Genomic DNA, 144,179 nt, shown 5'->3' with positions numbered 1-144,179 from the left:
AGAGAGGAAAAGTCTTATTTTCTCCTTCAACTAGTTCAGTTCATTAGTTTTTAAATTTGATTCATTATTTTGCATCCCTTTTTTAGAGAGTATTTCTCTCACTCTCTTATCCATTCTCTCCATTATAACTTTCCATTTTCTAGTTCATGAACCCTATAATTATCTAGTCTCTCAGTATTTTCTATCTTTTTCATGGAATGAAAAATTTTGAGGTATCTAATTTGGGTTCTCCACTCTAGGCAGTTTCAATCAGTGCCTCATAGAATTTGCCATGGAGATTCTTTTTTTTTTCCAACTTATCTCACTCTCAGAACAATACCAATTCCTGCAGATGACAGAGATAGTGTTCTATTAAAAGGAAAATTCTTGTTTGGGCTTTCACCTTCATCAATGAGGCAAAATTCGGGAAAATAATTAAAAGGAGTTAATTGAAAGTGCAATTAGGAAGTAACATATTGACCAGTTGACTACTAAGACATTAAATAGCCAGAGATTCAAGAAGGAGTCAGGTTTTACTGATAATTTTCATAACAAGACATTTCAGAAGCATCCACATTAGTAAAAGGGGATGGGACATTCTATTTCAGCTTTTGTTCCGACATGTGAGGGATAGAAGGTAATAATACAAAAACCATAGACTGGGTGAGTCCTACTCCAACAAAACCTTTCAGTTATTCCATACCACTTTTATCTTTCTTCTTCACAATTATCAATGCAATTTTATATGTAAAGTCCTGAACCCAAATTTTAGAACTTACAATTCTAACATGTTTAAGGCCGATATAATCATCTGATCTTGTTGTTTTACCAAAATTTTCCATGTCTGGCAATTCCCCTGTAGTAGGAGGAGATACTTTAAGGATCTTATCAAATACATGAATATATAGCTCCCAACACCCATTGTAAGTAGATGCTTTTTATCTCTAGGTTCATAGGTGAAATTCATAAATGAATTTTCTTTTAAAAATGCTTATTTAATATTGCAATGACAAATTTCCGCTGTTTACTGATAATGGAAAGATTTGCTATGAGAGGAAGGAGGGCCATAAGTATAACAGCATCACGGTGCAGAATAACGCAAGAAAGGTACACCAGGTTAAAGCATCCTTAGTTCTGTTTGAGTTTAGATATGTCATAGTTAAGTTTTAAAAATAACCACTCATAAAGTTCTACTTCATTGACAGAGTATAAACCAGTCTATTCAAAAATAAATAGCATCCAGGGAAACTGAATCAAGAGACTCCTTCTTTTGGCCAATAAATCCCTTAACCTTTCTCAGGCCCACATTTCCACCTGTAATAGTTCATAGATTGCACTCCTTTTGAGGAGCACATGGGATCCCCTTTGAATGGTGAACTATTAGTCTCATGACAATACAAATAATCATGCCAGAAATACAAATTTAGGATAATATCAGATTATAGTATAGTCCCATGAGATTTTACTTCAAATAGTAAATTTCATTAATCAAAGCTTAGGGCTAGCTACAACTCTCGTGGTGTTGTGATAATCAAAATTTTACCAGGCCTTTAAAGTTTATTCAACAGCCTTTCCTTGTTTCTTTTTCTCCTCCTACTTGAGTTTAAACTCAACCTGGTGTAATATTCAATCATTAGAAATTTTAAAAATTACATTTTGGAATTTCACAAAAATAGTAAAATGCATAAGTTTACTCAAAACTCTAGAAAAACACTGATCAATTGCTGTCAGCTGTCAGACTAATAGATATCCATCTCTTATGGTATTCTATATTTATCCATTAAGACTAAAATAAGAAATTATTAATTTAATTTAAATTAAATTAATTAAATTAAAATAATACATAATTAATTTAAAAATAAAATAATAAAAATAAATAAAATTTCTAAGATTGGTTGTGATTTAGTTTGCTAAAGATATAACTTCAATATGTAGTATTGTGGGTATTATTCCATACTCTTCACAATTAGATGAACCTTCCTCTTTGTTATAAGCAGGATTGAAAATTTATTCCACATTTTTGTAAATAATGAAAGAGTAGATACCATTTTCTCAGAAAATCAGTTTATTGTTTAGGAATTTCACAACAGTAAGGCTCTCTTACAGGGCTGATAAGATTTTATAAGCTTGTCCAAGCTGATAATCTCAAGAAATTTTGGAAGTTTACAAATAAGGAAATTTTACAAGGTCTTTTTCTCACAGAGAAAGCAGTAATCAATTTTCTCTTTCAAAATATATCCAATTAAATACTTGATAAATGTTTACATTATGACAAGAACTTTAAAATAAAATAAAAAAAATTCAACACATTTCATAAAATGGCTTCCCAGCATCCACAATACAAAGAAATTTAAAAACACAATAACAACATAAAATATTATGGATTTTTTAAAATGACAGAATTTGGAGGTACATTTAATTGAATGCCAATTAACATCAATTTATATAAATACATCACTGAATCTTTTTACATAGAAATCTATTTTATTGCTTTTGGCTTTTTATACTGATAATATCTAAAATCTAGTATAAAGTTATCAAGTAATAAGTAACTGCAGCTAATTAAAGAAATAATAATATTAACAATAGGTAGCACAGATATCACACTTGCCAAATGCCAGCCACTGTGTTAAACATTTTATAATCCTTACAACAACACTAGGATATCAATGCTATTATTCAATATTTCCCTTTACAGATTGGGAAACTGAGGTAAATAGAGGTGAAATAACACAGACAACAGATTTCTAATATCAGATTAATTGCTGAGATTGGATTTTTTGACTCAGGTTTTCCTGATCCATGCATTTCCTAGTATTTTTATTACATTAATGACAAATTTTTTTTTAAAAAGCATCTTTCCATTAAATTCTGATTTAGCACAATTATTCTAATAGGAGAATACAATTATTAATATGACTATACGGTACAGTTTCAGGACCAAATCAAATCTGAATTTATAATCACTAATGGTAATGTGGAAATCCCAGTTCATCCAAGCACCATTTATTACTGCTATCCTTTCAAATTATAGGGTCAGCTACTTTCAGTTAGTCTATTGCCAAAGATTTGAAGCGACAGTCTTGTATTTTCGCTCTCTTTTAGGATCCGTGAAACTTTTCTGAAACATAGAAATTGCAAATGCACTTTTGTTAAGTAGTAATGAAATCATCAATGCATATCCTCACACAAGGATTAAAATATATCTTGCTAATGGTTTGCTCTCTCAAGTAATTCAATACTGCAAATATATTTCTATGTTTTCCATATCATGAGGAATAACCAAATAAGTTTTTCATATCCTTCTTATCTGAATAAGATCAAACCATTTCTCCCTTTATCTTTCCATATTTCCACAAGCTTCCTATTCATACTATCTATAAAAGAGATTACAACTTTTCTTAACTTTCTATCCATTTCCTATTATTCCTAACTTGATTAAACTTTATTTCTCCTATTTTCTTTTTTTTAATTTATTCATTTATTTAAAACTTAAATACAAAATAGAAAAAGAAAAACATTTCCATGTGCACAGGAGAACATTAGAGGATTCAAAATATAAAGCAATAAATTTCCATATAAAAAAGTCCCATATAATAAATACTATATACATTGTATCTTTTCTTTGTTCCCTTGTAGGTTTTCTTTTGTTTTCTGCTGTGCACTTTTTATTTTATTCTTTTCCCCCTGCTTCTCTCCCCCCAGAAGGCTACAATTAAGTATGGATATATTTATATACATATATCTATTTTTGTAATCATATACATATATATACACATTCAGATATATTTCTATTTTTCTGAAGGTGGATAACATCTTCCTTCCTAAGTCCAAGTCTTTCCATATTTTTCTAATTCCACCAATCATCATTTACTACACCAGAGTAATAATCCATATACTTTTTTAGTTATTTTAAATAGTCTAAAACAATAGTGATTAACTTGGCTGACAAAATTGTATAGTTTCCCTATTTTTGTCTTTTGATTAAATCTATTTTACCTTTAACTTTGTCAAAGATCATCATTACTACCCCTGCTTTTTTCTACTCTTAATCTTTATTTTTATGTTTATGTATTTCTTATTTCCTATCCTTGCTGACTCTTCTATTTTACTTCAACCCACTACCTTGCCCTGCTATTACTGAACCTGTCCCCCTTACCAAAGGCTCCCTCCCATATCCCTTTCCCACACCCTTTCTCTTTATCTTCTTATTTCTTTATAAATTTAGAAGACTTTTATTCCTTTCTAAATATCTATGTTGTTCTCTTTAACCTAGATCTGGTGTGAGTTGGGTTCCCTCTAAAAATCTCTATCCCTTATCCTCTCCCTCATTTCTTTCAGAATTCAGAAGACTTTTATACCCTTCCAGATATATGTATGTATGTATATATGTATGTATTGTTCCCATTCAACCCATTCCTAATGAGAGTAGGGTTGCAGAACTACCAGGCCTCCTCTCCTATCAAATTTCTCTGTGTCAATTCTTCTTCTTTGACCTCATTTGCATGATAATTGTATGATAATTACTCTTTTTAATATAGTTTTTCCTATATAGTTTTTCTATATAGTTTTGCTTTTCCGAATCACATCATACTCAGTTTTACCCCAGTCCTTCTTTTGAACTACTCAATTACTAATGAGAAATTTAGAATATAGTCTATATTTCCATATATTAAACATGGTTATAACCCCAGTTCCTTTACTCTTCTATAAATAGTGTTCTAAGATCTGCAGGATTTTAGTGTATCTGTTGCTAGGTCTTGTGTGATTCTAATTGTGGCTCTACCATGTTTGAGTTTTTTTTTTTTTTTTTTTTTTTCTTGTTACTCAGAGTTTTGGAATTTGGCTATGATATTTCTCTACTTTTTCTTGTAGGATTTCTTTGAGATGGTGATTGGTGGGTTTTTTTTTTCTATTTCTACTTTCCCTTCTTGTTCTAGCAATTCAAATTTAATTCAAATTCTTGTATTATTGTATCAAGATTCATTTTTGATTATAGTTTTCAGGTGGTGTGATTATTCTTGTTTTCTTTGCTTGATCTATTCTCCAGATCAGTTTTTTTTTATGAATTCTTTTTGGGGTAATGGCCATTTGACATTATTCTTTAGGGTAGGATAGGCTTTTTTTGGGGGGGGAGGAACTTCAATATCTGCCTTTATTTCAAGCTGAGATTAAAGCCCTTCACAACTGCCTTGTTTCTTTTATTTTCTGACCACTTTCCTTGCCAATCATATTCCAGATGTTCTATAATAATCTTCAGTTTACTGATTTTTTTCCTTCTCTTTCTTTTGTCCGACCCTCCAACTTAGCCATAGTCAGAAAGAGAAAGAAAGATTATCCTTTTGATGTTTGTTTAAAAGCCTTCTATTTCAGCCTTCCCCAAAGATATTCCTAATACCTACTTACTTCCTCTGGTTTGCCTGTCCTGTAGATCTTCAAATCACATTTAGACTGTATATGACTGAGTACAATATGTTTCCATCATTTATTTGGCCAAAATACATTTATTTCTTCCCCACTCACCCCTGCCCCATAATTTCCCCTCTTCATTCCTATCTATATTTAAATTTCCTACTGATTCCATTTGATGGAGCCAAGAGAACAGAAATTACATTGAGGAATTAAATGTGTTCAATGAAGAGAATGGCTCTGTCCAATGGTCTCCATCTAGGATCTAATGCACATATAACTCACATTCATTCAATTAGGGCTTAGCAAGGCCAGAGAGTCTCATTCCCCTTCCTTGTTTGTTAAGGGGCTGTCAAATAAAGAGAGCCCTTGAAAAATCCCATAGTTCTAGCTATATGGAAACAATTTTTAAGAAAGTAAAGTATGGTAAGGATGACTACATATATAGTGGTGGAAGGGGAATGAATGGCTGTCCACCAGGGACCCAGGTCACTAAGAGGACCCATCCTGACCTTCATGGTTAGGGAACTTGGACTTCACACCTCAACTTACCAGACATATCAAGAGGGCCAAGTCATATAACCTCAGTCTTCCTCAGCTCTCTGACCTGTGAAATCAAAGGAAGAAAATCACTGATCTCACAATTTGCTCCAAGGCCTAAAAGGTACATAAAACGTAGAGCTTGCTGCATACCTTTTTTTTCCCCTTAACTACAGATGTGCATAAGCACTCCCAAAAAAAGATGTGCCAGAAACACAGGGGAAACACAGGGGAACTATTACGAAGGTCCATCAAGAGGTAAACTACCTGGGTTTGCCTGATTTATGCCCCCAGACCTAATATATTAAAATTTCTGAGATAAATGCTAATCTGGAAACTTACCTTGAAAAGAAACAGTGAATTTGTCAAAATGAAATTTGTCCACAAGAAGGAGATTGCTCAGCAATTCCTGGGGATAATCCTAGAAGTAATTAATAGAGAAATAATGTTTACCTTAAGGAATTGAGAAGTAAAAAAGGGAAAATAACTTTGTGGGGAGGCCCTAGAATCTGATGCCAGCCTACAAGAACTTTTGTCTTTGGAAATGTGCACTCATTTTGCCACCCTTGAATACAAATATAATAAAATAAAACGAAATGGCACGAGGGAAATACAAAAAAGGGTGGTGGTGGAAATAAGCTCATGTCCATCTCTTTGGTTTCAACAAAGTGGGAAGAGGAATACCTGGGCAAGTCAGAGATGATCACATGGTAAAAGGAAATGACATATGGGAACAAAAATAATGGCAAAGAGCCAAACATCTCAGAACCTTGAAGTTGGAGCCAGGAAGGCTTGACTAGCAATCCCACCTCAGCCACAAAGGAGGTGTGTGCTTCTGACCTGAGTAGCTTCTTAGCTTTATTTAGTTCCTCTGCCAAGTGGTCTATCAAAAACATTAGAATCAAGGGTTGGCTACTGGGTCCAAGCAGACAATAAATACTCCTTCAATAACATTTCCTGTACTTGTTGCTGATTTAGTAGTTGAAATGATTATTGTGCCTTTTTTGTTACTATTCTTATTGTGATAAATCTTGAACAGAAGAGAAAAGATCTGGCACACCTGGAATAAAAACCATAAGCAAGAATATGTGACTGAAGGCAGTATCCATTGGCCAGCATAAGAAATCTGCCAAGAAAGGGACTTAACCCATATATCAGAAATATTCTATTAGACCTTAGAAAATTGAAGGTTCTTACTTTTTTCAGTTGTCTGGTAAGGAGTTTTATGGACCAAGGCTTTTTAGGAAAGTGAGGGATGGCAAGAATGAATACATAAGTGGCACAGGAAGAAAAATTATGATTGACAGGCAGCTTTCAAAATTGCTTACTGGTCACAATCTGCTCTACAGGGTGAAGAAGCCTAGACCTTACCTCCCAACTCATCTACTTACCAGATGTGTCAAGGTAACCAAGTCGCGTAGCCAGTAACATCCTCTGAGCTCTGCCCTGCAACATCAGGATAACAAAATTACTAATTTTATAGTTTGCTCAGAAGCTCAAAAGTGACCCAAAATATAGAGCTTTCTTTATATAAACTTTCTTTATATGTCCAAATGCATAGGAGAACTTGCAAAGAAAGATGCTTCAGGAGTACAGTGAAACCTTTTTATTGGCCCATTAGAAGGCACCGAACCAGAGTTGCCCTGACTGTTACCCTCACCCCAAGCTCTATATTTCTTAAGCAAATTCAATTCTGGGAACTCACCTTAGAAATAACAGTGAGCTTTTCAAAATGAAATTTGTCCAGAAAAGGGAGATTGCTCAGCTCTTCACTAGAATTATCCCTAGGACCCATAAATGGAGAAATCATGTTAACTTTAAGGGATTCACAGTCAAAAAGATGGAGAACCTGAAGAAAACTCACTTTTCAAAGGGAACAATACTGGTTGTGACAGGACATTTGTGCGCAGGAGGTAGACTGCTAAACTCTTCCTGGATGTACTCCTAAGGATGAAGAAGTGCAGGTAAAATGTTAGCATTAGCAGATTCAAAAGAAAGATAGAGAAACCGATTCCCTGGTTGACCCTTGATTCCAACCTGGACCTAGGACATCCTTTGCCACTTGTTGCAGTGTCTCTTTTTCCTCCTTACATTCAGCACATGCAGAAATTAGGGAAAGGAAAAGCAACAAAGGAAAAACAAATTGGGAAAAACAATTAAATACAGTGGCCAGAGTATCCTTTAAGGGAAAGTGGCAAGGGACCAGCCATCTTCCATCTGCCCCAAAGGACTTCCCCTTTCATGGGGAATCTACCATTTTCTGCTACTCACTTTTCAACAGCTTCTTCAGTTGAGAAGAGGAGCCTAAATTTACATGCTTTGTCCTTTTCATCTCCTTTTGGGTACAGCAAGTCCTCTCTGGGAAGGTGGCAAGGAACCAGGTCAGGAGTCTTCCAACTGCCCCAAACCAACAATTTTCATCTGTACAAGCTCAAGGCAACTTCTGCCTCCTACTACTAGTTTACTATCTGTAGTACTGATGTGTGGAGAATTTCTGGTGCACAGAGAAGCAAACTACCTTTTCAGCTCAGACCTTCCAACTCCTGCTCTGTCTGTTTTGAGGCAAGAGGAAAACTGGTGGATTTCCTTCATTTTCAATCTACCTTCTACCTTTCTAGTCTTTTTATACCCTAGTCCCCAGTGGTACCGATCACCCAAATATTCCATAAATACGATATACCTCTTGTGGGCATTTTCTCTTGCTCCCCCCATGCTGGGACTTTTTCAATTCCACCTACTAACTCCCCGACTTCCTTTATATCTCAAGTAAAATCCCATCTTTTACAGGAAGACTTTTTCAACTCCTCTTAATTTTACTGCTTTCAGTCTTAATGAGTTATTATTTATTCTATATGTATATGTATATCTTTATGTATATATATGTATATACACACATCTATATACTTGGTGGTACCATTTTCCTCTTATCAACCATTTTATTTCAAGAACTGTGTACATATAAATTCATTCCAACCTGAAAATGTGGTTTCTGGATAGGATTCTGATGTTCTGAAAGAGTGGTGAGTGAACTCCAACCAATGCTTTGGGAAATAAAGAACTGTTATGAAATTGGAGACTAGATATTGTAAATTAGGCAATGGGTAGTGAATGCTCTGAAAAGATCCAGTCTGGATCTCCACTGGCTAAGATGGCAGGGAAATATGGGAAGCTCTGTACATTGTTGACAGGTCTCTATCTCAAGAGGTTAATATTCTTTCCATGTGAAAAATGTATCTGTTTATGAAAAGTCAGATTTGCTGTGGCTAGAGCAAAATTAAATTGACATACATAAGTTGCTTACTCACTGGGATTTTGAGAAATAATATGCTTACTGGTATTTTTTGGAATGGGTAGTATGCCTCCAACAAACTTAAAAATGATTTGAATGCTCAAGAAGAAAATATGGAAGTAAATGGAAGAAGAGGTAAAACAGTTAAAAACTCTCTTCTTAACCTGAAAATCATGCTGTTTCTATCATTTGATTCACCAATTAATCTGCTGGGAAGAAATCACCTATGTAAATTATGGTGTATATTCTGTATATTGGAACTCCAGGAGGAAAAGACTGAGTCAGGTAGTATGTGGTTTCAGGTTCCAGAAGAGGACAAAGGAAAGTGACAATTTCAGCCCATGCTAGAAAAAGCACTCAAATGAAGGAAATTCAGCATATATTGTGGGTTGATAAAAGGAAGTGAACCAATTATAATCGGTTATTCCAAAGATAAGCAATAGCCATGTGTTAAGCAATACCCTTAGTCTAAAGTTCAAATTGAAAGAATGTATTATTTGTAGCTTTAGAGAAATGAGGATTTACCAAAAAGAGGCTATGCCTATGTTTTACAGATAAGAAAAAAAGGAAAATTAGAGAGTTATCTTGTGTATTGGTATGTCCAAATTTAAGCATTCCTGTGATTCACCTACTATCTTTTCTAGACATTTGTATGAAATTTGAAGTTGTTTATTCCACAAAGGGTACACCTTAATTCACTGTGCCTTCCCAGCCTTCAGCCTGTGCTTGGCTCCCCAATAATTTTGCTTGCACATTCTCCATACTTGAGACTCAAGCATCCTCCTGGCTCACGTGAAGGAATTGCTGATTTGTACCTCATAAAAAGATAAAGAGTATAAATGAATTCGTTCACATAATAAATCATCGATCTCTCTCTCTCTTTGTTTGGAATGATTTTTAATAGAAATATGAAGAAAACAAAAATAGGGAACTGAACAGATTGCTAGAGAAACTAGATCATAAAGACTTTCTAGCATCTTCTAAAGAATAAACACATTTCACAGTAGCACATAAAACTTTCACAAAAGCTGACCATGTCAATTTAGGGCACAGAGATAGTACAAACAAATGGAAAAACACAGAAACGATCAACAAATTCTTTATAGACCATAACTTTTCCCCCCACTATGAGATAGTTTTGACTTCATTAGAAGCATGTGACACAGTCATTAAGTCGTGTCTCCCCTAACATAAGCATAGAGTCAGATTTAGATGATTTAATGATTTAGAGAAGTTCCTTTGAATAATAATAGTTAACTTTCTGCTCTGGGGTGATAGGATGTTATATTATCACCATAAACTATTTGTAAGTGGAAAAGGAACCTCTCTGTATCATGGGTTCTATTTCATTTTCCAAGCAATGCTAAAGAATCCAACACAAAAGCTCCTAACAAAATTTTTTGTTTAGTTTTTGTAACAAATACAAAAGGTGAACTCATTCAGAGATGAATGGGCATTTCATCTATTGCCCTAATGCCTCACTTGTGAGGGGGCACCTAGAATAATGGCAAATCTAATAGATATTTTTTGGAAGGCTAAAGGTCAGAAAATATTTGGGTATGAATGTGATTTCACTAAGGCTAGACAAACAGAGGAATTGTCCACTAGGTGTATCCCAAAAGGTGAGCTACGAGTCAGAGAACCAGAGCAGCACACAAGCTAATTCCAGCTGCATATGAATCTGGAAAATGATTCCCAGGTCAAATATCCTACCCATAGTGTCAGTCTATGTTAGGCACTGGGACAAGTGTTGGGGATACAAAAGAAGGCAAAAGACTGCCTCTGCTTTCAGGTATCTCATAGTTGAATGGGGAAGAAAATATATAAACGATTTTGTACAAACAAGCTACATACAAGACAAATCACGGATAATCCACACAAGAAAAGCACTAATATTAAGGGGTTTTAGGAAATGCATCATGTAAATGTTGGGATTTTAGGTAGGACTTGTAAGAAGGCAGAGAAGCTGGTCAGTGGAAATGCAGAGGAAAAGAGTTCCACGGGGGGTATCCAGTGAAAATACACAGTCCAGAGAGATAGAGTTTCTTGTGCAGCAAACATCAAGAAGGCAAATATCACGGTATCACAGAGTACATCAAAGTGGAGTAAAGGAAGGGGAAAGGTGATGAAGAGCTTTGAATGCCAAACTGAAGCTTTTCTATTTGTTCCTGAAAGTTATTGGACATCACTGGACTTTACTGAAGACAGAAAAATCGTTCCCCACTCTTCAATATACTTGAAATTTGCAAAAGTCCCAAGGATGGATAGTTTCTTTCTGAAATGAAGGACTCACGTAAATATTTGGAGGTTATACTCTTCTTCAAGATGTCTTCCATTTTTTTAATGTTCCTGGGTACCATTCCAGTTAGAAAGAAACTATAATTCATGAGTTCTGAGGCCACCAACAGTTTAGCACAAATAATGAGAATAGATCTGAAGGTCAGTCATCATCTTGTATAAATGGTGCTATAGAAGATTCCTTAACTTCAGCATCTCTGGTGACAGCACAATGGAGACACAGGTAGCAAAGCACTGAGAGATACATTTTGGCTTTTCACTAGAGCAACTTTTACAATTCTATGGGACTATTAGGTTGTCTAAGAAAAAAAGTGAAAAAAACAAAAAACTCCAAGAAATAGACAGGTAAGCAGGTATCGGCTCATTTTACTCTCCCTTAAGCAAATTAAATTCTTCTTAAATTCTTCCTTTTTTTTTTCTTTAAATGATTCCACACACACACATATTTTAATGATTGTTTTGATTCCTTTTCATAGCTACAGCTTTTGTAAGCCCAGCTCTTCAGGTATCCTTGAAGTCATCTCTCTTACTCGATTCCTTTTGCCTTCAGTTCCTGCTTGACTCGTTGCAGATAGCTTGGATCGGGGTAACCAAAGTTTTCCGGCCCACCGAATTGTAGAGTTTTGTGATGAATATCATTCCAGGTGATCACATCCTTGACACCTGATGTGCGAGACTGTCCTACTGTGAAAATCAGCCTTTGGTCAAAAGCTCTTCTGAGGAGATGTAAAACCTGCCGTCCTTCTTCATTATTGGGCAAGTACGCCACCCGTCTTGTTCCTTCATAGCGTTTTCCTGGGTTGGGATGCTCTTCTGTCTGGATGCCTCCCCGCATGTCATAATGAATCACGATAGTGCCATAGGAATTGTAACCTGGAAGTGAAGATGTTCTGTAAGAAGTTGTCATGGTTCCATCTGGCTGATTCCCTTTCACGATACCATAGGAGGTCTGGCATACAGGGCACACTGGCTTATGTTTCATGGCCTCTCTGATACAAGGGCCACAGAAGCCATGCTTGCACTTTGGGAGGATTTCTTTCTGGCGAATGACTTCCATGCAGATTACACATTCTTCCTCCTCCTCCTCTTCTTCCTCCTCCTCTTCCTCTTTTCCCAAGTCCCACCAGTTGGGTAATCTCTTGAAGGGAGGCAAAGCCATCTTGAAATCATCAGCATATTTGTCCAAGGGGGACCTGGGGTCTCTATTCCAATTCCTGCCAAAGGAGAGAGTTGGCCCTTGTCTCTGCTGGGCTGGACCTTCCATAGCGAAATACATTTTCACATATTTCACTGCTTCTACGAGGTACTTGGGCAAGCCAGCCAGTATCAGTTCTTGTCCATTCCACTCCAAGTTTACATAGGGGTGATTTCTTTCAAAGTCTTCAAAGAATGGTTTTTCAGGCCAACACTTTCTCTCTTGGCTTAATGATTTCATCATAATTACCTCTTTGGCAACCTGAGGTAATAGCATCTGAAAGGTTTCAATTAAATCTTCATAAGCATGAATAGAGAGGTCTAGGCCTTTGTCTTTTGATTTAAATAGAATGAGAGTTTTCTGAGTCTGGGGATTGTTCACCAGTTCCATCGGAGTGTCATATTTTTTCTCTATTTCTCTGGCTTCTTGGTACAGAAGACGCAACTGAATGGTATCGACCTCAATTCCATTCATCAAGTTTGGGGAGGGCATCATTTCTTCAGGTTGTTTGCGGGAGAAGTTGGCTTCAATGAAATGCTGAGCTCCCAAAATATCCTGTGGATTTCCCCAGAGCATTAAGACTTTTCCTTCTGCTTTAATATGGAGGTTTTGAAACATGTCACTTAGGGTTTTTTGGACATCAAGCGCCAGTTTTTCATCTGTAAAATGAACATCTTGACGGGTTACGTTCTGTATCTCCCTCTGGAATGCCCTGGTGAAAGCTTCCTGAGCTGCTTTCCTGTCCTCTAAATTGGCCGTCTCAAAGTCTAAACACACGTTGCCTGTAGGATACACCAAAGTACTGTTGATCCGCACTTGATGCTCACTTTCTATTCTGTCCAGTGTTTCGGCAAAGAAATATTTAAAGTATTCATACAGATGTGAAGGAATCGAGATAAGATCTGACTCTTCTTCTCCATGTGGAGGGTTTGAGTGAGGAATAGGAATGTCATAATCACTTGGCATAACTTGCTCGATTTCTCTTGCTGCGGCTGAAAGGGGAAACTCCTCTTTCTGGTCATGTCCCAGGATCCTCCCACTTAAGAACTGATAAATTTTTCCAATGTCTTCGTAGTCACCGACCACTTTTTCTGGTCCATCCAGGCTCCCCTCTACTTTAACACTGGGGCAGAGGCTAAAAATGATCCCCTTTTCCTCTTCAGACAGCTTGAAGTTCAGCTGGGCCTCCACATTGACAAATATCTTTGGAATAAAGAAGTTAGAGGAGCTAGCAGCAGCAGCTCCTCCTTCTGGGTGCTTCGCATCTAGAAATTCTTCTGGGAGTGACTGAGCCTGAGCAGAAAGCTGACTTATCTCCAAAGTGTCATTCTCATTATCTTCTGGGCTTTCATTTGATTCTATGTAGACATCCACGTGTGATGTATCGCTGATGGCCACAGAGTGATCTCTTCTTGCTATCACACCTTCCTTGGCTTGTTTTTTATAAAATTCTACCCAGAAAGTGCCTTCTGTGGGACCGATTTTGACTTTGCACTTGCCTCCTCCAGACCGCCATGGATTCTGGAAATACTTCTGCAGTTTCCTCTCCATTCTAGGGTAGTTCTCAGATACCCGGATCAGGACCCGGTACAGCGGGCTGTAGGTAGCGCCGCCAGTGGCCATCACGACAGGGTAGGAGGTCTTGAGTTGAAGAGTGGTTCACTGGGTGCTGGAGGGAAAACTGGGAAGCAGAGAGGGAAGATAAAGGGTGATGTCAGCTCCCTACCTTACTTCTCTGCCCAGACCATAACTTAATAAAAATGGCATTTGGTTTAGACAACACAAACATAAGACAGAGAACTAAATATCAACTTAACAATGAAATCCTAAAAATGAGTTCAAAGAATAATTTTTTTTCCTGAGGCAATTGGGGTTAAGTGACTTGCCCACGGTCACACAGCCAGGAAGTGTTAAGTGTCTGAGAGCAGATTTGAACTCATGTCCTCCTAACATTAGGGTTGGAATTTAATAAGTTAATTTATTTATATACATATATATATATTTAATAATAATTTAATATATTAAAATATATTTTTTAAATCAAGTATTTGAAAAATGAGAAGGATGATGATGAAGATGAAACAATATATAACAATTTCTAGGATGCAAATAAAGCAGTTCTTAGGAGGAAATAGACACACACACATATCCTTACAAACATATATAAACAACATAGAAGATGATAGGAATAATGAACTGAATATTCATTGAAAAAATGAGAGAGTGAACAATAAAAAGCTTAAAATAACCACAAAGATATTAAAAAGAGGAGAAACAGATAAATTGAAAAGAATAACATTCCAAAGAAATGGTATCTAAAACTAAAGGCCAATTCTTTGAAAAGAGTAATGAAATTGATAACTTTTAGCTATTCTGATCAAAAAGAAGAGGCAAGAAACTAAAATTAATAAAATACCAAATGACCAAAGTGAACTATCAGTAGAACCAAACAAAATAATCAGTATATTATGTACAACATTAATTAAAATCAATATCATGAGTCATGAGACATGGGTTGCAACTAAAGTTATTATTTTGTATAGGATTCCCTATACCAAGTAGCCTAGCACTATAGGGAAAGTCTTACTATTTAAATTACAGTGAAAAGGGAGGTAAACAGGATTAATCCCCTCCCAAAGGTGTGAAGAGATCAGGAATAAGTAAAATGAGAAAAGTAGCTTTCTTGGAAGTTGCTAGATCATGATAATAAGATGGTCTGATCATCTCCAAGGGTCCCAGATATAGAAACAGTTTCTCAGTCTGGTGGACACTGACTGGTGCCTGATTTGACTCCCAAGGACATACACTTTGAGGTGTAAACAACAAATTGTGTCAGCTTGTTATGTATATGGCGGGTGTTCATCCTAGACACATTCAAGACCTCTTGCAGAATCCATTCATTTGAAACTTCAGAAAATTTAAGTTATAAATACCCGTTGCTGTTTCTATTTTTATGTAACCTCTGTAGCTGACACAAGAATTGTTAACGTTGTTAGTTACATTGATAAATATAAGACAGTCAAATAAAAACTAAGTATTTCAAATACCACAGAAGGTAGAACTCTTAAAACCTTCCAAATTGCATATATAGTCACTTGATTTTGTTATTTTCTTAACATTTTTACTCATTTTTTTACTTTACAATTTTTATTTTAACATTAAATAATTTATATCACCAAATTTAAATGCCACTTAATTTAATTCCAATTCAATTCAATCCAATTATGCAATTCTCCTCTTAGAAGGATTAGGGGCAAATAAGTCTCTACTTCTCAAGTACAAACATATGTAAGAGAACACTTTTTATAAAAACATGACCTATGAGATGCAAACTAATTTGCATAAAAATTATCAAGTTAACTTCAATTGTAGCAAATGACTTTGGATGGCATATGGAGATACACTTAAATAATCAATTACACAACAATGCATATCAAATATTTTGTGGATAACAAAAACATGTTTGTAACCCAGAAAACAAGTATTATTTCCACATTACATAAGAATATGAAATAAAATGAACTTTTCCATTGGTATAACCCAAATTATTCCATAAGTTAGTCCCTTCAAAGAGAACTGATTGCACTAAAATTTATTTCTTCAAATCAAACTAAATTTGTTCCTGATTTTATTCTAATTATTAAAAGAATAACAGCTTGGTCTCATAAACTGTTGCAAAAACACCCAGATTTGAATACATCATTTTGAAAAATTTAAGAATCTCACTTTAAACAAAAATATTTATCTAGTAACAGGCAGATGACTAGGCCAAACACTCATTTACTGAGTTGTTTAAAATATAGAAAGGACTCTAATTCTCAACTGAATAGCTCAGATCTTCCACACATGCATTTTATTATAGTAGCTCACATGTGTTCCAGTCTTAATCTATGGGATAATAACTTAATATTGTGTTTATTTGTCTAATTATTGCCATAAAATTCAGAAAGGATGAACTATTCCTGGGAATTAATCTTATACATGATTAAGTATTACCAATCAGACAACAAGCTCAAGTACTTAGAGTGAAAATAGTAAGAGTTTACAACATGTGCATTGTGCTCCTATCTTCTACTGATCACTTGCTTTGATTATAGAAATTTGCTTTATAGCAAAATAAAATCAGGGATATGATTCTAAAACCATCAAAACTGGTGCTACTTAATGACTCAACACATATATGGAAACATTCTTAGGTCTATCTGACTTCAGATAAGAGTCAGAGTTGACAAGCAATCATGCAGTAACAATTCCACTTCATAGCTAGACTTAGGAATATGCTACACAATGGGGAATGACAGACCTCCACATACAATAGTTCAGGATCATATTTCTGAGTAGAATTGTGGCATTTCTCTCAAATAGTGGATTACTGACTTAATGATCCATCAGACAATTGTACCTGAATTCAAAATTTAAATTATAGGCCCAAAAGCCTTTAACGCAAATAACAAGGCTCATCACAAATTAGACTAGATACAATTATTTTTATGCTCATGAAGTTGCAATAAGCAATAAAAATTTACCAGGATTCCCAATGCATGGGAGATTTCACTTAACATTCTTCACTTTTTTTCTCTTTTCTAGTCTTCCTTTCCTTGAATTTAGACATATCCTGGTATAAGGATCATCATCAGACATATCTTCTATATTATATACAAACTTGTAAATTCTCAGTAAGCCAATTTCATTTTTTTAGGATCTCCATAATCCACAACTAGTTATTTTTCCAGAGCTGATAACCTTCCACACAGAGATGGTTTCCAGGAACTTGGCAAATTTATACTATAAGAGGAGTCTACAAGATCTTTGTACTATTTTTCAAACACTAATCAATGACCAATTTTCCCTTCTAAAGTACCTAGGAAACTACTTGCTAGGGTTTAACATTATCACAATAATCCCAAATAACATTCTTAAAACTTTAAGAAGTGACCACCACATAGTTTTAGATATAATGTGTTCCTCACTATAGGCAAAGATGCAAATTTCCAGCTTCCTAAATTGCATTACCAAACATTATAAACAGCATTAGAGAGGCTGATTAAAAAAAATAAGTTCTCAAACATTTTTCCCACCTTCTTTTAGCTGTTCAGTTCATATTCTAATAACATCCAAGTTGCTCTTCTAACAAAATAATTGATACAATAAGTTACCAATTTCACAACATAAGAAAATTTAGAACTATAACAATGTCATAAACAAGTATATATTTGAGACTTGAAACAAACACATTAACACTTAGTTGACCTTAATTCAGTTGAATGCCTTTCCAAATTAACCTTACATGAAAGTCTCTCTATGACCATTTGGCATTGTATGCTGATCACATCTAAAACATGTAGAAAATCATCATGTATGAAGCAATTACATCTAATTAAAGAAATAATATCAGTTAAATTCATATAATACTTGCCTGTGCTGTAAACTGTGTTAAGGGTTTAACAATTATGTGATTCTCACAACTCAGAGAGGTGGATGCTATTATTAATCTCTTTTCTGAATAGTACAGTGAGATAAACAGATATAAAGTAACTTTTTTAGGTTACTTACTGGGTAACCTTAAAAAAGTTGCTTTACATCTGTTTACCTCACTGTACACTGTACTGTAAATTTACTGGGTAACCTTAAAAAGTTACTTCACATCTGTTTACCTCACTGTACTGTACAAAATTTCAGATCCATGCATTTTCCAAGTTTATCTTAATGCCAAATAGCATAATAAATTCAGAAGCATCATAAAAATCATATTAGGAAATGTAATCAGGAGACATAAAATAAGAATAGATTAAATTTAATTAAACCTAGATTGATTTTCCAAACAGTAATGAATCTTAATTCATAATTTCAATTCTGTAGTATTATATTTTACACAATGGCTAGTTATTTCAAGAATTTCATATTATGGTGTCAATTAATTCTAGCCAATTCACTGCCAAAGCTTTTAAAAGTTTCAGTATGATATCTGGTTTAATTATCACTTAAGAGCACATTTTAATTAATTAATTAATTTACTTATTAAATTTTTTTATTGTAGCTTTTTATTTTTTTAATTATAGTTTTTATTTATCAGATATATGCATGGGTAATTTTACAGCATCAGCAGTTGCCAGACCTTTTGTTCCAATTTTTCCCATGTTACATATGTTAAAGTATAAATTAAATACAATATATGTATATATGTCCAAATAGTTATTTTGCATACCTTTTTATTTACAAGATATATGCATGGGTAATTTTTCAGCATTGACAATTGCAAAACCTTTTATTCCAATTTTTCACCTCCTTCCCCCCCTCCCCTCCCCCAGATGGCAGGTAGACCAATACATGTTAAATAGCTCATTTTAATTTATTTCAAATCTGGGTTCTACAATCTCAGAGCCCAATGCTTATCAACTTATTTCTAGCCCTCTATAAATCTTTTTCTATAAACTTCCAAATCAAATTCTTCCAAAGCAACTCTTTATTATTATAGTTCCCAATAAGATAAACACATGAAGTTTCACCCAATCTTCCTATGAAACAAAGCCAAAACTTTTTCAGTTCCTTTCTGTCAATGTACCAAACCTTGTCAACAAACTTAAAACTTGCTGAAATTGGCACAGGTGCACCAAGAACAAAGTCTAAGGATACGTTATGTATCCGAACTTTCTTATCTACTTTCCATATTTTCCCTCCAGCCTTTTTCTAAATCTTCCAAACCAATTACTAAGACTGCACAACTTTCCTTTATTCAAACCTTACATTTTCACCATTCTATATTCACTCCACTATATATCTTCTTTTATAATTTTAGCACATATTGATGTTAAAACCAATATCTTACTAAGACTTATTTTGTTAGGGTGATGGAAAGAACTTGGCCACTGTTCAGAATTGTGAATTAAGAGAATAGAATCTCTATAAAAACCCATATAAGTTAACAAAACACAGCTTTTCTGGCAAAGTGTTTCCTTCTAAACTCTGAGCACAGTTATAGACTCTCAAACACAAATAAACACAGAGACAGGAAATATAGGCAGAAAATGTTACTTCTTGCCTGCCTTGCCATTTATCTCCAGGAGAACCATGTTGTCTTTCACACAAAATAAGAAGATATAGGCTATCTACAAACCAGTATCATCAATTAATATTGATTCATAATTTTAAAATAAAAGCCAAACTACAGCACCGTACGCAAAAAATCATTCATTACAATCAAGTTGGATTTATATTAGCAGAGTAAGAATGGTTCAATATTAGAAAAAAAACTTTTAAATCTAAAACCACACAATTATTTCCACAGTTTCAGGAAAAGTCTTTGACAAAGCCCACTATATTAAAAAAAAACTATATAAAGCATAGGTTTAGAGGGTTTTTTAATGTCCTAAAAGTTGTCTATCTAAAACTACAATGGGAATATGCTAGAAGCTTTTCCTGTATTTCCCCCCATTATTTTTTGATATATTATTCTGGAAAAAGCTAGAAAACACAATAAAACAAAACAAAAAAAGGGATAGACAAGTAAAGAGGAGATCAACTATCCTTCTGCTGATGATATGATGTTTTAAATGGAATATCTTGGGTAATAAGCAAATATAAGCATCAAAACAGAGGTTGAATTATAATATATTATAAGGAGAAATCTTTCATAATTCCCTACCTCCTGCCAAGAACAGGTTCATACCAAAACAGAACAGATTATTCTGCCAATTTTATGTCTATGTTACCAGTGCCCCTAGGTCACAATAAAGTTATTCATGAAGAATAAAGGGACAAGTTTTGAAAAATAAATGTATTGAAAAATGTACTATGCTTGAGGTATTTTTAAATAACTATAGAAGTTATTACTCTTATCTGTATTAAAAAACAAAAAAGTATTTCTCTTGAAATTTCTTTACTTAGATTATCTGCTTATACTCTGGAAGCTCCTACTTTTCTGCTTCTTTCTGCCCTTCCATTACTTTCCCTCTCTTTCCTCCCAGTCTCCCTCTCATCCTCCTTCTCTGTCTCTCTCTCCATGTGCCTGTTTCTTTCTGTGTCTGTCACTGTTCTATTCTCTCTGACTCTTCCCTCTAGACTTGTCTCTATCTCTCTCTCATTCTCTATCTCTAAATCTATCAGTCTCTGTCACTGTTCTATTCTCTCTCTTATTCACACACTCTCCTTCCCTCTCTCCATCCCTCTCCTTGCCTCTTTCCTCTCTCCCTACTTCTACTCTCACTCACCCTCCCCATCACATTCTTTCCTTATTTCTCTCTCTGTGTCTTGCTCTTCCCTCTCTCTCCATCCTTTGTCTCTCTCCTTTCCTCTTTTTCTCCTCCATTTCTCACTCACTCTTCTTCCTTGTCATTATCTCTCTCTCTTCTCTCTCTCCACTCTCTCTTTCTCTTTCTATATCTTGTCCTTTCTCCGTCTTCTCTATCACTGTTTCTCCTATCTGCCACTTCTCTTAACCTCTGTTTCATTTTTCATTTCCATCCATCTTTCTCTCTGTCTTCTTTGTCTCTCTCACCCCATCCTTCTCTCTCCTACTTCCTTTATTTCCCCAATCTCACTCTCTTTGTTTCTCTGTCTTTATATCCATCTCTCTCCTCTTTTCTTGATCCATCTCTATTCCTCTCCCTCTTCTTCCTTCTCTCCCTCCCTTTTTCCTCAGTACTTTGGCATATAGTAAGTGCCACATAATTGTTACCTATTATGAAGGACAAAGCTAAATGAGAATTAGAAACCTATGTTTTAAATGGCCATTAACTGAATGTTGCACAGAAGTGTTTACCTTAATCTTACCCAGCATCTGAAATGCAAGAGGAGTTAGTGAGAGGTTTATTTTACAAGATATTTACTGAAGGCAAATATTGTTCCAAAGATTCTGATTCATCCTATCATAATGTTTTATTTGTTGTGTTAGTTACAATGATGCTCTGCACATGTTAGTTATATACAAACCTGAGAATTGTACAATCATATGCTAATAGCATCCTTGAAAAGAGCTGAATTCTCTAAGTGGGTGATTCTATAAAACAGTATCAAAAGGATATGTGAGGGTTAAGTTCTAATATATCACTGTCCTACAGACATATAAAAATGTCCTAAGGAGGTTAAACTGTAACATAACAGTTTTAGGGAGTAGTCTTTCTTACTTCTCACCAAGACAAGGTACACATAATGGGACCACACAAATAAATAGATTGTTCTGCTATTTTTTTTGTTGTTGTTGTTGAGGCAATTGGGGTTAAGTGCCTTGCCCAGGGTCCCACAGCCAAGAAGTGTTAAGTGCCTGAGACTACATTTGAACTCAGGTCCTCCTGACTTCAGGGCTGGTGCTCTATCCACCTTACCACCTAGCTGCCCTTGTTCTGCTAATGTTACGCCAACACTGTGGAGGCAGCTAGATTATGATAAACATGCAAATGAAAAAATTACTTGGAAGAAAATTCTGAAAATTAATTATATTGAAATAAATTTTACTGAAGTAAGAGCTGAAAAAAGTTATTGATATAGCTAATATAATAATTGATACATACTCTGAGAAACTGTTGTACTGAACATGAGTTATTTTTAAATACCCAAAGAAGTTCCTTTTCTGTTGTCTGTATAAAAAAAGACCATTCTTACAGAATTCTCTCATAGTTTCATTAAGGCTACCTACATATATGTATTCTGGATGTTTCTGTTTTCCTCTTTTCAATAAACTTTCTATTATTTAAAAGATTGGCTCCACAGGTTCATTTCAACCTAAGACAAACCACAAAATAAACCCTCAAAAACTAACTCCATTTCTATGTAATTACAATATATTCCATGTAATAAGAACAAAGAACAGTAATCAATAATAGAAAGGAAAATCTCATACCAAATAACTAGAAAATGTTTAAAATATCTGTGGATAAGTCTACAAATATGCATAAAACATAGAGATTTAATCATAAAGCCAATTACAAGCTATCTCTTCAAGAAGTGAAAGACAATTTAACCGCCAATGTTCATAGCTGGACTATGCCAATAGAATAAAAACAATAAGACTGCCAAAGTTAATTTAGCCTTGTAAATTCTATGCTAGTCAAATAATCTAAAGGATACTTTATAGAATTTTATAAAGTAAAACAAAATTCATTTGGAAAAACCAAGACCTAAAATATCAAGTGAACTGATCAAATGAGGTAGGACTGAAGAATATACATCTTAAGACTTCAAACTATATTATAAAATAGAGTCATCAGATCTATCTAGGATTGCATATAAATTAATAGAAATAGACCAATGAAAAAGACTTGACAAAGGAGAATGAACAACAATGGAACTTAATAACCCAGAGTTCAATAAGGTAGAAAACATATTACTCTTAGGGAAAAATCTCTCAATTTGATAAAACCTGCTGGGAAACTGGAAAGCAGTCTTGTGAAAATTAAGCTAAGTTTGTACCATATTCCAGAATTAATTGCAAATAAATACACAAACTTATTATGAAAGACCATACAATATTAGAAGAGAAACAGATCATATACTTCTCACAGTTATAGGTAAGAAATGTTTTCTTAAGCAAAGAATAGAGGCAATTACAAAAGATATAATAAATGCTTCAAATTACATAAAACCGAAAAGCTTTCTGAGTTGACAAAATGAATGCACAAAATGAATGCACCTTGAATATGAAGTGGTCAAAAGGGAAAAAATCTTGGTACCAAATTACTCTTACAAAGTGTTGGTATTCAATATATATAAGCAATAGATACATAAGAGAACAGAAATGATTCAGTAAAAGAATATAAACAAACAATTCTCAAAAAAAATTCATACAAAATATTTACAACCACATGAAAAAATACTCCAAATAACTGTTAAGAGAAATGCAAATCAAAAAAAAAAAACTCTCAAAATTGGCAAAATGATAAAAAGTATTGGAGGATTGGGGGAATTTAGACACACTGATAAATTGCTGCTGGAACTGCGAATTAGAACCACCATTTTGTAAAGGAATTGGGAATCATGCAAAAAAAAAAAAAAAAAAAAAAAAAAAAGGAATACAAAGTTTATAATCTTTGGCCATATCAGATAACTTTACTACTGGATTTATTCCAGTGACTACTGATAAGAAAAATCCATATGGAAAAAAATATTTATAGCATCATTTGTGGAACTGGCAAAAAAATTAAATTAAGAACATACTCACCACTTGGAAAGTGGCTGAGCAAATTGTGCTGCATGAAGGTAATGAAATACTACTATAGTATAAGAAAGGATGAAGTTGAAGACAGAGAACTACAGAAGCAGCTATATGATTTGGTGCAGAGTAAAGACACCCAAGAAAGCAATACACACAAAGATTGCAACAATGTAAATGGAAAGATGAACCATAAACACACTTACACCCAGAGCAAAATTATAAAGAAATGTGTTGAAAGAAGAGATATGAGAATATGCTCATAATCTAACATTTAGCAGAGGTGGGAATTACACAGGAATTACATACTGCACATATTTGTAAACTTTTTCAACATATTAATGAGTTGTACTTATTATTTTCTTTTTTTCCCCTTGATTTTACATCACTTTCATCATTGTTGAAAAAAAGAGATAAGAGTTTGGCAGCCAAACAGTGTAAAAAGTAAAGGTTTGCAAATCACAACATGTTTTCTCTGGCTCCATAAATACTTTGTAAGGGGGGCGGGAAGAAGGGAGAAGATAATTACAACAATCAAACAACACACCAAAATTTATGGAAATTTTGCCTCTAAACATTTACATCAATATACAAGCGAAAGAATGAATCAATAAACTAAGTGCAACTAAAAACAAAATTAAACAATTTCTGATTAAACACTAAAACAAAAATCCTAAAAATCACAAGCAAGAGTAATAAAATTTAAAGTAAAAAACCAAAACATTGAACTAATAAATAAAACTAGATGGTTTTAGGAGGAAAAAAACCCTATAAATACATCATTGGTTAATTTGATTAAAAAATAAAAGAAGAAAACCAAATTACCATTATCAAAAATGAATAAATAAATGATCTATCAATGAAGATAAAATTAAAGCAATTATTAGGAGTTATTTTGCCCATATGACAATAAAACTGACAATCTAGGTGAAATGGATAAAAACATACAAAAATATAAATTGTCCTAATTAACAGAAAAGGAAATAGAATCCTTGAATAACTCTGTCTTAGAAAAAGAAATTGAACTGGTAACAATTAGCTCCCCAATAAAAATCTCCAGATCAGATGGATTTACAAGCAAATTCTAGAAAACATTTATCTATTTGACAAAATCCTACCAAATTCTTTCTATGACACAAATATAGTTTTGATACCTAAACCAGAGAGAGCAAAAGCAGAGAAGGAAAACTATGAATTCATTTCCATTATGACATTGATGCAAAGAATTTTAAACAAAACAATCACAAGGAAATCACAATACAATATAAAAAAGACCACACACTAAGACCAGGTGTCATTTATACCAGGAATGTAGGGCTGATTCAATACTGGAAAAACTCTAAGCATAACTGAACAAATCAATAACAAAAACAACTCAAAAACTAGTTGAAACAATGAACAACTTCAGAAAGGTTTCAGAATATAAAATAAACTCACATAAATCAACTTCATTTCTATATTTTACTCTACCCCACATCAGTAAGAAAAGCAAGAAGGAAAACTTCCATTTAAAATAACAATTCAATATATACTTTATAGGAGTCTATCAGCAAGACAAACTTAGAAACTATTGTGAACATAATTACAAAACACTTTTCACATAAAGACAGTTGTAAACAATTGGAGAAATATTAATTGCACATGGACAGACGGAGCCAATATAATAAAAATGACAATTCTACCTAAATTAATCCAAATGCATACCAATCAAACTACCAAAGAATTATTTTGTAGAAGTGGGAAAAATGATAACAGTGAACAAGAGGTCAAAAATGTAAAGGAAAATATTTTTTAAATGTGGAGGAAGGTTGCCAAGCAGTGCCAGATCTCAAACTGTGTGGCAAAGTAATAATTATCAAAAAAATTAGTACTGGCTAAGAAATATTATGGAATATTAGCAGTATAGATTAGGTATATAATACACAGAAGTAAAGGACCATAGTAAACTAGAGTTTGAGAAACCCAAACATCTAAGCTTTGGGGTAAAAATTCAGCATCTGAAAAAAAGTGCTAGGAAAATGGTAAAGCAATTTAGCAGAAACTAGGCAGAGACCAACATCTCACACTGTATAGCAAGATTTAGATAAATTAGGGAGGTATGGGAAAATTTACCTGTCAGACCTATAAGGTAATCAAGGCAAACTGATAAAAAAATTTTAAAAAAGACTATTTGCCAACTGATATGTTCAAGTAATACTCAGAAGAAGAAATAAAAGCTATCAATAAACATATGAAAAATGCTCTAAATCACTCTCACTTCCAGAGAGAGAGATGATCAAATCTGAGTGCAGATAGAAACATTGTTTTCCCATTTTTATTTTCCTTGCTTTTTATTTTGCAAAATGGCAAATATGGAAAAATGCATCATAGATATCATATCACTCCCCTTCTCAATGAGTAGGAAAAGGGACAGAGGGAGGGAGAGGATTTGGAACTCAAAATTAAAAAAAAAATAAATGTTGTGATGAATATGGAAATACTTTGGAAAAATTGCAAATATTTAATCTATCTCAGATTGCTTTCTGTCTTGGGGAAGTGGAAAGAAGTAGAGAGGGAGAAAAATTTGGTTTGCAAAGTTCTGCAAAGATGAATGTTGAAAACTATGTTTGTAGGTATTGGGAAACATAAAATACTATTTAAAAAGGAAAAACAATGAATATTAATTTTTTAATTCAGAAAAAACCAATTAATTCTGGTTAATAATCTGACTATAGTAATCTAGTGTGTGATAAATGTATAGACTCCAACTTCTGGAATAAGAGCTTACTATTTAGACAAAAATTGCTGAGAAAAGTGGAAAACAGTATGGCAAAAACAAAACATTGACTAAGATCTAACACCTTATAACAAGATAAGGTAGAAATGGGTTCATGGTTTAGACATAGTGATAATATAAGCAAATTAGGAGAACAAGGGATTGTTAACTCTCATATCTATGAAGGGAAGAATTTATGGCCAAACAAAAACTAAAGAACATTATGAAATGCAAAATTGATAATTTTGATTACATTAAATTAAAAAGGTTTTGTACAAACAAAACCAATACAACCAAGATTAAAAGGGAAGCAGAAAGCTGGAAAAAATTTTATACCCAGTGTTTCTGACAAATGCCTCATTTATTAAATATATAGAGAACTGACTCAAAATTTATAAAAATACAAATCATTTTGATAAATGGTCAAAGTATATGAATAAGCAATTTTCAGATGAAAATATTAAAGCCATTGGTAGTCATATGAAAAATGCTCTAAATCATGATTGACTAGAAAAATGCAAATTAAACCTCTCAGATTGACTAAGAGGTTAGGGAAAGAAAATGATAAATTTTGAAAAGAGTGTGAAAAAACTGGGACACTAATGCATTATTGGTAGAATTGTGAATTGATCCAAACATTCTGGAGAACAATTTGGAACTATGTCCAAAGGGCTATCAAACTATGCATATCTTTGGTCTGTATCCCAAAGAAATCATAAAATGGGGAAAAGGACCCACATGTGCAAAAATGTTTGTAGCAATCCTTTTTTTGTAGAGGCAAGGAACTAGATATTGAGTGGATGCCCTTCAGTTAGGGAATGGCTTAATAAGCTATGATATATGAATTTAATGCAATATTACTCTTCTATATGGCAAGAAAATGGGGAGGGGCAGAAGGAGGGAGAAAAATTTGGAATACAAAATTTTGCAAATATGAATATTAAAAACTATCTTTGCTATATTTGGAAAAATAAAAACTTAGTAAAAATAAATCTTAAAGCAAGCAATACCTTTAATGGGGATTAGCTAGAAGATTTTCCAGTATATTCAGGGATGAAACAAAGATGTCCATTATTACAACTGCTATTTAAGACATTACTATACATTCAAGGCATAGAAATAAAACAATAAAAACAATTTAAAGAAATAATTACTGGCAGAGAAAAATAAACTATTATTTTTTGTTTACTTAAAAAAGCAATTACATTTAAAACAATGAACAACTTCAATAGTGTAGCAAAATATATATAATAAATCCAGACAAATAATCAGCATTTCTGAATATTATTAGTAATCCAACAGGCAGACTGATTCTTTGAGGGAGGTACAAACTATTTTTTGCCATTCTTTTCAACTCTTCCATCCAAGAGGGGTCACTATTTGGGGATACTAGTATCATTCTTAAAACAAAAAGAGACACAGGGTACAATAGAGGTACTCACATCATCTAATTTCTATGAGGGCTCTAGATTCACCCTGTCCACTAGGTGCAAATCTGATGCTATAAGTATAGCATCATGGGATAAATGTATGGGGTGGAACCCCTATGGATTCTGAGGTCGAGATAAATGTCCTCCTCTGTCATGACAAATCTATAAAGCAATTTATAACTATGCCCCCAAAGTTAATTAATTGTGGCCTAACTAAAACACCATTGGGCTTAGACCACATAGGGAACAAAGAAAAGGAAAAGGACCCATACATACAAAAATATTTATAGGAGAACTTTTAAAAATAGCCTCAAACTAAGGGCATGCTCACTTATAGTGAAATAATTAAACTGTGGTGTATGAATGTAATGACAGGATAATATTTTATTGTGCCATAAGAAATTAACAGTTTCTGAGGGAACTCTTAACATCTGATCCAGATTGAAGTGAATAGAACTAGAATAACTTACACAATAACATTATAGAGAGAAAAAGAAAGTTTAAAAGCTTTTAGAACCCAATTAGTACAGTCCAGAGGACTATATAGATGAATCATGTTACTCCCCCTCCTTTCAGAGAGGTGAGGGACTTAAAATCCAGAATGATACCTGCCTACATATTCATGGTCAATATGGGAATTGATTTTGCTAGAATATACATATTTATTGTGAAGATTTTGTCATTGTCATTACTATCGTTATAGGAGTGGGGGGAGGTTCCCCTGTAAAAAATGATAATAAATGCTGTAAAATTTTAAAAAAAAACCTTTAAAATAAAAGAATCTCTCAGTCCAATTAAATTGGCTAGATATCCCACACAGGGACCATCCTTTTGTGCATTTTTAAATATTTAATTAAGATGGGGAGTGCCCAAACCAGGGTGGCTCTATCCCATCCATTTCAGTGAGACTGATAGAGGTGGGTTTGAACTAGAACAACTTATACAATGATAACATTGAAAAAATTTAGTTTAAAAGCTTTTAGAACCCAATTAGTACAGTCCAGAGGACTATATAGATGAATCATGTTACTCCCCCTCCTTTCAGAGAGGTGAGGGACTTAAAATCCAGAATGACGTCTGCCTACATGTTCATGGTCAATATGGGAATTGATTTTGCTAGAATATACATATTTATTGTGAAGATTTTGTCATTATCATTATTATTGTTATAGGAGTGGGGGATTCCCCTGGAAAGAAATGATAATAAATGCTGTAAAAATAAATTTAAAAATACTTTAAAAGAAAAGACTCTCTCTGAGTCCAATTCAATTGGCTATATGTACCACATAGGGACCATCCTTTTGTGCATTTTTAAATATTTAATTAAGATGGGGAGTGCCCAGACCTGGGTGGCTCTATCCCATCCATTTCAGTGAGACTGAAAGAGGTGGGTTTGAACTAGAACAACTTATACAATGATCACATTGAAAAAAAAAAAAAAAAAAAAAAAAGAAAGCTTAAAAGCTTTTAGAACCCAATTAGTGCAGTCCAGAGGACTATATAGATGAATCATGTTACTCCCCCTCCTTTCAGAGATGTGAGGGACTTAAAATCCAGAATGACGTCTGCCTACATGTTCATGGTCAATAGAGGAATTGATTTTGCTAGAATATACGTATTTATTGTGAAGATTTTGTCATTATCATTATTATTGTTATAGGAGTGGGGGGGTCCCCTGGAAAGAAATGATAATAAATGCTGTAAAAATAAATTTAAAAATACTTTAAAAGAAAAGAACATCTCTCAGTCCAATTCAATTGGCTATATGTACCACATAGGGACCATCCTTTTTGTGCATTTTTAAGTATTTAATTAAGATAGGGAGTGCCCAGACCTGGGTGGCTCTATCCCATCTATTTCAGTGAGACTGAAAGAGGTGGGTTTGAACTAGAACAACTTATACAATGATAACATTGAAAAAAAAAAAAGAAAGCTTAAAAGCTTTTTGAACCCAATTAGTGCAGTCCAGAGGACTATATAGATGAATCATGTTACTCCCCCTCCTTTCAGAGAGGTGAGGGACTTAAAATCCAGAATGACGTCTGCCTACATGTTCATGCTTAGTAGAGGAACTGTTTTTGCTAGAATATACATATTTATTGTGAAATTTTTTTCATTATCATAATTGCTATAGGAGTGGGGGGGTCCCCTGGAAAGAAATAATAATAAATGCTGTAAAAATAAATTTAAAAATACTTTAAAAGAAAAGACTCTCTCTCAGTCCAATTCAATTGGCTATATGTACCACATAGGGACCATCCTTTTTGTGCATTTTTAAATATTTAATTAAGATGGGGAGTGCCCAGACCTGGGTGGCTCTATCCCATCTATTTCAGTGAGACTGAAAGAGGTGGGTTTGAACTAGAACAACTTATACAATGATCACATTGAAAAAAAAAAAAAGAAAGCTTAAAAGCTTTTAGAACCCAATTAGTGCAGTCCAGAGGACTATATAGATGAATCATGTTACTCCCCCTCCTTTCAGAGAGGTGAGCGACTTAAAATCCAGAATGACGTCTGCCTACATGTTCATGCTTAGTAGAGGAACTGTTTTTGCTAGAATATACATATTTATTGCGAAATTTTTTTCATTATCATAATTGCTATAGGAGTGGGGGGGTCCCCTGGAAAGAAATGATAATAAATGCTGTAAAAATAAATTTAAAAATACTTTAAAAGAAAAGAACATCTCTCAGTCCAATTCAATTGGCTGTATGTACCACACAGGGACCATCCTTTTGTGCATTTTAATTATTTAATTAAGATGGGGGGGCGTGCCCAGACCTGGTTGGCTAAATCCCCTCCATTTCAGTGAGACTGAAAGAGGTGGGTTTTGCCCTTGTGAAAGGCTTCAGAACTGTGGTCAGTACAAAGACCAATTAAAATCCTAGAAGACTGATGATGAAGCATGGGACCCATATCTTTACGGGGGGGGGGGGCATTTAGATGCAAAAATAAGATACATTTTCAGATACATTCAAATTGGAAATTCGGTTTGCTTGGCTATTCATTTGTGTTACAAAGGCTAGCTTTTTCTGGCTTTCTTTTTAATGAAATGGCATGGAGGAGGGAGAGAAGACAGAGATGAGAGGAAAAAAAAAAAAAAGACAGGCATTAAGGTATCTTAAAAAACAAAACCAACAAACGACCGAACACGACAAGCACAGAAGGAAGGTCACAAAGCAGGACTGGCAGTTTTGAAATATACAGATTAAATTGATCATACAGATTTTAAGAAAGCACCCTAAAAAAAAAAAACAAAAAACCCTACGCTTTAGATGACGGAGATCAACAGGTGCATGATGTACATGGAGATGTGTATTTGATCGGCGTTGGTGGAGTCCAGAATAACAATGAATGAAAATGAAAAGATTCCCCAAATAAGAGGGGTTTTGTAATCTTGCTCTGTTCTCCCCCCCCCCGTCACCCCCCGTCACCTCCCCTCCATCAGTCCCACATTCCGGGTCCAGCTCCATCGAAGGGCTGGGGATAAGGGCGGGCACAGCAAAGCGGCAGTGGGGAGGGGGGCCGCAAAGGTGGTGATGGTGGTGGGGAGAATGACGGGATGCGTTCCCTCCAGACACACAGTCGGAGGCTTGGGCACATCTAGGTGCGGACCCCGATACAGGTGAAGTCCAAAAGGCCTCGGACTGAGGTTTGGGGCGGGTCGCGTTGGGGGGGAACCAGAGGGAGGCGTACCCCCCCAACACACCCCTAAGGGTTCTGGGAAGGGAAACACAGGGAGAGGGAGTTAAAGAGACGCCGTGAGGGGGCTTACTTACCTCCCACACTCAGCGGACTTCGACAACGGATCAATCAGGCTCGGCGGTCTGCGGTGGTGTAGAGCTTGACCAGCCTGCAGTCCCTTTGAGCAGAATGCGCAATACCCCAGCCCAGGTGAAAACCGCAGAAAGGAGGAGACCTGTGACGTCACGCTTAGGGGTGGGATTTGATTCGGCCAATGGAAGGCAGATCGTGACATGGGGGTGAGGAGTGGGGGGTGCCGCCCTGGCAGAACAAATCAATCAGACGACCCCTCAAGATTTGTTGCGCTCCTACTACGTGTCAGGCATTTAGCCAGAGCTTGAAATCAGAAAGGAAAAAGGACATATCAGAAAAAGAAAAAAAAAAAAAAAGTCACCTCATTTAAAAAAAAAAAATTGATCAAATGACAACATACAGAAAATTGCAGGATTCAGGCAAAGCAATTCTATAGAATTCCTCTTTCCAAATACATTTTTGAATAAAAACGAAAACAGAAATCCCAAAAGGAAAAAAAAAATAATCCTGGGAAAGAAATAAAGTGCACATAAAGAAACATTCTGCAAATAAAAGAATAAAATTTGAGCAAAAAAACGAATTAAATACACAACTAATTGATTGGTTTTTTAAAAGGACAATCAATTTGCCAGGATGTTTTTAAATGAAAAAAAAAAAAAAAAAGATGAAGATCAGTCAGTCAATTAACATTTAACAAGTGCCTTATATGTGCCCAGTACTGTGTAAACCCTAGGGATACAAAAAGAAGCTCGAGACAATCCTTGCTGTCAAAGAGTCTAAGGGGAGTGAGGGGAGACAGTAAGCAAACAAATGTGTACCCAAAAGCTACATACAGGATAAATAGGAAATTATTAATCTAGATGGATTGTCTTGGTGGTGGGATAGCCAGGAAGCTAATCCCACTGGATTGAAGAGGATGTAGAAGGGAATAAGATTTTGCAAGACTGGGCAGGTAGGAGGAGGCCAGGTTAAGAAGGGCTTTGAATGCCAAACAGAGGATTTTGTATTTGATACTGGAGGCAATAGAGACTTACTGAAGTTTATGTGCATATAGGGGAGTGGGAGTGGAAGATAAAGGCAGGAGGGGAGTGGGGAGACAGGAGTGGTATAGTCAGACATGTGTTTAGGATAATCACTTTGGTGGCTGAATGGAAAATGAATTGGGGGGGGGAGAGACTTAAGGCAGATGAAATAAAGGAAAGTGTTAGTAGAAATTCTTTTCCCCAATTGAATGCCAACAAAACTGATAAATGAATATTACAAAAACATAAAGAATCCAGATTAACAGAACAAAAAGAAATTGGGCAAATCATAAATGAACTTGTAAAGGTTTGAAGAGGGAGAGAGGTATCCAAGGAGCAAATGAATTTACAGGTGAATTCTAGCAAAATTTTAAAGAACAATTAACTTCAGTTTTACATAAATTATCTATTAAAATAGGGAAACTCCTATGAGAAAAAATATTATTTTAAATACCAAAAGCCAAGGCAAGAAAAAAAAATCAAAGAAAGAATATGATAGAGCATTCTCTCTGATGAATATGAATGCAGAAATACTGAATAAAATATTGGCAAAGAAGCTACTAGAACATATTTACAAAGATTTTACTGTGGCCAAATTGCATTTTATATTAGGCCAGTCTAGCTCAATATTAAGAAAATTTACATATATAATAAACCACATTAATTAAAAAAAGGAAAATATAGAATTATGTCAATAGATACTGTTTTTATCTTGATTTTTAGATAAATCCTGTTTAGTCTGTCAATGAAACAGATTCAGCCTTTATTTCTATATTTTATAATTTTTAAAACATAATAAGATGTTATATTTTCTCAAAAGCTTTAGGTGTCATGTAGAAGCATAAGAAACCATTCCAGTAAGACTGAGTAAAATAAAAATATATATTAGTCATATATATGAATATATATGTATGTGTATATATATGAATAATTATTTAATAGAGTAATAGAAATGCTAAAATAAAAGAGGGAATGACCATAAGTAAACAAGAAACAAAATTATCAATTTTCATAGTTTATGTGATAACTCTAGAGTCAACTAAAATACTAAAAGAAATGAGTAAAATCTTCAATAAAGTAATGGGATAATAGCAGTTAACCTTTTTGTATATTACTAATAAAATGCAGCAGAGATAGAACAAGAAATTTCATTCAAAAAAGAGTAGAATATACAAAAGATGTAGGACTTTGCCTATAAAGCTGAAAGCAACAATTTTATGATTACAACCACAAACTTGCTCTACAGAAATGGATGACAAATAATTTTGGACAAATCAATTGTTCAAGACTGACATGCTAGGGATAAGCTAGAGGGTGGACCTGTGATTTCATTAGTATAGGGAAATCCATAAGGAGGAGGCTCCTTCAAGATCTGGCACTTTCTCTGCAACTTAGACGCTTAATGAGTTGACTGGGGCAGGGACTTCTGTGACTTGCTTAAGATCACACAGTCAATGTGTGTGGCTAGGTTATCAGGGTTGTAAAGCTAGTTTTTTGTTCATTAAAGCATATGGCTTCTCATGAGCTAAACTCATCTAAATAAAAATGACATCACTACATCAAATAAATGCAGATTTAGCACAATACCAATCAAACTATCAAAATCTATTAAAATTCTTCTGGAGATATACATGATCTAACATCTCTAGAGAAAACATGAAAGAAAATGGGAAGAAAGGAGGGTAACCATATCAGATCTCATGTTATATTACAAAGCAATAATTATCCAAAGGATTTTGTATTATTATTATTTTTTTAAATAAAAGTTAATCAGTGCAACAGATTAAGCATATACGACCCCTAAATTCCAGTTTAACAATATTGTATTTGAGAAACCCAAGAATACCATGTAGCAGGATAGGATTAAATAGGTAACAACATAAACATATCATGGTGCTTAAAAAATTGAAAAACAACATGGGAAAAATTAAAATCATACCATATAAAAACAATAAGCTTCAAATGGTTGTATACAGTTTGAAAGGTCAGTTCATTATAAGATTAGAGGAGAAAGAAGATGCCTTTCCTACTATGGATGAAAGAAGAATATAATATATATATATACATATATGTGTATTTAATCATTCATTAATTCATTAGTTATTTATACCAAATAGATGGTTGGTTTACAGAAGATAGGATGGTTTTATTACATACAATTGAAAAACTTTTGTATAAACACGATTAAATAAGTCAGAATTAAAATTAAAATAGTAGACTGTGGTGTAGGAGGGGAATCTCTGCAGTAAATGTCTCTGATAAAGATCTAACACCCAACTTTTTTTTAACCTATATTTACCCATAGGTAAATATGACATAAGTATTTGAGAATAAGAGCCCTTTCTCCAATAGATAAATGGCCAAAGGAAACAGAAGAGGCAGTTCTCAAAAAAAAAATGCAAACTATCAATAAATGAAAACTTCTCAGTGATTTGGCCTCATAAACAAAAAAAAATTGTTTTTTGCAAAGAGGACAAAAAAAAGAAAAAAGAAAATTGTTTTAAGTGGCCATAGGAAGGATAATAACTTTCGGTGGAAGTGTGAATTGATCCAATCTTTCTGGGAAGCAATTTGAAAGTATATCCCTAAAATTACTGAATTATACATATTCTTGACCCAACAATACAACTATTAGATGAGTACTCCATAGAGAGCAAAGATAGAAGAACAAGACCCAGCTATACCTTTTGAAACAGTAAGGTCCTAGGAGCAAAGTGGGTACACATCATTATGAGAATGCCTAAATAAATTCTGGCATATAAATGTAAGGAAATGTGGTGGTGTAAGAAATAAATGACTGATTCAGAGACTGAAATGAAGTGATTCACAGAAAAGTGAGCAGGACCAGGAGAACAAATTATGTAGCACAACATTTCAAAGACAAATAAATTGAGCTTAATAAAAAAAAAAACCCAACAACACAATGACTGATTCAAACTTGAGAGACCACTGTTATCTGTGAGTAGTCAAGCCATTCAATGATCAGACCAACACAATCTGTCCTTCATAGACATCACACCTCAAGGTGAGTAGTCATTAGGACCCTCTTGGGAAAAAAATGAGGCACACAGACTGTAAATCTGGAGTTGTGAGTTGCTTTCTTCAAAGTATTCCCTAACAAATGCTTCACTATTACTAATTCACTTTAAATTTGTGCTCACATTTTCTCTTCCCAAATTCTGTGTATTTCTTGGAGATTTTTCCTGTGGTATTGCATTGGAACTACTCTTCTTGCTATGTCATTCAAAGAAATAGCTTGTTGTAGAATTGTGTCTGCTGACTGATTGTTAAAGGATAGCATAGTTGTGTCCAGTGAGATAGTGTAAGGATAGTTATTCCTTATTCCAGGGCAGCCATCACCCTGGGGACCCAAACTGCCATTGTGAGTTAGGCAACTGACACACAAGTGTCCTGGTGGTAAAACCAGTTCTGCACTGTAATAAAGAGACAAGTAAACCATGACTTGGAAATGCTTCTTCAGGTTTATCATTAACAGCTGCATTCCTCCTTACTCCCCTGCCTTCCCTATCGAAATTACTATCTCAGGTACAAAGCATCCGACATTCCATTACGCCATCATTTTTTTTTAATCTCCTACAGAAACATCAAGAAAACGAATCCTTCTTAGATTCACCATCTGAAGGATAATTAAAAAAACTCTACAGATGGTGGGGATGTTTGAGAACATGGGCTAAAGAGTGAAAGAACTAGAGTCCACAAAGAGTAAAGTTGACTATGAGGGTAAACTCCTCCAACTCCTCTAAGACTTAGGAAATGGTCTTCATAGAGAACTGTAGTCAGTTAGACATACAGAGGCAATGGTAGATATTAAGCTAGACTTAGTGCTAGGAAAAACTGGTTTCAAGTCCCACTTTTGTGTGACTATGTGACAATGGGTAAGTCACTTAAGTTCTCAACACCACAGGCAAAATGAATCTGAACTGATATAAGGAGTTTCACTTGCAGAAGTTCCTCACCACAGTCCTGATGGTCATTGAAGTAAAGGAGCTGAGGAAGGCTGAGGGCAGTGGTGATGATCTATTCATGTTTTCTGATGATTGGTAAGATAATAGAAAAAAACAAAATATAAAATAAGAAATCATACCTCTTAGGACCATGACAAATTCCTGTTAACTGTGGCCTCACGTTTTCATGGTAAAACTTTTTTTTTGTCCTTGACTCATTCTCCATCCCATTTTCCTAAGTGTGTGTTCTGATTCTTGGCCATCTTCCTTTTTCTTTTTTCCCCCTAAACTGTCTCCATTCCTACATAACACATCTCTCCTCAATCCTTCCACCTCACACTTTTTGAAGTAAATTCATTCACCATGAGTTCCCTTGTCTCCCACCTCAACCTTCAACTGAAACTCTTCTCTCTCAAATCCCCAAGGATGAACTAAATCGAATTTACAAGGATTACAGCCATTGCCTAATTGATAAATGGTCAAAGGGGATGAATAGACAGTTTTCAGGGGAAGAAATCCAAGCTAGCAAAAACCATATGGAAACATGTTCTAGATCACTAAGAATTAGAAAAATACAAATCAAAACAACACTAAATTCCTATAAAATTTCATATCAATCAGATTGAATAAAATAGTAAAAATGGAAAAATGATAAATAGTAGAGGAGTGTGGGGAAATCAATATGTCCATACTGTAATTCTATAAGAAAAAAAGATTCAGGAGATGAAAGTGACATGTGCAAAACCAAAGGAATCTATACAACAACATCAATAATATAAAAATAATCAACTTCATTTTTAAAAGTTTCCTTTGATGGATCTTCATCCATGTCACACTCAATAAGCCTTGGCATCTCCCAAGGATCTATACTTGACCCTTTTTTTTACTTCTTGATCTATATACTCTCACTCTGTGAACTTTTTAGCCCTCATGGGGTCAATAATTAAATCTATGAAAATGATCCTCAAACCTATGTATCCAACTCTGAATTGTTTCCTGACCTCTAATGTCAAATCACAATACTAAATTCAAGAGAATCAATACTTTCCAGTAGATTGATACCTAAGAATATGATAAATAGGCAGTAATCATATGCTGTCCACATATGACCAACCAAAAATGTACAAAAATGGAGTTAATAGCGTAACCTAATAAGAGGCAAATTTAGCCTTATACTGTAGATGTCATTGAGACTTGGTGGGATGGGATTATTGCTCTAGGAGCAAATTATACCTTCAAGAGCAACAGAAGAACCCTGAGCCAGTCAACCAATGAAATTTCAGATTAAATATTTTCTCCAGACTCTATTCACTCCCCAAACCTCCAGTAAACATGAATTATGCACCAGATGTAGAGCAATCATACTCAAATCCACAGAGGTAATGAAGCTAGAAACTCAACAAGACAAAATTTGAATCTAAAATGAAATAGTGTAGTGATGCTTAAATGCTTTTAAAATGAATTTCACCTTTCCCATTGGGCAGTCATGGACTGATGGTACCATTTATGCCTGGGATTCCCTCCCTGTTTCAGAGATTTTGCCAACATTCTTTGCAAAGACATTGCGCCCATTCCATTCCCCTTACTACTCTACAATAAGCAATATATATTGATTTCTATTCTATCAATCACAAAGAAGAGGGAAGAACTGGAAATACACTTTTTTTTTCTCCCTAGGGATGACCCTGGGCTAGGGAGCACAAGGATGAAGAGATTGCCCAGTGGGAGATTCTGACCCAGGCCAGACCAAGAAGGAAAGAAAAGTTCAGGAAGGGGTAATACATGTTGACTTCAAATCCAAAAGTCACCACAGTGACTAGAATTTACAGGTCAGTGGGGATAGGGGAGATTTCTCTGAAATCAGGTTTCATAGATTGTTACCTTTTCTGCCTATGTGAAAGGTCAATCCATAAAAAAGCTTCATTTTGCCTATGTCAGGGTATTTCTACTGCAAAAACATTTCATTTCCCACGCAATGCAGGCTTCGGCAGTGAGAGTGGACCCCCTAGTGTTCTTACACCAGTGGGGATGGGCTGCCCTGCACCATTCCCATCTTCCCCTCTGAGATGCCTTATCAGAGCTGAAGGTCAGACTGGCAACTCTGAGAGATACTTAATATTTCTTGGCTCCGGTGTTAAATTCTTTGTACTTGTACTTGTACTTGTACTTGTAGCCCCAGTGCCTGGGACACATGAGGCACTCAGTAAATGCTTACTGATTGCAATGGATGGAAACCATTCTCTGCTGGTTGGCCCCCTTTTCCTAAGGAGGATGAGGCTTCTGGCCACCAGATGGCAGTAGAGTGTCACTCGGCACTCAACAGATGGCACCCAAGCTCTGGTGGCAGGATGTAAATCAGGAGCTGCCTTTCCATCAATGAGCCAAACACTTCTGAGAAGGGCCATGCAAAAACAAAGACCTAACGAGAATAATAAAGCTGACAATCACTTTCATCACTATAGACTGTGAGGTCTGCAATGCCCTTTACCCCACAATTCTGTAGAGTAGATCATAGACTCTACTTACCCCAAGTGCTTTCTCCTTGTGGAGAGGGGAACCTCAGCCCTTGGGAAAGTAGAGAGCTGTGGAAAGGGAAGAAGGGCTGAATTGACTATTATGGACCCAATGCATCTAATGGGCATTATTGGCTACCCACTTAGTGCCATGCTTATACTGAAGCACAAATCCTTTGAACTTTACATTGTCCATCAGGTGAAATAAAGCCTGTTCTATGTTTCCAATGTTGTTACACTAATGGGGAACTCGTCTGGTATTTTTATTCATTTATTTTTAGAGACCTAGACAGATGTGAAGTTCTGATATTTCTTGGGAAACCATGTGAAGCAGAAGGCTCCCTGTGAGGCACAATTACCCAGAAGGAGGAACAAATCTTGCCTCTCAGGTGTAGTGCCTTGGATATAGCACTTACCCTTTCTGAGCTTCATTTACCTCACTTGGAATATGAGGGGGATGGACTCCACAGCCCTGAGTCCTTTTAGTTCCAGCTCTAAGACCAGTTCCTGCCTGCACTTCCACTTTAAGGAAAGGCCCAAGCCAGCCATTTTCACTCCTTCATTCTTCTCAGTCACGACTTCCTTTTCCATCATGCTCCCACACACCTTCTCCCTAACTCCTTCCCTCCTTTCCATGTCCTCCTTTACACCTTCTTCTGGGGTGCTAAGTTTCCCTATTAGAATGTAAGCTCCTGGAGGGCAGGGACTCTCTTTTGACTTCTATTCCCAGAGCTTAGTACTGTGTCTAATGCACAGATAGAATCTCATAAATGATTCTTTGTGCCTCGACTGCATCTAGAACATGGAAAATAATGCTCCTATTCTCTACTTCCCAAGAGTCTTGTAGGATGAAATGAAGCCCATGAAAAGTGCTTTGTACACATGAAAGCACTCATGATTGCACAGCATGCCATGAACAGTTCAGAGACTGTCTAGGGAAGGGCAAGATTTTGGTTACGGATTTAGACTGGCACCTGGCTAGGAGATGCCCCGGGATTTTGGATGGAATCACTATTAGCTCATTGGTTACTTCTCCTGTCTCAAGTCTTGCAGCCACAGCTGCTTTCCATATCTTCTTAGGGTCCAGCTTCTGTATTCCTCCATCTTGCCTATCCCTGGCTTTGCCCATTTCCCTCAGTACATGTAGAAGGCTTTATGAAGTATCTAGGTGTGCACACACATATTTCCTGTTATTTGGGGGCCTTCAGTAAGTACTCGTGTGTCTACCTGGCTGTCCAGAGCCAAGGGGAAAGCAGCCCACCTCTGCTTATGACTTAGAAAACATAACACAGTCCCCATGCAAAACAGACATCAGGGTCAGCAACTCAGCAGTGGCAGTATCCTTGGAGACAGACCAGTCACCATGGCAACTAGTGGTCTGATCAGCCAAACAAGCTTCAGGCCTTATAAGAACAAAGACCCCTGCAGAAAAGAGATGTTTTTGTCAAATGCAGGGAGGGGCTCAGCAGCAGGATAAAGAAGCCAGGGACAGGCACTTAGTTTAAGGACCCCTCCCCGGCCCCCTCGCCCCCTTCAACTACCTTTGGAGGGAGAATGGGATAGCGAATATTCACATTATGTGAGTTAGATCTGGAAGGGACATTAGAACATAAAATGTCATAACAACAAGGGGACTTTGGAGATAAACCAGCCCAACCCCTTCATCTTAAACATGAGGAAACTGAGGTTTCAGGAGATGTCACTTCCCAGGGTCATGGACAGTTAGAATTTGAACTCAAGCCCTTTGATTCTCAAGCCTCCATTGCTCTGTGCCCATTTCTTCCTGCTGTCCCTGTGCTTGTCCCTCATACTAACTGCCTTTACATTGCTGAGCAGCAGCCTCTTGCCCCTGTTAGCCCTGACTGGAATTGGCCCATTGAACTACTCCCTCTCTCCTTGTCCTCTCCCACGGTCACCCCTTTATTCACACAGACTCCCATGCTTGGAATCCTTGAACCTCCATCTGCATTAACTGATGTCCCTTCTTTCCTTAAAGCCCCAGAATAGCTGAGGCATCCTCCAGGAAAGCTTTGCTGAAGACTTGCAAATGTTTTCTCCCTCCTCAAATTTCTCTTGGTACTCTGGATATGTAAAGCAATAGTTGCTTTTTCTTTGGCTTTGGGGTTTAGAGCTTGCATAATTACTGGAATTTTACCTTGAATCTTCCTGGTCCCCATGCCACTGTACTTCCACTCCCCACTCACAACCCCCAGTAGACTGAAGTCATTAGAGCTAGGGGGTTTAAAAACAATTCATTATTTTATGTTTGGTTTGCTAATTTAACAATCACTGACAAACTCAAACACACAACAAAGAAAAAAAGAGAATCCTAAATCAAAATTCCTTAGCTTCTCTGTCAGATAGGTGCTTCCTAAAGTGGGTACCTGGAATCTTTCACAAGAAATCTGAAGGAAACCTTCCCTGACTGCAGTGCCTGGAAGGAGGAAAGGGTACTCAGTTCTTACAACTTTAGGATATCAAAGCTGAAGGATAACTTGGAGATCATTGACTACAATCCCATTATTTTTTTTCTATAAATGATTTTGCAGAAAAAGTTATTTTTTTTCCTAAAAACCAAACCAAATACCTGCACTGAAAATTTTTTATTAAGGTAAAACTATAAAAATATTTTTGTTCTATTTTGGATATTGCAATATTCTTTATTTTTCCTGGATGTGAAATTCAGCATAAAACAAAATAAAATGCAAATAATTTTAATGAAGAATAATTTATTAAAAGCTTTAACTGGTCTTATTTTCTTATGAAAACCTTTATAAATCTCATTGAAATCAGTGGGGAGATGTGCTGAAGCCAACTTATACCAGCTGGACAGAACCAACTGTGAAATTTTCAGTATGAGTATTTACACCACAAAAAATGGCAACCAGTGCTTGACTTACTGTTTTGTTAGAAGGAAAGCAGAACATTTAGACAATAATTCCTAGATAGTTTATCAGAAAAAGGTCTCATATCTAAAATACATAAAGAACTTTGTTAAATCTATAAGAATAAGAATCATTACCCAACTAGTAAATGGTCAAAGGATATGAACAGGTAGAATTCCAATGAAGAAATCAAAACTATTCATAGTCATATGAAAAAAATGCTCTAAATCATTATTGATTAGAAAAATGCTAATTAAAATAAGTTTGAGATAGCATTTTACATCTAGCAGATTGGTTAAAATGATAGAAAGGAAAAGTAACAAATTTTGGAGAGGATATGGAAAAAATGGGACACTAAAAAGAATAATTAAGTTGCCTATGCTTTTGATCCTGCAATACCATTTGGTCTCTTTCTAAAGATAATTATGGAAAAGGGAAAAGGTCCTATGTGATCTTAAATGTTTGTGGCAGCTTTTTTTGAGGTAGCAAAGATCTGGAGGTTGTAGATATATTCCTCAATTAGGGAAAAACTGACAGTATGTGGTGTATGATTGTGATAGAGTTGTACTGTGATATAAAAAATGATTGATGAGGTTGAGATTTGGGTTACCCAAATGAAATTAGGGTTTCTGGTGGCCAGGGAGTTAAAGAAGATCTAAATGAGGTCTAATGGTGGTGCAAGGGTAGGGAGTTCTGGGGTTCCCTTCTGGCATCACAAGAGTCCCCTGTAAAGGAATTTACAGATCCGAAAACCTAGATTGATAAAAGAGGTTTATTATGGGGACTGGAAGTAAGGTTAAAGTCTAGTTAAGGAAATAGGTGAGAGTAAAGAGGCACTGAAAGCAATATTCCAGTTGGCAGAGAGTCCTTTGGGTGCCAGGCATGGTGCTGGCATGTTTGGACCCTCTGCAAAGGGAGGGTTTTAGTTTGGCTTTTATAATAGGGGGCTTTGGCTACAAGCTGAAGGGGGCTTGTGGGTGGAGTCCCAGTTTGGCTCCTGGCTGGGTTTCAGCTAGGTCTAGAATTTGAACTGAATTCAGTGGGTTTCGGGACTGAGCCGTCCCTACCCAGATAACAAAGATGAAACTGTTTGTGCTTGGGTGAGAGTCCCCTCACCGAGGCAGAGTTGAAGTACGTTTTCTCCTTTAAGGATTTTTCAGAGTTTGGGGATTCTCTCTTCATGATAAGCTCAGTAATTTTAGAAAACCATGGAAAGGCTTACACAACTTAATGAAGATCAAAGTGAGCAGAAGCAGGAAAACCTTGTATACAGTAATAGCAATTATGTTTTAATAAAGATTTTGAACAAATAAGTTATGTTGACTATTATAAATATCCAAATGAACAATTAAGGACATGTGAAGGAAGAGAACGTCTTCATTCAGATAAAGAATTGATATGCAGAAGCATATTTTAAATATGTATGTACATATTCTCCACATAAGTATGCATATCTATATATTACACATATGCATGTTCCTATTTGTGTCTAATGGCAGCCATCTCTAGGGCAAGAGTGAGGGGCAGTGGGAAGAAAAAAGAAAGAAATTTACATGGTAATTTTGTTGTACATTTGAAAGAAACAGCATAGTAGATTTGCATTTTCATGAGCAACCATCTTTTTGCTGTACTATGCTATAGAAATACTTGTTTTATTCCCATAAAATAAAATAAAATTGTAAAAAGATTGAATTCATTTTTAAAAGGTTTTTACTTTCAAAACATATGGATAGATGCCTTTCAATCTTCACCCTTTCAAACCTTGTGTTCCAAATTTTTTCTCTCTCCTCACTCCTCACTCTTAACTTAGTGAATAATCCAATATATGTTAAACATGTGCAATTCTTCTATACACATTTCCACAATTATCAGGTATCATAAGAAAAATCAGATCAAAAAGGGGAAAAATGAGAAAGAAAACAAAATGCCAGCAAATAACAATAAAAAGAGTGAAAATATTATGTTATGTTCCAACTTCAGTCTCCATAGTTCTCTCTCTGGATACGGATGGCTCTTTATATACCCAGTGGATTGCAACTTTATACCATCACCTCATTGTTGAAAAAAGTCAAGTCCCAGTTTGCCACATCCTCTCCAACATTCATCATTAGCTTTTTTTGTCATCTTAGTTAATCTGAGAAGTGTATAGTGATACCTCTGAGTTGTCTTAATTTGCATTTTTCTGATCAATAATGATTTAGAGCATTTTTTCAGATGACTATAAATGGTTTCAATTTCTTCATCTGAATATTGTCTGTAACCTTTGACCATTTATCAATGACTTGAATTTTTATAAATTTTAGTCAATTCTTCATCAGAAACCTTGGATGTCAATTTTCCCCCCAGTTTATTGCTTCCCTTCTAATCTTGCTTGGATTGGTTTTGTTTGTACATAAAATTTTTAATTTAATATAATCAAAATTAAGCTGAGAAATTTGTTGTGAAAGAAGAATTAGAGTACATTTTGGAATTCCAAATTGTACATTCCAAAATGTACTGTCATTCTTCTTTCACAACAAATTTCTTCCTTCTTCACAGATCTGAGAGGTAGACTACCCTTTGTACTTCTAATTTGCTTATATTATCATTCATTATATCTAAATAATGAACTTATTATGACCTTATCTTGGTATACGGTGTTAGGTGTGGAAAAATGCCTAGTTTCTGCCATACTAATTTCCAATTTTCCAAGCAATTTTTGTCAGATAGTGAGTTTTTATCTCAGAAGCTGGGGTCTTTGTGTTTATCAAAGACCAGATTACTATAGTCATTGACTATTGTATCTTGTGAACCTAACCCATTCCACTGATTCACTACACTTTTTCTTAGCTAGTACCAAATGGCTTTGATGACCACTGCTTTACAATATAGTTTTTGATCTGGTACAGCTAGGCCACCTATATTTTCATTATTTCATTAATTCCCTTGAAATACATGACTTTTTGTTCTTCATGAGGAACTTTGTTATTATTTTTTCTAGTTCTGTAAAAATAATTTCTTGGGAGTTTAATTGGTATTGCACTGAACAAGTAGATTAATTTAGGTAGCACGTAATATTTATTATATTAGCTTGGCCTACCCATGAGCACTTGATATTTTTCCACTTGATTGGATCTGATTTTATTTGTGTGAAAAGTGTTTTGTAATTGTGTTTATATAGTTCCTGATTTTCCATTGGCAGATAGACTCCCAAATATTTCTTAGTATCAACAGCTATTTTAAATGGAATTTCTTTCTCTATCTCTTGCTTTTGGGATTTTGTTGATAATATATAAAATGCTAATGATTTATATGGATTTATTTTGTATCCTGAAACTCTGCTAAAGTTGTGAATTGTTTCTACTAATTTTTTAGTTGATTATCTAGGGTTCTCTAAGTATACCATCATATCATCTGCAAAGAGTGAGGATTTGGTTTCCTCATTACCTATTCTAACTCCTTTAATCTCCTTTTCTTCTCCGATTGCCAAAACAAACATTTCTAATAGTAATGGAGATAGTGTGCAACCTTGTTTCACCCCTGATGTTTTTGGGAATGGTTCTAGTTTATTCCCATTACATATGATGCTTGCTGGTAGTTTTAAATAGATGTTACTGATTATTCTAAGGAAAATTCCATTTATTCCTATACTCTGTAGTGTTTTTAATAGGAATGGGTGTTGTATATACTGCAACATATTTAACATGTATGGCACTACCTGCCATTTAGGGGAGGGAGTGGAGGGAAGGAGAGGAAAAGTTGAAACAGAAGTTTTTGCAAAGGTCAATGTTGAGAAATTACCCATGCATATGTTTTGTATATAAAAATCTATAATTAAAAAAAGGAATGGGTGTTCTATTTTGTCAGGTGCTTTTACCACATCTAAGGAGATAATCATTTGATTTTTATTAGTTTAATTAATGATATAATCAATTGTGCTAATAGTTTTCCTACTATTGAAGCAGCCCTGCATTCCTGGATGAATCTTACTTGGTCATGGTGTATTACCTTGAGAATAACTTCCTGTAATCTCTTTGCTAATATTTTATTTAAGATTTTGGCATCAATATTCATTAGATAAATTGGTATATAATTTTCTTTATCTGTTTTGACCTTACCTGGTTTAGATATCAGCACCATATCTCTATCATAAAAGGAATTTGGTAGGACTCCTTCTTTCCCTATTTTTTCAAATAGCTTGCATAGTATTAGAATTAATTGTTCTTTTAATGTTTGGTAAAATTCACATGTAAATCCATCTGTCCCTTGATATTTTTCTTAGAGAGTTAATATCTTGTTCAATTTCTTTTTTCTAAAATGGGACTATTTAAGTAATTGATTCCCCCTCTGTTAATCTGGGCAATCTCTACTTTTGTAAGTATTTATCCTTTTCACATAGATTATCATATTTGTTGGCATACAGTTGAACAAAATAGCTCCTAATTATTTCTGTAATGTCCTCTTCACTGGTGGAATGTTCACCGTTTTCAATTTTGATACTATCAATTTGATTTTCTTTTTCCTTTTGCTAATCAAATTAAGTAGTTTGTTGATTTTTTCATAAAACCAACTCTTAGTTTTGTTTATTAGTTCAATAATTTTGTTACTTTCAATTTTAATCTCCTTTTTAATTTTCAAAATTTAAATTTTGATATTTACTTTGGGGTTTTTACTTTGTTCTTTTTCTACTTTACTTAGCTGCATGCCAATTCATTGATCTTCTCTATCTATTTTGTGCAATTAAGCATCTATATATGTAAAATTTCTCCTAAGAACTGCTTTGGCTGCATCTCATAAATATTGGTATGTCATCTCATTATTGTCATTCTCTTGAATGAAATTATCTATTGTTTCTGTGGTTTGTTGTTTCATCATCTCATTTTTTAGGATTAGATTATTTCATTTCCTAGGTGTATTTTTTCCATAGCTCTTTATTACATATAATTTTTATTGCGCCATGATCTGAAAAAAAACATAGTTACTATTTTTGCCTTTCTGTATTTTATTGTGAAGTTTTTATGCATTGATAGATGATCAATTTTTGTGTAAGTTCCATGTAGAGTTGAGAAAAAGTATATTCCTTTCTATCCCCTTTCAATTTTCTCCAAAAGTCTATCATACCTAACTTTTCTAAAATTCTATTCACCTCCTTTATATTTTTCTTATTTATTTTATGGTTAGATTTGTTTAGTTCTGATAGAGGGAGGCTAAGAGCCTGCACTTGTATAGTTCTGCTGTCTATTTCTTGTTGCAACTCACTTAACTTCTCCTCTAGGAATTTGGATGCTATACCATCTGATGCATACATTATTTAATATTGATATTACTTCATTATGTATGTTACCCTTAGCAAGATATAGTTTCCCTCCTTATCTCTTTTAATTAGATGAATTTTTGCTTTTGCTTAATCTGAGATCAAAAATACTACCCCTGTTTTTTTTTGTTTGTTTGTTTGTTTTGTTTTATTTATTTATTTATTCATTTATTCATTTATTTATTTATTTATTTATTTATTTATTTATTTATTTATTTATTTATTTATTTTACTATAGCTGAAGCATAATAGATTCCACTCTGTCAATTTTTTATGTTTGGAACTCAAATACACAGAAAAGAAAAAAAAAAGAGAATCCTAAGTGACATACAAAGCTTCTGTTATATATATATATATATATATATATATATATATATATATATATATATATATATATATATATATTTTTTTTTTTTTTTCCTATTTATTAAAGAAGTTATGCAATTTGGGGGAGTACCTGGAATCCTTCACAAGAAATCTGAAGGAAACCTTCCATGACTGCAGTGCATGGAAGGAGGAAAGGGTGCTGGGTCTTACAATTTTAGGATATCAAAACTAAAGGAATACTTGGAGATCAATGACTACAATCCCATTATTTTCTTTCTATAAATGATTTTGCAGAAAGTTTTTTTTTTTCTCAAAACCAAGCCAAACAGTTTCACTGAATAAATTTTTATTAAGGTAAAACTATACAAATGTTTTCTATTTCTATTCTATTTTGGATATTGCAATATTTGTCATTTTTTCTGTATGTGAAATTCAGAATAAAAAATAAAGTGTAAACATTTCTAATGAAGAATAATTTATTAAAGGTTTTAATTGAGCTTCTTTTCTTATGAAAACCTTTACAAGTCTCATTGAAATCAGTGGGGAAATGTGCTGAAGCCAGCTTATACCAGCTGGACAGAACCAATAGTGAAATTTTCACTGTAAGAATTTATACCACAAAAAAATGACAAGTAGTGCTTGATTTAATATTTTGTTCATTGTCTACTCATAAGAAAGTGATGAAAAATGTTAATAGTTTATATTTTGATTGCATTGAACTGAAAGGTTTTGTGAAATTGCAACAAATATAGCCAAGATCAAAAGGGAAGCAGAAAATTTGGAAAATAATTCCTAGATAGTTTATCAGAAAAAGGTCTCATATCTAAAATACATAAAGAAATTTGTTAAATCTATAAGAATAAGAATCATTCCCCAATTAACAAATGGTCAATGGATATTAACAGGTAGAATTCCAATGAAGAAATCAAAACAATTCATAGTCATATAAAATGTTCTAAATCATTATTGATTAGAAAAATGCTAATTAAAATAACTTTGAGATAGCATTTTACATCTAGCAGATTGGCTAAAATGATAGAAGGGAAAAGTGACATATTTTGGAGAGAATATGGAAAAATTGGGACGCTACAAAGAATAATTAAGCTACCTAGGCTTTTTGACCCAGCAATACTGCCGCTTGGTCTATTTCCAAAAATAATTATGGAAAAGGGGAAAGAACCTATATGATCTAAAGTATTTCTTTGTGGTGGCAAAATTTGGAAGTTGCAGATCTACTCTTCAATTGGGAAATAATTGTACAGAATATAGTGTATAATTGTGATCAAATTGCACTGTGGTATGAGAAATGATGAGCTCAATAATTTTAGAAAAGGTGGAAAACCTTGCACAAAATAATGAAGATTGAAATGAGCAGAACCAGAGGAATCTAGGGTACAGTAATAGAAATAATGTTTTAATAAGATTTTGAACAAATAAGTTATGTTGACTATAATAAATAGCCAAATTAACAGTAAAGGATATGTGAAGGGAGACAAAATTTTCATTTAAATAAAGATTTTATATGTAGAAGCATATTTATAATATGTATGTATATATACATTCTATATAGAAGCATGTGTGTATTTTACATATATATACATATACATAATACACACATATTCTTATTTGTGTCTAAAGGCTGCGATCTCTAGGGCAGGGATGGAAGGCAGAGGGAAGAAAAAAGAAAGACATTTACGTGGTACTTTTGTTGTATATTTGAAAGAAACAGCAAATGCATAGTAGATTTGCAGTTTTATGGGAAATCATCTTTTTATTGTTCTATGTTATAGAAATGCTTATTTTATTCAATGAAATAAAATAATTTTTTTTAAAATTAAAGTTATTTTTATAAATGTTTTATTTTCAAAACACTTGCATTTAAAAACATAACTTTCAACATTCATACTTGCAAAACCTTGTGTTCCATTTTTTTCCTCCTTTCCCACCCCCATGCCAAATAATCTTATATATGTTAAATGTTTCAATTCTTCTATACATATTTCCATAATTATCATGCTACATAAGAAAAATCAGATCACAAAAGGAAAAAATGAGAAAGACAACAAAATGCAAGTATATAACAATAAAAAGAGTGAAAATACTGTGTTATGTTCTCCATAGTTTCCTCTCTTGATACTGATGGCTTTTTACAACCCCAAAGTCTTGGAATTTATTAGAATCACCTCATTGCTGAAAAGAGTCAAGTCTAAGTTATCCCACATCCTCTCAAACATTCATTATATTTTTCTGTCATCTTAGCCAATCTGAGAGGTGTATAGTGGTACCTCAGTGTTGTCTTAGATGACATTTTCTGGTCAATAATAATTCAGAGCATTTTTTCATATAACTATAAATGGTTTAATTTCATCATCTGAAAATTTTCTGTCCATATACTTTGACCATTTATCAGTTAGAGAATGGCTTGAATTCTTATAAATTTGAGTCAATTCTCTATATAGAAATGAAGCCTTCATCAGAAACCTTGAATGTAAAATTTTTCCCAGTATATTGCTCCCCTTCTAATCTTGTAAAATGTAAAGCAAGTAAGCAAGTGTATTTTTTACATAGCTCTTTAATACATGTAATTTTTATTGCATCATGATCTGAATAGAATGTAGTTACTATTCTGACTTTCTGCATTTGATTGTTAAGTTTTTATGCCCTGATATGTGATCAATTTTTATGTAGGTTCCATGTACAGCTGAGAAAAAGTTTATTTCTTTCTATATCCTTTCAAATTTCTTCAAAAATCTATCATACTTAACTTTTCTAAAATTCTATTCACCTCCTTAATATTTTTCTTATTTATTTTATGGTTAGATTTGTCCAATTCTGATAGAGGGAGACTGAGATCACCCATGTGTATAGTTTTGCTGTCTATTTCTTGTTGCAACTCATTTAACTTCTCTAGGAATCTGGATGCTATACCAGTTGGTGCATATAAGTTGAGTATTGATATTACTTCATTCATTATCTATGCTACCCTTTAGCAAGATATAGTTTCTTTTGCTTGATCCGAGATCAAGAACATTACCCCTGATTTTTTTTTTTTACTTCAGCTGAAGCATAATAGATTCCACTCTAGCCTTTTAGCTTTACATACATATCTTTCTGCTTCAGATATGTTTCTTGTAAACAACATGTTGTAGGATTCTGACTTTTCAGGAGGGCATTTTAAATGAACAGGTTTACAGATATATCACCAAACATAGACAGCCTTTCTATAAAATATAGCAGTGCTTTAATACCTGGCAATCATTCAGAGATCACTCTAACCTACCAGTGAACACTTCTTTATTGAGAACCTGAAGGAAAGCTCACTAACCTCAAAGGAAACAACAAATGCCAAAGCAGACTTTCATAAAATTGCCTAAATGTTTTCTATTCTATAGTAGTCCTCTGCTTTTCTTTTGCTAATCCTTGTAATGAAACAAATCATAGCTATTCATGTTCACAACCCAATGCCTTAAGCATCTCTGTAAGACTCCAGATTTCAGAGCAGGAGCCTTAGAAAAAAATCATACATCTAGTTCAAACATATTCATAATTATAATAATTCCCATTATCATAGAACTTTCACAGTTCTAAAATATTGGCTTCAAAATAATTCCGTAAAGTCAATGCAAATAGCATTTTCCTATCATCAAATAAGAGCAAACCGGACCCTGTGTAGGAAAGTGATTTGTCCAAGAACATGTTCAAGAAGAAGGAAATAGAGAAGGTAGTGAATTCATGGAACAATGAATATAAAATAAGAGAAAAGAATTAAAATGAGGTTAAGATATAAGTATGTACTAACAAACACATCTGACCCTCCACTGCAAAGTCTGTATCCCAAAGAGATCATAAGAAATGGAAAAAGACAACAATGCCCACAAAGGTTTATAGCATCTCTTTTTGTGGTGGCAAAGAACTGGAAACTTAGGAGATGCCCATCATTTGGGAAATGGCTGAACAAGTTATGGAATATGCAAAATGGAATATTATTGTGTTATAGCAAATGATGAGCAGGGAGATTTTATTGTATTGTATTTTATTTTCTTATTACAGCTTTTTATTTACAAGATGTATGAATGAGTAATTTTTCAGCATTGACCCTTGCAAAACTTTCTGTTCCAGTTTTTCCCCTCCTTTCCCCCACCCCCTCCCCTAGATGGCAGGTAGATCAATACATGCCCTCAGTACTGTGTCTGTGTCATAAAAAGGAATTTGGCAGGAGTCCTTAATTCCTTATTTTGTCAAATAGTTTATATAAAATTGGAGTTAATTGTTCTTTAAATGTTTGGTAGAATTCACAGGTAAATCCATCTGGTCCTGGGTATTTTTTCTTATGGAGTTGATTAATACCTTGTTCTATTTCTTTTTCTAAAATGGGAATATTAAAGCAATTTCCTTCCTCCTCTGTTAATGTGGGCAGCCTATATTTTTGAAGGTAGTCATCCATTTCACTTATGTTATCAAATTTATTGGCATAAGTTGGGCAAAGTAACTCCTAATTATTGTTCTAATAAGTTCTCCCTAATCTTTTTTAATTTTCTAATCAAATTTACCAAAGGTTCATCTTTTTTTTGTTTTTTTTTAAACCAACTCTTAGTTTTATTTATTAATTCAATAGTGTTTTTTTTTACTTTCAATTTTACTAATTTCTCCTTTTAGTTTTAGAATTTCAAGTTTAGTATTTAATTGGGGGTTTTAAATTTGGTCTTTTTCTAGCTTTTTACATTGGAAGCCCAATTCATTGACCTTCTCTTTCTCTATTTTATGCAAGTAGGCCTCTAGAGATATATAATATATAGATAGATATATAATATAATAGAGATAAATAATTTCAGTAATAAGCCGCTTTGACTGCATTCTGCAAATTTTGGTATATTGTCTCATTATTGTCATTTTCTTAGGTGAAATTATTAATTGTGTCTATGATTTGCTGTTTCACCCATTCTTTCTTTAGGATGAGATTATTTAGTTTCCTATTACTTTTTGGTCTATTTACCCTTAGGTTTTTGTTGAATGTAGTTTTTATTGCATTGTGGTTTGAAAACAATGCATTTACTATTTCTGCCTTTCTGCATTTAATTTTGAGGTCTTTATGTTTTAATATATGGTCAATTTTTGTATAGGTTCCATGAACTGCTGAGAAGAAAATGTACTCCTTTCTGTCTCCATTTAATTTTCTCCAAAGATCTATCATACCTAACTTTTTTAAATATTCTATTTACCTCTTTAACTTCTTTCTTATTTGTTTTGTGGTTTGATTTATCTAATTCTGAAAGTGCAAGGTTGAGATTTCCTACTACTATAGTTATGCTGTATTTCTTCTTGAAACTCTCTTAACTTCTTCTTTAGGAAGTTAGATGCTATACCACTTGGTGCATATATGTTTAGTATTGATATTGCTTTATTGTCTATGCTACCCTTTAGCAAGATTGTTTCCTTCATCATCTCTTTTAATTAGATCAATTTTTGCTTTTGCTTGATCTGAGATAAGGATGGTTACCCCTGCTTTTTTACTTCACTCAAAACATAATAGATTCTGATCCAGTCTTTTACCTTTACTCTGCATGTATCACCCTGCTTTAAATGTGTTTCCTGTAAACAACATATTGTAGAAGTCTGGCTTTTGATCCGGTCTGCTATCCGCCTCTGCTTTATGAGAAAGTTCATCCCATTCATATTTATTGTTAAAACTATTAATTCTGTATTTCCTGCCATATTATTATCTCCAGATTATGCTTTTCTTTTTCTTCCCCCCCCCAACCCTCTCCCCAGTATTAAATATTTGGGCACCAGTTACCTCACACAGCTCTCACTCTTTAGAACCCCTCCCCCCTTGAGTCCCTTAGTCTTTTTATATCTTTCCTTTATTTTTTCTGTATTCTCTTCTATTTAACCTACTCTTTTTCCCCCTTTCCCTCTTCCACATTTTAATGAGGTGAGAGAAGTTTCTCTGTAAAACAAATATGTCTAATATTTTCTCTTTGAGCCAAATCTGATGAGAGTAAGATTCACACAATTACTCACACAATCTCATTCTCCCTTCCTTAATTCCCTCAGATATGATAGGTTTCCTTTGCCTCTTAGTGGGAAATAATTTCCCTCTTTTTATCTCCCCTTTTCCCTTTTTCTGATACAATCCCCTTTCCACTTCTAATTCCTTTTTTTTTTGTATTATAATAGTAAAGTCAAATTATACACTCTTTATGTATGCCCATAACAGAAATACAGTTCTCAAGAGTTCTTTATATCTTTTATGCTTCTCTTGAGTCCTGTACTTGGAGGCCAATTTTTTTTTTTTGTTTAGCTCTGGATTTTTTATTAGGAATAAATGGAATTCACCTGTTTCATTGAATGTCCATCTTCTTCCCTGGAAGAAAATGCTCAGCTTAGCTGGGCAGTTTATTCTTGACTGCATTTCAAGTTCTTTTGCCTTTCGGAATATCAGATTCCAGGCCTTTGGATCCTTTAATGTGGAAGCTGCTAGATCCTGAGTGATCCTTATTGTTGCTCCTCGGTATTTGAATTGTTTTTTTCTGGCTGCTTATAATATTATTTCTTTAATCTGATAGTTCTGAAATTTAGCCAGAATATTCCTTGGAGTTTTTATTTTGGGGTCTCTTTCAGAAGGTGTTTGATGAATTCTTTCTTTTTTTTCATTACTAATCATCAAATCAGTATTTATCAAGCACCTATATGCCAGATACTCTCAAGCATTGTAGATTTATAATATAATTAATCTCAACAAGGCCTTTTTTGCAGCAAGACAATCCTTTTTTATTTTTTAAAATTTTATTATAACTTTTTATTGACAATACATATGCATGGGTAAATTTTTTTTCCCTTCCCTTCCTCCATCCCCTTCCCTAGATGTCAAACTGTCTTATACATGTCAAATATGTTATGGTATATCCTAAATACAATATATGTGTGCAGAACCAAACAGTTCTCTTGTTGCACAAGAAGAATTGAATTCAGAAGGTAAAAATAACCTGGGAAGAAAAACAAAAATGCAAGTAGTCTACATTCATTTCCCAGTGTTCCTTCTCTGGCTGTAGATGATTCTGTCAATCATTAATCAATTGGAACTGAATTAGATCTTCTCTATGTTGAAGATATCCATTTCCATCAGAATACATACTCATACAGTATTGTTGTTGAAGTATATAATGATCTCCTGGTTCTGCTCATTTCACTCAGCATCAGTTCATGTAAGTCTCTCCAGGCCTTTCTGAAATCATCCTGCCAGTCATTTCTTACAGAACAATAATATTTGATAACATTCATATACCACAATTTACCCAACCATTCTCCAATTGATGGACATCCATTTATTTTCCAGTTTCTAGCACCACAAAAAGGGCTACCAAAAGCATTTTGCTACATACATGTCCCTTTTCCTCCTTTAAGATCTCTTTGGGATATAAGCCCAGTAGTAACAATGCTGGATCAAAGAGTATGCAGAGTTTGACAACTTTTTGGGGCATAATTCAAGATTGCTCTCCAAAATGGTTGAATTCATTCACAACTCCACCAACAATGCATCAGTGTCCCAGGTTTCCCACCTCCCCTCCAATATTTGTCATTATCTTTTCCTGTCATCTTAGCCAATCTGACAGGTGTGTAGTGGTATCTCAGAGTTGTCTTAATTTGCATTTCTCTGATCAATAGTGATTTGGAACATGAATTCTTTCAATGCTTGTTTTACCTTCTGATTCTATTACATTTGGGCAGTTCTCTTTGATGATTTCCTGTAAAAATAGTGTCTTGGCTCTTTTTTAATCATAATTTTCAGGGAATCCAATAGTCCTCAGATTATTTCTCCTAGATCTGTTTTCCAGGTCTTTTGTTTTTCCAAGTAGCTATTTAGCTTTTTTTTTCTATTTTTTCATTTTTTTGGTTTTGCTTAACTGATTCTTGATGTGTCAATGAACCATTCATTTCTATTTGTTCAGTTGTGATTTTTAATGAGTTATTTTCTTCATTAACTTCTTTAACTTCTTTTTGTATATGTCCAATTTTGTATATGTCATTTTAAATGAGTTGTTTTGCTCTATGGAATTTTTTTTCCATTTTTCTATTTTTTAATGAGTTATTTTCTTTTTCCAATTCACAAATCCTACTTTCCTGGGAGTTCTTTATCCTTTTTAATTCACAAATTCTGTTTCCCTGGGAGTTCTTTACCTTTTACAATTCATATTTCAGGGAATTGTTTTATTATTCAAATCTTTCTTTTAATGAGTTATATGTCTTTTCCATACTCTCTTGCAGAGCTTTTCTTTCCTTTCCCCATTTTTCTTCTAGCTCTTTTTAAAGATCTTTTATAATTTCTTCTAGGAGAGACTTGTGTGGTGGGTACCAGGTTATAACCGCATTAGGGGTTTTGTCTGGAGACTGTCTGCTATTAGTCTCCTCAGAGTTGGAAATCTGCTCTCTTTCTGTATAGAAGCTATCTATAGTTAGAGTTCACTTTGCCTTTTTACTCATTTTGTTAAAAGCTCTTGGTGTCTGCCTTCAAGGCAAGAACATTCTCAGCTTCTCTACAGAATGGGGATAGATAGATGGACAGTAGCTGTCCTGTGAACAGGCTGCAAAGAGTGGCCAAGCTGGGGAAATGTGACTGCCCTGGGAAGAGCCCCAGGTAGTGGAAGTGCGACTGCCTTGGGAAGAGCCCCACAGCAGAAGTGCCACAGGAGCAGGAAGATTTTAGAAAGCTGTGGAATGACTTACATGAGCTGATGCTGAGTGAAGTAAGCAGAACCAGGAGAATGTTGTCCTTGTATTGCCGGCCCCATAGTTGAATCATCTGGCCATGAGGCTGAAGAACTGAAACCCTGATGGCAGCAGCTCCACACCCTTCTAACCAGCTTACCTTTATATGTCCTGACACCTGCAATCAGCAAAAACAAGGGTCATCATTTTGGCCCCAGAAATACTGCTGGCTGTCAGAATCATCATGGAAACTCGGTGCCATCATCTAAATAGAATGGTAAGTCGTGTCCCCCCAAATCCCTGCCCCATCCCTCTTCACTTTTTATTCTGGGCAGGTTTCCCTCCTGGGAGGCCCGGGCTGTACTAAATCAGAAAGGCTCCTGTAGGGGAAATGGAACATTTACTTCTTCTTGATTATGTGCTGGGACTTCTTGAAATCCAAAGAATCATAAAATACACCTATTTTTGTCAGTGAAATCAATATTTTTATATTAATCAATTGATCAAAGAACATTAAGTTCCTTTATGACAGGCACAGTGCTGAGTGCTGAAAATTAAAAAGAGGTAAAAGACAATCAAGTGAGCTATTCAAGTAGCTCACAATCTAACAGATGAGAAGAAGGAGAAAAAGCAAGAGACAAGCAGACAAGAGACAGAAATAGGCAATACAGGGAGACAGAGACTGAGACACACAGAGAAAACTAAGGATGAGATAAATTCATATAGAAGCTAGCTGGAGAGAAAGATGTATGAAAAAGCATGCAAACCAGTTATGGATGCAAGAATTGAGTGAGGATGAGGAAGAGTCATGTTACCCATCATTCTATTCCAGGAATCTGATGACCTAACCAGGTGCACATAAGTTTGTCCACGATCCTGAAATCTTGAATTTCCTAAGAAAATATCTGAATGTTAATGTTAGATCAGAAGCATTTTCATGACTATAATTCACTTTTCACATGCCACATTCAACCTTCACCAGCCTCCTGGGACAGTTCTCACCCTAACTCCTAGATAAAAAGTCCAAGTATTATGATGTTCATTGCTCAGGGGAAGGAACAGAGACCCAGAAGAGAGAACTGTCTTGCCTGGAAAGAATGTTGTTTTCAGGATGGCCAGGGGGCTAAGGCCAGGTCACACAGCCAGTTGATGCTTCATTCCATGCCTATCTCATCACCAACCCTCCTGACTTCCAGAGGGGACTTAATCTTTGTAGTTTGCAGTAATCCCTCCACCCATCACCTGAGCTGCCCTGCTTGGTGGGTGAGCACAAATTCACTTAGACCACTGTAGCCGGCCGGCCCCACCCCAAACCATGTTCCTTCTGCTCTCACCCTGCAAATTCTACTTGTTCATTGTGACTCAGATGAAAGGTCCTTGCTTTTGGACTTCAATCAATGAATCAATAAACATTTATTAAACACCTCCTATGTACCAAGCATGGGCCTAAGCACTGGGATGACAGGGCAACAAGCATGGCATCCTACCCAGGTCCTTCCTTGGCACACTTTCCCTTCTCTGTCCTAGTTGAATTAAGATCTGTTATGTTTTATGGTCATTGAAGGCATTGAGTAACTTTTCAGAGTTTCTACAAACCCAGGAGTCCTTAACCTAGGACTGGTTCCAAACATAAACGTCCACCTCCCACCTTTTCTTTCTGAAGTGACTCTACAGAAGCTACTGCTGTTATATGAAGAGAGATGTGACATCCCTAAAGTAAGGAAGAAGTCAACATAGGTCTTAGGAAGCCACAAGTCACATGGTACACCTCTCCTTCCTGGGAATGTGGATGCTGGTGGGGGAGGAGGGCTTAGGGGGTACTTTAAAGATGAATGTGCTCCTTCTGTGTCAATTCATCCTGATTTTACTTTATTCTAATTCTCTTTTTTTTTGTCCTGTGGGGATGGAAGGCAGGGGAATGCTGGCAAAGGCAAAGTCTTGGAGGAGAACAGAATCTCAAAATGGACTCCGCTGCAAAGTTTTGGAGAACAGAATCTCAAAATGGACTCTGCTGCAAAGTCTTGGAGGAAAACAGCATCTCAAAATGGACTCTTTGCTGCAGCCCCTCCCTTCTGGCTGTGAGACCCTGCAGAGGAACAATTGTGTTGTTGAAAGCTGCATCAGCTGGGCCCCATCTCTGGTTGTCATGGCGACTTGTCTGTTACCAAGGAAATCTGATATCTTGAGTTAGTCACTCTCTGCAGAGACTTGACCTCTCTCAAACATACTGATTTGAGAGAATTTAATTATGGGGAATTAATCTACACTTGTGAAATCATAAGAAAGGGGGGAAAATAAAGCATTTGTGAATCTCTCAGCTAAAACCCCACCTTCTGAAAAAAAACCTTTCTCAGTTCCCCTTAATGTTTAATGGCTTCATTGTTTAATTATCTTCCAATTTATCCTGCATCTAGATCTTGTTTGTGCATAGTTGTTTCCATGTTGTGTCCCCCATTGATTATCAGGGTGATGAAATGGATAAATTGATGGACCTGGAGTTAGGAATATCGGAGTGAAAATCCAGCTTTAAATTCTTACTAACTGTCCCTCATAGCAGGCTGTCCTGAAAATGACTTAGCAAAATGGGCACATATTTTATAGGGGAAATAGAACCTTGGGGGTTTCTCAGGGAAACCAGGGAAGAATTTGGTAGCTCAGTGGGAGGGGTTGAAGAGCTAGATGGAATGAATCAGGAAGGCCAGGTCCCAGACCTATCTAAATGGGATGCTAATTAGTACCTCAATAGTTGTTGTAAATGTCTTTAAAAATGCTAACTAGATTGAATACATGATGAATGCATTAACAATAGACTCCAACTTCACATTATTCTATTCAAATAGGATTTGGGCTCCTTCCTGACAGGGGAAGATAGTTCATACCCACAACATTACTAAATTCTTTTTTTTTCAGTTGTTTATCCAGATATTTCTTTATTTAAAAATAGTTTTCAACCTTCATTTTTGTAAGATGCTCTGTTCTAATTTTTTCCCCTCTTTCCCTTATCTCAATCATCCTCAAAACAGCATGCAATTTGCTATAGGTTAAATATGTGTGATCCTTTTAAACATATTTCAATATTTTTTATGTTGTGTAAGAAAAATGTGACCAAAAGAGAAAAAAACCCTAAGAAAGAAAAAGCAAGCAAACAAACAAAAACAGAAAATTCAATCCACATTCAATCTCCATAGTTCTCTCTCTGAATACAAATGACTCTTTCCTTCCCTAGTTTATAGAAATGGTCTTGGATCATCACCTTACTTAGAAGAGCTATTTGATCATAACACAATCTTTCTGTAACTGTATATAATGTTCTCCTGGTTTTGCTCAAGTCCCTCCAGGCATTTCATAGTATAGAATAACACTATTATTTTCAAATTTTTAGTTCTTTCTCTAATTTATTTAAAATGCATAATCCATTTCTTGAATAATTTGAAATTATCTAGTCAGGTACAGGTCAGAAATAAATTCACTTTTTTATGGTTTAAATGATTTCTTAGACAGGGAATATTCTTTTAACCTTTAAATTTTTTTCATTTCCCCCAGTTCCATGTAAAACAATATTTTTTTTGCTTATACATGTCCATCTGTTTTTTATATATTTCCATAAGAATCATATTGGGAAAGAAAAATCAGAATTAAAAGGAAAAACTCACAAGAAAAAAAGGTGAACATTGCATGTATTGATTTACATTCAGACTCCATAGATCTCTGTCTGGATGCTGATGGTATTTTCCATCCAAATTTTATTGGGATTGCCTTAGATCACTTGACCTCTGATGAGAACCAAATCTTATAGTCAGTCATTGCACAATCTTGTTGGTGGTCTGTGCAAATTTTTCCTGTTTCTGTTTATTTTGCTCAGCATCAATTCATGCAAATCTTACCAGTACTTTCTAAAATTAGCCTGTTCAACAATAATATTCCATTATTTTCATATACCATAACTTATTTGGCCATCCCTGAATTGATGGACATCCACTCAGTTTCCAATTCTTTGCCACCACAAAAAGAGATGCCACAAATATTTTTGCACATTTGGGTCCTTTTCTTTCTTTTATGTTTTTTTGGGATACAGACCCAGTAATGGCACTGCTATGAGGGACACCTAGTAAGAATTTAAAGCTGGATTTTCATTCAAATATTCCTAACTCCAGGTCCATCAATTTATTCATTTCATCACCCTGCTAATCAATGGGGGAGACAACATGGAAACAACTATGTACAAACAAGATCTAGATGCAGGATAAATTGGAAGATAATCAAACAATGAAGCCATTAAACATTAAGGGGAACTGAGAAAGGCTTTTTTCAGAAGGTGGGGTTTAAGCTGAGAGATTCACAAATGCTTTATTTTCCCCCCTTTTTTATGATTTCACAAGTGTAGATTAATTCCCCATAATTAAATTCTCTCAAATCAGTATGTTTGAGAGAGGTCAAGTCTCTGCAGAGAGTGACTAACTCAAGATATCAGATTTCCTTGGTAACAGACAAGTCGCCATGACAACCAGAGATGGGGCCCAGCTGATGCAGCTTTCAACAACACAATTGTTCCTCTGCAGGGTCTCACAGCCAGAAGGGAGGGGCTGCAGCAAAGAGTCCATTTTGAGATGCTGTTTTCCTCCAAGACTTTGCAGCAGAGTCCATTTTGAGATTCTGTTCTCCTCCAAGACTTTGTCTTTGCCAGCATTCCCTTGCCTTCCATCACCACGGGACAAAAGAGAGACAGAGAGAGAGAGAGAGAGAGAGAGAGAGAGAGAGAGAGAGAGAGAGAGAGAGAGAGAGAGAGAGAGAGAGAGAGAGACAGAGAGACAGAGACAGAGAAACAGAGAGAGAATTAGAATAAGGTAAAATCAGGATGAATTGACACAGAAGGAACACATTCATCTTTAAAATACCCCCTTAGCACCATGTGACCTGTGGCTTCCTAAGACCAATTTTGACTTCTTCCTTGCTGTAGGGACTTTGTCATATTTCCCTTCAATTAGCAGCAGACATAGCTTCTGTAGTCACTTCAGAAAAAAGGTGGAAGATGGGTGTTGAAAATGTGCTCCTTTCTTTTTGGGGCCAATCCTAGGTTAGGGACTACCTGGGTTTGCAGAGACTTTGAAAAGTTACTCAATACCCTCAATGACCATAAAACATGACAGATCTTCATTCAACTAGGACAGAGAAGGGAAAGTGTGCCAAGGAAGGACCTGGGTAGGATGCCATGCTTGTTGCCCTGTCATCCCAGTGCTTAGGCCCATGCTTGGTACATAGGAGGTGTTTAATAAATGTTTATTGATTCATTGATTGAAGTCCAAAAGCAAGGACCTTTCATCTGAGTCACAATGAACAAGTAGAATTTGCAGGGTGAGAGCAGAAGGAACATGGTTTGGGGTGGGGCCGGCCGGCTACAGTGGTCTAAGTGAATTTGTGCTCACCCACCAAGCAGGGCAGCTCAGGTGATGGGTGGAGGGATTACTGCAAACTACAAAGATTAAGTCCCCTCTGAAAGTCAGGAGGGTGGGTGATGAGATGGGCATGGAATGAAGCATCAACTGGCTGTGTGACCTGGCCTTAGCCCCCTGGCCATCCTGAAAACAACATTCTTTCCAGGCAAGACAGTTCCCTCTTCTGGGTCTCTGTTCCTTCCCCTGGGCAATGCTTCTGATCTAACATTAACATTCAGATATTTTCTTAGGAAATTCAAGATTTCAGGATCGTGGACAAACTTATGTGCACCTGGTTAGGTCATCAGATTCCTGGAATAGAATGATGGGTAACATGTCTTTTCCTCATCCTCACTCAATTCTTGCATCCATAACTGGTTTGCATGCCTTTTCATACATCTTTCTCTCCACCACAAAAAGAGCTGCTATAACTTTTGTGGGCATTGTTGTCCTTTTCCATTTCTTATGATCTCTTTGGGATAGAGACCTTGCAGTGGAGGGTCAGGTGTGTTCGGTAGTACATTCTTATAGTTTAACATCATTTTAATTCTTTTCATTTATTTTTTACTTATTGTTCCATGAATTCACTACCTTCTCTGTCTCCTTCATCTTGAACATGTTCTTGGACAAATCACTTTCCTACTCAGGGGTCCGGTTTACTCTTATTTGATGATAGGAAAGTGCTATTTGCATTGACTTTACAGAATTATTTTGAAGCCAGTATTTTAGAACTGTGAAAGTTCTATGATAATGGGAATTATTATAATTATGAATATGTTTGAACCAGATGTATGATTTTTTTTCTAAGGCTCCTGCTCTGAAATCTGGAGTCTTACAGAGATGCTTAAGGCATTGGGTTGTGAATATGAATAGCTATGATTTGTTTCATTACAAGCATTAGCAAAAAAAAGCAGAGGTCTTGTATAGAATAGAAAACATTTAGGCAATTTTATGAAGGTATACTTTGGCATTTGTTGTTTCTTTGAGGTTAGTGTGCTTTCCTTAAGGTACTGTTCACTGGTAGATTAGAGCAATCTCTGAATTATTGCCAGGTATTAAAGCACTTCTATATCTTATAAAAGGGCTGTCTATGTTTGTTGATTTATCTGTAAACTTCTTTATTTAAAAGGCCCTCCTGAAAAGCCAGAATCCTACAACATGTTGTTTACAAGAAACACATTTGAAGCAGAAAATTATATATGTAAAGCTAAAAGGCTATAGTGGAATCGATTATGCTTCAGCTGAAGTAAAAAAAAAAACACAAAAAAACAAAGATAGTGTTCTTGATCTCAGATCAAGCAAAAGCAAAAATAGATCTAATTTAAAAAGATAAGGAAGGAAACTACATCTTGCTAAAGGGTAGTAATGAAGTAATATCAATACTAAACATATATGCACCAAGTGGTATAGCATCCAAATTCCTAGAGGAGAAGTTAAGTGAATCGCAACAAGAAATAGACAGCAAAACTATACACATGGGTGATCTCAGCCTTCCTCTATCAGAACTGGACAAATCTAACCATAAAATAAATAAGAAAAATATTAAGGAGGTGAATAGAATTTTAGAAAAGATTAACATGATAGACTTTTGGAGAAAATTGAAAGGGGATAGAAAGAAATATACCTTTTCTCAGCTGTACATAGAACCTACATAAAATTGATCATATATCAGGGCATAAAAACTTCACAATCAAATGCAGAAAGGCAGAAATAATAACTGCATTCTTTTCAGATCATGATGCAATAAAAATCACATGTAATAAAGGGTTATGGAAAAAATACACCTAAAAAATGAAATAATCTAATCCGAAAGAATGAGATGGTGAACAACAAACCATAGAAACAATCAATAATTTCATCCAAAAGAATGACAATAATGAGATGACATATCAATATTTATCGGATGCAGCCATAGCAGTTCTTTGGAGAAATTTTACATTGCTAGATGCTTACTTGCATAAAATAGAGAGAAAAGTTCAATGAATTGGCATGTAGCTAAGTAAGCTAGAAAAAGAACAAATTAAAAACTCCAAATGAAATATTAAATTTTAAATTCTGAAAATAAAAAAGGAGATTAATAAAATTGAAAGTAAGAAAATTGTTGCACTAATAAGCAAGAGTTGTTTCTTATGAGAAAATCAACAAACTTGACAAACCTTTACTTAATTTGATTGCCAAAAGGAAAGAAAAAAATCAAATTTTTAATATCAAAATTGAAATAGGTGAATTTTCCACCAATGAAAAAGGAAATTAGAGCAATAAATAGGAGCTATTTTGCCCAAGCATATGGCAATAAATATGATAATCTATGTGAAATGGATGAATACTTATAAAAATATAGATTTCCCAGATTAACAGGGGAGGAAATAAATTACTTAAACAGTCCCATTTTAGAAAAAGAAATTGAACAAGATATTAATCAACTCCCTAAGAAAAAATCTCAAGGAACAGATAGATTTACAAGTGAATTATACCAAATAATTAAAGAACAGTGAATTCCAATACTATATGGTGCTTATACCTAAGCCAGGTAGGGTCAAAACAGAAAAAGAAAATTGTAGAACAATTTGCCTAACAAATATTGATGCAAAAATCTTAAACAAAATATTAGCAGAGATTGCAGCAAGTTATCCTCAAGGTAATACACTATGACCAAGTAGGATTCATACCAGGAATGCAGAGTTCGTAGTAGGAAAACTCTTAGCATAATTGACTATATCATTAACTAAACTAACAAAAAGATATGATTATCTCAATAGATGAAGTAAAAGCATTAGACAAAATCCAATATCATTCCTATTAAACACGCTACAGAGTGGAATTTTCCTTAGAATAATCAGTAGCATCTATTTAAAACTACCAGCAAACATCATATGTAATGGGGACAAAGTAGAACCATTCCCAAAAACATCACGGGTGAAACAAGGTAGCCCACTATCACCATTACTATTCAACATGTATTAGAGATGTTAGCTTTGGTAAAAAGAAAAGAAAAAAAGATTAAAGGAATTAGAGTAGGTAATGTGCAAACCAAATTATCACTCTTTGCAGATCATATGATGGTATACTTAGAAAACCTTAGACAACCTACCAAAAATACTAGAAACAATTCACAAGTTTAGTCAAGTTACAGGATACAAAATAAATCCACATAAATCATCAGTATTTTTATATATTATCTTCAAAGTCCAACAGCAAGAGGTACAAAGAGAAATTCCATTTAAAATAACTGTTGATACTATAAAATATTTGGGAGTCTGCCTGCCAAGGCAAAGTCAGGAACTATATGAACACAATTATAAAATCATTTTCACACAAATATAATCAGATCTAATCATTTGGAAAAATATCAAGTACTCATGGGTAGGTTGAGCAAATATAATAAAAATGACAATGCTACCTAGATTAATCTACTTATTCAGTGCCATCCCAATCAAGCTCCCAAGAACTTAAATTAGTGATCTAAATAACTCTACCAGACCTAAAACTATATCATAAAGCATCAGTCATCAAAAGCATTTGGTACTGGTTAAGAAAAAGAGCAGTGAATCAGTGGAATAGGTTAGGTTCACAAGATACAATAGTCAATAACTATCATAATTTGGTCTTTGATAAAGACTCCAGCTTCTGAAATAAAAACTCACTATCTGACAAAAATTTTTGAGAAAATTGGAAATTAGTATGACAGAAACTACGCATTGACCCATAGCTAACACCATATATGAAAATAAGGTAGAAATGGGTTGACCATTTAGATTAGAGTGATGTTATAAATAAATTAGAAGAACAAAGGATAATCTGGCTCTCAGATTTGTGAAGAAGGAAGGAATTTGTTGCCAATGAAGAACAAGAGTATATTATGGAATATATAATACTTAATTTTGATTATATTAATTTAGAAGTTTTTGTACAAACAAAACCAATGCAGACAAGATTAAAAGGGGAGCAATAAATTGGGAAAGAATTTTACATTCAAGGTTTCTGATGAAGGCTTCATTTCTAAAATATATGGAGAACTGACTCAAATTTATAAGAATTCAAGCCATTCTCTAATTGATAAATGGTCAAATGACATGGACAGAAAATTTTCAGATGATGAAATTAAACCATTTATAGTTATATGAAAAAATGCTCTGAATTATTATTGACCAGAAAATGTCATCTAAGACAACACTGAGGTACCACTATACACCTCTCAGATTGGCTAAGATGACAGAAAAATATAATGAATGTTTGAGAGGATGTGGGATAACTTGGACTTGACTCTTTTCAGCAATAAGGTAATTCTAGGAAATTCCAAGACTTTGGGGTTGTAAAAAGCCATCAGTATCAAGAGAGGAAACTATGGAGAACATAACACAGTATTTTCACTCTTTTTATTGTTATATACTTGCATTTTGTTTTCTTTCTTATTTTTTCCTTTTGTGATCTGATTTTTCTTATGTAGCATAATAATTATGGAAATATGTATAGAAGAATCAGACATATTTAACATATATAAGATTATTTGGGGGTGGGAAAGGAGGAAAAAATTGGAACAAAAGGTTTTGCAAGGGTAAATGTTGAAAGCTATCTATGCATAGGTTTTGAAAATAAAACACTTTAACAAATAAATAAATTTAATCTTTTAAAATTTAATTTAATTTGTGTAATAAAATAAGCATTTCTTTAACATAGTACAGTAAAAAGATGATTGCCCAGGAAACTGCAAATCTGCTATGCATTTGCTGTTCCTTTCAAATATACAACAAAATTACCATATAAATTTCTTTCTTTTTTCTTCCCTCTGCCCTCTACCCTTGCCCTAGAGATCACAGTCTTTAGACACAAATAGGAATATGTGTGTAATATATAAATGTAAACTACACACATGCTTGTGTATAGAATATATATATATATAAATCCATATTATAAGTATGCTTCTACATATCAAATTTTTATCTAATTGAAAATTTTGTCTCCCTTCACATGTCTTTTATTGTTAATTTGGCTATTTATTATAGTCAATATAACTTATTTGTTCAAATCTTATTAAAACATGTTACTGTTACAGTATACTAGATTCCCCTGGTTCTGTTCACTTAAACTTTCATTATTTTGTGCAAGGTTTTCCATCTTTTCTAAAATTATTGAGCTCATCATTTCTTATATCACAGTATACTTTGATCACAATCATACACTACATCCTGTATAGCTATTGAAGAGTAGATCTGCAGCCTTCCAATTTTTGCCACCACAAAGAAATACTTTAGATCATATAGGTTCTTTCCGCTTTTCCATAATTATTTTTGGAAAAAGACTAAGTAGTAGTACTGCTGGGCCAAAAAAGCCTAGATAGCTTATTTATTCTTTGTAGTGTCCCAATTTTTCCATATTTTCTCCAAAATTTTCACTTTTCCCTCCTATCATTTTAGCCAATCTGCTAGATGTAAAATGGTATCTCAAAGTTATTTTAATTAACATTTTTCTGATCAATAATGATTTAGAGCATTTTTTACATGAGCATGAATTGTTTTGATTTTTTTTTCATGGAATTCTACCTATTCATATCCCTTGATCATTTGTTGATTGGGGAATGATTCTTATTCTTATAGATTTAACAAATTTCTTTATGCATTTTAGATATAAGACCTTTTTCTGATAAACTATCTAAGAATTGTTTTCCAAATTCTCTGCTTCCCTTTTGATCTTGGCTATATTTGTTGCAATTTCACAAGACTTTTCAATTCAATGCAATCAAAATATGAACTATTAATATTTTTGATCACTTTTTTATGAGTAGACAATTAACAAATCATGAAGTCATGCACTAATTGTCAATTTTTATGGTGTAAATGCTTACAATGAAAATTTCACAATTGGTTCTGTCCAGCTGGTATAAGCTAGCTTCAGTACATCTTCCCACTGATCTCAATGAGATTTGTAAAGGTTTTCATAAGAAAAGAAGGTCAATTAAAACCTTTAATGATGTTTACACTTTATTTTGTTTTATTCTGAATTTTACATCCAGAAAAAAAATATTGCAATATCAAAAATAGAATAGAAAAAGAAAACATTTGTATAATTTTACTTTAATAAAAATTTATTCAATGCAAGTGTTTGGCTTGAGATTAAGAAAAAAAAAACTTTCTGTAAAATCATTTATAGAAAGAAAATAATGGGATTATAGTCACTGATCTCCAAGTATTCCTTCAGCTTTGATATCCTAAAATTGTAAGACCCAGCACCCTTTCCTCCTTCCATGCACTGCAGTCAGGGAAGGTTTCCTTCAGATTTCTTGTGAAGGATTCCAGGTACTCCCCCAAAATTGCATAACTTCTTTAATAAATAGGAAAACCTATATATAACAGAAGCTTTGTATGTCAGTTAGGTTCTCTTTTTTTCTTTTTTGTGTGTTTGAGTTCCAAATATAAAAAATTGACAGGGACAGCAGGAGGAAATGGCTTGAGAATAAGAAGTCTTAAGTTCAATTTCTAACTCTCCATGACCCTTGGAAGTGAAATCTCCTGAAGCCTTAGTTTCCTCATGCTTAAGATGAAGGGGTTGGGCTGGTTTATTTCCAAAGTCCCCTTGTTGTTATGACATTTTATGTTCTAATGTCCCTTCCAGATCTAACTCACATAATGTGAATATTCGCTATCCCATTCTCTCTCAAAAGGTAGTTGAAGGGGGTGAGGGGGCCGGGGAGGGGTCCTTAAACTAAGTGCCTGTCCCTGGCTTCTTTATCCTGCTGCTGAGCCCCTCCCTGCATTTGACAAAAACATCTCTTTTCTGCAGGGGTCTTTGTTCTTATAAGGCCTGAAGCTTGTTTGGCTGATCAGACCACTAGTTGCCATGGTGACTGGTCTGTCTCCAAGGATACTGCCACTGCTGAGTTGCTGACCCTGATGTCTGTTTTGCATGGGGACTGTGTTATGTTTTCTAAGTCATAAGCAGAGGTGGGCTTCTTTCCCCTTGGCTCTAGACAGCCAGGTAGACACACGAGTACTTACTTAAGGCCCCCAAATAACAGGAAATATGTGTGTGCACACCTAGATACTTCATAAAGCCTTCTACATGTACTGAGGGAAATGGGCAAAGCCAGGGATAGGCAAGATGGAGGAATACAGAAGCTGGACCCTAAGAAGATATGGAAAGCAGCTGTGGCTGCAAGACTTGAGACAGGAGAAGTAACCAATGAGCTAATAGTGATTCCATCCAAAATCCCGGGGCATCTCCTAGCCAGGTGCCAGTCTAAATCCGTAACCAAAATCTTGCCCTTCCCTAGACAGTCTCTGAACTGTTCATGGCATGCTGTGCAATCATGAGTGCTTTCATGTGTACAAAGCACTTTTCATGGGCTTCATTTCATCCTACAAGACTCTTGGGAAGTAGAGAATAGGAGCATTATTTTCCATGTTCTAGATGCAGTCGAGGCACAAAGAATCATTTATGAGATTCTATCTGTGCATTAGACACAGTACTAAGCTCTGGGAATAGAAATCAAAAGAGAGTCCCTGCCCTCCAGGAGCTTACATTCTAATAGGGAAACTTAGCACCCCAGAAGAAGGTGTAAAGGAGGACATGGAAAGGAGGGAAGGAGTTAGGGAGAAGGTGTGTGGGAGCATGATGGAAAAGGAAGTCGTGACTGAGAAGAATGAAGGAGTGAAAATGGCTGGCTTGGGCCTTTCCTTAAAGTGGAAGTGCAGGCAGGAACTGGTCTTAGAGCTGGAACTAAAAGGACTCAGGGCTGTGGAGTCCATCCCCCTCATATTCCAAGTGAGGTAAATGAAGCTCAGAAAGGGTAAGTGCTATATCCAAGGCACTACACCTGAGAGGCAAGATTTGTTCCTCCTTCTGGGTAATTGTGCCTCACAGGGAGCCTTCTGCTTCACATGGTTTCCCAAGAAATATCAGAACTTCACATCTGTCTAGGTCTCTAAAAATAAATGAATAAAAATACCAGACGAGTTCCCCATTAGTGTAACAACATTGGAAACATAGAACAGGCTTTATTTCACCTGATGGACAATGTAAAGTTCAAAGGATTTGTGCTTCAGTATAAGCATGGCACTAAGTGGGTAGCCAATAATGCCCATTAGATGCATTGGGTCCATAATAGTCAATTCAGCCCTTCTTCCCTTTCCACAGCTCTCTACTTTCCCAAGGGCTGAGGTTCCCCTCTCCACAAGGAGAAAGCACTTGGGGTAAGTAGAGTCTATGATCTACTCTACAGAATTGTGGGGTAAAGGGCATTGCAGACCTCACAGTCTATAGTGATGAAAGTGATTGTCAGCTTTATTGTTCTCGTTAGGTCTTTGTTTTTGCATGGCCCTTCTCAGAAGTGTTTGGCTCATTGATGGAAAGGCAGCTCCTGATTTACATCCTGCCACCAGAGCTTGGGTGCCATCTGTTGAGTGCCGAGTGACACTCTACTGCCATCTGGTGGCCAGAAGCCTCATCCTCCTTAGGAAAAGGGGGCCAACCAGCAGAGAATGGTTTCCATCCATTGCAATCAGTAAGCATTTACTGAGTGCCTCATGTGTCCCAGGCACTGGGGCTACAAGTACAAGTACAAGTACAAAGAATTTAACACCGGAGCCAAGAAATATTAAGTATCTCTCAGAGTTGCCATTCTGACCTTCAGCTCTGATAAGGCATCTCAGAGGGGAAGATGGGAATGGTGCAGGGCAGCCCATCCCCACTGGTGTAAGAACACTAGGGGGTCCACTCTCACCGCTGGGGAATGAAATGTTTTTGCTGTAGACATAACTTGACATAGGCAACAGCGAAGCTTGTTTATAGGGCTGACCTTTCACATAGGCAGAAAAGGTAACAATCTATGAAACCTGATTTCAGAGAAATCTCCCCTATCCCCACTTATAATGACAGAGAAACTGAGGCAAGACAGAGATTGGTTTTTAATCTTTTAATTGTGTAGCGTTCAGGCTACTTGACCGAATTGAACTCATGTTCAAAAATCATTCAGTACAGAATGATTGGCAAACAGCATTTTATATAGCAGAGTAAGCAGGTAATACAGAAGCAAAAATAATGCAAGTTAGGTCATCAGGCAGCTATTATACAAAAATTATATTTCTCACAGCCTGAAGTAATAACAAAATGTATACAATGATGGGAATGGTTTTGGAATGTATACAATAGTGAGTATGACAGGATACATACAATGATGGGAATGGATTTAGCATGTATAAAGTGATGGGAATGGACTTAAGGAGACCTTCCCTGGTTAGTATTTTTGGGGAATAACTGATCTTCTCTGTAGAAGCACCTCATGGGTATAATGCTCAAGTAAGCAGAAGAACAGAAATAGGCAAGGTCCCTCTAATCATGCTTGTCATTTTGATCTATTGTGTGAGGGTAAATTCAGATTCTCATGAGAAACTCACAGGATCCTTTTTGGTTTAGCACCCTGAATGGTAAATTCTACTCACCATGGTGCAAAAATCTTTTGAATTTGGAGTCAACATGTAGTCCCTCAACCTTTTCCTTCCTTGGCATGCATCATTTTGGGTTTGATCTATATTAGGATCTACTACAGTGTGAAGGGAAGTTATTCCAGGCAGTCTCTTCAAATTTGAGGGTGTCTAAACTAGGGCCTGCCCTAGGGAGAAAAAGCGTATTTTGATCCCCCTTTCTTTTTGAAAAATTGAGCAAAAATCATTGTCTATAAGAGGAGAATTCTGGGAAGGTGGCAGAATAAGTCAGAAAATTTCAAGCTCTCCAGAGCCTCAGGGTGAACATAAGCGAGTGAAAAATCAAAATAACTTGGGCTGGAAGAGAAATTCCCCTGGCATAACCCAAAAAGATATGAAGAAAGACCCTGGACTGAACATTAATCAATATGAAGTGCACACTTCCAAGCTATCTCCACAGAAACAGCAAGGGTGGAACCCTGGGGTAGCTGAGTTTGTCAGGACAGCAAATAGAGTTGGTGGTCTGAGTCTTGGAAGACAGAGGGGAACGCAGTTGATTTCGAATACCAGGCCCACCTGTGCTGTAGAGACACAACATTGGGTGAGAAGGGGCTAACAAACAGGTAGTGCAAAAGCAGTGGGATAGGGACACTACTGCCTGTAGGCATTTGTAGGAGGGTGAACCTTTTGGTTTGGGCTTCCAGGTCAGAAGGAAGAGCTGAAGTGAGGCTAGAGGCACCATTTCTCCCACACACACAATTAGAGGGACTTAAAGTAATAATTCTCATAAAAAATATGAACTGGCAAAGAAGAAAGAGCCCAATCATAGAAAGTTACTATGGGACTAGGGAAGAACTCTGATCTTGAGAGGAGGTAAAGTAAAGTAAGTAAACATGGAAGTAAAAAAAAAAGTTTTTATCCCAAAAGTTAAATAGCTTCTTGCCCAGAGATAATTTATAAAAGAATTCAAAAAGGAATTTAAAAAATCAAATGTGAGAAACTGAGGAAAAAGTAAAATAAAAATAAAAGCTATCCAAGAAAAACAAGATTAAGGAAAAAAAGTTATCCAACTAGAAAAGGAAATACAGAGTTGAAAATAACACTTTGGAAATTAGGATTGGACAAATGGAAGCCAGTGAAGTTATAAGAGATCAAGAAATAACAAAACAGTATAAAGAATGAAAGAATATATACATCACTAACAAAATCCAACAGCAAGAGATACAAAGAGAAATTCCGTTTAAAATAACTGTTGATAGCATAAAATATTTGGGGATTTGTCTGCCAAGGGAAGTCAGGAACCACATGAGCAAAACTACAAAACACTTTCCACACAAATGAAGTCAGATCTAACAATTGGAAAAATGTTAAATGCTCCTGGATAGTTCGAGCAAATATAATAAAAATGACAATATTACCTAAACTAATCAATTTTTTATTGCTATACCAATCAGACTCCCAAGAAACTATTTTAATGACCTAGAAAAATAACAACAAAATTCTTTTGGAAGAACAAAAGGTCAAGAATTTCAAGGGGAAAAAAATCAAATGAAGGTGGCCTAGCTGTCCCTGATCTAAAAGTATATTATAAAGTAGGAGTCACCAAAACCATTTGGTATTGGCTAAGAAATAGATTAGTTGATCAGTGGAATAGGTTAGGTTCATAGGACAAAACAGTCAATAACTATAGCAATATAGTGTTTGACAAACCCAAAGACCCCAACTTTTGTGGTAAGAATTCATTATCTGACAAAAAATTGTGGGAAAATTGGAAAATAGTATGGCATAAACTAGGCATTGGCCTATACTTAACACCAAGATAAGATCAAAATAGTTTCATGAAATGAAATTAAAAATATGAAATTATAAATAAATTAGAAGAACATAGAATCATTTACCTCTCAGACCTGCGGAGGAGGAAGGAATTTGTGACCAAAGAAGAACTAGATGTCATTATTAATCACAAAATAGAAAATTTCAAATATATTAAGTTAAAAGGCTTTTGTACAAATAAAAATAATGCGTACAGGATTGGAAGGAAAGCAATAAACTGGGAAAACATTTTTACAGCTAAAGGTTCTGATAAAGGCCTCATCTCCAAATATATATATATATATATATATATATATATATATATATAGATAGATAGATAGATAGATAGATAGATAGATAGAATTGACTTTAATTTGTAAGAAATCAAGCTATTCTCCAATTGATAAATGGTCAAAAGATATGAACAGAATTTTCAGATGAAGAAATTGAAACTATTTCTAGTCATATGAAAAGGTGTTCCAAATCATTATTGATCAGAGAAATGCAAATTAAGACAACTCTGAAATACTACTACATACCTGTCAGATTGGCTAAGGTGACAGGAATAGATAATGACAAATGTTGGAGGGGATGTGGGAAAACTGGGACACTGATGCATTGTTGGTGGAGTTGTGAAGGGATCCAATCATTCTGGAGAGCGATTTGGAACTATGCTCATAAAGTTATCAAATTGTGCATACCCTCTGATCAAGCAGTGTTATTACTGGGCTTATATCCCAAAGAGATATTAAAGAAGGGAAAGGGACCCATATGTGCAAAAAGGTTTGCGATATTCCTTTTTGTAGTGGCTAGAAACTGGAAATTGAATGGATGTCCACCAATTGGAGAATGGCTGAAAAAATTGTGGTATATAAGTGTTATAGAATATTATTGTTCTATAAGAAATGATCAGCAGGATGAATACAGAGAGTCCTGGGGAGACTTATATGAACTGATGCTAAGTGAAATGAGCAGAAGCAGGAGATAATTATACACTTCAACAATAATACTACATGATGATCAATTCTGATGGATATGGCTCTCTTCAACAATGAGAGGATCCAAATCCGTTCCAGTTGATCTGTAATGAACAGAACCAGCTACACCCAGAGAAAGAACACTGGGAAATGAGTATGGACCACAACATAACATTTCCACTCTTCCAGTTATTGTTTGCTTGCATTTTTGTTTTTTCTGCTCAGGTTATTTTTTCCTTCTTTCTAAATTTAATCTTTCTTTTGCAACAAGATAACTCTATAAACATGTATACATATTGTATTTAACATATATTTTAACATAGTTTACATGTATGGTACTACCTGCCATCTAGGGGAGGGGTGGAGGGAAGGAGGGAAAAGTTGAAACAGAAGTTTTTGCAAGGGTCAGTGTTGAAAAATTACCCATGCATATATTTTGTATATAAAAAGCTATTTTAAAAAGAATGAAAGAATAGGACAGAATGTGAAACATCTTATAAGAAAAATAACAGACCTGGACAACATATCAAGAAGAGAATACTTGAAATCTTTGACCAAAAAAAAGAAAACCTTGCTACAATAATGCAAGAATAATCTAAGAAAATTGTCCTGGAGTGATAGAACATGAAGGGAAAGTAGGAATAGAAAAAAATCCGTCTGTTACCACCTGAAAGAGATCCTTTGTGGAAATACACAGGAATATTATTGCCAAATTTTGAAACCACCAGATCAAAGAGAAAATTTTGCAAGAAACAAGAAAAGAAGAGTTTAAATATGCTGGAGCTACTATTAGAATCATACAATATTTATCTGCAGCCACAATAAAAAACTGCAAGTCCTGGAATCATATATACTGGCAATCAAAAGAACTAGGCCTGTGGCCAAGAATATCATATCTAGCAAAATTATCCATAATATTGAATAAAAAAATGGACCTTCAAAGAATTTGCATATTTTCAGGACTTTCAACCAAATTTGAACTCCAAAGAAAATTTAACATATAAGAACCACTATCCAAGATTAATTTCAAGGAATTTGACATGGACAAATTGTTTACATTTTTTACATAGAAAATATGTTTTACATATGTTTAAGATTGACATCAGTGATTGTGTAGCTCAAAAGAAAGCTATTATACAAATAAAGTTCAGAGGAAGTATAGACACAGAGACTTTAGAGAGGCGAGTGGGGCTCATAGTTCTGAAAACCCATTCACATCAGGAATGGGTTAAATAGGCATGGCTACAGATGAAGTATATAGTACCATCCAAAATTCATAAAGAAACAAGGGGGGAGGGATAGATATAAGAAGTAAAGGGTAGGAGAAGAAGACAAGGGATAGATCCATGGGTGGGAGGAGATTAAGTTAAGAAGCAGAATTAAGGTAGGAGAGTTAACAGGGATAGAAAAGAAGAGATATATACAAACACTACAACAAGGATCAAAGTCAAAATTTTTCAGAAAAAAATAAAGTATGGCTACTAATCATTAATTTTAAACAAAGTCAGACAAAGATTTAATCAAGAAAGAAATCTATATTATATGTCAGCCATACTAATATTGTTTTAGATGAATATTTACATATGAATAAATGCATACATATATATGTGTCTGAGTATGTTTATATATATGTGTGTATGTTATTCTCTATATATGATATATACATATATGTGTGGGTCTATAGATGGGTGTGAATTTGTATATATATGCATATATATGAGAGGGAAGCCAGAGTGGTTTGTGTATATATATATATATATATATATATATATATATATATATATATATATATATATATATATAAAGAGAGAGAGAGAGAGAGAGAGAGAGAGAGAGCTATTTATGTATATATAAATTATATCTGTGCTTCACTATAGTCTGCTTGGGGGAGTGTAATGTTCGGGCTAGCTTTCTGGAAATCCTTGGATAGACCTTGGTCTTTAGGTGGAGAAGTGATGAAAGCAGGAGAGCCACCAGGAGGATGGTAAAAAATGGAATGTCTCATTTTCAGTCCTTTCAGCCCTTAAATACTCTATTACAATTGCATCATTACAGCATGATGAATATATGTGAACTAGAGAACCATTACATAACCATGCTAAGTACTAAGTATATGTATACAAAAGAACCATCATTTCATCAATTTCACTGAGTTAACGCCTTGTTGTAAGTATCCTTGTTTCAAGTATACTTCTCCAGAGTTTCGGCCCTCTACAGGGGAGAAGTAGGTGAGATGAAAGGAGGAAAAAGAATAAAGTAAAAAAAGTACAGCAGAGAACAAAAGAACAATCTACAAGGAAGCAAACAAAAGATGGACATTCCTGAATATAACTTCTTCTACTATTATATATCCTTTATGGATTTTACTTTGATTTTATACTCCTTGAAATTTGCTATTATATATTTTTAATCTTCCTCGATGTTCTGCTGGGCACATGATGATGTTCTGCTTTATTTTTATTTTCTGTTTTTTTCTATTATGTTTTTTATAATAAATAGAAATTTAAAAAACATTTAAAATGAGAGCTGAGAGAATAACCTGCAGTCCTTCTTTTTCCCTCTTCCATTGACCAGAATGAAGAAAAATAGTATTTGCAGTTTTTAAGTTGATTGGAAGAAAGGATTTGCTTATAGGGAGCTGATTAGAGGGGAAAAGAATCTTCTGTTGTTGGACTGGGGAAAGCTTGTAGCATAGTAAACTTCAAATCCAATAAGAAGCATGCTTGAATGTCACCTATGCCACATTATAATGAAACTATGAGCAAATCATTTAATTATTTGAAGATAAAATATTTATCATTAAGATTAGCAAAGTGCTGTAGAAATGGAGTTAGGTGCCATCTAAAAGTACATGAAAGTGTTTTCTTTGCAATTTATGGTCTAGAGTTGCCTACAGAAATATCCACTCTCCATTCTCTGTCATGATCATTTTGCTAACAAAGACAGTAAATAAACTTACTGTATATTTCAAATAGCAGGTAAAAGTCTATACCTTCTTTTTAAAAATTTCAATAGTTTTTATTGACCAGATGTATGCATGTGTAATTTTATAACATTGACAATTGCCAAACCTTTTGTTCTAATTTTTCCCCTCCTTCCCCCACCCCAGATGGCAGGTTGACTAATACATGTTAAATATCATAGAGTATAAGTTAAATACAATATATGTATACATGTCCAAACAGTTGTTTTGCTGTACAAAAAGAATCGGACTTTGAAATAGTGTACAATTAGCCTGTGAAGGAAATCAAAAATGCAGGCGGACAAAAATAGAGGAATTGGGAATTCTATGTAGTGGTTCATAATCATCTAGAGTTCTTTTGCTGGGTGTAGCTGGTTCAGTTCATTACTGCTCTATTGGAACTGATTTGATTTATTTCATTGTTGAAAATGGCCACATCCATCAGAATTGATCATCATATAGTATTGTTGTTCAAGTATACAACCATCTCCTGGTCCTGCTCATTTCACTCAACATCAGTTCATGCGAGTCTCTCCAGGCCTTTCTAAAATCATCCTGTTGGTCATTTCTTACAGAACAATAATATTCCATTATGTTCATATACCACAATTTATTTAGTCATTCTCCAATTGATGGGCATCCACGTAGTTTCCAGTTTCTGGCCACCACAAAGAGGGATGCCACAAACATTCTTGCACATACAGGTCCTTTTTCCTTCATAAGAATTATATGGGATACAAGACCACTAGCAGCACTGCTGGGTCAAAGGGTATGCACAGTTTGATAATTTTTTGAACATAGTTCCAAATTGCTCTGCAGAATGGCTGGATGTATTCATAATTCCACCAACAATGTAGCACTGTCCCAGTTTTCCCACATCCCCTCCAACATTCCACATTATCTTTCCCTGTCATTCTAGCCAATCTGACAGGTGTGTAGTAGTATCTCAGAGTTGTCTTAATTTGCATTTCTCTGATTAAATAATAACTTGGAGCATGTTTTCATATGACTAGAAATAGTTTCAATTTCTTCATCCAAGATTCATACCCTTTGACCATTTATCAATTGGAGATTGCCTTGATTTCTTATAAATTAGAGTCAAATCTCTATATATTTTGGAAATGAGGCCTTTATCTGAACCTTTGACTGTAAAAATGTTTTGCCAGTTTATTTTTTCCCTTCTAATTTTATCTGCATTAGTTTTGTTTGTAAAATCTTTTCAATTTGATATAATCAAATTTTTCTATTTTTTGATCAATAATGATCCCTAGTTCTTCTTTGGACATAAATTCATTCCTCTTCCACAGGTCTGAGAGGTAAACTATCCTATGTTCTTCTGATTTATTTATAATCTCATTCTTTATTCCTAGGTCATGAACCCATTTTGACCTGACCTTGGTGTATGGTGTTAAGTGTGGGTCAATGCCTAGTTTCTGCCATATTAATTTCCAATTTTCCCAGCAATTTTTGTCAAACATTGAGTTCTTATCCCAAAAGCTGGGGTCCTTGGGTTTGTCAAATACTAGGTTATTAGAGTTATTGATTATTTTGTCCTTTGGACCTAACCTATTCCACTGATCAACTAGTCTATTTCTTAGCTAATACCAAATGGTTTTGGTAACCACTACTTTAAAATATAATTTTACATCTGGTACAGCTAGGCCACCTTCATTTAATTTTTTTCATTAATTCCCTTGAAATTCTTGACCTTTTGTTTCTCCATATGAACTTTGTTGTTATTTTTTCTAGGTTATTAAAATAGTTTTTTGGGAGTCTGATTGGTATAGCTCTAAATAAATAAATTAGTTTAGGTAGTATTGTCATATTTATTACATTTGTTCATCCTATCCAATAGTATTTAATATTTTTTCCAATTGGTTAGATCAGACTTAATTTATGTGGAAATTGTTTTGTACTTTTGTTCATATAGTTTCTGATTTTCCCTTGGCAGATAGATTCCTAAATATTTTATATTATTGGTAGTTACTTTGTTGGATTTTGTTAGTGATATATAAGATTGCTGATGATTCATGTGGGTTTATTTTGTATCCTGAAACTTAGCTAAAGGTGTGGATTATTTCTAATAGCTTTCTAGTAGATTCTCTGGGGTTCTCTAAGTATACCATCATATCATCAGCAAAGAGTGATAATTTGGTTTCCTCATTACCTACTCTAATTCCTTTAATCTCTTTCTCCACTCTTATTGTCAAAGCTAGCATTTCTAATACAATATTGAATAGTAATGGTGACAATCTTGTTTCACCCCTGATCTTAATGGGAATGGTTGCAATCTTTCCCCATTACATATGATGCTTATTGATGGTTTTAAATAGATGGTACTGATTATTTTAAGGAAAAGTCCATTTATTCCTATACTCTCAAGTGTTTTTAATAGAAATGGATGTTGAAAGGACTCTTACATTCTTATAATGATTAGCTAACACCAGTAATTTTGACTTACCTTAATTTCTAACATGGCAAATGTCATTTCTGTTGGGTGACAATTACTTATGATAGCAATATTTTCAAATTATAATCAGATCCTTCTGGTTTAGGATCCGATGCCTAGTAATGATAATGAGAATTTATCATTCTTATTCATATTTTGTCATTACTTGTGTAGCAGATATGACCAAAATTACCAAAATAATTTCCCCATAATTATTGGCTAGAAACCTAGAACATCAGTAATTTTTTTTATTTTTTTTAATTTTATTTATAATTTTTTTGACAGTACATATGCATGAGTAATTTTTTTATAACATTATCCCTTGTATTCATTTTTCCACATTATCCCCTCCCTCCCTTTACTCCCTCCCCTAGATGACAGGCAATCCCATACATTTTACATATGTTGCAAAATAACCTAGATACAATATATGTGTGTAAATACCATTTTTTGTTGCACATTAAGTATTAGATTCCGAAGGTATAAGTAACCTGGGTAGATAGACAGTAGTGCTAACAATTTACATTCACTTCCCAGTGTTCCTACGTTTCTGTCGATCATTGATCAACTGCAAGTGAGTTGGATCTTCTTTATGTTGAAGATATCCACTTCCATCAGAATATATCTTCATGCAGTATTGTTGTTGAAGTGTACAGCGATCTTCTGGTTCTGCTCATTTCACTCAGCATCAGTTCATGTAAGTCTCTCTAAGCCTCTCTGTATACCTCCTGCTGGTCATTTCTTACAGAGCAATAATATTCCATAACCTTCATATACCATAATTTAGCCAACCATTCTCCAATTGATATACATCCATTCATCTTCCAGTTTCTAGCCACTACAAAAAGAGCTGCCACAAACATTTTGGCACATACAGGTCCCTTTCCCCTCCTCAGTATTTCTTTGGGAAATAAGCCCAATAGCAGCAATGCTGGATCAAAGGGTATACACAGTTTGATAACTTTTGGGGCATAGTTCTAAATTGCTCTCCAGAATGGCTGGATTCTTTCACAACTCGACCAACAATGTATCAGTGTCCCAGTTTTCCCACATCCCCTCCAACATTCATCATTATTTGTTCCTGTCATCTTAGCCAATCTGACAGGTGTGTAGTGGTATCTCAGAGTGGTCTTAATTTGCATTTCTCTGATCAGTAGTGATTTGGAACACTCTTTCATATGAGTGGATATAATTTCAATTTCATCATCTGAGAATTGTCTGTTCATATCCTTTGACCATTTATCAATTGGAGAATGGTTTGATTTCTTATAAATTAGGGTCAGTTCTCTATATATTTTGGAAATGAGACCTTTATCAGAACCTTTAACTTTAAAAATATTTTCCCAATTTGATACTTCCCTTCTAATCTTGTTTGCATTAGTATTGTTTGTACAGAAACTTTTTAGTTTGATGTAATCAAAACCTTCTATTTTGTGATCAATAATGATCTCTAGTTCTCCTCTGGTCATAAATTCCTTCCTCCTCCACAGGTCTAAGAGGTAGTCTATTCTCTGTTCCTCTAATCTATTTATTATCTCATTCTTTATGCCTAAATCATGGACCCATTTTGATCTTGTCTTGGTATATGGTGTTAAGTGTGGATCCATATCTAATTTCTGTCATACTAATTTCCAGTTTTCCCAACAGTTTTTTCCGAATAATGAATTTTTATCCCTAATGTTGGTATCTTTGGGTTTGTCAAAGACTAGATTGCTATACATGTACCCTTTTTTGTCCTTTGTATCTAATCTGTTCCACTGATCGACTGGTCTATTTCTTAGCCAATACCAAATGGTTTTGGTGACTGCTGCTATATAATATAGCTTTAGATCAGGTACACCTAGACCACCTTCATCTGACTTTTTTTTTTCATTAGTTCCCTTGCAATTCTCGACCTTTATTTTTCCATATGAATTTTGTTGTTATTTTTTCTAGGTCATTAAAATAGTTTCTTGGGAGTCTGATTGGTATAGCACTAAATAAATAGATTAGTTTGGGGAGTATTGTCATCTTTATTATATTCACTCCGTCTATCCAAGAGCACTGAATGTCTTTCCAATTATTTAAATCTGACTTTATTTTTGTGGCAAGTGTTTCATAATTTTTCTCAGATAATTCCTGACTATTCTTTGGTAGATGGATTCCCAAATATTTTATACTCTCAACATTTGTTTGGAATGGAATTTCTCTTTGTATCTCTTGCTGTTGCATTTTGTTGGTGATATATAAAAATGCTGAGGATTTATGTGGATTTATTTTGTATCCTGCAACTTTGCTAAAATTCTGAATTATTTCTAATAGCTTTTTGTTAGAATCTCTGGGGTTTTCTAAGTATACCATCATATCATCTGCAAAGAGTGACAGTTTGATTTCCTCATTTCCTACTCTAATTCCTTGAATCTCTTTCTTGGCTCTTATTGCCAAGGCTAGCATTTCTAGTACTATATTGAATAGTAATGGTGATAGTGGACAACCTTGTTTCACTCCGGATCTTACAGGGAAAGGTTCTAGTATATCGCCATTACATGTGATGTTTACTGAAGGTTTTAAATATATGCTCATTATTATTTTAAGGAATAGTCCATTTATTCCTATACTCTCAAGCGTTTTTAGTAGGAATGGATGTTGGATTTTAACAAAGGCTTTTTCTGCATCTATTGAGATGATCATATGGTTTTTATTAATTGGATTATTAATATGGTCAATTATTCTCATAGTTTTCCTAATATTAAACCAGCCCTGCATTCCTGGTATAAATCCCACTTGGTCATAGTGTATTATCCTGGGGATGATTTTCTGAAGTCTTTTTGCTAATATCTTATTTAAGATTTTAGCATCAATATTCATTAAGGAAATTAGTATATAATTTTCTTTCTCAGTTTTCGATCTACCTGGTTTAGGTATCAGTACCATGTCTGTGTCATAAAAGGAGTTTGGTAGGACTCCTTCATCCCCTATTTTTTCAAATAGTTTATATAACATTGGGGCTAATTGTTCTTGAAATGTTTGGTAGAATTCACATGTAAATCCATCTGGTCCAGGGGATTTTTTCCTGGGGAGTTGATTAATAGCTTGTTCTATTTCTTTTTCTGAAATGGGACTATTTAAGCAATTTATGTCCCCCTCTGTTAATCTAGGAAGCCTATATTTTTGGAGAAAGTCATCCATTTCACTTAAGTTATCAAATTTATTGGCATAAAGTTGGGCAAAGTAACTCATTATTTCTCTAATTTCCTCTTCATTGGTGGAAAGATCCCCCTTTTCATTTGTAAGACTAACAATTTGATTTTCCTCTTTCCTTTTTCTGATCAGATTTACCAAAGGTTTATTTTATTGGCTTTTTCATAAAACCAACTCTTGGTTTTATTTATTAATTCAATAGATTTTTTACTTTTACTCTGTATATATCTCCCTGCTTTATGTGTGTTTCCTGTAAACAACATATTGTAGGGTTCTGACTTTTGATCCAGTCTGCTATCCACCTCCATTTGATGGGAGAATTCATCCCATTCACATTTACAGTTAAAATTACTAATTCTGTATTTGCTGTCATCATATTATCCCCAGATTCTGCTTTTTCCCTTGACCCCCCTGAACCCCTTCCCCAATATTTAATTTATAGACCCCACTTGTGACATGCAGCCCTCCCTTTTTTAGTGTCCCACCCCCTCCTTCCAAGTCCCTTCCCTTATTCCCCTTTTCCTTTTCCCTTTTCCTCTCCCCCATTTTAATGAGGTGAGAGAGAATTCTCTGAAAAACAAATATGTCAATTATTTACTCTTTGAGCCTCTTCTGATGAGAGTAAGATTCACACAATGTTTCTCCCCCCTCTCTAAATTCCCTCAGATATGGTATATTTTCTATGCCTCTTCCTGGGATGTAATTTCCCTCTTTTTATCACTCCTTCCCCTTTTTCTGATACTACCCCCTTCCCTTTACTACTCCCCCCTTTTTATATCAGTAAAATCAAATTATCCATGAGGACTTTCTATATATCCACATCAGAGATACAGTTCTCAAGAGTTCTGTTTACCTTTTTCTGTTTCTCTTTAGTCTTGTGGATGTAGATCAAATTTTTTGTTTAAGTCTGGGTTTTTTCTTAGAAACAAATGGAATTCCTCTGTTTCATTGAATGACCATCTTCTTCCATGGAAGATAATGCTAAATTTAGCTGGGTAGTTTATTCTTGGTTGCAATCCTTGATCTTTTGCATTTTGGAATATCAGGTTCCAGGCCCTTTGATCTTTTAATGTGGAGGCAGCCAGATCTTGAGTGACCCTTATTGTGGCCCCTTGATATTTGAATTGCTTTTTTCTAGCTGCTTGAAATATTCTTTTCTTTGTGTGGTAATTCTGCAGCTTAGCCACAATATTCCGTGGAGTTCTTTTTTTAGGGTCTTTTTTTGTTCGATGAATTCTTTCGATACCTATTTTCCCTTCTGTTTCTATTATCTCTGGGCAGATCTCTTTGATGATTTCTTGTAAAATAGAATCTAGGCTCTTTTTTTTGTCATAGTTTTTGGGAAGTCCAATGATCCTCAGATTATCTCTCCTAGAACTATTTTCCAGGTCTATAGATTTTCCCAGTAAGTATTTGACATTATTCTCCAGCTTTTCTTTCTTTCTTTTTTTTTTTTTTTTTTTTTTTGTTTTGTTTGACTGATTCTTGGATTCTCAATGAATCATTCATTTCTATTTGTTCCATCCTGATTTTTAATGAGTTATTTTCTTCATTCACATTTTTTAGTTCTTTTTGTATATGCCCAATTGTGTTTTTAAATGAATTATTTTGCTCTATTGAATTTTTTCCATTTCTCTAATTTTTTTTAGAGAATTATTTTCTTTTTCCAGTTCAGAAATCCTGCTTTCTTAAGACTTTTTTATCTTTTCCAATTCAGAAATCCTACTTTCCTGTGATTTTTTTAACCTTTTCTAATTCACAAATTTTGTTTCCCTGAATCTCCTGTGAATTCTTTATTTTTTCAACTCAAATTTCAGGATGTTGTTATTCTCTACCATAGCTTCTCTTTCCTTTCCCCATTTTTCTTCAAACTCTCTTAACTTTTTAATAGTCTCTTCTAGGAGAGAGTTATGTGATGGGGGGCATGTATTGTTCCCCTTTAGGCTGTTATCTTCTGACTCTCTGCTATTAACTTCCTCAGGGTTTGATCCCTGCTCTTTCTCTGTGTAGAAGGAATCAGTAGTTCTCTTTAGCTTTTTATTCATATTTAAAAAATCTTTTGGGGTCAGTTCTTGGGGTAAGAAGTTATTTATTTATTTATCAGCTTCCTCCTAGACTAGATGGATGCAGAGCCTCCTGTGCCTGAGCTAAGAGAGAGCTCTGGGAGAGAGTTCCCCTCCCCCTCCTTGGAAGTGCCTCAGGGGTCAGTAGTAAGGCTGTACACTGTGAGGCTTCCCCAGTGGAGGACCCCACTTTGCGTCCCAGCGACTTCCCTGAGGTTTAAGACTGAACAGTAAAGGCAACACAAAGCCCAGCCAATGCGTCCCGTGGGGCGTGGATATCAGCAGCTGAAGTGAAAAGCCCCTGTGCTCAAACTAGGAGTGTGTGCCCAGAAACTGCGGTCCCTATTTCAAAGGTTCTGCTTTTCTGGGACTTCTGTGGCTGAGTTCCACAGCCTCCAGCTAAGCCAGGCACTATGTGAATTATATGTTGCCTTGGGCTGTGTCCCCGATTTTCAAGGTCTTAACTACCCCAAGGTGAAGTCCCTGACAGCAGAAGGTGGCTTCACAACCTTGCCAAGATCTGTTAGGTCACTTCCAGATTGGGGTAGTTCTAGTATCTGGCTTTATATTTTAAAGTGGCTTGATTTCTCTTCTGAGCTGCTGTTTTATAAGCAGAGAAGAGCTAACAGCCTGTGCCAGATTCCTCTATCTCAGTGGCTTCTCTGATCCCAGAGTTCTCCCCAGCTCGATCAGTGCAGTGTGCTAGCACCTCACCCTGTCTGTGCTGGCCTTTTTTTTTTCCTCCCCTGGGAACCGACCTTTTCTGTTGAAACTCCAGATTCTCTTCAGCTGGTAAGTCGTGCTTCCAGTCCTTGTGTTTTCTATCAGTCCAGCGTTATTTTTGAGGCTGATTTAACTAATTGGTAATGAGGGAAGAAGGGAGCTCACAAAATTGCGTGTATCTTCTCCGCATCTTGGCTCCGCCCCAGTAATTTTAAAATAAATTCATTTATGGACACAAACATTTTCATAACATGGTAGAATAAAAGATGATTGCCCATGAGACTACAAATCTATTATGTACAACTTGTTCTTGCTTTTAAATTTATAATATTGTTATCAAGTAACTTTCAAAAAAAAAGAAATCCATGTCTGATCCTTGTTGCAGAGGGGTAGGAGAGTAGAGCTGAGGACGATATATTGGCAATCTTTTTATTATTATTATTATTATTATAGCTTTTTATTTACAAAACATATGCATGGATAATTTTTCAACATTGACTCTTGCAAAACCTTCTATCCCAACTTTTCCTCTCCTTCCCCTTGCCCCCTCCCCTTGATGGCAGGTAGTCCAATGCATGTTAAATATGTTAAAGTATATGTTAAATACAATATATGTATACATATTTACACACTTATCTTGCTGCACAAGAAAAATCGAATATAGAAAAAAGGTAAGAAAACCTGAGAAGAAAACAAAAATGCAAGCAAACGATAACAGAAAGAATGGGAATGCTATGTTGTGGTCCACACTCATTTCCCATAGTTCTCTCTCTGGGTATAGCTGATTTTCTTCATTACTGAACAATTCAAATTGGTTTGAATCATCTCATTGTTGAAGAGGGCCTCATCCATCACAATATATCCTCATATACTATTGTTGTTGAAGTGTATAATCTCCTGGTTCTGCTCATTTCATTTAGCGTCAATTCATGTCTCTCCAGGCCTCTCTGATATCATCCTGCTAGTCATTTCTTACAGAACATTTATATACCACAATTTATTCTCCAATTGATGCGCATGCATCCATTCTATGTCCAGTTTCTAGCCACTACAAAAAGGGCTGTCACAAACATTTTTCCACATACGGATCCTTTCCCTTCTTTTAATATCTCATTGGGATATAAGCCCAGTAGTAACATTGCTAGATCAAAGGGTATGCACCATTTGATAACTTTTTGAGCATAGTTCCAAATTGTTCTCCAGAATGGTTGAATCCATTCACAATTCCACCAATAATATATCATTGTCCCAGTTTTCCCACATTTCCTCCAACATTCGTTATTATCTTTTCTTGTCATCTTAGCCAATATGAGAGGTGTGTAGTTGTCTTAATTTACTTTCTCTGACAAATAATGATTTGGAGCAGCTTTATGATTAAAAATAGTTCAATTTCTTCATCCAAAAACTGTCTGTTCATATCCTTTGCCCATTTATCAATTGGAGAATGGCTTGATTTCTTATAAATTTGTGTCAATTCTCTGTATATTTTGGAAATGAGGCCTTTATCAGAACCTTTAATTGTAAAAATGTTTTCCCAGTTTATTGCTTTCCTTCTAATCTTGTCTGCATTAGTTTTGTTTGTACAAAAACTTTTTAACTTAATATAATCAAAATTTTCTATTTTGTGATCAATAATGATCTCTCGTTCTTTTTTGGTCCTAAATTCCTTGCTCCCCAAATTTGAGAGATAAACTATCCTCTGTTCCTCTAATTTATTTATAATCTCAATCTTTATACCTAAATCATGACCCCATTTTGATTTTTATCTTGGTGTATGGTGTTAAGTGTGGGTCCATACCTAGTTTCTGCCAATTTTTTCCAGTTTCTCTAATTTGCAGTTTTCCCAGCAGTTTTTTGTCAAATAGTGAATTCTTATCCCAAAAGTTGGGATCTTTGGGTTTGTCAAACACTAGATTGCTATAGTTAGTATTTTGTCCTGGGAACCTAACCTATTCCACTGATCAACTAGTCTCTTTCTTAGCCAATACCAAATGTTTTTGGTGACTGTTGCTTTGTGATATACTTTTAGATCAGGTACAGCCAGGCCACCTTCATTTGATTTTTTTTTCATTAGTTCCTTTGAAATCCTTTACCTTTTGTTCTTTCGGATGAATTTTGCTGTTATTTTTTCTAGGACATTAAAATTGTTTCTTGGGAGTCTGATTGGTATAGATTGGTAATAAAATATATTAGGGAGTATTGTCATCTTTATTATATTCACTTGGTCTATTCAAGAGCACTTAATATTTTTCCAGTTGTTTAGATCTGACTTAATTTGTGTGAAAAGTATTTTTGTAGTTTTGCTCATATATTTCCTGACTTTCCCTTGGGAGATAGATTCCCAAACATTTTATACTATTGACAATTATTTTAAATGGAATTTCTCTTTCTATCTGTTGCTGTTGGATTTTGTTGGTGATGTATAAAAATGCTGATGATTTATGTAGAATTATTTTGTATCCTGCAACTTTGCTAAAGTTATGGATTATTTCTAATAGCTTTCTAGTAGATTCTCTGGGGTTCTCTAAGTATGCCATCATATCATCTGCAAAGAGTGATAATTTGGTTTCCTCATTACCTTTTAATCCCTTTATCTGTTTTCACCTCTTATTGCCAAAGCTAGCATTTCTAATACTATATTGAATAGTAATGGTGATAATGGGCCCCCTTGTTTCACTCCTGATTTTATTGGGAATGATTCCAGTTTATCCCAATTACTTTTGATTCATACTGATGATTTTAAATAAATACTACTGACTATTTTAAGGAAATGTCCATTTATTCCTATACTCTCAAATGTTTTTAATAGGACTAGGTGTTAGATTTTATCAAATGCTTTTTCTGCATCTATTGAGATGATCATATGTTTTTTATTAATTTGGTTATTTATATAGTCAATTTTGCTAATAGTTTTCCTAATATGGAACCAGCCCTGCATTCCTGGTAAAAATCCTACTTGGTCATGGTGTATTATCCTTGGAATGATTTTCTGGAATCTTTTTGCTAATATTTTTTTATATAACAAATTTGTTTTATTTTCAATTCACAGAACAAAACAGGCACATCCATAATACAGTACAATGCATTTATTGTATTTTTCCTCCCGAATACTCTCTCCTCTTACCTTTCTTTTATTTTTATTATTGAGAATTTAAAGCTGTCTTTGATTTGATTTTAAGTTAAAATATAAGTCAGTAAAATAACATTCAGGTAGTTTAACTTAGGGGAGGTCATGTTTGTATCTCCCTAATTAGATGATATGTTGCTGTCTTTTTTAAAAAATTAATTTATTAATTTTTAAAAATTAATTTTATAATTATAACTTTTTTTGACAGTACATATGCATGGGTAATTTTTTTTACAACATTATCCCTTGCACTCACTTCTGTTACAAATTTTCCCCTCCTTCCCTCCACCCCCTCCCCTAGATGGCAGGCAGTCCCATACATGTTAAATATCTTATAGTATATCATAGATACAATATATGTGTGCAGAACTGAATTTCTTGTTGCACAGGAAGAATTGGATTCAGAAGGTAAAAATAACTTGGGAAGAAAACATAAAAGTACAAACAGTTTACACTCATTTCCCAGTATTCCTTTTCGGGGTGTAGCTGATTCTGTCTATCATTGATCAATTGGAACTGAATTAGATCTTCTCCTTGTTGAAGATATCCAATTCCATCAGAATACATCCTCATACAGTATTGTTGTTGAAGTGTATAATGATCTCCTGGTTCTGCTCATTTCACTCAGCATCAGTTGATGTAAAGTCTCTGTATTCCTCCTGTTGGTCATTTCTTACAGAACAATAATATTCCATAACATTAATGTACTATAATTTACCTAACCATTCTCCAGTTGATGGGCATCTGTTCATTTTCCAGTTTCTAGCCACTACAAAAAGGGCTGCCACAAACATTTTGGCACATACAGGTCCCTTTCCCTTCTTTAATATTTCTTTGGGATATAAGCCCAATAGTAGCACTGCTGGATCAAAGGGTATGCACAGTTTGATAACTTTTGGGGCATAATTCCAGATTCTTCTTCAGAATGGTTGGATTTTTTGACAACTCCACAAACAATACAAATGTGTACCAGTTTTCCCACATCCCCTCCAACATTCATCATTATTTGTTCCTGTCATCTTAGCCAATCTGACAAGTGTGTAGTGGTATCTCAGAATTATCTTAATTTGCATTTCTCTGATCAATAGTGATTTGGAACGCTCTTTCATATGAGTGGAAATAGTATCAATTTCATCATCTAAAAATTGTGTGTTCATATCCTTTGACCATTTATCAATTGGAGAATGGCTTGATTTCTTATAAATTAGAGTCAATTCTCTGTATATTTTGGAAATGAGGCCTTTATCAGAACCTTTAACTGTAAAAATGTTTTCCCATTTTGTTACTTCCCTTCTAATCTTGTTTGCATTAGTTTTGTTTGTACAAAAGCTTTTTAAATTGATGTAAATCAAAATTTTCTATTTTGTGATCAATAATGATCTCTTTTTCTCCTTTGGTCACAAATTCCTTCCTCCTCCACAAGTCTGAGAGGTAAACTATCCTATGCTCCTCTAATTTATTTATGATCTCATTCTTTATGCCTAAATTTTGGACCCATTTTGATCTTATCTTGGTATGTGGTGTTAAGTGTGGGTCCACAATTAATTTCTGTCATACTAATTTCCAGTTTTCCCAGCAGTTTTTGTCAAATAATGAATTCTTATCCCAAAAGTTGGGATCTTTGGGTTTGTCAAAGACTAGATTGCTATAGTTATTGACTATTTTGTCCTGTGAATCTAACCTATTCCACTGATCACCTAGTCTATTTTTTAACCAGTACCAAATGGTTTGGGTGACTGGTGCTTTATAATATAGTTTTAGATCAGGTACAGCTAGGCCACCTTCATTTGATTTTTTTTCCATTAATTCCCTTGAAATTCTTGACCTTTTGTTCTTCCATATAAATTTTGTTGTTATTTTTTCTAGGTCATTAAAATAGTTTCTTGGGAGTCTGATTGGTATAGCACTAAATAAATAGATTAGTTTAGGGAGTATTGCCATCTTTATTATATTCGCTTGGCCTATTCAAGAGCACTTAATATATTTCCAATTATTTAAATCTGACTTTATTTTTGTGGCAAGTGTTTTATAATTTTGCTCATATAATTCCTGATTTTCCTTTGGTAGATATAATCCCAAATATTTTATGCTATTGACAGTTATTTTGACAGTTATTTTGAATGGAATTTCTCTTTGTATCTCTTGATGTTGGATTTTATTGGTGATGTATAAAAATGCTGAGGATTTATGGGTATTAATTTTGTGTCCTGCAACTTTGCTAAAATTATGAATCATTTTAATAGCTTTTTAGTGGAATCTCTGGGGTTCTCTAAGTATACCATCATATCATCTGCAAAGAGTAATAGTTTGGTTTCCTCATTAACCTACTCTAATTTTAAAAATCTCTTTCTTTACTCTTATTGCTGAGGCTAGCATTTCTAATACCATATTGAATAATAATGATAGTGGGCAACCTTCTTTCACTCCTGATCTTACTGGGAAAGGTTTCAGTTTATCCCCATTACATATGATACTTACTGACGGTTTTAAATATATGCTCCTGATTATTTTAAGGAAAAGTCCATTTATTCCTATACTCTCAAGTGTTTTTAGTAGGAATGGATGTTGGATTCTGTCAAATGCTTTTTCTGCATTTATTGAGATGATCATATGGTTTTTGTTAATTTGGTTATTGATATAGTCGGTTATGCTAATAGTTTTCCTAATATTGAACCAGTTCTGAATTCTTGGTATAAATCCCACTTGGTCATAGTGTATTATCCTGGGAATGATTTTCTGTAACCTTTTTGCTAATATTTTATTTAAGATTTTAGCATCAATATTCATTAGGGAGATTGGTTTATAAGTTTCTTTCTCTGTTTTCAACCTACCTGGTTTGGTTTAGGTATCAGTACCATGTCTGTATCACAAAAGGAATTTGGTAGGATTCCTTCAATCCCTATTTTTTCAAGTAATTTATATAGCATTGGAATTAATTGTTCTTTAAATGTTTGGTAGAATTCACATGTAAATCCATCTGGTCCTGGGGATTTTTTCTTAGGGATTTGATCAATAGCTTGTTCTATTTATTTTTCTAAAATAGGACTATTTAAGCAATTTACTTCTTCCTCTGTTAATCTGGGCAGCCTATATTTTTGAAGGTATTCATCCATTTCACTTAGGTTAATAAATTTACTGACTTAAAGCTGGGCAAAGTAACACCTAATTATTGCTCTAATTTTGTCTTCATTAGTGTAAAGTTCTCCCTTTTCATTTTTAAGACTAACTATTTGATTTTTCTCTTTCCCTTTTCTAATCAAATTTACCAAAGGTTTATTTATTTTGTTGCTTTTTTCATTGAAACCAAATATTAGTTTTATTTATTAATTCAATAGTTTTTTTACTTTCAATTTTATTATTCTCTCCTTTTATTTTTAAAGTTTCAAGTTTAGTGTTTGATTGCAGGTTTTAAATTTGCACTTTTTCTAGCTTTTTTAGTTGCAAGCACAATTCATTGATTTTCTCTTTCTCTATTTTATGCAAGTAAGCCTCTAGAGATATAAAAATTTCCCCTTATTACCGTTTTGGCTACATCCCACACATTTTAGTATTACATCTCATTATTGTCATTTTCTTTGGTGAAGTTATTAATTATGTCTATGATTTGCTGTTTCACCCAGTATGAGATTATTTAGTTTCCAATTATTTTTTGGTCTATTTACCCCTGGCTTTTTATTGAATGTAATTTTCATTGCAATGTGGTCTGAAAAGGATACATTTGCTATTTCTCCCTTACTGCATTTGAGTTTGAAGTTTTTATGTCCTAATATATGGTCAATTTTTGTATAGGTTCCATGAACTGCCAAGAAGAAAATGTACTCCTTTCTGCCTCCACTCAGTTTTCTCCAAAGATCTATCATATATAACTTTTTGTAGTTTGATTTATCTAGTTCTGAGAGTGCAAGGTTGAGATCTCCCACTATTATAGTTTTCCTGTCTATTTCTTCTTGAAACTCTTTTAGCTTCTCCTTTAGGAATTTCCATGCTATACCACTTGGTGCATATATGTTTAGTATTGATATTGCTTCATTATCTATGGTACCTTTTAGCATGATATACTTTTCTTTCTTATCTCTTTTAGTTAGATCAATTTTTGCTTTTGCTTGATCTGAGTTCAGGAAGGCTACCCCTGCTTTTTTTTTACTTCACCTAAAGTATAATAGATTCTACTCTAGCCTTTTACCTTCACTCTGTTTATATCACACCACTTTAAATGTGTTTCCTGTAAACAACATATTGTAGGATTCTGGCTTTTAATCCAGTCTGCTATCTGCCTCTGCTTTATGGGAGAGTTCACCCCATTCACATTTATGGTTAAAATGGCTAATTCTGTATTTCCTGCCATCTTAATATCCCTAGATTATGTTTTTTCTCTTTTTTCCCCCTTACTCCCCTGCCCGATATTAAATTTATGGGCACCATTTGCCTCACGCAGCCCTCCCTCTTTAGAATCCCTCCCTCCCCCTGAAAGTCCCTCTCCCTTTCTTAAACCTTTCCTCTACTATTTCTGTCTTCCCTTCTATTTAGGCTAACCCTTCCCCTTTTTGATTTTCCCCTCTCACTTTTCAATGAGGTGGGAAAAGTTTCTCTGTAAACCAAATATGTCTAATATTTTCTCTTTGAACCAAATCTAATGAGAGTAAGATTCACATAATGTTCATCCACCTCCCTTCTTTCCCTGAGATATAATAGGTTTCCTGTGCCTCTTTGTGAGATGTAGTTTCCCTCTTTTTGCCTCCACTTTTCCCTTTTTTTCTAGTACAATCTCTTTTCCACCTCTTCTTTTTAAATATTATAATAGTAAAATCAAATTATACATGTACTCTCTATGTATACCCATAACAGAATTACTGTTCTCAAGAGTTCTTTTTCCCTTTTTATGCTTCTCTTGAGTTCTATATTTGGGGGTCAAATTTTTTGTTTAGTTCTGGTTTTTTCGTGAGAAATAAATGGAATTTACCTGTTTCATTGAAATAAATTGAATTCACCTTCTTCCCTGGAAGAAAATGTTTCGTTTATTGGGGTAATTTATCCTTGGCTACATTCCAAGTTCCTTTGCCTTTTGGAATATCAGATTCTAGATTCTTTGATTCTGTAATGTGGATGCTCCTGGCTCCTGAGTAATTCTTATTGTTGTTCCTTGGTATTTGAATTGTTTTTCTTTTTTCTTTTTTTTTTTTTCTGTCTGCTTGTAATATTTTTTCCTTGGTCTAATAGTTCTGGAATTATTTAGCCACAATATTCCTTCGAGTTTTACTTTTGGGTGTTTTTTTTTTTCAGAGGGTGTTTGATGAATTCTTTCAATGGCTGTTTTACCTTCTGATTCCATGACATCTGGGCAGTTTTCTTTGATGATTTCCTAAAAAAATAGTATCTAGGCTCTTTTTTTCATAATGGTTTTCAGGGAGTCCAATAATCCTTAGATTATCTCTCCTACATCTGTTTTCCAGTAGGTATTTCCCACATAGGTATTTAACATTTTTTCCTATTTTTTCTTTTTTTTTTTGGTTTTGCTTGACTTATTCTTTGTCTCATTGAGTCATTCATTTCCATTTGTTCAGTATTGGTTTTTAATGCATTATTTTCTTCATTTCCTTTTTTATTTCTTTTTGTATTTGTCCAGTTGAGTTTTTTTTTGTTTTGTTTTGTTTTGTTTTGTTTTTGAGGCTGGGGTTAAGTGACTTGCCCAGGGTCACACAGCTAGGAAGTGTTAAGTGTCTGAAAACAGATTGAACTTGGGTCCTTGTAAGGGCCCTTTAAATGGGCGGACACAGTGCATCGGGATTGAGGCCCAGAAATGATTTCTGTGGATGTTGGGACTGCCCTTGGGCGGGATCCTGGCCATATTGAGATAGCTTCGTAATGGGTGACTCTCTCGCTGATTGGCTGTGTGTATGACCTCACAGGCCCTATATAAGCCCACTGCAGGCAGCAACCGCCCTCTTTAATCTCCTGCTGTTCACCCTGGCTCCTAGCCTGGGTGGCCAAGCCAAGATGGGTAGCCGAAAGAGGTAAGGGTTTTGGTAGTGAACACGTGGGTCTTCTGACCAGGTGTTCACTCGGGAACCAACAAGTCAGGGCATCAGTTAGGGCATTATGTGAGTAGGTATAATAAAGGCTTTTAAGATTACACGTGGTTGTTCTTGAGTGCGCTACCGGTTACTAAGCTATAGATTCAAGAGATTGTGGCCAGAGACCTTAGAAGGCCTCAGAGGAGGCGAGCCGGGTAGAGCTCACACTGCAAAGGACAGTGGTCAAAGGTACTCTGGTGGGTCTAGGACAGACTAGTAATTGTAACTGCCAGGAGAGCACGTTACAGGTCCTCCTGAATTCAGGGCTGGTGCTCTATCCACTGTGCCACCTAGCTGCCCCCCCAGTTGAGTTTTTAAATGAGTTATTTTGTTCTATGGATTTTTTTTTCCATTTCACCAATTTTTTTAAAGGAGTTATTTTCTTTTTCCAATTCACAAATTCTGTTTTCCTGGGAGTTCTTTACTTTTTCTAATTCACAAATTCTATTTTCCTGGGAGTTCTTTACCTTTTCCATTTCACATTTCAGGGAATTGGGGTTTTTTCCCACTTTAACCAATCTTTCTTTTAATTAGTTATATTCCTTTCCCAAACACTCTTGCAGAGTTTTCATTTCCTTTCCCCATTCTTCTTCTAGCGCTCTTTTATGATCCTTTTTAATTCCATCTAGTAGAGCCTTGCATGGTGGGGACCAGGTTATATCCCCCTTTGGGGCTTCATCTAGAGACAATATGCTTTTATTCTCCTCAGGGTTTGAAATCTGTTCTCTTTCACTATAGAAGCTATCTATAGTTAGAGCTCACTTTGCTTTTTTACTCATTTTTTTTAAAGTTAGGGTCTGCTTTTGGGGCAATGAAGGCTTTCCAAGATTCCTCAACAGGCACCAGGAAGTAGCAGCAAAACTGTAATGGCTGACCTGAGATCGACTGTGCTGAGATCTCACTGAGTCACTCTCGGTTCTGGGTGGATGTGTCCAGGTCTTGTGAGATTCCAGCACTTTTGGGTACACTCTTTACCCTGGGTGTTTGTGTGGGAAGTTTTATAACTTCTCTACTGATCTACCAGCTTGCAACCAGAGCAGAGTAGCCAACACTGTGGTAGAGTCCTCCCTGCAGATTCTCCGCCTGTGGAGACACACCCCACCTGAGGTCTGCTCAGCATGTGCTGGCCTCAGTGCTCTGCCTACCTGCCTGTGCCTGCACCTGGTCTGCTCTCCTCCCATGGCTGCACCCAACCAAAACAGATCTTTTCTGGTGATCTTAGATTTTCAATATTATCTTCTTTTGGAAATGTGTTATACTCCCAGTATTTGTGGGTTGTAACAGTCCAGCACTAATTCGGTGGCTGAATTTTGTAAATAGTTTGAGGGTAGCAGAGGAGCTCAGAAAGAAGTGTGTGTCCTCTCACCATCTTGGCTCTGCCTTATTTTAGCAATTTTTGAAAAAAAAGGAAGGAAATCTCAAGGGAATACAAAGCACAGACATCAATTGTCTTTGGAGTCCTTGGAGGAAAAGGCAAGTAAAGGAGGGGTGCTAAATGAGAGAATTTTTGTGCTCTTCCATTGTTAATTCACCTAAATTCTGCCTTGTTAAACTTTTCTTTCTGTTCTTCAGATTAGAGTATAATTGCATTACATCTGGCGCATAGTCCCTCTTTGTTGTAGTAGGAGTTAGCAGAGTCTGGATAAAATATTTAATCTGAAGTTTTGTTGGTTGAAGGGCCAAGAGGCTTTCTGTTGAAGGAAGTGTTGAAGAAAGTGTTATATCTTCCTGTACAATATCCCTAACCCAACAAATTTCCATGATACCTGCTATACGAAGCCAATTTGGCCTTCTTGCTTTAAGTTATTCTATCACTCCTATTTTGTGTATTTCTGAATGACAATATTTGAAGTGGGTTGACTTACCTAACTATCTTTCTAAGTATCAATAATCTGTGAAATATTCCTCCTCTGTTGAACCTAATCCTGTGATTTGAGGCTGAAGGTCAGGAGAGATTTTAGGGCTGAATACACAAATTTGAAAATCATCTGGATAGATATGATCATTGAACCATGGGAGGTGAAAAATTAACCAAGAGAGATTATGTAGAGCAAGAAGAGGACCCATGTGGAGGACCCATAATGCGTACAACCTAAATGGAGACAAAGCAACAAAGGTAACTTAAAAAAAATAATCAAAGTTAACTATCTTAACAATATTGCTCTTGCTGTGTAGATTGGTTTCCAGTTTTCCCCACATCAATTTGGATTGGTTCATACAAGTTTTTCCAGATTTTCTAAAAGTATCTCCTTCATCTTTTCTTATAGCACAATAGTATTCACATATATTTACCATAATTTGTTCAGCCATTCCCCAATTGATGGGCTGATTTTTCCATATCCTCTTTGGCATTTGTTTTACATTTTTGTCTTTTTATCCAAGATGACAGGAGTGAAGTGTTTTAAGGTTGCTTTCTAAGTATTTTGGGTTATTTTAAGTGTATTTCACCAATATTAGTGATTTAAAACATGTTTCTATATAGTTATTGATAGCTTGGATTTCTTTCCCTTAAAACTATCCATTTATCAATTGAGGAATTGCTCTTATTCTTGGAAATTTGATTTTGTTCATCCTTCGGTATTTCAGAGAGAAGAATTCAATTGAATATTAAGGTAAAAGAAGAGGAATCTCATAGGGAATGGCCTCAGTTTACTTCAAAAGTATTAGATGAAGTTCTTAGTTGAGAGTTTGAGGGGAGATGTACTACAGGAGAAATGGGGATAATATAGAGAGAAAGCAGAAAAGAAAATGGCCAATAGTTAAAAAATACACTCAGGAAAATAGAATGGTTAATGAATCAAGGATAAAAAATTGTTTTGCCATGAAACATTGAGAACACAGTGATGAATAACAGGAATTTGTCATGATCCCAGGAAGGGTGATTTCTTCTTTTATATTATCTTTTTGCTATGAACTTAACAATTATCAGTAAACAGGAACACTATCATGGCAACACCACTCTTCGGTCTTCCTTAGCTCCTATACTTCAATGGCCATCTAGACTGTAGTAAAGAACCTCTACAGATTTTGTCTAGAGTACTGAGAACTTAAGTGAATTGCCCAGGATCATACAGCCAGTATATGTCTGAAGTGGTACCTGAAACCGGGCCAGCTTTTTATCCACTCTGCAATATTATCTCTGTAGTATGTGTTTAGCCACAATTCCCTGTGAAGACCATCTCCTACATCATAAAGGGGTGGGAGGAAGCAGAGTTTATCCACATAGCTTGAGTCAAGTTTATATTTTTTGAACTTGGCACCTCTAACTAATTCGTTCATGTTTCCAGGAATCCTCACCACTTGTAGGATTTTCTCTTATCCTTCAGCTGGTAAATCTAAGGATTTGATGTCCTCTTTTTTTGATAGGAGATAAAAGATAAAAAGATGGATTGCCTGAAGCTTTGTGCCTGAGTTTGTATCTAGCTATCTAGTTAAGTATCTAGTTAAAGCAGGCAAGTAAGGGAGAAAGCAGCTGTCAATTATGAACCACTTGTCTTCCAATTACAGTGGACTCACTTGTCTCTCAAATATAATGCAGAAGTTGGAAGACCATAACATACATAGATCTCATTTGCCCAATTCACGGTGGCACTGGCAGTTGGGTCTCCAGTGTGCCTGTTTCTATATTCAGGAATAACCATCCTACAATACTATCTCACTGGCCCCAATGTCTGTGCCTTCCTATAACAATCAATCAGTAGACACAATTCTACAGCAAAGATATTTCATTGAAAAGCATGGCAAGAAGAATAGTTTCAAAGTATTCTTTCTAACACCACAGGGTCAATCTTAAATAAATACACACAGAATTTTGGAAGAGAAAATGTGAAAACAAATACAAGTATATTGATAGTGAGGCATATAGGTAGGTAACACATGTGATAATGCTAACTCACAATGCCAGAATTGAAAATTCTCATTGTCCTCAGTCTTTTTTCTCTAGAAGGTCGTGATGACTGGTTACCTTGGCACATAAAGTCTTTGAAGGATATATTGTGTTTGTTGGACCATTAAATGATCTAGCTACTCACAGGGAACAGTAATCCATGGAATTTTTGTTAATTATTGTATTGATTGGTTATTTTAAAAATCCAAGTTATTTTTGTTCAAATTTTCTCTGGATAATGTGTATGAACATACACATCTTTCATTTCTTATACTACCATAACATTCCATTACATCCATATCCCAACATTTATTTGGGCATTTCCCCCAAATGATGGGTATCTACTTTGTTTTCAGGACCTTGCCATAACAAAATGTTCAGATGGGTCTTTTTCTTCTGTCTTTCTTCTTTTTGGAATATTAACCTAATAGTTGTATTGCTGGATCAAAGGTTATACATAAAATAGCAAGATTATATAATGATAATTTCTGATGGACATGCTCTTTTCAACAGAGATGATTCAGGCCAGTTCCAGTGGTCTTGCGATGAAGAGATCCATCTGCACCCAGAGAGAGAGCTCTGAGGATTAAGTGTGGATCACAACATAGCATTTTCACTTCTTTTGTTGTTGTTTGCTTACATTTTGTTTTCTTTTTCATTTTTTTCCTTTCTGATCTAATTTTCTTGTGCAACATGGTATTTGTGGAAAGATATGTAGGAAAATTGCACATGTTTATCATATATTAAATTGTTTTCCATCTAGGGGAGGGAGTGGTGGGAAGGGAAGGAAAAAATTAGAATACAAGATTTTATAACAGTGAATGTTGAAAACTATACATGCATATATTTTGAAAATAAAAAGCTTTAATTAAAAAAAAAGGTTATGCACAATTCTATAGTTTTTGGAGTATGGTTTTAAATGCTTTCCAAAAAAGTTGGCTCAATTCTCACTTCTGCCAAGGGTTCCTGTCCTCATAGCCACTTAAAACAATTGCTATTTTTATCCCTTTGTCCTCTTTACCAGTCCTATGGCTATGAGGCCATTACACAAAAACTTTAATTTTTTTTTTTCAGAAAGATGGTTGTTAAATATTTATTACTGTACCATTGCTCTGAGACCAAGCTTATCTGCTGCTATATCTAGATGCTTCTTGTGCAGAGAGGGAAACTGAGGCCAGAAAGGGAGCAAGCTGGGCTTACCTTGAGCAGCTCAGCATCAGATGGTACCTTGCCTTTCTTCCACTGGGGCTACCAAAGAGCATTATGGCTCTGCTTTATCTTCAGTAGCAGTTCTCATTTGCTGAGTGGTGGACGTGGCCCCATGTCTTTTGGCTCCTTTGCCTAAAGCCAGGCCTTTGTTTTTTTAAGGCTTTTTATTTTCAAAACATATGCATGACCTTGTGTTCCAAAATTTCCCCTCCTTCCTCCTACCCCCTCACCTAGATGACAAGCAATCCAATATATGTTATACATGTTAAAATATATGTTAAATCTAATATATGTAAACATATTTATACAATTATCTTACTGAATAAGAAAAATCAGATCAAAAAGGAAAGAAAATAAGTAATAAACAAAATGCAAGTGAACAACAACAAAAAGAATGAGAATGAGAATGTTATGTTGTGATCCACACTCAGTTCCCACAGTCCTCCTTCTGGGAGTATATGGCACTCTTCATCACAAGATCATTGGAACTGGCCTCAATAATCTCATTGTTAGAAAGAGTCATGTCCATCAGAATTGATTGTTGTATAATATTGCTGTTGCTGTGTACAATGATCTCCTGGTTCTGCTCTTTTCACTTAGCATCAGTTCATGTAAGTCTCTACATGCCTCTCTAAAATCATCCTGCTGATTTTTTCTTAAAGAACATTAATATTCCATAACATTCACATACCATAACTTATTCAGCCATTTTCAAACTGAAGGGCATCCACTCAGTTTTGAGTTTTTTTTGCCACCATAAAAAGGGCTGCCACATTTTTGCACATGTAGGTCCCTTTCCCTTCTTTTTATCTCTTTGGTATATAAGCACAGTAGAAACACTACTGGATCAAGGGGTATGCACATTTTGATAACTTTTTGAGCATAGTTCCAAATTACTCTCCAGAATGTCTGGATCTGTTCACAATTCCAGTAACAATATATTAGTGTCCCAATTTTCTCACCTCCCCTCCAATATTTATCATTATCTTTTTCTGTCATCTTTGCCAATCTGAGAAGTGTGTACTGGTATCTCAAAGTTGCTTTAATTTGCATTTCTCTTATAAATAGTGATTTAGAGTACATTTTCATATAACTAAAATGATTTTAGTTTCTTTATATGAAAATTATTCATATCCTTTGACCATTTTACAATTGGGGAATGGCTTGAATTCTTATAAATTTGAAGCAGTTCTCTATATATTTTAGAAATGAGGCTTTTATCAAAACACTTAAATGTAAAAGTTTTCCCAATTTATTGCTTCCCTTCTAAATTTCTCTGCATTACTTTTGTTTGTACAGAAATTGCTTAACTTAATATAATCAAAATTATGTATTTGGTGTTCAATTATGAGTTCCAGTTCCCCTTTGGTCACAAATTCCTTCCTTGTCCACAGATCTGAGAGGTAAACTATCCTATGTTCTTCTAATTTGCTTATATCACTCTTTATGTCCAAATTATGAACCCATTTTGATCTTATCTTGGTATATAGTGTTAGGTGTGGGTTGAATACTAATTTTTTCCACACTACTTTCAAATTTTCCCAGCTGTTTTGGTCAAATAGTGAGTTCTTATCCAAAAAGTTGGGGCCTTTGGTTTTGTCAAATACTAGATTGTAAATAGTTATTGACTATTTTATCCTGTGAACCTAACCTATTCCACTGAACGACTACTCTCTTTCTTAGCCAATACCAAATGGTTTTGATAACTGCTGCTTTATAACATAGTTTTAGATCTGGCACACGTAGACCACCTTCACTGGCATTTTTTCATTAATTTGCTTGAAATTCTTGATATTTTGTTCTTCCAGATGAACTTTGTTATTATTTTTTCTAGATCTGTAAAATAATTTCCTGGGAGTTTGATTGCTATGGTACTAAATAAGTAGATTAACTTAGTTAGTATGGTCATTTTAATTATATTCACTCAGCCTACCCATGAGCACTTGATATTTTTCCAACTGATTAGATCTAAGTTTATTTGTGTGAAAAGTGTTTTGTAGTTGTGTTCATATAGTTCCTGACTTTCCCTTGGCAGATAGACTCCCAAATATTTTGTACTATCGACAGTTATTTTAAGTGTAATTTCTCTTTGTATCTCTTGGTGGTGGACTTTATTGATAATATATAAAAATGCTGATGATTTATGTGGATTTATTTTGTATCTTGCAAGTTTGCTAAAATTGTGGATAGTTTCTACTAGTTTTTTAGTTGATTCTCTAGGGTTCTCTAAGAATACCATTATGCAAAGAGTGATAATTTGGTTTTCCTCATGACCTATTCTAATTCCTTTAATCTCTTTTTTTCTCTTATTGCCAAAAGTAGCATTTCTAATACAATACTGAATAGTAATGGTGATAGTGGGCAACTTTGTTTCACCCCTGATCTTCTTGGGAATGATTCTAGTTTGCACTCATCACGTATGGACTTGCTGATGGTTTTAAATAAAAGCTACTGATGATTTTAAAGGAAAAATCCTTTCATTCCTATACCCTCCAGTGTTTTTAATAGAAATGGGTGTTGGATTTTATCAAATGCCTTTTCTGGATCTATTGAGAAAATCATATGATTTTTTAAGTTTAATTATTGATATAATCAATTATGCTAATAGTTTTCCCAATATTGAACCATCCCTACATCCTTGGTATGAATCCTACTTGGTCATAGTGTATTTTCCTGGGGATGACTTTCTGTCATCTCTTTACTGACATTTTATTTAAATTTTTTGCATCAATATTCATTAGGAAAATTGATCTTTAATTTTCTTTCTCTGTTTTCACCCTATCTGGTTTAGCTATCAGCACCATATCTGTATCATAAAAGGAATTTGGTAGGACTCCTTCTTTCCCAGTTTTTTTTTTCAAATAGTTTATCTAGGGACTTCTGGCCAAGCTGGTGGCGTGGAGGCAGACAGCTGCTTGAGCTCCTTGTTTTCTCTCAGAACTTACTTCATGACAAGCTTCAGAGTTAATGCTTGACCAGAACAGAAACCCACAAATAATCACCAAGAGAAGCCATCCTTGAAATTCACCAGAAAAGGTCTGTGTTTGCTCAGGGGAGGGTCGAACAGACTGGGCGCAGACTGAGGGCAGGCAGCCAGAGCGAGACAGACAGCTTACACAGCTCAGACAGAAGGGGGGAGGGGTACGATCTCTGCCATTTCTGCAAAAAGACTCTTACCCCAGTGTGGATATTTCGTCTTGGCAGCAAGCCAGGAGCAGTGGAGAGGGTGTAAACACTGGAGGTGAAGAATAAAACCCCAGAAAGCTAGCATCTCTTGGAACCCGGTCACTCCCAACCCCCACCTGGAGTGACTCAGCGCTTTCTCAGAGCCTCAGAACGTAGACGTAGCGCAGCCATTGCTGTTCTGTTAGTGGCTCTCTGCTGCCCTACCCCAAGTCTGTAGAGGAAGCCCATTAACACCATCCAGCCCCATCCCCCCCCAAAACAGACCAATTGTTTCTCTTGTCAGTTTGTTTTCTTCCATTCCGCTCTTGACAAAATGAACAAAAAATTCAAAAGGGCTCTAACCATTGACAGCTTCTGTATGGAGAGAGAACAGACTTCAAATACTGAGGAGACTAAAAACAGACTGTCTCCAGAGGAATCCCCTAAGGGGGATGTGATCTGCTCCTCAATATAAAAGAATCTCATAGAGGAAATCAAAAAGGCTCTCACAAGAGAGCTAGAAGAGAAATGGGAAAAGGAAAGGGAAGCTTGGAAAGAGAGCCTGGAGAACTCATCCAGAGTGGATAAAGAGATCAAATCATTGAGAAACAAAATTAGTGAATTAGAAAAGGCAAAAAATTCCAAGGAAAACAGGATTAGTGAGCTGGATAAAGAATTCAGCTCTCTAAAAAATAAAATGGATAAAATGGAAAAAATTCCATAGAAGATAAAAACACAATTAAACAATTACAAAAAGATATTTAAAAAGTGAGTGAAGAAAATACATCATTGAAAATTAGACTCGAAGAAGTAGAAATGAATAACTCAAGGAGAAATCATGAGGTAGTCAAGCAAAAATGAATAATTCAAGGAGAAACCAAGAGGTAGTCAAGCAAATAGTCAAGCAAAACCAGAGAAATGAAAGAATTGAAAAGAATGTCAAGTACCTTATTAGAAAGACAATAGACCTGGAAAACAGATCCAGGAGAGACAATTTGAGAATAATCAGACTCCCTGAAAAATGTAAGGTAAAAAAGAACTTGGACACTATTTTCGAGGAAATTATCAAAGAGAACTTCCCAGATGTTTTGGAAACAGAGGGTAAAATAGACATTGAAAAAATTCATCAATCACCTACTGAAAGGGACCCTAAAATCAAAACGCCAAGAAATATAGTGGCCAAGTTCAAGAACCATCAGACAAAGGAAAAAATGCTGGAAGCTGCTAGAAAAAAGCAATTCAGATATGGAGGATCCACAAGAAGGATAACCCAGGATCTAGCAGCGTCCACATTAAAAGAACGAAGGGCCTGGAACATGAAATTCCGAAAGGCTAAAGAACTTGGTATGCAGCCAAGAATAACTTACCCAGCAAAAATGAGCATCATTTTCCAAGGAAGAAGATGTACATTTAACGAAATAAATGAATTCCAGACCTACATAAAATGTTTGATCTTCAAATACATAACTCAAGAGATTTCTAAAAAGGTAAAAAGAAATATTGAGAACTATACTTCTGCCATAAAATATGTAAAGAACATATGTATAATTTGTCCTAGAAGCTAGAGGTGGAAAGGAAATTGTATCATAAAAAAGTGTAAAGTGGTGGTACTACATCTCATGAAGAGGCAAAGGTAACCTATTATATCTGAGAGAAGGGAAAGGAGGGAGATGAACATAGTGTGTATCAACAGACATATTCGATTTATGGTGAAACTTCTTCCACTTCATTGAAAAGTGACAGGAAAGGAGTAAGCTAAGGGCAAAGGAACACAGAAATTGTGAGGAAAAGGGGTAAAATAAGGGGAGGAACTTTGAGGTGGGGGAGGGATCCTAAAAAGGGAGAGCTGTGAAAAGCAAGTGGTGTTCACAAGTTTAATACTGGGTAGGGGGGTAAGAGGGAAGGAAAGGGGAAAAGCATAAGCAGGGGTTAATAGGATGGCAAGCAATATAGAATTAGTCATTCTAACCATAAATGTGAATGGGGTAAACTCCCTCATAAAGAGGAAGCTGTTAGCAGACTGGATTAAAAGTCAGAATCCTACTATATGTTGTTTACAGGAAACAAACCTGAAACAGGGTGATACATTCAAACTAAAAGTAAAAGGGTGGAGCAGAATCTATTATGCTTCAGGCAAAGCCAAAAAAGCAGGGGAAGCCATCCTCATCTCAGATCAAGCAAAAACAAAAATTGATCTAATTAAAAGAGATAAGGAAGGTCATTATATCCTGCTAAAGGGTAGCATAGATAATGAAGCAGTATCAATATTAAACATATATGCACCAAGTGGTGAAGCATCTAAATTCTTAAAAGAGAAATTAAGAGAGCTGCAAGAAGAAATAGACAGCAAAACTATAATAGTGGGAGATCTCAACCTTGCACTCTCAGAATTAGATAAATCAAACCACAAAATAAATAAGAAAGAAGTCAAAGAGGTAAATAGAATACTAGAAAAGTTTTATATGATAGATCTTTGGTGAAAGCTAAATGGAGACAGACAGGAGTATACTTTCTTCTCAGCAGTTCATGGAACTACAAAAATTGATCATATACTAGGGCATAAAAACCTCAAAATCAAATGCAGTAAGGCAGAAATAGTAAATGCATCCTTTTCAGACCACAATGCAATCAAAATTACATTTAATAAAAAGCCAGGGGAAAATAGACCAAAAAATAATTGGAAATTAAATAATCTTATACTAAAGAATGATTGGGTAAAACAGCAAATCATAGACATAATTAATAACTTCACCCAAAAAAATGACAATAATGAGACATCATACCAAAATGTGTGGGATACAGCCAAAGTAGTAATAAGGGGAAGTTTTATATCTCTACAGGCCTACTTGCATAAAATAGAGAAAGAGAGGGCCAACGAATTGGGCTTACAACTAAAATAGCTAGAAAGGAACAAATTAAAAAAAACCCAGACAAATACAAAACTTGAAATTCAAAAAATAAAAGGTGAGATTAATAAAATTGAAAGTAAAAAAAAACTATTGAATTAATTAATAAAACTAAGAGTTGGTTCTCTGAAAAAAACAACAAAATAGACAAACCCTTAGTAAACCTGATTAAAAAAAGGAAGAGAAAAAGCAAATTGTTAGTCTTGAAAATGAAAAGGGTGAACTCACCACTAATGAAGAGGAAATTAGAACAATAGTTAGGAGCTACTTTGCTCAACTTTATGCCAATAAATTCGATAACTTAGGCTTGGAGAGACTTATATCAAGTCATGCTGAGTGAAACGAGTAGAACGAGAAGATCATTATACACTTCAACAATGATACTGTAAGAGGATGTATTCTGATGGACGTGGATATCTTCAACATAGAGAAGAGCTAATCCAATTCCAATTGACTAATGATGGACAGAATCAGCTACACCCAGAAAAGGGACAATGGGAAATGTGTGTAAACTGAGAGCATTGTTTTTTTTTTTGTTGTTGTTTTGTTTTGTTTCTCTTCCCAGATTATTTTTACCTTGCGGATACAATCCTTCCTTTGCAACAACAACAACAAAATTCGGTTCTGCACATATATATTGTACCTAAGATATACTATAAGATACTTAATATGTATGTGAATGCCTGCCATCTGGGGAGGGGGTGGAGGGAAGGAGGGGAAAAACTCGGAACAGAAGGGAGTACAAGGAATAATGTTGTAAAAAAAAAAAAACCCAAAAAACTACCTATACATATGTACTGTCAAAGAAAATGTTATAATTATAAAAATTAATAAAATAAAATAAAATAAATTAAAAAAAAAAACAAATAGTTTGTATAGTACTGGAATTAATTGTTCTTTAAATGTTTGGTAGAATTCACATGCAAATCTATCAAGCCCTGGAGACATTTTCTTAGGGAGTTGCTTAATAGCTTGTTCTATTTCTAATTTTTTTAATGGGACTATTTAAAAAATTGATTTTCTCTTCTGTTAATCTGGGAAATCTATATTTTTGTAGATATTACTCCATTTTACTTAGATTATAAAATTTACTGGCATATAGTTGGGCAAAATAACTCCTACTTATTGCTGTAATTTCATCTTCATTGGTGGAAAGTTCTCCCTTTTCATTTTTGAGACTAACAATTTGATTTTCTTCTATTCCTTTTCTAATTAAATTGCCTGAAGATTTTTATATTTTGTTGTTTTTTTCATAAAACCAACTCTAAGTTTTATTAATTCAATAATTTTCTTACTTTTTATGCAAGTAAGCATTTATAGATAAAAAATTTCCCCTAATAACCACTTTGGTCAAATTGCAAAAATTTCAGTATGTTGTCTCATTATTGTCATTCTCTTGAATGAAATTATTGATTGTGTCTATGGTTTGTTTTTTCACCCATTCTTATTTAGGATTAGATTATTAATTTCCAAATAATTTTTGGTCTATTTTCACCTGACCTTTTATTGCATATGATTTTTATTGCATCATGATCTGAAAAAATGTATTTACTATTTCTGCCTTTTTGCATTTGATTTTAAGGTTTTTATGCCCTAATAAATGGTTAGTTTTTCTATAGATTCCATGAATGACTGTGCAAAAAGTAAACTCCTTTCTCTCTACATTCAATATTCTCCTAAGATCTATTAACCAGAGCTGAGCAAAAATTTTGATCTTCAAACACAGGATTCAAGAGAAGCATAAAAAGGTAAAAAGGAAAGAACTCTTGAGTTTCTGTTATGGGTATACTTAGAGAGTGTAGGTATAATTTGATTTTATTATGATAATATGAAAAATAAACTAGAGGTAGAAAGGGTATTGTATTGGAAAAAGAGAGAAAAACAGGTAGAAGAATAGAAATTACATCTCACAAAGAGGCATTCTGTTTAGCTTTTTACCTTCTTTCTTATTTATTTTATGGTCTGATTTATCTAGTTCTGAGAGAGCAAAGTTGATATCCCTTACCAGTATAGTTTTGTTGTCTATTTCTTCTTGTAGGTCTCCTAACTTCTACTCTAGGAATTTAGATGCTATACCACTTTGTGCATATATATTTAGTATTGCTATTGCTTCATTGTCTATTGTATTTATTCTATTTTATTATATCTATTATCTTTTTTATTTATTATATATTTTATTATGTATACATTATAGATATTATTTCTCTTACCTTTAGTAAGATATAGTTTCCTTCCTTCTCTCTTTTAATTAGATCTATCTTTGCTTTTACTTGATCTGAGATCAGGATCACTACCTCTGCTTTTTTTACTTCACCTGAAACATAATAAATTTTGCTCCAGTCACTCTGTATGTATCACTCTGCTTTAAATTGTTTCTTGTAAACAACATATTGTAGGATTCTGGCTTTTAATCCGGTCTGCTATACCCACTTTTGTTTTATGGGAAAGTTCATCCCATTCACATTCACAGTTAAAATATATTATTCTGTATTTCCTGCCATTTTATTTATCCTAAATTATGCTTTTCCCTTTCCTTTCCCTTTTATCTCTTCCACAGTATTTTGCTTCTGATCACCACCTCCCTCAAACAGACCCCTCCCCTTTTCTTACACCTTTCCTGTACTACTTCTGTTTTCCTTTCTATTAGTCATTCCCTTTTTCCCTCTTTTCCCTTCCACTGCCCCATAAGGTTAGACAAGTTTCTCTGTGAAACCAAATGTGTCTGAGATTCTTTCTTTGAGTCAAATCTGATGGAAATAAGATTTACATGATTCTCACTCTGCTCCTTTCTTTCTCTCAAGTATAATAAGTAGTCTTTGCCTCTTTGTGAGATGTAATTTCTTTTATTTTACCTCCTTTTTTCTTTTCCCAATACAATCCCTTTTCTATCTCTAGTATTTTTTTCATATTATCATAATGAAATCAAATTATACCCGCACTATCTAAGTATACCTATAACAAAAACTCTCAAGTATTCATTCATTTTTACCTTTTTATGCTTCTCTTGAGTTCTGTGTTTGAAGATCAAATTTTTTGTTCAGCTCTGGTCTTTTCATCAGAAATATGTGAAATTCAACTCTATCATTGAATGTCCATCTTCTTCCCTGAAAGATAATGCTCATTTTAGCTGGAAAGCTTATTCTTGGCTATAATCCACATTCCTTTGCCTTTCATAATATCACCTTACAAGCCCTTTGATTCTTTAAGGTACAAGCTGCTAGGTCCTGGGTAATATTGATTGTGACTCCTTGGTATTTAAATTGTTTCTTTCTGGATGCTTGCAATTTTTTTCCTTGGTGCTATAGCTCTAAAATTTAGCCACAATATTCATTGGGGTTTTAATTTTGAGGTCTCTTTCAGAAGGTGATTGGTAAATTTTTTATTTTTTATTATAGCTTTTCATTTACAAGATATATGCATGGGTAATTTTTCAGCATTGATAATTGCAAAACCTTTACTTGCAGTTTTTTCCCTCCTTCCCCCCACCACTTCCCCCAGATGGCAGGTTGACCAATACATGTAAAATATATTAAAGTATAAATTAAATACAATATATGTATACGTGTCCAAACAGTTATTTTGCTGTACAAAAAGAATGGGACTTTGAAATAATATAAAATTAGACTGTGAAGGAAATCAAAAATGCAGGCGGACAAAAATAGAGTTCTTTCACTGGGTGTAGCTGGTTCAGTTCATTACTGCTCTATTGGAACTGATTTGGTCCATCACATTGCTGAAGAGGGTCTCTACCATTAGAATTGATCATCATATAGTATTGGTGTTGAAGTGTATAATGATATCCTGGTCCTGTTCATTTTATTTTATTTTATTTATTTATTTTTAAATTTTATTTATTTATTTATTTTAATTATAGCATTTTATTGCCAGAACAAAATCATAGGTAATTTTTACACCATTGTTCCTTGCACTCACTTCTGTTACAACTTTTCCCATCCTTCCCTCCAGCCCCTCCCTTAGATGGCAGGTAGTCATATACATGTTAAACATGTTAAAGTATTTCCTAGATACAATATATGTGTACAGATCCGTACAGTTCTCTTGTTGCACAAGAAAAATTGGATTCAGAAGGTAAAATTAACAGTTTACACTCATTTCCCAGTGTTCCTTTTCGGGGTGTAGCTGATTCTGTCCATCATTGATCAATTGGAATTGGATTAGCTCTTCTCTATGTTGAAGATATCCACTTCCATCAGAATACATCCTCGTACAGTATCATTGTTGAAGTGTATAATGATCTTCTGGTTCTGCTCGTTTCACTTAGCATCAGTTGATGTCATTCCAAGCCTCTCTGTATTCCTCCTGTTGGTCATTTCTTACAGAACAATAATATTCCATAACATTCATATACCATAATTTACCCAACCATTCTCCAATTGATGGACATCCATTCATCTTCCAGCTTCTAGCCACTATGAAAAGGGCTGCCACAAACATTTTGGCACATACAGGTCCCTTTCCCTTCTTTAGTATTTCCTTGGGATATAAGTCCAGTAGTAGTATGGCTGGGTCAAAGGGTATGCACATTTTGATAACTTTTTGGGCATAATTCCAAATTGCTCTCCAGAATGGTTGGATTCTTTCACAACTCCACCAACAATGCATCAGTGTCCCAGTTTTCCAACAGCCTCTCCAACATTCATCGTTATTTGTTCCTGTCATCTTAGCCTATCTGACAGGTGTGTAATGATATCTCAGAGTTGTCTTAATTTGCATTTCTCTGATCAATAGTGATTTGGAACACTCTTTCATATGAGTGGAAATAGTTTTAATTTCATCATCTGAAAATTATCTGTTCATATCCTTTGACCATTTATCAATTGGAGAATGGCTTGATTTCTTATAAATTAAAGTCAATTCTCTGTATATTTTGGAGATGAGGCCTTTATCAAAACCTTTAACTGTAAAAATGGTTTCCCAATTTGTTACTTCCCTTCTAATCTTGTTTGCATTAGTTTTGTTTGTGCAGAAACTTTTTAATTTGGTGTAATCAAAATGTTCTATTTTGTGATCAATAATGGGCTCTAGTTTTCCCTTGGACACAAACTCCTTCCTCCTCCACAAGTCTGAGAGGTAGACTATCCCATGATCCTCCAATTTATTTATGATTTCGTTCTTTATGCCTAAATCTTGGACCCATTTTGATCTTATCTTAGTATGTGGTGTTTGTTAAATGTGGGTCCATGCCTAGTTTCTGCCATACTAATTTCCAGTTTTCCCAGCAGTTTTGGTCAAATAATGAATTCTTATCCCAAAATTTGTGATCTTTGGGTTTGTCAAACACTAGATTGCTATTTTTATTCACTATCTTGCCCTGTGAACCTAACCTATGCCACTGATCAACTAGTCTATTTCTTAGCCAATACCAAATGGTTTTGGTGACTGTTGCTTTATAATACAGTTCTAGATCAGGTACAGCTAGACCACCTTCCTCTGACTTTTTTTTCATAAGGTCCCTTGAAATTCTCGACCTTTTGTTGTTCCATATGAATTCTGTTGTTATTTTTTCTAGGTCATTAAAATATAATTAATAAAAATTTTTATTTTTTTATTTTTATTTTTATTTTTTTTATTCATTTTTCCAAATTATCCCCTCCCTCCCTCCACTCCCTCCCCCCGATGGCAGGTAATCCCATACATTTTACATGTGTTACAATATAACCTAGATACAATATATGTGTGTAAATACCATTTTCTTGTTGCACATTAATTATTAGCTTCCGAAGGTATAAGTAACCTGGGTAGATAGACAGTAGTGCTAACAATTTACATTCGCTTCCCAGTGTTTCTTCTCTGGGTGTAGTTATTTCTATCTATCATTGATCAACTGGAAGTGAGTTGGATCTTCTTTATGTTGAAGATTTCCACTTCCATCAGAATACAACCTCATACAGTATTGTTGTTGAAGTGTACAGTGATCTTCTGGTTCTGCTCATTTCACTCAGCAACAATTGATTTAAGTCTCTCCAAGCCTCTCTGTATTCCTCCTGCTGGTCATTTCTTATAGACCAATAATATTCCATAACCTTCATATACCATAATTTACCCAACCATTCTCCAATTGATGGACATCCATTGAACTTCCAGTTTCTAGCTACAACAAAAAGAGCTGCCACAAACATTTTGGCACATACAGGTCCCTTTCCACTCTTTAGTATTTCTTTGGGATATAATCCCAATAACAGCAATGCTGGGTCAAAGGGTATGCACAGTTTGACAACTTTTGGGGCATAGTTCCAAATTGCTCTCCAGAATGGCTGGATTCTTTCACAACTCCACCAACAATGTATCAGTGTCCCAGTTTTCCCACATCCCCTCCAACATTCATCATTATTTGTTCCTGTCATTTTAGCCAATCTGACAGGTGTGTAGTGGTATCTCAGAGTTGTCTTAATTTGCATTTCTCTGATAAGTAGTGATTTGGAACACTCTTTCATATGAGTGGAAATAGTTTCAATTTCATCATCTGAGAATTGTCTGTTCATATCCCTTGACCATTTATCAATTGGAGAATGGTTTGGTTTCCTATAAATCAGGGTCAATTCTCTATATATTTTGGAAATGAGACCTTTGTTAGAACCTTTCCTTTTAAAAATATTTTCCCAATTTGTTACTTCCCTTCTAATCTTGTTTGAATTACTATTGTTTGTACAGAAACTTTTTAGTTTGATATAATCAAAATCTTCTATTTTGTGATCAATAATGATCTCTAATTCTCCTCTGGTCATAAATTCCTTCCTCCTCCACAGGTCTGAGAGGTAGACTATTCTCTGTTCCTCTAATCTATTTATGATCTCATTCTTTATGCCTAAATCATGGACTCATTTTGATCTTGTCTTGGTATATGGTGTTAAGTGTGGATCCATATCTAATTTCTGTCATACTAATTTCCAGTTTTCCCAACAGTTTCTTCCGAATAATGAATTTTTGTCCCTAATGTTGGTATCTTTGGTTTTGTCAAAGATTAGATTGCTATAGATGTACCCTTTTTTGTCCTTTGTATCTAATCTGTTCCACTGATCGACTGGTCTATTTCTTAGCCAATACCAAATGGTTTTGGTGACTGCTGCTATATAATATAGCTTTAGATCAGGTACACCTAGACCACCTTCATCTGACTTTTTTTTCATTAGTTCCCTTGCAATTCTCGACCTTTATTTTTCCATATGAATTTTGTTGTTATTTTTTCTAGGTCATTAAAATAGTTTCTTGGGAGTCTGATTGGTATAGCACTAAATAAATAGATTAGTTTGGGGAGTATTGTCATCTTTATTATATTCACTCCGTCTATCCAAGAGCACTGAATGTCTTTCCAATTATTTAAATCTGACTTTATTTTTGTGGCAAGTGTTTCATAATTTTTCTCAGATAATTCCTGACTATTCTTTGGTAGATGGATTCCCAAATATTTTATACTCTCAACATTTGTTTGGAATGGAATTTCTCTTTGTATCTCTTGCTGTTGCATTTTGTTGGTGATATATAAAAATGCTGAGGATTTATGTGGATTTATTTTGTATCCTGCAACTTTGCTAAAATTCTGAATTATTTCTAATAGCTTTTTGTTAGAATCTCTGGGGTTTTCTAAGTATACCATCATATCATCTGCAAAGAGTGACAGTTTGATTTCCTCATTTCCTACTCTAATTCCTTGAATCTCTTTCTTGGCTCTTATTGCCAAGGCTAGCATTTCTAGTACTATATTGAATAGTAATGGTGATAGTGGACAACCTTGTTTCACTCCTGATCTTACAGGGAAAGGTTCTAGTATATCGCCATTACATGTGATGTTTACTGACGGTCTTAAATATATGCTCCTGATTATTCTAAGGAATAATCCATTTATTCCTATACTCTCAAGCGTTTTTAGTAGGAATGGATGTTGGATTTTATCAAATGCTTTTCCTGCATCTATTGAGATGATCATATGGTTTTTATTAATTGGATTATTAATATGGTCAATTATTCTCATAATTTTCCTAATATTAAACCAGCCCTGCATTCCTGGTATAAATCCCACTTGGTCATCGTGTATTATCCTGGGGATGATTTTCTGAAGTCTTTTTGCTAATATCTTATTTAAGATTTTAGCATCAATATTCATTAAGGAAATTAGTATATAATTTTCTTTCTCAGTTTTCGATCTACCTGGTTTAGGTATCAGTACCATGTCTGTGTCATAAAAGGAGTTTGGTAGGACTCCTTCATCCCCTATTTTTTCAAATAGTTTACATAACATTGGGGCTAATTGTTCTTGAAATGTTTGGTAGAATTCACATGTAAATCCATCTGGTCCAGGGGATTTTTTCCTGGGGAGTTGATTAATAGCTTTTTCTATTTCTTTTTCTGAAATGGGACTATTTAAGCAATTTATGTCCTCCTCTGTTAATCTAGGAAGCCTATACTTTTGGAGGAAGTCATCCATTTCACTTAAGTTATCAAATTTATTGGCATAAAGTTGGGCAAAGTAACTCATTATTTCTCTAATTTCCTCTTCATTGGTGGAAAGATCCCCCTTTTCATTTGTAAGACTAACAATTTGATTTTCCTCTTTCCTTTTTCTGATCAGATTTACCAAAGGTTTATCTATTTTATTGGCTTTTTCATAAAACCAACTCTTGGTTTTATTTATTAATTCAATAGTTTTTTTTACTTTCAATATTACTGATATCTCCTTTTAATTTTTGTATTTCAAGTTTAATTTTTCGTTGGGGGTTTTAAATTTGGTCTTTTTCTAGCCTTTTAAGTTGCAAGCCCAATTTGTTAATCTCCTCTTTCTCTACTTTCTTCAAATAAGCCTCTAAAAATATAAAATTTCCCCTTATTACTGCTTTAGCTGCATCCCACAGATTTTGGTATGATGTCTCATCATTGTCATTATCTTGGGTGAAATTATTAATTGTTTCTATAATTTGCTCTTTCACCCAGTCATTCTTTAAGATGAGATTATTCAGTTTCCAATTACTTTTTGGTCTATTTATCCCTAACTTTTTACTGAATGTAGCTTTTATTGCATTGTGGTCTGAGAAGAAGGCATTTATTATTTCTGCCTTCCTACATTTAATTTTGAGATCTTTATGTCCTAATATATGGTCAATTTTTGTATAGGATCCATGAACTGCTGAGAAGAAAGTATATTCCTTCCTATTGCCATTCAGTTTTCTCCAAAGGTCTATTATACCTAGTTTTTCTAATGTTCTATTTACTTTTTTAATTTCTTTCTTGTTTGTTTTGTGGTTTGATTTGTTTAAATCTGAGAGTGCAAGGTTGAGATCTCCCACTATTATAGTTTTACTGTCTATTTCTTCTTGCAACTCTTTTAACTTTTCCTTTAGAAAGTTAGATGCTATACCACTTGGTGCATATATGTTTAGTATCGATATAGCTTCATTATTTATGCTACCTTTCAGCAGGATATAGTTTCCTTCCTTATCTCTTTTAATTAGATCAACTTCTGCTTTTGCTTGATCTGAGATAAGGATAGCTACCCCTGCTTTTTTGGCTTTACCTGAAGTATAATAGATTCTGCTCCAACCTTTTACCTTTACTCTATATGTATCTCCCTGCTTTAAGTGTGTTTCCTGTAAACAACATATTGTAGGGTTCTGATTTTTGATCCAGTCTGCTATCCATCTCCGTTTGATGGGAGCGTTCATCCCATTCACATTTACAGTTAAAATTACTAATTCTGTATTTCTTGCCATCATATTATCCCCAGATTATGCTTTTTCCCTTGACCCCCCTGAACCCCTTCCCCAATATTCAATTTATAGACCCCTCTTGTGACCCGCAGCCCTCCCTTTTTTTTTTTAGTATCCCTCCACCCTCCCTCCACATCCCTTCCCTTATTCTCATTTTCCTTTTCCCTTTTTCTCTCCCCCCTTTTAACGAGGTGAGAGAGAATTCTCTGAAAAACAAATATGACAATTATTTACTCTTTGAGCCTCTTCTGATGAGAGTAAGATTTACACAGTGATTCTCTCCCTCTCTAAATTCCCTCCGATATGGTATATTTTCTATGCCTCTTCCTGGGATGTAGTTTCCATCTTTTTATCACTCCCTCCCCTTTTTCTGATACTACCCCCTTCCCTTTACTACACCCCCTCCTTTTTTTTCTTTTATATCAGTAAAATCAAATTATCCATGTGTACTTTCTATATACCCACAACAGAGATATAGTTCTCAAGGGTTCTGTGTACCTTTTTCTGTTTCTCTTCAGTCTTGTGGATGTCGATCAAATTTTTTGTTTAAGTCTGTTTTTTTTTTCTTAGAAACATATGGAATTCCTCTATTTCATTGAATGACCATCTTCTTCCATGGAAAAAGATGCTAAACTTAGCTGGGTAGTTTATTCTTGGTTGCAATCCTTGATCTTTTGCCTTTCGGAATATCAGGTTCCAGGCCCTTCTATCTTTTAATGTGGAGGCAGCCAGATCTTGTGTGACCCTTATTGTGGCACCTTGGTATTTAAACTGTTTTTTTTCTAGCTGCTTGCAGGATTTTCTCCTTTGTGTGGTAATTCTGCAGCTTAGCCACAATATTCTGTGGTGTTCTTTTTTTAGGGTCTATTTCAGAAGGAGTTCGATGAATTCTTTCAACATCTACTTTCCCCTCTGTTTCTATTATCTCTGGACAGTTCTCTTTGATAATTTCCTGTAAAATAGAATCTAGGCTCTTTTTTTTGTCATAGTTTTCGGGAAGTCCAATAATCCACAGATTATCTCTCCTAGATCTATTTTCCAGATCTATAGATTTTCCCAGTAAGTATTTGACGTTGTTCTCCAACTTCTTATTTTTTTTTTTTTGTTTTGTTTGACTGATTCTTGGGTTCTCAATGCATCATTCATTTCTATTTGTTCCATCCTGACTTTTAAGGAATTATTTTCTTCATTCACAGTTTTTAGTTCTTTTTGTAAATGCCCAATTTCATTTTTAAATGAGTTATTTTGCTCTATTGATTTTTTTTCCATTTCCCTAATTATTTTTTTTTGAGAATTATTTTCTTTTTCCAATTCAGAAATCCTATTTTCTTGAGACTTTTTTATTTACTCCAATTCAGAAATCCTACTTTCCTGTGATTTTTTTACCTTTTCTAATTCACTAATTTTGTTTCCCTGCATCTCCTGTGAATTCTTTATTTTTTCCAACTCCAATTTCATTACGTTGTTATTCTTTATCATAGCTTCCCTTTCCTTTCCCTATTTTTCTTCAATCTCTTTTAACTTTTTAATAGTCTCTTCATAGAGAGAGTTATGTGATGGGGGGCAGGAATCGTTCCCCTTTAGGTTGTTATCTGCTGACTCTCTGCTGTTAACTTCCTCGGGGTTGGATACCCGCTCTTTCTCTGTGTAGAAGGAATCTATGGTTTTTTGTCCCTGGGGTAGGAAATTATTTATTTATTTCTTTACTAGCTTCCTCCCAGACCAGATGGATGCAGCGGCCCCTGAGCCTGAACTAAGAGAGAGCTCTGGGAGAGAGTTCCCCACCCCCTCCCTGGAAGTGCCTCAGAGGTGACTAGCAGTTCTGTGCCCTGAGGGCGCTGTGTTTTAGCGGCTTCCCTGAGGTTGAGACTGAACAGTAAAGGCGACTCAAAGCCTAGCCTATACGTCCCGGTGGGACATGGATGTCTGCAGCAGGTGACTTGAAAAGCCCCTGCGCTCAAACTGGAAGTGTCTGCCAGAAACCGCAGTCCCTAGTTCAAAGGTTCCACTTCTCTGGGACTTCCGTTCCACAGCCTCCAGCCGAGCCAGGCACTATGAGTTACCTCCCCGCCCACTCTTCAATCTCTTAACTACCCCAAGGTAAAAGCCTGGATTGCCTATGTTGGCCACACCCCCAGTGCCGAGATCTGCTGAGTCACCCCTGGGATCCAGGGAGATCCAATCTGGTTTTAAATTTTAAAGTGGCTTATATTTCTCTTCTGAACTGCTATTTTATAAGCAGAGAAGAGCTAACAGCCTGTGCCAGATTCTTTTATGTCAGTGGATTCTCTGATCCCAGAGCCCTCCCCAGTGCGACCAGTGCAGTGTGCCACTACCCCACCGTCTACGCTGGCCTCTCTTCTTCCTCCCCTGGGAGCTGACCTTTCCTGCTGAAACTCCAGATTCTCTTCAGCTGGTAAGTCGTGCTTCCAGTCCTTGTGGATTCTATCAGTCCAATGCTATTTCTGAGGCTGATTAAATCTAGTTGGTTGTGAGGGAAGAAAGGAGCTTACACAGTAGCGTTTATCTTCTCCGCCATCTTGGCTCTGCCCCTCCTCTAATAGGTTTTTAGTAGAATCTCTGGAGTTCTCTAAGTATACCATCATATCATCAGCAAAGAGTGATAATTTGGTTTCCTCATTTCTTGCTTTAATTCCTTTAATCTCTTTCTCAACTCTTATTGCCAAAGCGAGCATTTCTAATACAATATTGAATAGTAATGGCGACAGTGGGCAACCTTCTTTCATTTCTGATCTTATTAGCAATGGTTCCAGTTTATCCCCATTACATATGATGCTTACTGATGGTTTTACATAGATGCTACTGATTATTTTAAGGAAAAGTCCATTTATTCCTATATTCTCAAGTGTTTTTAATTGGAATGGATGTTGTATTTTATCAAATGTTTTTTTCTGCATCTATTGAGATGATCCAATGGTTTCTGTTAATTTGGTTATTAATATGGTCAATTATAATAATAGTTTTCCTAATATTAAACCAGCCCTGCATTCCTGGTATAAATCCTACTTGATCATGGCAAATTATCCTGGGGATGATTTTCTGTTGTCTTTTTGCTAATATCTTATTTAAGATTTTAGCATCAGTATTCATTAAGGAGATTGGTCTATAGTTTTCTTTCTCAGTTTTCGATCTACCTGGTTTAGGTATCAGTACCATGTCTGTGTCATAAAAGGAATTTAGTAGTACTCCTTCATTCCCTATTCTTTCAAATAGTTTATATAGCATTGGGTCTAATTGTTCTTTAAATGTTTGGTAGAATTCACATGTAAATCCATCTGGTCCTGGGGATTTTTTCTTAGGGAGTTGATTAATAGCTTGTTCTATTTCTTTTTTCTGAAAGGGACTTTAAATAGCAATTTACTTCCTCCTCTGTTAATCTGGGAAGCCTATATTTTTGGAGGTAATCATCCATTTCACTTAGATTATCAAATTTATTGGCCTAAAGTTGGGCAAAGCAACTCCTTATTATTGCTCTAATTTCCTCTTCATTGGTGTAAAGTTCTCCCTTTTCATTTTTAAGACTAACAATTTGATTTACCTCTTTCCTTTTTCTAATCAGATTTACCAAAGGTTTATCTATTTTATTGTTTTTTCATAAAATCAGCTTTTAGTTTTATTTATTAATTCAATAGTGTTTTTTTTTACTTTCAATATTAATAATTTCTCCTTTTAATTTTAGAAATTCAAGTTTAGTATTTGATTGGGGGGTTTTAATTTGGTCTTTTTCTAGCTTTTTAAGTTGTAAGCCCAATTCATTGATCTTCTCTTTCTCTATTTTATTCAAGGAAGCCTCTAAAGATATAAAATTTCCCCTTATTACCGCTTTGGCTGCATCCTACAAATTTTGGTATGAAGTCTCATCATTGTCATTATCTTGAGTGAAATTATTAATTGTATCTATAATTTTCTGTTTCACCCAATCATTCTTTAACATGAGATTATTTAATTTCCAATTACTTTTTGGTCTATTTACACTTAACTTTTTGTGGAATGTAGGTTTTATTGCATTGTGATATGAAAAAAAAGCATTTACTATTTCTGCCTTCCTGCATTTAATTTTGAGGTCGTTATGTCCTAATATATGGTAATTTTTGTATAGGTTCCATGAACTGCTAAGAAGAAAGTATACTCCTTTCTGTCACCATTCAGTTTTCTCCAAAGATCTATCATACCTAATTTTTCTAATATTTTATTTACCTCTTTCATTTCTTTTTTATTTGTTTTGTGGTTTGATTTATCTAATTCTGAGAGTACAAGTTTGAGATTTCCCATTATTATAGTTTTGCTATCTATTTCTTCTTGCATCTCTCTTAACTTCTTCTTTAGGAAGTCAGATACTATACTAGTTGTTGCATATATGTTTAGTATTGATATTGCTTCATTGTCTATGCTAACGTTTAGCAAGATGTAGTTTCTTCCTTATCTCTTTTAATTAGATCAATTTTTGCTTTTGCTTGATCTGAGTTAAGGATGGCTACCCCTGCTTTTTTGATTTCTCTTCAAGCATAATAGATTCTGCTCCAGCGTTTTATCTTTACTCTGTATGTATCTCCCTGCTTTAAATGTGTTTGCTGTAAATAACATTGTAGAGTTCTGATCTTTGATCCAGTATGCTATCCATCTCCGCTTTAATGGGAGAGTTCATCCCATTCACATTTTTGGTTAAAATTACTAATTCTGTATTTCCTCCCATGTTATTATCCCCCTTATCCTCTTTCCCAGTATTAAACTTATGAGCACCACTTGCATCATGCAGCTCTCCCTCTTTAGGATCTCTCCCACCCCCTTTGAATCTTTTTCCCTTTCTTGTACCCTTCCCTTAATTACTTTTTTCCTTTTCCCTTTTTCTCTCCCACTTTTTAATGAGGTAGAGAAGTTTCTCTGTGAACCAAATATGTCAATAATTTTCTCTTCTAGCCAACTCTGATGAGAGTAAGATTCACACAACATTCCTCCCCCTCTCTAAATTCCCTCAGATATAGGTTTCCTTTGCCTCTTCGGGGGATGTAGTTTCCCTCTTTTTATCTCCCCTTTTCCCTTTTTCTGACATAATCCCTTTTCCATTTCTACTTCCCTTTTTTATGTTATATCAGTAAAATCAAACTACTTGAACCAATGAACAACTTTAGCAAAGTTTCAGGTTATAAAATAAGCCCACATAAATCACCAGCATTTTTATATGTTACCAACAAAACCCAGCAGCAAAATATTTTGCTTTCTATATAGAAAGAGAAATTCCATTTAAAATAACTTCAGACAAAATAAAATATTTGGGTTTCTACTTGCCAAGACAAATCCATAAATTGTCTGAACACGACTACAAAAGACTTTTCAGACATATAAAGTCATCTAAATAATTGGAAAAAATATTAATTGCTCATGGGTAAGCTGATAAATGTGATAAGACTACCTAAATTAGTCTACTTATTCAGTAGGTTATGTTCACAAGACACAATAATCAATGACTATACTAATCTAATGCTTGTTTGACTCCAGCTTCTGGGATAAGAACTCACTTTTAACAAACATTGTTGGGAACATTGAAAACTAGTATGTCACAAACTCAGCATTGACCTATATGTCACACCCCAAACCAAAATAAGCTAAAAAATGGGCACCTGATTTAGATGTAAAGGGTGATACTATAAGCAAATTAGGACATCAAGGTATACTTTACCTATCAAATCTTTGTAAAAGGGAGGAATTTATGGCCAAATAAGATCTAAAGAAGATTATGAAATGCAAAATGGATAATTTTGATTACATTAATTTTTTTGCACAAAAAAACACAATGCAACCCATATTGGAACAAAGCAGAAAGCTAGGAAACAATTTTTACAGCTAGTATTTCTGATAAAGGTCTCATTTCTAAAATATATAGAGAATTGAGTTAACTTTATAAGAATGCAAGTCATTCTCCAACTGATAAATGGTCAAAAGATATAAATGGGCAATTTTCATATGAAGAAGTTAAAGTTATCTATAGTCATGAAAAAATGTTCAAAATCACTATTGATTATAGAAATGCAAATTAAAACAACTTTGGGGTACCACCTTACAACTCTCAGATTGGCTAAGATAACAGGAAAAGATAATGATAAATGTTGGAGGGGATGAGGAGAAAATGGGACACTAATGCATTGTTGTGAATTTATCCAACTATTCTGGAGAGCAATTTGGAACTATGAGTAAAGGGCTAGAAAATTGTGAATACCCTTTGATCCAGCAGTGTCTCTACTGGGTCTGTATTCCAAAGAAATCATAAAAAGGGAAAAGAACCCACATGTGAATAAATGTTTGTAATAACACTTTTTGTAGTGGCAAGGGAAAGGAAATTGAGGGGCTGCCCATCACTTGGGAAAAGTCAAATAAAGTCAGATCTAAACAATATAATAAAATGACAATTCTACCTAAATTAGTCTACTTAATTCAGTGCCACACCAAACTGCCAAATTGTTTTATAGTTCTAGAAAATATAATAACAAATTCATCTAGAAAAACAAAAGGTCAAGAGCATCAAGAAAATTAATTTAAAAAATGCAAAGGAAAATGATCTTGTCATAACAGACCTAAAACTATATTTAAAAAGTGGCATTCATTCTCCAATTGATAAATGGTCAAAGGATATGAACAGACAATTCTCAGATGAAGACATTGAAACTATTTCTAGCCATATGAAAAGATGCTCCAAGAAATTATTAATCAGAGAAATGCAAATTAAGACAACTCTGAGATACCACTACACACATGTCAGATTGGCTAGGATGACAGGAAAAGATAATGATGAATGTTGGAGGGGATATGGGAAAACTAGAACAGTGATACATTATTGGTGGAATTGTGAATACATCCAGCCATTCTGGAGAGCTATTTGGAACAATGTTCAAAAAGTTATCAAACTGTGCATACCCTTTGATCCAGCAGTATTTCTAGTGGGGTTATATCCCAAAGAGATTTTAAAGAAGGAAAGGTATCAAATGAGACCTTTATCAGAATCCTTAAATGTAAAATTTTGATTTCCCAATTTATTGCTTCATTCTGATCTTGTCTGCATTAGTTTTAAAATTCAAAAAACTTTTTAACATAACATGATCAAAATTATCTATCTGGTGTTCAATTATATATTCCAGTTCTTCTTTGGACACAAATTCCTTCCTTCTTCACAGATCTGAGAGATAATCTATCCTTTGTCAAACACTAGATTGATCTAGTTATTGCTTGTTTTGTCCCTGATCCTAACCTATCCCACTCATCAGCTACTCTATTTCTTAGCCAGAACCAAATGGTTTTGATGACTACTACTTTATAAGATAGTTTTAGGTCTGGCACAGCTGGGCCACTTTCATTACCTTCTTTTTTTCATTAATTCTCTTGAAATTCTTGATCTTTTGTTCTTCCTGATGAACTTTGTTACTATTTTTTTCTAGATATGTAAAATAATTTCTTGGGAGTTTGATTGTATGGCACTAAATAAATAGAATAATTTAGGTAGTATGGTCATTTTTATTATTTTCACTTGGCCTACCCATGACTACTTGATATTTTTCTGACTGATTAGATCTAAGTTTATTTGTGTGAAAAGTGTTTTGTAGTTGTGTTCATATAGTTCCTGACTTTCCCTTGGTAGATAGACTCCCAAATATTTTGTACTATCAACAGTTATTTTAAGTGTAATTTCTCTTTGTATCTCTTAGTGCTGGACTTTGTTGATAATATATAAAAATGCTGATGATTTATGTGAATTTACTTTGTATCCTGCAAGTTTGCTAAAATTGTGGATAGTTTCTACTAGTTTTTTGATAGGACTCCTTCAATCCCTATTTTTTTCAAATAGTTTATATGGTATTGGAATTAATTGTCATTTAAATGTTTGGTGAATTCATATGTAAATCCATCTGGCCCTGGACATTTTTTCTTTGGGAGTTAATTAATAGCTTGTTCTATTTCTTTTTCTAAAATGGGACTATTTAAATAATTTATTTCCTCATCTGTTAACCTGGACAATCTATATTTTGTAGATATTCCTGCATTTCATTTAGATTATCAAATTTACTGGCATATATTTGGGCAAAATAATGCCTAAATATTGCTCTAATTCCATCTTCATTGGTGGAAATTTCTCTCTTTTCATTCTTGAGGCTAACAATTTGATTTTCTTCTTTCCTTTTTTCTAATCAAATTAACTAAAGGTTTCTCTATTTTATTGGTTTTTTCATAAAACCAACTCTTAGTTTTATTTATTAATTTAATAGTTTTCTTATTTTCAATTTTATTAATTTCCCCTTTTGTTTTCAGAATTTCAAATTTGGTTTAAATTTAACTGAGGATTTTTAATATGTTCATTTCTAGCTATTTTAGTTGTAAACCCAATTCAATAGTCTTCTCTTTCTCTATTTTATGCAAGTAAGCATCTACAGATATAAAATTTCCCCTTATTACCACTTTGGCTGTATCCTACAAATTTTGTTATGTTGTCTCATTATTGTGATTCCCTTGGAACAAATTATTGATTATGTCTATGATTTGCTGTTTCATCCATTCATTCTTTTCTATTAGATTATTTAATTTCCAATTAATTTTTGGTCTATTTTCTTTTGGCTTTATGTTGCATGTGATTTTTAGTGCATCTGAAAAAAAATGCATTTTCTATTTGTGCCTTTCTGCATTTGATTTTGAGGTTTTTATGCCCTTACATATGGTCATTTTTTGTGTAAGTTCCATGAACTTCTGAGAAAAAAATAAATTCCTTTATGTCTTCATTCAATTTTCTCCAAAGATTTATCATACCTAACTTTTTTTTTTAACATTTTGTTTACCTGTTTAACTTCTTTCTTATTTATTTTGTGGTTGGATTTATCTAGTTCTGAGAGAGCAAGGTTGAGATCCCTCACTCGTATAGTTTTCTTTCTGTTTCTTCTTGCATCTCTCTTAGCTTCTTCTCTAGGAATTTGGATGCTATACTACTTGGTTCATATATGTTTAATAATGATATTGCTTCATTATTTATGGTACTCTTTTGTAAAATATAGTTTCCTTCCCTTTCTCTTTTAATGAGATCTATATTTGTTTTTACTTGACCTGTAATCAAGATTGCTATCCCTGTTTTTGTTACTTCATCTGAAGCATAATAGATTCTGCTCTAGAGAATCTACCAAATTTCTTTTATGACACAGATATATGGTGCTGATACTTAAACTAGTTAGGGTGAAAACAGAGAAATAAAATTATAGACCAATTTCCCTAATGAATATTGATGTTGAAACCTTAAATTCCTTCACTCTGTATATATCACTATGCTTTAAACATGTTTCTTGTACACAACATATTGTGGCTTTTAATTCAGTCTGCTATCTTCTTCCATTTTATGGGAGAGTTCATCCCATTCACATTCACAGTTAAAATAACTAATTCTGTATTTCCTGCCATCTTATTTACCCTAAGTTATGAGTTTCTCTTTCCTTTCCCCTTTCCCTTCTCCCTAGTATTTTGCTTTTGATGACTACCTCCCTCAAATAGTTGTCCCTCTTTAGAGTCAATCCTCCCTTCTTATACCATTTCCCTAATAGTTCTGTTTTCCCTTCTATTACCCTTTCTTTTCCCCCTTTCCCTCCCACTTCCCATATAAGATGAGACAAGTTTCTCTGTGAAACCAAATATGTCTGATATTTTTTCTTAGAGCCAAATCTGATGAGAGCAAGATTCACACAATGCTCATCCCCCTCCCTTTTCCCCTTCAATTATAATAGGTTTTCTTTGCCTCTTCATTTTCCCTCTTTTCCCAGGACAATACCCTTTCCATCTCCAGTTTTTTCATATTGTCATAATAAAATAAAATTATACCCACATTCTCTAAGTATACCCATAACAGAAATACAATTTTCAAAATGTCTTTCTGTTTTACCATTTATGTTTCTCTTGAGTTCTGTGTTTGGAGATCAAATGTTTGTTCAGTTCTAGTCTTTTCATTAGAAATAAGTGAAATTCACCTATGTCATTGAATGTCCATCTTCTTCCCTGAAAGATAATGTTCAGTGTAGCTAGATAGCTTATTCTTGGCTATAATCCAAGTTTCTTTGCCTTTTGTAATATCAGACTCCAGGCCCTTCAAACTTTTAAGGTAAAAGCTGCTAAATCCTAGGTAATCCTAATTGTGGCTCCTCAGTATTTAAATTGTTTCTTTCAGGCTGCTTGAAATATCTTTTCCTTGGTGAATAGTTCTGAAATGTAGCCATGATATTCTTTGAGGATTTAATTTTTGGGTCTCTTCCAGGAGGTGATTGGTGTATTCTTTTGATGGCTATTTTACCTTCTGATTGTAAAATATCAGGGCAGTTTTATTTTATAACTTTCTGTAAGATAATGTCTAGGTTCTTTTTTACATCATGACTTTCAGGAAGTTCAATAATCCTTAGATTTTCTCTTCTTGATCTATTTTCCAGGTCAGTTGTTTTTCCTAGGAGATATTTCATATTTTCTCCTATTTTTTCATTTTTTTGCTTTTGAATAATTCTTGAAGTCTTATTGAGTTATTGATTTCTGTTTGTTAAATTCTAAATTTCATTGTATTATTTTCTTCAGTTATCTTTTTTAGCTCCTTTTGTAACTGGACAATTGAATTGTTTTGTTTATTGCATTCTTTCTCCATTTCAAAAATTTTATTTTTTAATGAATTGGTGACTTTTTCATATCTCTTTTGTAGGGCATTATATGATTTTTGAATTCCTTCTTGCAATGATCTCATTTGATTTCCCCATTTTTTTCTAATTCTCTTTTGAGATATTTTATGCAGTCTTCCAAGAAAATTTGTGAAACGGGGACCAGCTTATGTCTCCCTTTGGGGCTTCATTTGGAATTGCTTTTCCTTTAGGAACCTCAGGATTTGTGGTCTGTTCTCTCTCTCCGTAAAAGCTGTCTATCTTGAGACTTCTTTTTAGTTTTTTATTCATTTTTTGAGGCTTGAGGTCTGCTCAGTAAGAAGGAGTAACAGCTGCCTGAATTTGCCCTGAGGCAGTTCTGCTGATTGATTGGTTGGGTACTCGTAGCTAGGTAAAGTATTCTTCTGGGGATCAGTGGTTTACAATTTGTCTTTTATAGTAAATCTTCTAGATCACCCACTTGCAACCAGGACAGAGTAGCCTAAGAGGCTCACAGAAGATTCCCAGGCTTGTGGAAGCTGCTCTCTGACTCCCCACCCCAGCTCCTTGCCCCAGCTCCTTGTCCTGTGTCTGGTCCTGGCAGACTATCCCCCTGCCCATTCGCAACAGACCTATTCTGAAATTCTTCTAAGGTATCTTCTTCCGGATATGTGCTGTATTCCAAATATTTGTGGATTCTTTGACTACAAAACCAGTTTAGAGGCTTAATCTGCTGTTGGTTTGAGAGAAGGTCAGAGAAGGTCACAGAAAGTTGTGTTTGCTCTCTGCCATCTTAGAAAACTCCAGCATATGAATTTCTAAAAAGTTAAATGAGTCACAGAAGGAAATTATACTAGTGAAGGACCTCAAATTTACCGTATCAGAGAACTAGATAAATCTAAAAAACTGAATGGGATAGGAAGAGGTATACTTTTTCTTAGAGTTACCTACAAATTTTTTTTTTTATTAACAGGGCATAAAACTTCAGAAGCAAAGTCAATAAAACAGTAATATTAAATGCATCCTTTTCAGATAATGATGCAATAAAAATTTCATTTAATAAGGAGCCATAGAAAGAAAAATTAAAATTACCTGAAAATTAAACAATTTAATCTTAAAAATAAATGCATCAAAGAAGAAATCATAGAAACAATTCCATCTAAGAGAATAATAATGAGATATCAAAAATTGTTGGATGCAGCTAAAATAACACTTAGGGGAAATTTTATATTTCTAAATGCTTAAAGAAAAAGTAAATTAATAAATTGAGCATGCAATTTAAAAACCTAGAAAAAGAGAAATTTAAAATCCCCTATCAAAAAAAAATTGGAAATCCTTAAAACCAAAGTTGAGATTAATGAAATTTAAATTCATAATACTATTGAAATAAAACTAACAGGGGAAAATTGATACAGATAAGCCATTAGTTAATTTGATTTAAAAGAAGAAAACCCAAGTATCAAAAAGGAAAATGGTGAATTCAATACCAATGATGAGCAATGATAAGCAGTATGTACGAAATATTTTGCCCAATCGTATGTCAAAAAATCTGACAGTTTAAATTAAATGGATGAATATTTACAAAAATATTAATTGTACATATCAACAGAATAAAAATTCTCAAAGCCAGATGGATTTACAAGTGAATTCCACCAAATTTTATTTTTTTTAAATTAAAGTTTCTTATTTTTCAAAATATATGCATGGATAATTTTTCAACATTCACCCTTGTAAAACGTTATGTTCCAATTTTCCGTCCCCTTCCCCCATCACCTCCCCTAGATGACAAGTAATCCAACATGTGTTAAATATGGTAGAAATATATGCTAAATCCAATATATGCATACATATTTATACAATTATCTTGCTGCACAAGAGAAATCAGATAAAAAAGAAAGTAAATGAGTAAGAAAACAAATTGCAAGTGAACAATAATGAAAAGAGTGAGAATGTTATGTTGTGATCCACATTCAGTTCCTACAGTCCTCTCTCTGGGTGTAGATGGCTCTCTTCATCACAAAATCATTGGAAATGATCTGAATCATCTCATTGTTGAAGAGAGCCACGTCCATCAGAATTTATCATCATATAATCTTGTTGCTGTATACAATAATCTCCTGGTTCTGCTCATTTCACTTAGCATTAGTTCATGTAAGTCTCTCCAGGCCTCTCTGAAATCATTCTGCTTGCCTGCCTTTTCTTACAGAACAATACTATTCCATAACATTCGTATACCATAATTTATTCAGCCAGTCTTCAACTGATGGATATACACTCAGTTTCCAGTTTCTTGCCACTAAAAAAAGGGATGCCACAAATATTTTTGCACATATGGGTCCCTTTTTTTCTCCTGTAAGATCTCTTTGGAATATAAGCTCAGTAGAAACTCATCTGGGTCAAAGTGGATGCCCAATTTTTATATCAAACTTTTAAGTAACAATTCATTCCAATACTATATAAACTATTTCGAGAAATAGGTGAAGGAGTTCTATCAAATTCTTTTAAATGATACAAATATGATTCTTATACTTAAACCAGGAAGAGGCAAAATAGAGGAAGAAAACTATAAACTAAGTCCCCTTATAAATATTGATACAAAAAATTTAAATACAGTACCAGCAAGGAAATTACAGAATATATTACCAGCATCATACAGTATGACCAGGTGGGATTTAGACAAATAATTTAAGGCTGGTTTAATACTAGGAAAAGAATCAACATAAATGACCATATAAATAACAAAACCAACAGAAATTATATGATTATTTTAATAGATGTAGAAAAAAGTTTTGACAAAATACAGCACCTATTCCTATTATCAAAAACATTAGAAATCATAAGAATAAATGGAACTTACCTTAAAATGATGAAATAATATTTATCTAAAATCATCAGCAGACATTATGTATAATAGGGATGAAGAAGAAGCCTTGTTATTAAGGGATGAAGCAAGGATGCCTATTGTACTAGATATTATTATTCAATGGTGTACTAGAAATGTTAGCTAAAGCAATAATAGAAGAAAGTGAAATTGAAATTATTAGAATTGGTAATGAGGAAACAAAGCTATCACTCTTTACAGATGATATGATAGTATACATAGAGCAATCTAGAGAATTAACTAAAACTACTTTAAAATGATTAATAATTTTAGTAAAGTTGTAGGATAATTTTTTTTATTTTAACATTTTATTTAATTTTTAATATACATTGCTTTATGAATCATGTTGGGAGAGAAAAATCAGAGCAAAGAGGAAAAACCATGGTAGAGGCAAAAAAAAAAAAAAGAAGTAAACATAGTATGTGTTGATTTATATTTAATTTCCATAGTTCCTTTTCTGGATGCAGATGGCATTTTCTGCCCAAAGCCTATTGGAATTGTTTTGGATTACTGATCCATTGAGAAGAACCAAGTCTTTCATAGCTAATCATGGCCCATTCTGGTTGTTTTTGTATGCAATGTATTCCTGGTTCTGCTTGCTTCGCTCAGCATCAGTTTGTGTAAATTTTTTCAGACCTTTCTAAAATCAGCTTGCTCATCATTTTTATAGAACAACAATAATATTCATTATCTTCCTATACCTCAATTTATTTAGTCAATTCCCAATTGATGGGCAACTATTATTAATTTTCCAATTCTTTACTACCAGAAAAAGAACTGCTAAAAACATTTTTGCACATGTGGGTCCTTTTCACTTCTTGATTGTTTCTTTGGTTTACAACTCAGTAGAGACACTGCTGGATCAAAGGGTATGCAAGTTTGATAGCCCTTTGAGCATAGTTCCAAATTCCAGAATGGTTGGATCATTTCACAACTTTACCAACAATGCATGTGTCCCAGTTTTCTCACATCCCCTCCAACATTATCTTTTCCTGTCATCTTGCCAATCTGAGAGATGTGTCCCCCCTGAGCCCAGCCGGGCCAGCCTCCCCGAGGGCCGGGAGGCAGCCGGCGGGGGGCAGGGGGAGGAGGCCCGGCCAGCTGGACAGGCGACGATACTGAACTTCTGCGTGGCCCCGAACTGCACGTGGAAGAGCACGCAGTCGGACCTGGCCTTCTTCAGGTTCCCGGGGGGCCCCGCCCGATGCCAAAAGTGGGTAGAGAATTGTAGAAGAGCTGACTTAGAAGACGAAACACCTGATCAACTCAATAAGCATTATCGGCTTTGTGCCAAACATTTTGAGACATCTGTGATTTGTAAAAGTAGCCCTTATAGAACAGTTCTCCAAGATAATGCTGTACCAACAATATTTGATCTTACAAGTCATCTGAACAATCCACATAGTAGGCATAGAAAACAAATAAAGGAGTTGAGTGAAGATGAAATCAAGTCACTGAAAGAATGAAAAACTGATGAAACCTCTGAACAGGAACAAACCAATTAAAGAAACAGATAACAGTAATAGTACTCAAAATGCAGTTGCAGAAGGGGAGGAAAACAGGATGAAGAAGTTTTATCTTTAACACTAGAAGAGAAGGAAAACAAAGATTACCTTAAATCTTTGTTTGAAATTTTTATCCTTATGGGTAAACAAAATATTCATGGCACTGAAATGTCTGTCTTTAGTGCCCTCTGTTATGGGATAGCTGGTGATGAGGTTTTGCGGAAACGTTTTGAGACAACAGCCGTCAACATGTTGTTCTACTCTAAAACTCAGCAAAAACAAATGCTGGAGATTTGTGAGAGCTGTATCCGAGAAGAAATGCTCAGGGAAGTACGGGACTCTCACTTCTTCTCCATTGTTACCTATGATGTAGTGGACATAGCGGGAGAGGAGCACTTACCAGTGTTAGTCAGATTTGTGGACAATTCTAATAACTTGAGAGAAGAATTCTTTCTTATGAAGCTGATGCTGAAATTTTGGCTGTTAAGTTTCATACTACTATTACTGAAAAGTGGAGCTTGAACATAGAGTACTGTCAGGGCCAGGCCTACATTGTCTCCAGCAAGTTTTCTTCAAAGATGAAAGTTGTGGCCATGAGACTTTCGGAGAAATATCCCCAAGCTGCCAAACCTCTGCTCCTCCTGTGCCTTAAACACGTGGCTGGCAAAATCCATTCCTGTGGTGGGAGTATCTGTTGCTTTGGGGATCATTGAAGAAATTTGTTCTTTTTTCCATCAGTCCTCACAGTTCTGGTGGAACTTGATAGTGTTATCTCTGTTCTCTTTCAGAATAATGAAGAGAAGGGTAATGAGCTAAAGGAGATCTGCCATTCTCAATGGACAGGCAGACATGATGCCTTTGAGATTTTAGTGGACCTTCTACAAGCACTTGTTTTCTGTTTACATAATATCAACAGTAATACAGCTGTTAGATGGGATAATTTATTGCTGGCCAAGCGTTTATTCTTGGGAGTGCATTAGTAGATTTTTATTTCATTGTCACTGTTGTGGTTCTGAAAAACATACTCTCTTTTACAAGAGCTTTTGGGAAGAATCTCCAGGGTCAGACCTCTGATGTCTTCTTTGCAGCCAGCAGTTTGACTGCAGTGTTACATTCTTTAAATGAAGTGATGGAAAATATTGAAATTTATCATGAATTTTGATTTGAGGAGGCCACAAATTTGGCCACTAAGCTAGATATAGAAATTAAGCTTAAGAAAATTTTGCAGGTCTCAGCAAGCTAACCTAGAACCTGAGGTGACATCTGAAAGCTACTACAAAGAGGTACTTAGTGGCCCCACTGTGGATCACATCATCCAGGAGCTGAAGGACATCTTCTCTGAATAGCACCTCAAAGCACTAAAATGTCTGTCTTTAGTGCCCTCTGTTATGGGATAGCTGAAATTTAATACATCTGAAGAACATCATGCTGATATGTACAAAAGTGACCTTCCTAATCCAGACACTCTTTCTGCAGAACTTCACTGTTGGAGAATCAAATGGAAACACAGAGGAAAAGATATAGAGCTCCCAGCAACCATTTACGAAGCCCTGCATCTACCAGATATCAATTTTTTTTTCCTAATGTTTATGCATTGCTTAAAGTCCTCTGCATACTCCCAGTGATGAAAGTTGAGAATGAGAGATATGAAAATGGTCCAAAACGTCTTAAGGCATACTTAAGGGATACTTTGACATTTCACAGGTCAAGTAACTTGGCTTTACTTAACATAAACTTTGACACAAAACATGACTTAGATTTAATGGTGGACACTTACATTAAATTCTACACGAGTAAGTTGGACCTCCAAGAAGAAGTTCTTCCCACAACTAATTCAGAAATAACTGAAAATACATAAGGAAATTGACCAAAATAGTTTTTTTCCCTGAATTTACACATTGGGAATTGGGAGAAAAGCCCTGAGATGTCACATAATCAATCATTGAAGATAAGTTTGCCTTTAGTTCTCCATTTGGATATGTTAGCCTCTGATAATCTGTATGTTAAACTGGAAGTCTTTGAAAATTGATTTCATTTCTTGGTGATTTCTTCTGGTAGCTAATGCTCTGGAGATATTTTAGTTATCTTCATTCTGGACATATAATTTGTGATTGCCAGGAATCCAACTATCAGGTTTTGGGTTTCTTAGTTATTATGAAAAAAAATAAGAATTGGGAGGAGAAGTGGGAGGAAAAAAATAAATTAAAATGAAGCTCACTATTGATCACTGACTCCTATGTTTGTTTGTTGGTTTTTTTTTTTTTTTTTTTAATGTTGTACCATTGACAGTAAAAAAAAAAAAAGATATATTGGAGAAGACTCTATTCCAATCCATGACCTCACATACATTTCCATGTTGACTCTGACTTCATCAAGTGAATATAAATAAATGAGTTCACTTAAAATTTAAGTGATAAAGCCAATGTTGTTCCTCATAAATGAGTGATTGTTGTGGTTTACATTCCTTTGTTGGGGCTCCACAATGTTTCATGAACTTTTCACAGTTATACATTAAACATTCTATTCTATGATCTTGAAGCCAATCTCACAAACATAAAAAACTGATTTTGTTTGTGTTTATTCTGCCTTTTTTCCATGCCTCATCTTGACTTGTAAACCTAACCTGGAGAACTTGCAAATTAGGATTTTGTGGTTTATCTAGAAGTAATGAGGAAAATATTACTGTTATTTTTGGTGAAAAAAAAACAATTTTTGTATAGTTTATTCATTCTAAATAAAATGTGAATTTTCAATCTGAGAGGTGTGAGATGGTACCTCAGAATTGTTTTGCAAATTAATTTGTAAATTAAAACAATTCGCATTTCTCTAATCAATGATTTAGAGAATTTTTTCACATGACTATAGATAGCTTTAATTTTGTCATCTGAAAATTATTTGTTCATATCCTTTGACCATTTATCAATTAGGGAATGACTTGTATTCTTATAGATTTGACACAGTTCTTTATAATGTATGTATAAATTTGACACAGTTCAAGAATTTGACAGGTCTTTATATATTTTAGAAATGAAAACTTTATTGGAAACACTGGCTGTAGAGATTTTCCCAGCTTTCTACTTCCATTTTAATCTTGTTTCTGTTGATTTTGTTTGTGCAAAAACCTTTTTTAATTTATTGTAATCAAAGTTGTCCATTTTGCCTTTCATAATGTTCTATAGTTCTTCTTTCATCATATGTTCCTCCCTTATCCAAAGATCTAATAGCTAAATTATCCCTTGTTCTTCTAATTTGTTTATGGTATCATTCATCCTTTATGCCCAAATCATGTACTCATTTTGACCTTATTTTGGTATGGGGTGTGAGATGTAGGTTTACGCTGAATTTCTGACATATTATTTTCCATTTTTTCCCAGCAATTTTTTGTGAAATAGTGAGTTCTTATTCCAGAAGCTGTAGTTCAAGATTCATCAAATATTAGATTATTATAGGCCTTGATTATTGTGTTGTGTGTATCTAGTCTATTCCATTGATCCACCACTCTATTTCTTAGCCAATACCAAATGGTTTTGATTGCTGCTTTATAATATAGTTTTAGGTTTGGTACTGCTAAGCCACCATCCTTTGTATTTTTTTCATTAATTCCCTTGATATTCTTGACCTTTTGATCTTCCAAATGAATTTTGTTATTATTTTTTCTAGTTCAGTAAAATATTTTTTGGCCATTTGATTGGTATGGAACTGAACAAGTAGACCAATTTAGGCAGAATTGTCATTTTTATTATATTAGCTCTGCCTACCCATAAGCAATTGATGTTTTTTCCTGTTGTTCAGATCTGAGTTTATTTATGTGAGAAGTTTATAGTCGAGTTCATATAAGTCTTAGGTTTCTCTTGGCAAGTAGACTCCCAAATATTTGATTTTTGTCTACAGTTATTTTAAATAGAATTTCTCTTTCTATCTCTGGCTGATGGGCTTTGTAAGTAATACATAGAAATGCTGATGACTTGTGTGGTTTTATTTTATATCCTGCAACTTTACTAAAGCTGTGAATTGTTTTGAGTAGGTTTTTCAATGATTTTCTAGGATTCTCTAAGTATATCATCATATCATCTGCAAAGACTGATAGTTTTATTTCTTCATTGCCTATTCTAATTCCTTTAATTTCTTTTTTTCTTTTCTTATTGCTAAAACCAACATTTCTAATACAATGTTGAATAGTGGTGATAATGGGCATCTGTGTTTCAACCCTGATCTTATTTGGAATACATCCAGCTTCTATCCATTACAAATAATGCTTGCTGTTGGTTTTAGATAGATACTGCTTATTATTTTAAAGAAAGCTCCTTTTACCCCTATGCTCTCTAGTGTTTTAATAGGAATGAGTGCTGTATTTTGTCAGAAGCTTTTTCTGCATCTATTGAGATTACTATATAATTTCTGTTGGTTTTGTTATTGATGTGGTTGATTATGGTAATAGATTTCCTGATATTGAACTAGTCCTGAATACCTGGTGTAAATCCCACTTGGTCATAGTGTATTATCCTGCTGATAAGTTGCTGTAATCTTTTTGCTAATGTTTTATTTAAATTTTTTGCATCAATATTCATTTGGAAGATTGGTCTGTAATTTTTTCTCTGTTTTGGCTCTTCCTGTTTTAGGTATCAGTACCATATTTGTGTCATAGAAGAATTTGGCAGGACTCCTTCTTTACCTATTTTCCAAAATAGTTGACATAGTATTGGAGTTAATTGTTTAAATGTTTGGTAGAATTCACTTGTGAACCCATCTTGCCCTAGAGATTTTTTTCTTAGGGAGTTCATTAGTGGCTTGCTTAACTGCTTTTTCTAAAATGGGACTATTTAAGTAATTTATTTCCTCTTCTGTTACAGGATGCAAACTTAACCCACAGAAATCATCAGCATTTCTATATATTACCAACAAAGTCCAATATCACGAGATAGAGAAATTCCCTTATCATTGTAGACAATATAAAACATTTAAGAGTCTGCCTGCCCAGACAAACCCAGGAACTATATGAACAGTTACAAAACACTTATCACATAAAGTCAGATTTTTTGAAAAAAAAAATGAAGAAATGTTAATTACTCATAAGTAAGCTGAGGCAATATAAAAAATGACAATTCCATCTAACATAATTTACTTATTCAGTGGTGCCAGACCAATCAAACTACCAAAATTTATTTTATAGAACTCAAAAATAAAATAACAAAATTCATCTAGAACAAAAGGTCAATAACATCAAGGGAATTAATGAAAAAAAATGCAAAGGAAGATGGTCTAGCCATTCCAGACCTAAAACTTTATGATGAAGCAGAAATCATCAAAACTTTCTGCTCTTGGCTAAGAAATAGACTGACACAAGATACAGTAGTAAATGTCTATAATAATCTACTGTTTGATATACTCTAAAACTCAAGCTTCTAGGATAAGAATTCACTATTTGACTAAAACTGGTAAAACTGAAAAAGAGTTTGTTAGTAACTAGGTATAGATTAACATTTCACCTGCTGTACCAACATTTCTAAATGGCTACACTATTTATATATAAAGGGAGATACCATATGCAAATTAACAGAGCAACAAATTGTTTATCTGTCAGATCTGTAGAGAAGGGAAGAATTTATTAATTTAATTTTATTTATAAGGCTTTTTATTTTCAAAACACGTACATAGATAGTTTTCAACATTCACCCTTGTAAAACCTTGTGTTCCAAATTTTTTCTCCCTCCTTTCCCCCACCCCCTCTTCTAGATGGCAAGTAAATCAATATATGTTAAACATATGCAAGTCTTCTATACATATTTCTACAATTATGCTGCACAAGAAAAATTAAATAAAAATGAGAAAGAAAACAGAATGAAGCAAACAACAAGAAAAAAGTGAAATACTATATTGTGATCCACATTCAGTCCCCACAGTCCTCCCTCTGGATGCAGATGGCTTTCTCCATCACAAGATCATTGGAACTGGCCTGAATCACCTCAGTGTTGAAAAGAGCCAAGTCCATCAGAATTAATCATTATATAATCTTCTTGTTAATGTTCTCTTGGTTCAAATCACTTCACATAGCATCAGTTCATTTAGGTTTCTCCAGGCCTTTCTGAAATCATCCTGCTGATCATTTCTTATAGAACAATAACATTCCATAACATTCATGCACCATACCTCATTCAGCCATTCCCCAACTGATGGACATCCATTCAGTTTCCAGTTTCTTGCCACTACAAAAAGGGCTGCTGCAAACATTTTTGCACATGTAGGTCCTTTTCCCTATTTTATGTTCTCTTTGGTATACAGGCCCAGGTAGAGACACTTCTGGATCAAAGGTATGTACAGTTTGATAGCCTTTTGGGCATAGTTCCAAAGTGTTCTCCAGAATGGTTGGATCAATTCATAACTCCAGCAAAAATGTATTAAGAGTCCCAGTTTTTCCATATTCTCTCTAACATTCATCATTATCTTTTCCTGTCATCTTAGCCAATCTGAGAAGCATGTAGTGGCACTTCAGAGCTATCTTAATTTTAATTGGTCTGATCAGTAGTGATTTACAGCATTTTTTTTAATATGACTAGAAATGCTTTTAATTTTTTCACCTGAAAATTGCATGTTTATATCCTTTATCCATTTATCAGTTGGATAATGGCTTGTATTCTTATAAATTTGAGTCAATTCTCTATATAGTTTTATCAGAACCCTTGGTTGTAAAAAAAATTCCAGTTTACTGCTAAAGGGATGAATTTATGACCAAACAAAATACAGAGAATTACAAAACATAAAATGGATAATTCTGATTACATTAAATTTTTAAAAAGTTTTGGCATAAGCAAAACTAATGCAACCAACAAAAGCAGATATATAGGAAACAATTTTTAAAGCAAGTGTCTTTGATAAAGGCCTCATTTCTGAAATATATAGAGAGCTGAGTCAAATTTGAAAAGAATATGTCATTCTCCTCTTGTTAAATTATCAAAGAGTACATGCAGACTATTTTCAGATAATGAAATCAAATCTACCTCTAATCGTATGAAAATTTGCTCTAAATGACTATTGTTTAGACAAACACACATTAAAACAATTTCGAGGTACACCTATAACATTAACTAATATAACAAAAAAAGGAAAATGACAAATGTTAGCAGCAATGTAGGAAAATTGGGATACTAATGCATTGTTGATGGATTGGTGAACTGTTCCAATCATTCTGGAGAGCAATTTGAAACTATGCTCAAGAGCAAACCAATTATGCATACCCTTTGATCTAGCAAACCCCTCTACTAGGTCTATTTCCCTAGGAGATCATATAAAAAGAGAAAAAGAGCTTATGTACAAAAATATTTAAAACAACTCTTTTTTATGTGATGGCAAAGAATTGGAAATTTAGGGGGCACCCTCAGTTGGGAAATGACTGAAAAAATTGTGGTATATGAATATAATGAAACACTATTGTGCTATAACAAATGACAATTAGGTGGATTTCAGAAAAAGCTGCATACACTTATATGAATTGATCTAAAGTGAATTGAGCAGATCCAGAATATTGTACATAGTAACAGAAACATTTTGTGATGACCAATTATCATTAACTTAACTCTTATGATCAATATAGAGCTTTGAGACAATTCCAAGACTGGTGATGAAAAAATTTTCTCCACCACCAGAGAAAGAAATGAGGAAGTCTGAATGGAGATTGAAGTATTACATTTTCTCTTTTTTGGTGCTTTTTCCTTTTGTTCTATTTCTTTTCCAACATACCTAATAAGGAAATTTCTTTTATACAATTGCACATATATAACCTAAATCAAAGTGTTTACTTTTTTTAGAGAAGGAGTGGAGAGGAAGTTGGGAAAATTTTTGGAACTCATACTTTTATAAATATGACAGAAAATTGTATTTATATACAACTGGAAAAAATAAAATACTAATCAAAACACTAATCATCTAAACTCAAGATAAACACAGTGTTTTATATAATCATGTATTTCTTTGTTTTTTAATTAATGTGCTTTATTACATTTGCAATTTTCTTAATATTGAACCAGACTAGGATTCTATATAACTGCAACCTGGCTACAGTAATATCTTTGTAATTTGTTCTGTTAGTTTCTTTGCCAATATTTTATTCTGTATTTGTGTACTGATATTCATCAGAGAAAATGGTCTATCATTCTTTCTTTCACTTTTCTTGCCCTGGTTTTTGATATTTAAATTTTTTTTTCTCTCATAGGAGTATCCCTAATTTAAGAACTAATTCATGTAAAACTGAAATTAGTTTTTCTTTAAAGATTTGCTAGAATTCACTTGTTAAACTATTTGCTTCTTGGATTCCTTCATTCCCTTTCCCAACCTTTGTGAGTTCATTTATAGTTTGTTCAATTTCTTTTTGTTTTGTTAATCTGGGTATTTTATGTTTTTGTAAATATATATCTACTTATCAATTTTGGTGAACTCAAACTGGACAAAAGAGTTTCTACTAATACTTTCCTTTATTTCATCTACTTCAGGTCTCTCTGCATGCCAATCCACCCTACATTAAGCCACCAGTGATCATCCTCAAGCACAGGTCTGACTATATCAACCTGGCCTCTCCTAACCACTGGCCTCATCCGCCTCATATACACACATACACTTATAAATTTCAATGACTCCTTACTGTCTCCAGGATCAAACACAGAATCCTTTGTTTGACATTCATAAATTCATTATAAATTCCATTCTTCTTACATCTAACACTCTTCCATGTATTCTTCAATGACATTGTTCTCCTGACTATTCCACCACCAAGACATTCTATCTCTGGCTTTGAGCATTTTGTCTCACTTTCCTCCATGCTTGAAATGCTCTCCATCCTCATCTTTGCTTCTTGGCTTCCCTGGCTTCCTTCAAGTCCTAATTAAAATCCAATCTTTTACAGGAAGCTTTCCCCAACCATTCTGAATTTTTTTCTTCTGTTAATTATTTCCTAATCATTTTATAGACAGCCTGTTTGTTAATATTTCTTTTCCCCCTCAGACTGTGAGCTTCTTGGGGGCAGGAGCTATATTCTGCCCCTATTTCAATCTCCAGTACTTAGCATAGTATCTGATATATAGTAGACACTTATTAAAAGTTAATTGACTGATCTTCATCCTTTTTTCTTTTAAAAAGATCCTGACAATTTGGATGTTCTTTAAAAGGGAATCAATAGTTGTTTTTCTCTTTTTTTTGCCCGAATTTTATTCATTTCTTCTTTTATTTTCAGAAGTTTTCTTTATGAGTTTTTTCTCCTATTTATTTCTTTTCCAGGTTTTTAAAAAAAGTTTTTCAGTTTTCTTTTTATTCATCAATGTATTTGAAAAGAGAAATTGTTTATAAGGATTGCTTTGCTAGAATTCTGAAAACTTTGGTATATTTTGTCATTTAATCAGTTTATTATTCTAAGATATGATATATTCTTTTTCTGATTTGTCCTATATATTTCTTATTTTCAGCTTTTGGCAGAATCATGTCTTCTTTCAGTGTTCACCTGGGCTAAGATTTTGCACATTCAACTGAAAGGATCTGCCAGCAGGTCAAGCTCTGTCCACTTCCAGCCTCCAGATCTTCTGCCTGCTTGATCCTTCTTGGTAGTCCTCTATGTATGGGAGGCAAAAGGTATACAAATGTGTATGGTTTTATTTTTCATCCTTGCCAGCCAGTCTGATGGGTGGGAGATGGAACTTAAAAGTCACTTTAATTCATATTTCTCTAATTATTAGTAGCTTGGAGCATTTTATCATATGGTTGTTGTTTGCTGGGATTTCTTTCTTTGAAGCCAATTTCTTCTTCATAATCTTTGGCTGCTGGAAAATTGTTTTTAGACTTATGGATTTGAATTAATTACATATATGTGTGTATATATATCCATTAATAGAGAAATTTGCTACAAATTTTTTCCATTGATCTGTTTCCCTTCCAATTTTATTTGCCTTAGATTGATTTCTGCAAAAGCCTTTTCAATTTTATTCAACCAAAATTGTTAAGTTTACTTTCAGTGAACATTTGTATAATAGCCTTTCTTCACATTTTAAAAAATGCTTGTCATGTTATTCTTGGCATCTTGTCTTTTATATTAATTTTTGTTAATATTTTTAAATGTATAAAATAATTTATTGGTAATTTGAATGGTATGGCACTGAATAAGTAAAGTAACTTAGGTAGAATTGTCCTTTTTATTATATTGGCTTTGCCTATCCATGAGTAATAGATATTTCTCTAACTTTTTAGGGCTGTCTTTATGTAAACAGTGTTTTTGTTTTGTAATTGAGTTCACATAGTTCCTAGATTGTCTTGCAAATACACTCCCAAATATTTTGAATTGAATTATTATTTTAAATGATATTTCTATTTATTCCTGCTAATTTTGGGGGTGTTTGTGTGAGGGAGTAAAATATAGAAATTCTTATGATTTATGTGGATTTTTTTTTGTATTCTGAAACATTGCTAAAGTTGTTCATTGTTTCAACTAATTTTTGAGTTGATTATCTAAGATTCTCTGAGTGTGCCATCAGATCTTCTACAAAGAATGATAGTTTAGTTTTTCTTATCACCTACACCTATTTAATTTCTTTTTATTGTCTGCTGTATCTGGCATTTATAGTGCAATACTGAATGATAGTGATGATAATGGGTATGCTTGCTTCACCCCTGATCTTATTGGGCACTCTTCTAGCTTACCCCAATTAGATACAATGCTTGCTGATGGTTTTAGATAAATTCTACTTATGATTTTAAGGAAAACTCCATTTATTCTATGATCTCTAGTGTTTTTAATAGAAATATGTGTTGTATTTTTTCAAATGCTTTTTCTATATCTATTGAGATTGAGTTCTATTAGTTTGGTTCTTTATGTGGTAAATATGTATGTATCTATCTGCTTCAAATGTGTTTGAAGTAAACAACATATTATTGGGATTCTGGTTTTTAATCCACTCTGCTCTCTACATTTTATGGAAGAGTTCATCAAATTCCCATTCATGGTTAAGATTACTTTCCTCATCTGTTAATCTGGGCACTCTATTTTTTTTAATATTTTATATTTTTATGTAAAATTATACTTATATATTTTAATTTTATATTTTTATAATATAGATAAGTTAGGATCACCTCTGGTTATCTTTGAGCTAGGAGCCAGGTGACCCTCCCTCCCAGGACCTTCTAGTCTTGGGGGGCATGAGACCTTTCCGCTTCCCCTAGTCCAACTCTATGAGGGTCCTCACTCACATGGGACACATTTTGCCTGAGTAGGTGGAAGAGCTCTGCACCCTGTGCCCCCTTCACTGCCACAATGAGTTCACCCAGAGTGGTGACCTGGGCTGCCAAAGCTTGTTTCAGTGAAACAAATGAGCTAAAATCTGCATGAAATATTACCCAATGAGTGCCAGTGTCAGGCTCTGGCTTCACCAAATGTAGTCACCTCTTCAAAACTGGCTACAAAATGTTTGATAATGAAAGCAGAAATGATTAATTCAAAGAGTGTGTGGAGAAAGAAACCAGAAGGAATTTTTAAATATAATGAGGGAATATATGATCCTGATTGTGATATACATGGTTACTTTAAACCTCACCAAGGTAATGTAATGGCACTGCTCTTTGTGGTGTGTCAATACAACTGGAGTAAGAACAGATAAGATTTTGAAAGATCATGCAGTAAACTAATAAGAACATATTGGATTGGCATTGAAGTGAAACACAAAACAAGAGAAAGGCCTTTTCAAAATATTACCTTTTAAAATGTCCTCAAGCAAAAATTTGAGCATAGTTATCAACTGAACCAGAAATACATCAAAGGAATTATGTATGAGGATGATGTTATCACTATTGAACTGATGCAAAATGATACCAGGAAGAATCTTAATGATAATGACATGGACATAGCTGATGTGGCTTATTATTTTGAGAAAGATGTAAAAGGGGAATCTCTCTTTTATTCCAGTAAACAGAGAAATGCTTGATCTGGATCCTGGTCAAACTTTAATCTATTATCTGGATGAAAAACCACTTGATTTTTTTTTATTATTATAGCTTTTTATCGACAGAACATATGCATGGGTAATTTTTCAACACTGTCCCTTGCTATCACTTCTGTTCCAACTTTTCCCCTCGTTCCCTCCACCTCCTCCCCTAAATGACATGTAGTCTCATACATGTTAAACATGTTAAAGTATATCTTAAATACAATATATGTGTGCATATTTATACAGTTCTCTTGTTGCACAAGAAAAAGATAAAAGTAACCTGGGAAGAAAATAAAAAATGCAAGTAGTCCACATTCATTTCCCAATGTTCTTTCTCTGGATGTAGCTGGTTCTGTTCATCACTGATCAATTGGAACTGATTTGGATCTTCTCATTGCTGAAGATATCCACTTCTATCAGAATTGATCCTCATATAGTATTTTGTTGAAGTGTATAATGTCTCCTGGTTCTGCTCATTTCACTCAGCATCAGTTCATGTAAGTCTTTCCAAGCCTCTCTGTATTTATCCTGCTGATCATTTCCTACAGAACAATAATATTCCATAACATTCATATATCACAATTTACCCAGCCATTCTCCAACTGATGGGCATCCATTCAATTTCCAGTTTCTAGCCACTACAAAAAGGGCTGCCATAAACATTTTTGCACCTACAGGACCCTCTCCCTTCTTTTTTTTTTCTTTTTCTTTTTTTTCCTTTTTTATTAATTTTATAATTACAATTTTTGACAGTACATATGCATGAGCAATTTTTTTTTACAACATTATCCCTTGTATTCATTTTTTCCAAATTTTCCCCTCCCTCCCTTTACTCCCTTCCCTAGATGACAGGCAATCCCATACATATTAAATGTGTTACAGTATAACCTAGATACAATATTGCTGGGACTCTGTCTTCCCAGAAATCAGGATCACTAATCATCTTTATTCTTGATCTTTTACGGTCAAGGTCAGGGGGTTAGGTCTAGCAATCTCACACACACTTTCCTCCCTCAAACGCCATGAAAGACTGACTAAGAGTCAGTGTCTCAATTTCCTCTTCCTCCTCCTACTCCTCCCACACACATCACTTCCCCCTCTTTGTCCCACCAATCAAGTCAGCACAGAATAGCTGGGGAGGGTCAACCTTCAAACAAGTTAATAGGGAACCTTCCAATTGTCAATTAGTCTCACGTGCTCCATTATCCAAATGCATTTGCTCAGTTCTAGCCCTTTACATTTCCTGATTTCTTTTGTTTTAGACCACAGGTGATCGTGTCATCCTTGACTTTTCAGGTAGGTGAGAACCCCAAAAAAGAGGTGATCACACCCCCCCCCCCGACTTCTCAGGATGGGAGATGAAAGCACTAAAAAGGAAATAATCACGCCCTCCCTGACATCTCAGGAAGGGAGATGAAAAGCCCCAAAGAGAAGTGGGGATTGCTAGCGGGTTTCTGGGTTGAAGGGCCTTATTAGAGACAAGTATGCACAAACCCATCAGCATGGGAGTTATTACAAGCACATAGCAATAACTCAGAGGCTATTAGTGATGACTCTC

At 34.5% G+C, this 144,179-nt stretch overlaps 3 pseudogenes; 2 read left to right on the top strand and 1 right to left on the bottom strand.

Moving 5' to 3' along the window:
- Positions 1-2,026: 2,026 nt before the first annotated feature.
- Positions 2,027-31,950, bottom strand: LOC141549198 (E3 ubiquitin-protein ligase DTX3L pseudogene; annotated as a pseudogene).
- A 37,616-nt stretch (positions 31,951-69,566) lies between these two features.
- On the top strand, positions 69,567-132,557 carry LOC141549046 (52 kDa repressor of the inhibitor of the protein kinase pseudogene; annotated as a pseudogene).
- Positions 132,558-134,595: 2,038 nt separating this feature from the next.
- Positions 134,596-142,688, top strand: LOC141549045 (epithelial cell adhesion molecule pseudogene; annotated as a pseudogene).
- Positions 142,689-144,179: the final 1,491 nt, after the last annotated feature.

Source organism: Sminthopsis crassicaudata, chromosome X, assembly GCF_048593235.1.
Source record: "Sminthopsis crassicaudata isolate SCR6 chromosome X, ASM4859323v1, whole genome shotgun sequence".
NCBI lineage: Eukaryota > Metazoa > Chordata > Mammalia > Dasyuromorphia > Dasyuridae > Sminthopsis > Sminthopsis crassicaudata.
The sequence above is the reverse complement of the archived record's forward strand: the minus strand, read 5'-3'. Positions and strand labels throughout refer to the sequence as shown.